Source organism: Poeciliopsis prolifica, unplaced genomic scaffold (genome assembly GCF_027474105.1).
Source record: "Poeciliopsis prolifica strain line A6 unplaced genomic scaffold, Auburn_PproV2 SCAFFOLD041, whole genome shotgun sequence".
Lineage (NCBI taxonomy): Eukaryota > Metazoa > Chordata > Actinopteri > Cyprinodontiformes > Poeciliidae > Poeciliopsis > Poeciliopsis prolifica.
Genome location: NW_026562416.1, coordinates 4,019,765 through 4,163,943, shown reverse-complemented (window position 1 = coordinate 4,163,943; position 144,179 = coordinate 4,019,765). Strand labels below are relative to the sequence as shown.

The 144,179-nt window shown below is 36.9% G+C and overlaps 9 protein-coding genes across 17 annotated transcripts in view; 2 read left to right on the top strand and 7 right to left on the bottom strand.

The window, feature by feature from the left end:
• Positions 1-1,485, top strand: part of LOC129375940 (tyrosine-protein kinase STYK1-like) — an 8,107-nt gene extending 6,622 nt beyond the window's left edge. Inside the window, exons 9-10 of the mRNA XM_055055327.1 lie at positions 508-604; positions 1,162-1,485. Coding sequence (XP_054911302.1) covers positions 508-604; positions 1,162-1,357 — 293 coding nt within the window. The 3' untranslated portion in view covers positions 1,358-1,485. The remainder of the gene's footprint in view (positions 1-507; positions 605-1,161) is intronic.
• A 1,379-nt stretch (positions 1,486-2,864) lies between these two features.
• LOC129375939 (polyhomeotic-like protein 1) lies at positions 2,865-18,694 on the bottom strand. 2 transcript variants are annotated; one of them, XM_055055325.1, is made up of 15 exons: positions 18,498-18,694; positions 16,953-17,110; positions 15,250-15,366; positions 14,859-14,927; positions 14,008-14,136; positions 13,771-13,935; positions 13,590-13,671; positions 12,024-12,982; positions 11,561-11,696; positions 10,852-11,024; positions 10,669-10,759; positions 9,586-9,673; positions 7,269-7,518; positions 5,791-5,998; positions 2,865-5,318 (listed from the first exon to the last, which is right to left on the bottom strand). In XM_055055325.1, exons 2-15 carry the CDS (start codon positions 17,073-17,075, stop codon positions 5,167-5,169), a joined length of 2,742 nt encoding a protein of 913 aa, XP_054911300.1. In that variant the 5' UTR covers positions 17,076-17,110; positions 18,498-18,694; the 3' UTR covers positions 2,865-5,166. The 2 variants fall into 2 exon arrangements, with proteins under 2 accessions (XP_054911300.1, XP_054911301.1); XM_055055326.1 differs by having other exon boundaries at positions 7,269-7,500.
• A 721-nt stretch (positions 18,695-19,415) lies between these two features.
• LOC129375855 (solute carrier family 2, facilitated glucose transporter member 1-like) lies at positions 19,416-37,150 on the bottom strand. Its single transcript, XM_055055209.1, has 11 exons — positions 37,062-37,150; positions 36,664-36,802; positions 30,600-30,701; positions 29,531-29,691; positions 29,161-29,401; positions 28,607-28,769; positions 27,530-27,717; positions 27,019-27,123; positions 26,835-26,933; positions 25,876-26,079; positions 19,416-25,273 (listed from the first exon to the last, which is right to left on the bottom strand). Exons 2-11 carry the CDS (start codon positions 36,673-36,675, stop codon positions 24,923-24,925), a joined length of 1,626 nt encoding a protein of 541 aa, XP_054911184.1. The 5' UTR covers positions 36,676-36,802; positions 37,062-37,150; the 3' UTR covers positions 19,416-24,922.
• A 1,720-nt stretch (positions 37,151-38,870) lies between these two features.
• LOC129375917 (cytochrome c oxidase subunit 6B1-like) lies at positions 38,871-42,495 on the bottom strand. 2 transcript variants are annotated; one of them, XM_055055290.1, is made up of 4 exons: positions 42,422-42,495; positions 40,608-40,722; positions 39,406-39,506; positions 38,871-39,025 (listed from the first exon to the last, which is right to left on the bottom strand). In XM_055055290.1, the coding sequence occupies exons 2-4, from the start codon at positions 40,711-40,713 to the stop codon at positions 38,972-38,974; spliced, it is 261 nt and encodes an 86-aa protein (XP_054911265.1). In that variant the 5' UTR covers positions 40,714-40,722; positions 42,422-42,495; the 3' UTR covers positions 38,871-38,971. The 2 variants fall into 2 exon arrangements, with proteins under 2 accessions (XP_054911265.1, XP_054911264.1); XM_055055289.1 differs by lacking the exon at positions 42,422-42,495 and adding an exon at positions 41,301-41,416.
• A 1,750-nt stretch (positions 42,496-44,245) lies between these two features.
• Positions 44,246-48,999, bottom strand: LOC129375959 (C-type lectin domain family 4 member E-like). The gene is made up of 6 exons (XM_055055352.1): positions 48,812-48,999; positions 48,040-48,129; positions 47,273-47,437; positions 46,099-46,250; positions 45,500-45,624; positions 44,246-44,674 (listed from the first exon to the last, which is right to left on the bottom strand). Exons 1-6 carry the CDS (start codon positions 48,876-48,878, stop codon positions 44,521-44,523), a joined length of 753 nt encoding a protein of 250 aa, XP_054911327.1. The 5' UTR covers positions 48,879-48,999; the 3' UTR covers positions 44,246-44,520.
• A 1,490-nt stretch (positions 49,000-50,489) lies between these two features.
• LOC129375962 (neuronal pentraxin-1-like) lies at positions 50,490-64,815 on the bottom strand. Its single transcript, XM_055055356.1, has 6 exons — positions 64,729-64,815; positions 57,937-59,198; positions 55,199-55,841; positions 54,408-54,658; positions 52,443-52,622; positions 50,490-52,349 (listed from the first exon to the last, which is right to left on the bottom strand). The coding sequence occupies exons 2-6, from the start codon at positions 58,693-58,695 to the stop codon at positions 52,140-52,142; spliced, it is 2,043 nt and encodes a 680-aa protein (XP_054911331.1). The 5' UTR covers positions 58,696-59,198; positions 64,729-64,815; the 3' UTR covers positions 50,490-52,139.
• An 8,687-nt stretch (positions 64,816-73,502) lies between these two features.
• On the top strand, positions 73,503-132,990 carry LOC129375967 (voltage-dependent calcium channel gamma-6 subunit-like). Of its 5 annotated transcripts, none has more exons than XM_055055363.1 (8): positions 73,503-73,610; positions 76,662-77,109; positions 78,697-78,807; positions 78,985-79,093; positions 80,703-80,777; positions 81,259-81,396; positions 81,505-81,735; positions 132,882-132,990. In XM_055055363.1, exons 2-7 carry the CDS (start codon positions 76,900-76,902, stop codon positions 81,723-81,725), a joined length of 864 nt encoding a protein of 287 aa, XP_054911338.1. In that variant the 5' UTR covers positions 73,503-73,610; positions 76,662-76,899; the 3' UTR covers positions 81,726-81,735; positions 132,882-132,990. The 5 variants fall into 5 exon arrangements, with proteins under 5 accessions (XP_054911338.1, XP_054911340.1, XP_054911339.1 ...); XM_055055365.1 differs by lacking the exon at positions 132,882-132,990 and adding an exon at positions 125,036-125,054; XM_055055366.1 differs by having other exon boundaries at positions 73,508-73,598.
• Positions 100,970-113,870, bottom strand: LOC129375964 (voltage-dependent calcium channel gamma-4 subunit-like). Of its 2 annotated transcripts, none has more exons than XM_055055359.1 (6): positions 113,657-113,870; positions 112,990-113,407; positions 110,152-110,406; positions 107,769-107,852; positions 105,991-106,131; positions 100,970-105,769 (listed from the first exon to the last, which is right to left on the bottom strand). In XM_055055359.1, exons 2-6 carry the CDS (start codon positions 113,018-113,020, stop codon positions 104,922-104,924), a joined length of 1,359 nt encoding a protein of 452 aa, XP_054911334.1. In that variant the 5' UTR covers positions 113,021-113,407; positions 113,657-113,870; the 3' UTR covers positions 100,970-104,921. The 2 variants fall into 2 exon arrangements, with proteins under 2 accessions (XP_054911334.1, XP_054911335.1); XM_055055360.1 differs by having other exon boundaries at positions 113,664-113,870.
• cacng7a (calcium channel, voltage-dependent, gamma subunit 7a) lies at positions 121,823-143,735 on the bottom strand. Of its 2 annotated transcripts, XM_055055361.1 has the most exons (6): positions 143,507-143,735; positions 132,884-133,079; positions 130,673-130,759; positions 128,826-128,966; positions 125,024-125,169; positions 121,823-122,380 (listed from the first exon to the last, which is right to left on the bottom strand). In XM_055055361.1, the coding sequence occupies exons 2-6, from the start codon at positions 133,077-133,079 to the stop codon at positions 121,859-121,861; spliced, it is 1,092 nt and encodes a 363-aa protein (XP_054911336.1). In that variant the 5' UTR covers positions 143,507-143,735; the 3' UTR covers positions 121,823-121,858. The 2 variants fall into 2 exon arrangements, with proteins under 2 accessions (XP_054911336.1, XP_054911337.1); XM_055055362.1 differs by lacking the exons at positions 132,884-133,079; positions 143,507-143,735 and adding an exon at positions 131,268-131,433.
• Between the last annotated feature and the right edge of the window lie 444 nt (positions 143,736-144,179).

Here is a 144,179-nt window from a genome sequence, read left to right as displayed (position 1 = left end):
TCAGCAGAGCTTCAGCTTGTAGAGTTAGGAGTCTTCCAAAAATAATGGGAGTATAAATAGGAGTGTAATGAGATTGTTGGACATGATTTCCATTTCTTTAAGACTGCCTTGAAAAAATAAAAATAAAAAAAATCTATCTTGAAGGAAGTATTGTAAACTTATAGTATATATCCTGGTTTGGAATATTTTAGAATGGTAGAATTATTAGTTTTCTCTTCTGGATTGTACAAAATATTCTTACAAAAATATATAAATTGTTAAATTTTAATATGAACGAACATATCTTCTACAAATTATAAGAAAATTGCAACTACATCATGTTTCTTTTTTTTAAAAAAAGGGAGCAGTAAAAATCTCCAAAATTGATCAATGTTATTCATCTTCTTTTCAAGTTAAATTTAGTAATATTTTAACATCAGTCATGTAAATGCTTTAAGTAAACTATTACAAACAAGATAGCCTGGAAGTCATAAAATAATAACGTAATGAAAACTTCTCTGCTTTTAGGTGACCCACCTTTTGCTCACATCATGTCGACTGAACTTCTGCAGTATCTCCAAAGAGGAAAAACTGTGAAACGGCCAACCAACTGCTCCAACACACTGTAAGAACGGCTGCAGAAAATTATTATTATGATCCCATGTCTACAAAAAAAGGGCAGTAGCTGGTCAGAAAATCAGCTACTGATAAACTTATGTTAATAGAGAAAAATTAGTGAACTATTTCAGTTTGAATCTAAAATTTTTAATTGTGTTTCTGGTCATTCCGTTTCTGAAAACATTTGGAGTATATTAGTAAATTTTAGCCTAAGAAAAAGGTACTTTGTCACCTGATTTACAGAAAAAAAGAAATGACAAAATCTTGACCATATCAGTTTGATGTCAAAATAAAATTAAATATCAAGCTGAAAAACAACAGATTATATGTGGAAAATATTTGATCATTCAAATAAACATACAGAAATTACTTTAAGGTAATTCATATTAATTACCAAACATCTTATTTGTAACATATTTACAGTGCCCTGCTCCCATACAACATGTAGATTGTCCCATTTGTGGCATTCAAAACTTTGAGGATGCACACTCATGTGTTTCTGCAACTGCTTAAGTAAAATGCACATATGCATGTTTGTGTTTTTCACTCTAACTGTGTTTGTAGGTACTCCATGATGAAATCATGCTGCAGCTGGAGCCCCCAAGGGCGTCCCTCAGTCACCAGACTCTTTAGGATGCTTCATGAAGGAGAGCAATCGGCAAATGGGAGCACAGCTCTACGGGTGCCTGAGCCACTGAACATGGAAAGATACATGAGGGAGGCGGGATATGGAGAGGCGTTCAACTACGCCGTGCTCTGATTGCCTGGGACTGCTGTGACAAAGGACTGTTGGAGCCATTATTCGCAGCCCAATGAAACAAATTCCTTAAAGTCCCAAGTACTGCTACAGTACAAAAAAAGCCAGGGGAATAAAATATGCCAATTACATTGTTTGTTTATAAAACATGTTTTTATATTTATAAGAAGTTTTGGAATACAAAATATGAAGCACACCCATGAAGTATGTTTTAGGTAATTTATTCTTTTGCAAATATGTATATATTTTGGTAAATAATACCTGGGTTGTCTACATTTAACTTATGATCATTTTAAAGTCAGTCCCTGTCTTCTTTTTAAAGACAAACCAAAAAGCATTGCTCATATTTTATTAATTTGATCCATATTTTCACAATGAAATGATACGATTCAGGGTTTATGTGCAGGGCTCAAACAAATAAATTATGACTTCATGAACACAGAGCAGTATTTAATAGATTTTGTTTCTTGTCTGTAGAATATTGATAAAACCTAGTCTTTGATTCGCCAAGAAGAAATCAGACAAGTTTCGGTAGCGTAACAGCACCTGACACATCTCTTGACTTTCAAGAAAGTGAAGCTGGCAAATAAATGTGCAGTCTCCATGGCAACCAAATGTTGCACTGACCAATTGGTCTTTAAAGCCATTAGTACTGCATCTGGTTGTGAATCAGAGATTCACCACAGCATTAGGATATCTCACAGCAAGGAAATATAGCTAGAACTAGAGACGTTTCTAGAAAAAACAGTCAAAAACAAAGACACAGCCATCTTTCTTGGTTACTGGTGTACTTGCTGCATGGGTATTTGCAGCTGTATCTTAAAAAAGTACCATTTTTGATAAATTAAATTGAAAAAAGTAATGTTTTTTTATGGTAATTGAACAAAGAGTGATACAGGGTTTAGATCGGGTCAGTTTGCTCAACGTTCAGATTGATAAAGTTAAATGTTATCACTCTGATGGTCATAAAATCAGATATCACTATCCTTCGTGGTGTTGCTAGATGTCAAGTCCTGCTGGGAAATTAATTTACCAACAATGAAAGGAAAAAAAATAAACAATTCTTATCTACAACAAGTAATAGATTTGGCAGAATTGTGAATTGTTATGTCAAAAGCAAAAGACGAAATAAAATTGATGCCCATGCCAGGGAAACATACTTCATAAATGCCACAAAATGCAAGACCTCCCTGCAGTCCAATATGGAATTATGAACTCTAAGCCAGTGGATGGAGAGGTGGAGCTATATTATAAAACAACTGGATAAAAATCAAGACTCCGGAAACAAAGTTCTGCAACAGTTTCTAGATTATTTATTTGCATTATAGCATCAACCATTCCTTGTTGAACACACTCCTTTTGCAGTTTTTCTGATTATTGCAAATGAAAGATTTGCAGAATCTTCAGTAATTTAGGGATGAAAGGTGCTGCTTGTTTGGGCAAATGTAGATCAAATGAACAAATCTGCATGGATCCACCTAATAAAAACATTACACAGGAACTAACAGGCTCACAACACATTCAATGAGTCCTTTAATCCAACTTTACATGTGGAAGGACCAGCAAATTTAAATACTTCAGAATCCTGGGAAAACCGAAAAAACACACATCAAGGATTATCCCTTCTTGAAAGAAAGCAGCCACAACCAGTCACAATGAAGCCAAAAATAGCTAGCTACAAAGGTAAATATTGGTGGTAAGTACACAATACATGACAAAGCTATGAGGAAGACGGAGAAGTTTCCTTGATCAAGGTAGCTACTATTTCAGCCACGCTTTGGAAAAAAGCAATGGATGTCATTGCTTGAAAGAAGAAGTTTTTAAAAATTGAGGAAGTTCGTAGAAAAGAAGGAATGATATGAAAAGTCCTTGTCTAAATCTAGTGTAGAGACTAGTAAGAAAGGCCACGATAGAACATGAGAGAACTTGGACATAAAAAAAGGCTCAAACTAAAAAGTCGAGCAAACAAATGTGCAATTAAATATAAAGGCATTTTTTTACACTTACTACAGTATAGCTTAAGGTTTTCTTATTCAGACACTTATTCAGTCTGATGTAATGGTTTGCTAGTTCATGACAAATGTAGGTCCACATTTCCCATTTTCTCAAGACGGTTCACAACAACTCAGCTTAAAGTTACCTTACCAACTGGCATTTAGCGTCGTTTGCTGCTCATTTTTATTTCACATTTCAGACAGCATTTCCTACAAGCTTTTGTTGACACAGTTTGAATAATAATAATTAAAAACAGTACCGATAGGTCTTCTTAAATAAAGCTTAATGAGACAAAGTGAAAAATTCAGGTTTCCTGCATGTTTTTCATTTCAGATGTCAATGCTTTTCCCAACTCAAATCTTAGAGATTTTTCTGGACTTTTGAGATAAAAAAAATAATTAGTTAGGTTTTATTTTTCTGTATTAAAAAAAAAATGTACCAAGATTATGCTAAAGTTGGTTTCTGATCTAGCGGTGTGGCAAAGAGCAATCATTCATATTTTTATTTTTGGCAACTTAAATCAACTCTGACATTTTTAACACTTTGTTTTGGTAAATCTGTACTGGTTTATCCTTCTGCAGATATAGCCCCTTGAAAGAAGTTTGTAAAGTTAACACATCTGTTCTGTGAGAGGTTTCAGTGTTCTGTTTGACGCCCAAACAAGACTCAGTTTTAACACACAAGTCCACAAGGTCCAAATGCAAAAAAAAAAAATGATTGAAATGGCCCTTTTGAATTTGTGTTGTAAGCTAGCAACTCGAAACCGAACAAAAAACTAAGTCTGTCAAAAAACAAACAAACAAAAAAAAACACTTTAAGGTGTAGAAATTCTAAGATTAAAAATATTTTAAATGACATACAAATGAAGATAAGTATTCACAATTTAGAGATAAGGATTGTTATAAATTATAAATTCAAATATTTTTCCATATTGTGTTTTCTGGAAAATGATCAAAGAAAAATCCAACTTTTTCTCAGGCTGCAAAGAAATCCTAAAGATTTGCTGCTGTCATGTTTGTCTACTTTACATTATGTGAAATAAACCACTGGGATGTTCAAGTCTTCTCTCCCAGAACTGTGAGCGTTTTGGGTTTGATTTGGAATCTTGTCCGGCATTTCAGTTTTTCGTACCCTGTTCTCTCTCTGTACCCTGTCAGTTAGAGGGAACCCATCAAAAAAGGCCAGCATTAATACATAATGATGGTCATTCCGACTGAGTAACAGCTCACTATATAAACACTTTTCACCTCGACAACAATTTTTCCTCAAAAGACATCGTTCCAAATAAACACTTTTCTGCACAAAAACCCACAAGCAGCCATTTTAGAGCTCAGAGCTTCCTTCCAAATTAGCAATAGCTGCCTGTGCAACCATTTATAATTTGACAAATAAATCAACGTGATCTAGAAAAACTCAATTTCACAAATACATGAAATATGACACCCCTATCTTTCAAAAAGGAGTTATTTTCCTACACGTTGGGGTAAAAATGTTACAGCCATTTGTTTTTGAAGTGCAAAACAATAAGAAAATAAAATCTTCATTTATGTGTTGCATGGAGTGATTTTGGGCAGCAATCAGAACCTTCACCAAAAATCTTCATCCAACACAGTTTTTAGATAAATTACCAAGCAAATATTCCTTTCAATCTTCGCAAATATGAGAGAAATCCGACAACAAGATTCAATTCTGAAGCACTCGGTTCAAGTGGAGAGTCTGTTTTGAAATCATAATGAACCTCATCAACATTCACCTGGCGGTCCTCCCTTCCCCCTTTCAACAGCTCCACGTCTGATCCTGGACCAGGATCTCGACCGTTAGTCCCTCAGATTGTTGATGTGAGCACAGATCTTAAGGGCTGGGCCTAATTTGATGTTCATGGTGGACATGAGATGCTCCTCCTTCAGCAGGAGCAAAGCCTGTCCGTCAATTTCCTGTGACAAGAACTGGGAAGCGAGGTCCTCGCAACCTGAGAGCAACAGCAACACAAGCAAAGTAGGAAGAAAAGATGGAAACAGTGATTTAATAGAACTCATTTAAATTGTAGAAACACCAACACAGAAACATAAATCGCTTTATTACTGTTGTGAGATTAGTTTCTATTGTATATATTGAGTCACTGTAGTTTGGTTTCATGACCTCTGGGGGAGCCCTAGGAAACTATGCATAAAAACGAGTTTGGATAAGAAGCAGTTTATGTGGTAGCTAAATAAAATAAGTACAGTTTTCCACTGACAGTTACCTCTTGTTTATTCCCTCATATGACAATTACCATCCTGATTTACACAGTTAATGAGCTAACTCTAAATTTAGAAGCAACTGACAATTTCAAATTTAACTATTTAAAAAAAATAACAAAGTTGATTCAATTTAAGTGAAGTGGATGAGTAAAGAGAAAATAGAAAGTAGAAAGGTGGGAGACAGAAGTCGGATATTCCAACCTTGTAGTGAAGAAATGAACTGCGACACTTCCTCCACTGTCCACTGGGCGGGGCTAGCAGGCCGGCAGTTGGGTGCTGAGCTCTCGTTTGGAGCTGTCGGAGGCGGCTGGTGGCAGGAAGCCGAAGAAGCGGGTGACAGAGACATGGCGTCTTCTTCGTCCTCCTGTCCACTGGACTCCTCTTCTGAATGGCTGGACTCCAAGCGACACTGTGGGTAGAAGAGGCGGAAGATGTTTGAAATTCTTTACTACAGAGCTAAAATAAGCCTGATTTTTTTTTTAATTCTATGTGTTTCCCAACAGGTTTTTATTATTTATAGGAGACACTAGAAGTAAATTTAAAAAAAGCTAACTATTTAAGTCTCAGAATTTAACAAATCAGAATCACATACTCAAAATTTTTAATGTGATCTAAAGGATACAAAAAGACAAAACAGATTCAAAAATTGTAGTTAATTTTTTAAAAATTAAGCTGAATATGGAAAACTTCTGACTGAAATATTAAGTACACTGCCATCTTTTATTAACTTGAAAAAACACAGCTAATTGCAAAATTTTAAGTGGTAGTTTTCACAAATTAATCCTCTGTCTTTTCCTTTAATTTCTAAAATCTGAAAATACAAATACATTTTGGTTTAATTTTGATAGCTTTTATACTAAAACATTTTATGTAGTACAAATTTAGAAAAACAGTTCTCTATTGTTGCAGTTGGGGCAAAAGTGGCTCTTTGAATGGAAAAGGTCGCTGACCCATACGGCTCAGGAACACACAGCAACAATTGATTGTCACTGCTGATGCCTTCCCATCCCGGCATTGCCACAACACACTGTTACAGAGGCTGTCACACTCATAATGATTATTCTAAAACATTTGAATAATAGCACCTTGCTCACAGATCTAATCAGAATTTGCATAGATTCACTTCACTTTTTGACTGTTTTATTATTTAAACTTTCTTTGTCCTGTAACTGTATGTAACAAGTCCACAACAGCAGAACACCAATCACAATCTGGAGCAAATATGGTTTTAGATGAATCCCCAGAAACAGCAGTAAAGCTATAAAACCACTCTATCCAGTTGAATTTACCACAAAATGTTGCACAAATAAAGACTAAAGTGGCACAATTTAAGAAAAGTTGTATCTTTAAAACACTTTAAAGAAGGTCTAATGTCAATAAAAGTAAAGGGTTACAAATACAACTGCAATTTGGTGGTTTTGTTGTGGCCACTAGATGGCACCAAACCTCAACCAACTCAAACTCTAAGTTCCTCCAGTGTTGCATGTCAGACGATGCAAAATTGAGTTTGATGGTTCATTTCTCAAACGTTTGATTGTGACAGAAACCAGTTTGAATAAATGTACCCTTAACACCATTTGCTCTTCCATTTTGCATAAGAAGAACTGACAAAAACCTGCTTGTTAATAATACCTAGTTTTGATTATTTAATAAAGTTTTAGTCAGAACTTTTTTCTCACCTTTGCAGGTACTGGTCTTCCTGCGATCTTTGCACTGGCTATTTCTGAGCTAGTCCTACGAGGAACCCTCCGCCTTGCAATCCCTCCTTCCTCATCCGAGTTAGAGATGTGGCCCGGGTCCTGGTCCTGGTCTTGGCCCCGGTCCCGGTCCCGGCCCGAAGCGTGGTCCTGATCCTGACGCTGGCTGTGACTGTGTCGCATCCCAAAGTTCTGCCTGAAGCTGACGTTGTACCTGGGGAACCAATACATACTGTATCGTAGACAAAGAGTGACATATACGGTACTGAAGCCGGGATGAGCAACACACAGTTTTTGTCTCTTTGGACCATGCGTGGTATAGAAGTTATAAACACGCATCGGGCAAGGAGACAAATGCAAAGCAGAAGCAAAATAATTTCAAACTCATATGCTGACAAAATACTGTTCCAAACAATGCAAAATGTACATTGTTTATATTGTGAAACATAATGTAATAAATACAATATAAAAATCACAAAATGATGCCAGTTCAATAGAAAATCCAGAAGACAAACATTTCCAAGCAAGATAGGAATTGCAACATGAATGAAGTTTGGCTGTAGAAATATTTAAACATAAAAAAAAGTAAGAAGCACAGGAAACACACATGCTGTGGACATACAGCTGAAGCCACACAATGATTCACAGGATAACCAAATTGGATTCATGCTGATTATGATTAATCTCTACATTATGTAAGGCATTTTGCTAAAAAACTTACACCCCTTGAACTTTTTAACTCACATTTTTTCATATTTCTCACTAAGCTTTTATGTGATAGACCAACACAAACAACTGCATAATATGCGAGGTGAAAGGGAGGTTAAATGCATGGTTTTCAACAACTTTTCCCAATAAAATTCTGAAAAATGTAGCATGTGTTTGTCTCAGTCTGTGCTTTGTAGAACATTTTTGGAATTTTTGATAATTTCATTTGAGTTAGATAGAATGGAAAGTCTGGCCTCAGATTATTGAAAGACTCTATGGCTGGAGTTTGACTAGGCCAATCTAAAACGTGAATCTGCTTGCTCTAAACCAGCCTGCTGTAGCTCTGGTTGCATGTGCAGGTTTTTTGTCCTGCTAAAAATTAAATCTACATCTTGGCCTCAACTCTATTGCAACCTCCAACAGGTTTTCCTTTTTTTTTCAGAACAAACATGTATGTAGCTCCATCAAACATTATATCACCTGCTATCAAGTTCCCTGTCCCAACAACTTGAATCTGCCACCACCATGTTTCTGGGTAGGTATAGCGTGTTGAGGTGCCAGTTTCAAGAGAGTATTTTGATAGTAAGCCGAAATGTTTAATTTTGGTATCACTGGACCAGAATGTATTTACCGTGTCACCTGCATGGCTCACAGCCAGACAGCAAACCAGATTCCCCTTGTCTTTCATGAACAAGCGCCTCCTCCTTGTCACTTATGTTTCTCTGAGTTCCTTGGTCTTTATGATGTTTGCTCTGTCATAATGTTCACTGATGAACCTCAGAGGACTATATTTAGATTTGAAAATAGATTCTTGAGTTTGCTAAAACTGTGTTTGGTTGTCGCCCACATGCGGCTCAGAACAGGTTTCCAAAAGGCCCAGATTATAGATCTGGATAAACAACAATAGATAGAAAAACAACAGAAAAATCCATACATGTTGATAATCTTTAAAATATCTTATAAAAATGAAAATTTCTACAATAGTAAGTAAAATTCCTGCAATAGAAAAGACCATGAATGCAGTGCATTGCTTTGTGTCTTGAAGAGTAATTAGTTTGATTCAGACAACATGTCTTCATGAAGACTAGGACCCAAAAGTGTTGAAAACAAAATGTAATCCTGATTAAGGTGACAAATATTATTTTGCCATCACATCCAAATGCCCATCCGCAGTGCTTAATTTGCAATGAGTGTGTGGTGCTGTGTTTTGAATGCGTTTTATCTGCTATCAAAGTCTGGCCAATTCCTAAGTTAGAAATTTTGACCCATCTTAGCATGCAATTGAGTTGTCCTGGCCAATAGGATAAAAGCTCCACAGAACATGTGATTGTAACATGAGTGCAAAAGTTCAAGGGAATAAACACTTTTAAAATGAAATATGTGAATAAAACTATTTATTTTGCTGCTATTTAAATTTGCTTAAATTTTACAGATATTGATATATCAATGGAAAAAAAAACAACTGAAAGGATTCAAAGGACTCATGAAATATGAGTGGCTACAGCAGCTTGAAATGGAGTATATAAGATGATGTGTATCATCTTATATCTACTGTAAATATTGTGTAACATGTTTCATGCATGTAAAGTACCTCTTGGCGCAAGACATGGAGCAGAACCTTTTGGTGCCTCTGAACTGGTTGGCAGGAGCAAAGTTTTTGCAGTACTCACACTTCAGCACTGAGGTTTCAAATGAAAAGACAGAAGTTACTTAATATAGCGACCAAACTTTCATAAATATAGGACAATATGAATTAAAGAGACTCATCCGTTCAAGGTTTGTTCCTAATGTACATAATCACAGGGTTGAGAGAAGGCAATTATACTTTGCTGGGACTTTATTTACTTTTTTCATTCTCAGCTCTCTTGCAATTAAACTCAGAAGTAGAAATTCCCAGTTTGGAAGCTGTAATTAACACTGTTGCAAAGTCAAACAAGGTCCAAACTGTTTAAGACGCACAAAGAGTCTGAGAGCAGAACAGGCCGATTATCAGCTTGATTTCTGGTGACTATCTGGTTTTAAACACAAAAGCAACAAGCTAGCAAGGGTTTGTTGGCAGCCAATTAGCAGAGGGACAAAAAAAGTTCAACTAGAAAAAGAAACTACATAGAATGATAAAATAGTCCTGCCACCAAAACAATAAGTCCGAAAAATACGGAAAGCGCCCCAAAGTCATGATAACAACAACAATCAGTCTTGGCAATGATGCTAAGTAGAAAGCACTGAGTTGGATATCTTCAGTATGGGTTCAATCTCCATACTGGCCAATTGAATCATAAAGTCTTTTAGAAAATCAACACTTCAAAATAGCAGAAGACTTTAAATTAAACCATTATGCATATTGATTTTGAAAAACATTAAAATATAATTCCTTATGTCAAGCTCATGTAAGATTTTCTGAAATCGAAGAAAACTCAAAATTATGTATGGCCGGTTAGCTTAGCTGGTCAGAGCATGATGCTAATAACGCTGAGGTCAAGGGCAGTGATGTCTGCTGAGCTCAGTAAAGTTGCTCTGCTTTGCCTTTCTGAAGTTTCAAATTCGGTCTTTCGACAGGCTAAATTCAGATGCCTCTTGGAAATCTCAAGCAAGTTAAGGATCTACTTTCTTCAGAAATACACAAATTGATGGCTGTTATAAGGAAGTAGTGATTTCAAGTCAGCTCAGGTGATACCTGTTGCTGTAGTGACTGTTTCTGATTGGTTAGTGTCTGGACTATCGTCCGTTAGATCTTCTCCTGCCGAGTCCTTTGCTGGACCACAAATCTGTTGGTGAAGAAGAAAAACAAAAACCGGTAATAATGCGGGCCTGTGTACATGGGAAGGAATTAATGACTCAAAAAATGTTTTGTACACACTGGGAACGGTTCTGCTCCCTCCTGGATAACGAAGCCTTCAATTAAATGAGTGAGGACTTGCGGTTTAACTACAGCCTGAGGCGGGGACGCCCGCTCCCCCTGAGTGCAAGCCCCCCGAGACACAGACAGGATCGGGGTGGGAGAGGAGGAGGCAAGAGGAGGAGAAGCAGAACCTGCAGAGGTAGAGAAAGAGTAAAGATTTTCCCATTACATGTTCTGGATGATTTAAAGAAGCATGTCTTTGTGAAGGAGGTGTGGGCCAAAAGTCACCAAATAAATTGAGTATATAAATTAAAATATATTTAAATATTCATATATAGCTGTTTTTATTTTAATTTAATAAATGGCAAGTCAAAATATATTTAGTCAGTCTTCCAAATCAGTGGAAAAATCTTTACTGGTACTAAAAAGCCCTTCTTGTAATTGCTAGCCAGTTTATTGCATGGTTTGTTATTTTATGGATAATTTACTGTTGTGATGAGGTCTACGTTTTTGAGTTTTTGAGATCCTCCAGGAAATGTAAATTGAGGAAACTTGTCAACAGAATGAAAAGACTACATTGAGACGTAAATCTACCAGGAGCATTAATAATTTTGGGCTTAACTGCATCATGCAACCAGGTTGCTACAACAGCCTTGTTGATGATAGGAGAGTTTTATTGTCTTAGCTATGAAAAATGTCATGTTCCCCTTATTTACTGTGAAGTTACCTGCACTGATGGGGTTGCCTGAGGGTGCAGAGGTGTGGTCTCTGACTGGCTGGAGCCGTGGAGGAGACGGACCGTCTTCATCATTTGCTGAAGCAGATTCTGATTTTCTTTTTAGAGAGGCGTTCACCTGCTTTCCCTTAAAACAAAACAAGCAGAATGAAATGGTGAAACTGGGAACAGATTTCAGATTTTTCAAACCGTGAAAAGTTATTCCAACTAGAAACAAAAACAGCAGCACAATCTGAAAAAGACTTCATGAGATGGAATACCCAGGCAATGATGCAAGATGCAAACTACTAAGTAGCAACACACTACAAACAAAAGAGGCAAAGATTAATATCGAAGGAACATAATGTATAATATGTCATTTTGAAGAAATGGGGGAGGAGCTGTAACAGCTGTAAACATTATGTAGGACACAGCATGGTGTTGAGCACCATTATCTGTCAGGTAATCATCTGACCTGTGGAGTCTGGCCGCCTGATGAGTCTCCATTGGTCGTCACTCCAGCTCTTCTCTGCTCTTCAGTCACCTGAGGGAGAGAGTGCGTGGAGCAAGACTGCGATGGGGGAGGAGCTGTAACAGTTGGTGACTGAGAAGAGGCGGAGCTCTGAGATGCCGGTCCGTTCTGACTCTGTGCAGAGCTTTGATTGTTCTGGGGATGAAACTGAGGAGCCTGGGCTGGTGGAGCAGCCTCCTGGAGAGTCTTAAGCCCCACTCCTCTGCCCACAACTCCACCTTCCCTGGAGGCAATGGAGGCCACCATGGTGAGCAGGCTGGACGAGCTGCTGAGCACCGCCGCTCCTTCCTGGCTGCAGCTGCCACGGGCCAGAGCGAGAGCCTGGGTTCCCCCCAGCGTGCTTTGCCTTGCCCCCACGATTTGGACCGGGATGTGAGGAGGCTGGGACGAATGGTTGGAACTGCTAGCAGGTGGGGGGGCAGGTAAGATGGGAGGGGGATTTCTGGAGGGAAGCTGAAGTGGAACGCGGAGACCCTGAAAAGTCTTCGGTTGGATGGGAATGGGTCCATTAGAGTGGCCTGATTTCTCAGTGCCAAGTGTCGTTTTCTGCAAAGGCTGCACAACCAGAGTCTGAGCGTTGACCGCAGGTTTGATGGTCGCCGTGCCCACCGGGTAGCCATGGGCTTGTGACGTGTTGGATGTCAGGACCAGCGCATGTGCCGTTGTGGGAGCTGTGGTCCCTGTGGTCAGTGTTCGAGTTCCATGAAGCAGGAGCTGGGAGAGAGGGATGGAGGAGGTGGAAGATGAGGAAGAGGAGGAGGCACCAGACGAAGAGACGGGGTGTGCTTTAAGGTTCGTAGGCTGGGGATAGGTAGGGATCTTGATGTGAGGTGGCTGTGGGTTGGGTTTCGTTAGGGACTGGGGGGTTGATGGGTGGGACGGCTGGACCAGCGAGTAGGAAGCTGAATAAAGAAAAAAATAATAATAATACGCCTTACAATCAAACAGAACATCTACAGTCTATTAGAGGAGGATGAGGAAAATATAAAACCAAAATAAAAATAAAAGCTGAAGCCACACTAAACCCTGCCACATGACACAGACCATAAATACAGCAGTAATTCCACTAAGGACTGGCTGAAATAAAAGGTCCGGGATACACTAAAAACCCAGAACTTTCGCCTTTTCAGAGAATGTAAATGGCTGTACGTGCAAAAAATATCTCTCATATATTACAGCTGAAAGGGAGGAATGAGACCGATGTTAGAGGCTGATAAAAAGGCCTCTTACTGAACTTTTTCCACAGCTAGAAAATACAAGTTAGTCCAAAAAGTTCATTTAAGAGTTAAAAGAAGGCTATTTTCATTGTTAACGTGGAACTAACTAACTTATTTGTCATTTGACAAATATGACAAAATATGAAAATATAATAGACATCAAAATGAAAACATTTATGAATAAAATGGAATTCTACATTTTTCTTAATTACTGTAAAAGGATCTGCTGTAAAATAATCACATAGGAAAACTAGTAAATGAGGTGAGTCAAAACCATTTTCTTTCTCCCCACCTGAGTCAGTCCTGTCTGGGGCTTCGGTTTTAACACCCACACCTTTGGGACTCGACACACCTCTGATAGCAAGGTTCTGCGCCTAAAGAGACACAAGAAATGTTTCCGTGACATTAGCACTTCTGCGACACAGCCTGACAAAAACGCAACTTGAAATCGTCAGCTCAGTTACTCTGCAAACCTGATCATTATCCGACTGGCCGCTGGAGGAGGACGAGGCTGGAGTTACTTCCTGTTGCTGCTGACTCTGAGATTGCTGGGTGACAGTCGCCACAGCAGCGGTCGCTGTGCTACCGGGCATGAAGATGAGCTGGGGGGACATCGGGGGTCTCAGGGAGCGGTTGACCTGCAGGACAAACAGCAAGTTACGACTGGCTCTGATATGATCAGAGAATTCGGCTTTCTGAGGGAGACTCACTCTCAGGTACATTTGTCCCTGACCGCCTGTCGCTCCGCTGAGCAGCACAGACTGACTGATGGTGGACGTCGCTGAGGCACCTAATGGACGGTTGCTGGTTGTGGAACCTGCTCCAGATGTTACACTGGCCTGAAGATTAACAGTGTGAGACCTTAATATGTAGAACTCTTTCTTTTCCTAAAGAATTTTCTTAAAGAGCATTATCTGTTTAAAGAAAGCTTGATGACTCTTTTAAATTATTTCACGCCTTGCTTGAAATGATTTAAGAAACATGACGGACATAAATAAATATCAGAAATCTGGATATCTGTAAACCATTATTTCTCTCAGTTTTTGGTAGGCCTCATGAATACCTGCATTAAACTTATGGGAGCCTGTGAGAGTCATGTTGACATTCATAGGAGTTTTCTGGATTAATGTTTTATTTACCAGTTTGCATCTATTTATTTGAATGCAGCTGTGTTTGTTTTGCATCTGACTTTTGTCAACTAAGAAGAAAGTGCAGACATTTTTAATCAAGCTTGCGTCCAGTTTGCCTGTTTTGACAACAGATGACTGGAAGTGTTTCCCATCATCTACTTATGATCTCCTGTGAGGTTTTTATGTTTTTCCATAAAACAGTTTTATCAAATAAGTTCACACCTCTTTCTGAAGAGAAAGTTTTAACCTAGTACAGTTTCCAGGGAACTATCAAAGACAAAAAACAGGACTTTGAATCAGCCCATAAAAGTTGAATTCACTATATCTTTAGCTAATTAATGTCCATTAAAATTAGGTTTTGTAATTAAAAAGTTTTTTAAAATTATACCTTTTTTTTTTGCTTTAAGCTAGCAACAAAAAACAAAGCGTACTACTGTAGTGCTGGTGGTCTGAGAAGAGCTGCTGGACGGACTTGACTGACGACTAGCAGCCAGAGTTGCCTGTGAGAGACCAGACAAAAAGAAGAAAAACAGAAGAAGAGGAAATGTTTGAGGCTTCGCTTGAATCCAAACAAACGTGGTTACAGAGGCTGTCGTGTGGTTGATGGCGGACGTGGCTCAGTATTTCTGGTCGTATGTCTACCAATATAACACAACAGATGTCCAGGACACAGCCTGCATTTTAAACTTCTGTCCCTTAATTTTATTACTGTGCCCTGGCATATTTTGTGATCCATTCTTTAGACATGCATTATTTGATCAATTTAAAACAAATCTTAGCAATAAACAGAGTGGATTTTGTAAAGAGCTTCATCATATTTACCTTGACTTGCTGCACAGCAGCCAGATTCTGCAACTGGGCACTGTTGATTTGCTGCTGCAGCATCAATTGCTGAAAGTACTGAGCTGCATTAGGCTGCCTCTGCAATGCCTGCAGGGCCTAGAGGTAATGACAAAAATATTCAAATTGAGAATTATCACAAGCAGTTTCAGGTGGAGAACAGAGAGCAGCAGATGTAATGGAGAAAAGACAAAAAGTAACTGAAATAATTTAGGTGGAGGTCTGTTAAAAGGAAATGAATCTAAAACAAGGCTATATAAGGAAAGGAAGAAAAATTTTAGATGAGAGAAGAAAACTACAAAGTGAGATCAACAAGAACAGGAGGGAGAGATGCTGCTGCAGCTTAGTGATATATGAGCTGAGCTTCATACAGTAATAAGTTGAGAGGATGAATGCGAGCGCGGTGGCTTGGATTAGTATGTGCAGGGTGACAAAGACAGATGGCGGTGGAGGGTGGCAAAGGCCTGCGAAAATAACACCCAGCCTCCTCCAAGTCTCACTCTCTGTCCTTACCTACCCGATTCTCTCCGTATTTATCAGTGTAAGACATGAATTAGAAAGATTACTACCCAAAGGCACAATTTGGGAAAACAAATGCATACAATAACCTTTTTTATTTTTCAAAGAACATTCATGATCCTTCTTTTATAGTTAAATACCCAGAGTTCCTCCACAATTTTAATTTCACATTTTATACTTTTCCAGACTCACTTTTCTGTATATTTATGGCTAATTTTATAAGCATAAATATTAAAGTTCTTTAAAAAGCTTTTAAAAAGAGGCAGCAAAAACACATAATGAAATCAGGCCCGAAAGGAAGATAAAAGGAAGAAAAGAAAGAAGGGAGGAAGAAACAGCAAAGTAAGACTGGAAATATGTCAGGAAGAGAAGAAAGGAGAAAGAAAAAAAATTTAAAGAAGAAAGGAAGGAATGGCCAAAGGAAAAAACAAAAAAAAAAAAGCAAGAAAGGGACATTTTTAAAGAAATAAAAATGGTTAAAAATAAGCAAAACAATAAAAAAATTACCAAAAATAGGATAAAGTCTGGAATTGCATAACAAATGTATACTTGTCTTTTTTTCCCCATAAGTATGTAGATCTGGAAAAAACCCACCGAATCTGATTTTGTACTTACTTAATCTGCATATTAATAGTGAATAAGAAGTATTTTAGCAACCAGAAAAAAACAAAAACAACAACAAAAAGTCAGTCACTTTAAATTATTTTAAGTTTACTACATATTATATCTCACAGATTTCTAGAGTCAAGATAATGTAATTTAAAACTTGTAATCCTTAAAATTTGACCATGCATGTAAAGTTTATGCATGAAACTTTACATGCATAAAAAAAAAGTGGGACACTATAAGAAGACAAATTTCTCCTCTTTTCCACAGCAACAGAAGTGATTGTAACCTGCCAACTGCTTCACTCACAATTCTGACAATGAGAAAGCAAAAATCTTTCACCATTAAATATAAACTATAAACAGACAGAACCTTTAGAACAGTCAGAATTCAGTTCTTCAGTTTAGCTTCATGACTGAACTTGGGTTTGGCATGTCAGTTTCTAAATGTTTGTGGCAACATTACCTCTTTCAAGTCGACTTTGTGGCCTTAAAGTGCTGCAACAAAAACAGCTATTGAGGTAAGCCGATGGTTTAATACTCACACAAACTGAGGCCTACCTGAACCGCCTGCCTTTCATACGCAGACATGGAATTCATTGGTGAGGGGCGGGAGCTTGCCCCAGATGCTGCACTCCCATTGGTCGAGGCTCCCTGCTGGTTCTGCTCTCCATCCGCCTCCATGGCTGTTTATGAGCACAGGAGACTATTGAGACAACCTTAAGTAAAACACAGAAGAAGAAGAAGAAAAAAAAAACTGAATTTCCTTTCTATAAGACTAAGCCAAAAAGAAAAACCCTGTCTCACCTCAGAACAAATATTTAATTTTCAGAGAATATTAGAAAATCAAACAATGGAAAAATAATATAAAGTATTGCAATGATGTTGTCAATTGTGATTGGTTAATATTTTCCTCACTGGTTTTCTGTTCATTTGTCATGACGCTTCAACTCTTTCCGTGACCTTTAACCTCTGGTTACTGTCATTTGTGTCCGGTTGGGGCAACTTCTATGATGAGACTCGATCCAGCAGATTAAACATATCACTGGAATACAAAACAGGAATTCCTGGCAGGAAACTCATATCTTATTTCAATCAGACCTTTATGACATTGCAAGGATGATTTTTATAGGCACAATTTCTGAGAAATCCACTGATCAGCGATCAAAATCAGCCAATTTCTCATTGATTAGCTCTTATCAGTGACCAAAAGGTCAAATTCTGAAAATCTGTTATTTTCCTGCACATTAAATACATCAAAGCTGAAAACTAACACAACTTGCTGATTTATAAAACAAAAGCAAGCCAAATATAATGAATCTTGTGATATCTTAATTTTTTGTTTCATTACCTCCTTTAAGGAGTCTTTGCTGCAGTTTTTTTTTTTTTTTTTTTTGCTATGGTCAGTGCTTAACATTTAAATGGTAAAAATTACAAAGTTTACACTAATGAGTTTGTATGTACCTTATTTACAGGGAAGGAAAGCTGAATTTTAAAAAACTGAGAGTTCAGACCTAAAAGACGAACAAATAATATCAGCTGGCAAAAATCTGTTTGGTGCATCTCTGATTTATTCTCAACATCTCAGAAGCAGATGTAACAAATGACACCAACTTAGTTTCATTGCTGTTGCTGTGTTGAATTGTGCAGTTTCAAAACATAAGCTCCACTGATGCTCCACTGATGCACTACAAAAACAAAGCTTTCAATTGCTGACTATAAATTTTGAATAAAAACATTTTTTTTTTCTTTTAACTATTCATCACCTCGCAGGTGAGCTGGATGTTCTGTAGGACCCATTTAAATCAGGTGTCCCCAACCCATTTTCGTATTGCATGATCGTAATCACTCTTCCACATCTCTAAATATTCCTTCCGCACATCTTTCAGTCCCAGCAGCCAGCTCAGTCTGCAGCCTCCACAGCCCCATAAAGCCTCTTTTAGCTGCAGCAATCAGCTGGGAAGCAAAGACAGAGCTAACGCTTGCTAGCTGCCCTCCATGCTTCAGACCAGTTGATACCAGATCCACTGGAGGCTACTCCAGCTAGTATCCCGCTAGCCGCCGCTGCTGTCTGGCTCGTTAACGGGGCAGCTCGGTCCGGCTTACCGTCGCCGCTCCGGGTTCCTCTCTCCTGCTCCCCGCTGCGGACTCAGCGGCCTCCCGGGCGGTTGCTGTGCGCGGTGCCCGGCGGTGCTGCCTCTTTTTCCTCCTTGCTCTTCTTTTGCAGGACAACAGCAGCAGCAGGAGCAGCAGCACAGATTTCACTGCTCTGCATAAATTTGCAGCTGATTGTGCAGCGTTGTTTAAATGGAAACGCCTCCTTCTCCCCGATGCTCTGCCTTTTCCGGCGCGACAGGATGACGGACATTATCACCTTAGACTCAGGTCGACTTTGGCATCAACTTTGATCTTTATAATAATTGCATGTAAATAAATAAATGAGGGGAAAAAAACAATCCGGCATTTTAATTGTATTACTTACTATAACATTTGATTGTTACTTAGGGTAAAGACAACAAAAATAAATTAAAGGTCAAGTTAGAACATATGCAAAATTGTGTATTTTTCAACGTCATTATAGCATTTCCCCCCCTGTATTTCTTAACCTACTTGTGGATAACAACATAGGTTTTTGATTGTGTTAGAATTTGTATTACTTTATTTTGAATATAGAGAGAAACTGAAGAAGGATATAGAACTTTTTTTTTCTAAGAGTAACACAACTTTTACTTTAGTGATATTATTTAATATCACTACTCTTCTTGAGTAAAATTTTGGAACATTCCACCAACTGTGAGTAAGTGCCCTGAATGAAGAACAAACGATCAAAGACTGTATGAGACACAGATACACACAAACTCACACACAATGTTAAAGTGAGTCTGACTGCTGACTCTGTGAAACTCTCTGTGATTCCACATTTTTTGCAAAGAGCACTTAATGGTTTATATATTTTTTTTCCACATAAGCTAACAAATTAACCCCAAAATCGCATGGATCAAAAATATAAATAATTTCACAATATTCCTCAATACAAGATGGCAACTTTATTTAACAACATTTGTGGTATGTACAGGGCAAATGAAGCAGTCAAGAGTGCATCAATGCTGTTTCAGACAGAAAAGACAAAACGCTTCACATCATGTAATCATCCAGTAGCCACTAAAACACACATGGGATTGTTGCACATCAAATATTTCTCCAATCAGCACTAAAGCCCAAAATGAATGCAACTTGCTGTTCTCAAACTCCTTTTATGTGGGGACAAATATTTTGCATCGTCAAGAGTGATTCAAAACATAAGCAAATGTGAGTTTTCTCAAGAAAACACAATGAAAAGTAATTTAAACAAAGATGAGGTGAGAAATTACAAAATGTTGACAAAAAAACCCAATCACTTACAGCGCCACATCACAGTGAAGAACAAACACAAGATGAAAATAAGATGATGACCATCAGCAGCCATCAATCAGGCCTTTAAAAAATAGACTCAAATCTCCACATAGAAACATTTTTAATCAAAATAAAGACCAGTGTATGAAATCTAGACAATGTGCACTCTAAAACAAAATAGAACAATGCAACAGATGCATTAATGTTCTTTAAAATATACAGATTTACAAAATAATGAAAGCTTATATTTTTCTCTGTACACTGTGAAAGTATTTGAGTTTGTACATCCAATTGCTTGCTATAATTATCAGCAAACTGCAGTTTGGTCCTTTCTTTTATTTCTTTATTAAATCATTTCAAATACTTTATTGCAACAAATACCATGGCAGTGGTTTGCAAATTTCATTAGCAGTAGCAAATATTCACCAGAAATTATACACAAGATAAAGACAATAATGAGTAATGGATAAAATAGATAAAACTTTAAGACAACTGTCCCAGTCTACAGTGAACATACAAGAACTACAGTCATGAATTTGCACAATAAAATTGGATTGTTGGCAACAATATATATGTTTTTTTTTTTTTTTATCAGTTTCTATTACAGATTGTTTTACAAACTTTAGGAAATGGTTGTAAATTACTTTTAATAACTTGGACCTTAAACAGTATGGCTTAGTATTGGACTATGATGAATCTTTCAAATTCAGGGTTGGTATTGACTAACCAAACTGAATAATTTCCCCCACTTTTTCCTTTACTTGAAAGTCTGATACTTAAATTTCAACCTTAGCACATGAGAAGCACCAATCTGGGAGGCACAAGTGGGAAAACGGAGGCTGTTGGTTCCACAGGTACCACTGTAAATAAAACAGCAGCTTCACTGAATGATAGGCAGAAAATGAACGGCAAATATGACACATGAAATGCAAATGATAAGCTAGTGTCTGTGGGGCCCAGCGCCCCTCAGTTCACGAGAAAAAACAACAACAAATATATAAAAGGATTAAAGAGAAAAAAAGAAAAGTCAGACCCAGTAGTGACTACTGTGATAGTACAGGAAGTTAGAAAAGCAAGAGCATTCATTGCTTAAAAAGTTATGAGTTTCATGTGAGTAGTTTGGTGTGTTGTCTCTTGGCAAATAAAACATGTAGTTATTGTATTAGTAGCCAATTCGTTATTGCAGAAGTTTATATTTTAATATTGCCAATTCAATCAATAGCCACTGTAATAAAAACGGCTCCATCCATGAGTCATATGCTGCCAAGTTTGAAACACTAACACAACTTTGCTTTTAAAAATTGGTTAAAATTTTTAAAAATAAAATAATAATAATAACGTGTCCATATTCTCTTATTATAAACATATTCCTCCATTTTCCTACTTAGAATTTTCTGAATTTGTGACATCACAAAGGGCAATAGCAACATGTGGAACAACAAGCATTTTGAATTTAGCAGTGAAATCCTTGTTAGGGTGAAAAAGGAGCAGTGTGTGAATATCCAAAGACAGAAGCAGCACCTCAACAGCAAACACTGAGTATAACATTAATCTCAACTGGACACGAGTGCACAACAATCCTCCCTCAGTGCAAACACAACATCACCATCCACAAGTACAGAAAAATACACCAATATCATGGACTTATATTCTCTATTTTCAGTGAAAAAAAATAATCTACTTAACAAGCCTTCTGACATCCATTCAAAATTAAATATCAGCAAAGTTACAAAGTTATGTTTTAAAATTATACAAGTGGTTTAAATCTTAAATCTCTCCATAGATACTTAATCTCTTTATAGACACTTTGTCAAGGTTCACCTCTTTAAGTGTAAATTCTATCCCAAAAATACATAAATAAATAAATAAATGGTCTGGAAGGGTGAGAATAGAGTTCAAGTAGCAACAGCAATCCACACAATAACAAAGTAAAGAAAATATATTTTGTATTGTCACATACACACGTCACATATCATACGGAATTGGATATACATTTCATAAATCTGTTGAGACTAAACAATGCAGACAAAGTGTCACAGCGCAGACAGGATCAGGACCCCACACATAAAGCTTAAAATACATTTTGACTTACAATAAATCATTCTACTCTTCATGGTAATTTAAATATATTTGAAATATAATGGTTTCCAAAAGCTGCTGTTAATTTCTTATTGAAGATTTGGATTTCATTGGTGAGCAGTAACTGGTCCAAGAAACTGATTTAAGTATTTGTTGGCTATCCAGAAACTTTGCAACATGTTTAAAACCGTGCAAAGTGCATTTGTGCTTTCAAAAATAAAACTAATGGAACAGATGTAATTAGGCCAAAGTTTAAGATCACTATATGTAATTTTTTTTGTGTTGAAATATAAAGTCTTATTTTTTGGTTGTAATAGCAGGGTATGTTTGTTGTCACTACATTTATATTAACGTTTCTTCAATAAAAAGTTAGATTAGGTTTCATACAACAGTGCAGATTTTTTGGTTGAGATAATTAAATTCTGTGAGACACATAAAAAAGAAACATTGTTTGCCTGAAATACACAGGTTATAATGACAAGACATCAGCTGGAATTCTTGTGAAACAATTAAATTATTACTGATCTGAGAAAAAAATAATTTTATAGCCTTACATTCTCAGCTTGAAGACTATTGAAAATGTTCTTTTTTTGGATCCTATTAGAAGGTCATGTTAGAAATATGATATACTTTTTAAATGATAGCAGATGCAGTCTACAAAAATAAAATTGGTTATCATAATTCCCACAACCGACCCCATAACCTTTGGCCTGCAATAGACAACAGTCTGCCAACACCTTTTTAGCTCATCAAACAAATATAAACTCTCCCATTAAGCCTTTCTTGATTGTTATATTCAAATTTATATAATCTAATTAAAACTCCACCTTGAAAAAAATACTATTTAAATTATAAAAAGTGCTGTAATGATTAAAAATCCAGTATGTATAATTTTAAATTGACATTCTTTTATGGTAGTTATACACAAAATAATCCTCACAGATCTGTTTTCTTTGATTTTAAGCTTTAGTGTCTTGCTTTGCAAAACAATAAGGTAATATCAGACATAATTATCTATTAAACCACTAACGTTAGTTGCATGTTTCACTGAAAGCTATACTGCCAGGATTAATAGAGTATTAGCACTTCCTCATTAGTTGCATCTATCTGCTATAAGATATTTTTCAATAGTGATTGCACACTTCATACAGTCTTTCTCTTCGATATATGTTTGTTATTATTAATGTCAATGCAGATCATTAGCACTGTGTTAGTTTGATGGAAAGAACGGCGATGCTGATTCTTCTACTGCTTATAGTATGAATAGTGACTCTAAAGCTACACCTTAAAAAAAACTCTCTAATTTACAGTAAAATAAATTATCAATGTAATGTAACATATAAATATGGACTCTGTCATATTCAGCTGTGGTAAAATTCTGGTTACCACAGCTGAAAATATTTTACCATAAATTAGAGACCTTTTTTTTTTACAGTGTACTAAAGTGTACAGTCACTGATTTAAAATTTCCCCTCAAGTAATTCAAGTAGCCTACTCCTTAATTGAAAGCAAAACTCCAAGAACTCGTTTTTTATCTCTTGAAATGAGAAAAGCACTTAAATTTCCTTATATAATCTAAAGCAATTAATAAAAAATTAGATCTTACACAATCCTATAAATATTTTTTTTCAGCGAATAAATATATTTTGTCTATTACGCTATTGTTACATTACAAGTACCTGTCATGAAATTTCTCTGCTGCAACGATCTGATTCTAGAAGAACAGCCGACAAATGACTAATTGATTACTTATGATTGCACATACAGCACCCATCACCTTTACTGGCACTTCTGTAAAAATGTATGAAATGACTAAAAATAAATAACATTTTTCTTGTTCCATGGTAATCTCACACTGAAATATGATTTAAAAAATGTATCCTCTAATCAAAGCTCCTTAAATAAATGGAGAAAAATATCCCACATTAAATAAATTTCAGGGTTTAATATCTGTAAAATCTCTAGTCCCAAAATAACTGACACACAAATCAATTCCTATGTAACAAAATCAGGCTATCTAAGAACTTTTAACCCTCTCAGGCTCAAATTACTTGCAAAGACTAGCTAAGTAGCATAGCTCTTGCAAATCTGCAACATCTGCCTGGAGAGGGTTAATGACCAATTAATGTTATCTAAATCTAAGCAGATGTTCTTGATCAACATGAGTGCCCATAACTGTGAAAGGTGTAGTATATATTTAATTTTCTAGGCTACATATTTTAATCTTAATGAAGTTGTATTTGTGTGTGTACACACGTATATGACTGTGAAAGTTCTTTGAGGAAACTGTTATGTCCATTTTCTCAATTTCTTGGCTATGTAACTCATGTTACATTTTGGCCACATTCAGTACTTAAGTAGGCTGACAACATGTCAACACACCACTAGGTGAGTCAGTAATTAAACCCCTACTAAATAATGAATGATTGTAGATGTTAAAATTTGAACAATAATACATATTAATACCTTTTTAGCTGCTGCAGACTACATTATGAGGTTAGATGTGCTCCTCAGGTGGTTATTCACTTTTGTAATGCAAACAATCCCAGTGAAAGGTAAAGCACACAATTTAGATCCATCAGACCAGCAGTCTAAGAGGGGAACAAGTACGGTAACTGGCCAAAGAACCTTCTGCAAGACGTTAAACCAGGGGAAAATACACATTACATCATCTGACACTTAAAAAAATACACAAATAATTTTGTTTAAATGTGGATCTTTGTTTATCATGTCACCTAATTCATAGGACATTGAGCCAACCTCTATTTTTTATATTTAAATCTGCTCAACTCACCTTAAGTCACCCTGCTTATAAACTGCATAAAGGAAGAAATTTGCTGCACATTTTTGACCCATGTTTTAGTTTCAAGTAACCAGATCTGAGTATCATCGTGACTTGAGACACATTGACCTTGACTCACCCTTTAAATGGATGCAGCTGATTTCAGGAATGTACCATAAAGTTGGATAGAAAGATTGAAACTGATTCCTCTGTTTCAACATGTTTGTACTCTGTGATTCTTCCGTTAATTTCTTTCTCTCACCAGTCGGAAACCTGTCTACACCTGCTCCCCTTGTGCGCCGGATTTATCTTTAAGGGGTGTGGTTTCGGTTGCGGGAGTGGCGGTTGCAGGAGGGGCTGCAGCAGGTGCTGCAGCAGGTGCTGCCGGCGCCTCCACCAGTGGGACCTTCTCTTTCTCAGGAGAAGAGGCTTGAAGAGTTACGGCAGTGCTGGAAGTGGCACCAGGATCCTCAGCGGAAGAAGTAGCAGGAGGCAGAGTGCCGCCAAATTCACGGGCGATCTCATCAAATGTCTTTCCCTTTGTTTCTGGGACTTTGATAAATGTGAAGATGAAAAAGATAATGAGGAAGGCAGTGAAGATGAGGAACACCCAGGGTCCACACCACTCCTGTGGAGAAACAAGAGGAAAATCAGAATAACGTCACTGAAAAATCCTACAGAGTAATTTTCACTATCTTCTAGTGAAAATGTCTTTGTACACAAGAAATTAGGCAAAACTATCACACAAGTAACTTTTCAGCAAGATATGGTAGCTTGTTTTCAGTAAATAACTTCTAACTATTGATAAAAAGTCGTACTTTCACTGACAAGTTATTTTTATATAACATGGAATAAATGTCTTCTTATAAGTGAAAAAAAAATCTGCCAGTGAAACTAGTACTTTTTAAAATCAATATCAAGGAATTATTTACTGCAGTGCAAACTAGATGCACTGCAGTAAATAATAACAACCTAACTTGTGAGTTTGGTTAGTCTGAAATTCAAGTGAGCTAATAAATTTGCATTAGAAATTAAACAAAAAAATACTAAGATTTTGTGGTTTGCATTGTGATTAACCTCCTTTCCCCCAGAGTAAACAAAACTAAACTCATATAATCTTGCATGAAATAAAGATTTATGTGCTCAAAATCAAGTCAGAAACAAAAAAAATGGAAACACTGGAAGTGTAAAGTAAATGTAACCAATCAGGGCAGCATTCTCTTTTCTTACCACAAGTTTAGGAAAGCTGATTCCAACAAGAAAATTGGCTGTCCAGTTGCAGCATCCTGCTACAGCCATGGCCGCAGGACGGGGCCCCTGGGAGAAAAGCTCAGCCACAATGAACCATGGAATGGGACCCGGGCCCAGTTCAAACATAGCCACAAAAAGCATGACAGCCAGGATCGCCACGTAGCTCATTGCTGCAATGTCCTTCTGCTCAGAAAGTGGGAAGAAAGAGGAAATGATCAGACAGAAACACACATGAGAGATTCACTGATGGAAAAGTCAATTAGAAGCTAATGATAAAGAGAGCATCTGCTGCGGAATACACAGCTCTAATTGTCTCCCATGACTCTTTGTAACTAAGTTATTTCTCATTTCAGGAACTGTGTTCAGTATTATGTCAACCTAAAACCAAACATTATGACAAAAAGACATTAAACTATGGCAGAAGTTCATAGTTAAACTGAAACTGCAACTAAATTATGTGAAAGTAAAACAATAAAGTCCATTCAAACTATCTACAATGTAAAAACAAAAAAATCACAAAGGTATTTTTTTGTTTCTAGTGCAAATATCTTATTACACTTGAAATAAGACAAAACTAATTCACAAGTAACTTTTCATCTAGCCACACTAGCTTGTTTTAAGTCACTAATTCTTGAATATCAATAAAGAGTACTAGTTCCACTGTCATCTTATTTCACATATAAGATGAAAAAAATGTCTTCTACTAAGTAAAATAATTTTCCAGTGGAACTAGTACTATTTATCAACAGTAAGGAATCACTTACTTAAAACAAGCTTCTATATCTTGGTGAAGTTAAGTCTAAGTTTTGTCTTATTTTGCATGTGCTAAGATACTTATACTGTAAAATATGCCAAAAATACTTGGTAAAAAGGTTGTATTTTTGCTGTCTGTCTGTCTATGTGCATAAATATTTGGTAATATCTGTGCATCGCCCCACCAACAGGAGGGAGACTGTCATGACCAGGGCACTGACGGCCATTCCTCCCAATCCCAGGAGATGGAGAGTCCTTCGTCCAGCCTTTTCCACCAGAAAGAGCTGAAGGACAGAGAAGGAGACTGTGATTCTCTGTAGAGTGAACCCAAATGTGGGCAGGAAATAAAGCATTTGCTGAGTCACTTACAGAAACAACAGTGAAGATAGTATTGACAATTCCAGCTCCTATTGTGGCGTAGATGGGTTGCTTCACTCCAGCTGAGCTAAAGATCCCTGTGGAGTAGTAAAACACCTGAGAGATGAAAGAAAAAAGAAAATTGTGGTTAAAATGCAATTTATACATTTTAGAAACAGGCTTTTAATGTTGTTTTTTATTCATAAACCGTAATCTCTGACAGAAAACTAAAATAAATAATAAAATAAAAAATAATTCTCATAAAAACGTTGAACTCACGTTATGGGAACTTTTTCAGATATTCCTTTGTTTTCCTATTCTGATTTATTCTTGATTTTTTCATGTTGTCCTGTGACGTAATGTCATGTCTGTACTTTGTGTATTTATGGTTGAAAAAAACGGCAACTGTATTATTTTTTGGCTATGATGTCAATAGTTGAATATCTTGTACAAGTGTGATATTCAACAGCGCAGCTGTGTGTTTACAAAGTGTGACCATGTCAGAATGTTTCGCCGCACTCACAGCATTGATTCCCGATAGCTGCTGGGAGAGCTGCAGCATGACGGCGATGAGGAGGGGCTGCCTGTAGGTCGCTGAGCGAAACAGCTCAGCGATGGTCACCTTCTTCTCCATCGCCATTTTGGCGCTCTCCTCCTTCATCTCCTGGAGGTCTGTGTTCACATCCTCCGTGCCACGGAGACGAACCAGAGCTGTCAACAGAATTATATAGCAGGATGAGTCACTTCTGATGGAGATGGACTGATTTTGGAAGAGAGAGTTATATAAAACAAGTTTTGACAGAAGTAGAAGAAGTGAACTTCTGAGTAGCAAAGAGTGTTTTAAAATGATGGGGGAAAAACAGCTTCCTGACATGTCTAACCTCCTGTGTTTCTAGCAGCATATGCTAAGTCTCCTTCCAGCCTGTGTTTTGAACAAATTCACAAAGCTCCACTACTTACTCCATTTATGGCTTCCTTTTTGTTTTCTATTCATTCCAATTCTGCTCCAGATTTTTTAAACAGGTTTCTCCAAATACAAGTAGACAAACATCACGTCCAGTTTGTGCATGCAATCTGCAATAACAGTGAGAGATCCAGTTTTTATTTTTTGATTTACTATGTTTGGCTTGGTTCCCTCAGAAGAGCTCTTACAGCTCTCAAATGACTCTTCTTTCATCAGGTCCCAGTTATTCTCTCTTCAGCCACAACCACACCAGTGACAGAAAATCACTGCATCTGAAGCTGTGGTTAAACCTTCATTCAGGAGCTCTATTTAAAGAAAGAAAGGCAATTTGATGATCCACAGTTCTTATTTCAAACAGTAGATGGCACTACAGATAAAATCTACCTGTATTTAACAAAGGCTTGCAGAAAAACTGTAAATGTGAACAGTGGATCCCCAACAATGCAAAGTGATGCTATTTAGTCAAATACACAATTGTAGAAGATTTTCCATTATTTACAGATTTAGAGTAAAATGAAATTGCAATTTCAGATCTGTACGCAAACATCTCACCAGCTTTGGGTTTTAATGGAGCGACCAATCCTCCATTAATACTGCATGTAGAAGCAGTAAAAGCAGTAATCTATTAGCATCTACCCTTGCGTGCTTGTTCCTCTTGCTTAAGGTTGATCAGAAGGAAACGGGGACTCTCAGGACAAAATGGCAGCAAGATGCACTGCAGCACAGCAGGGACCACAGTGAGGGCTAGCAGCAGGGGCCACAGCTTGTCAGAACCCAACAGAACCTCCAGACCAAAGATCTAAAAGAAAAAGACACACCAGCAGAACAAATTTGATTTTATGTGGTTAAGCTGACAGCAATGAATCATGTGATTCATAATCTTTCTTGAAAGATTATTTATTTATGTTACTAAATTGTTGAATAATCTACCAAAAGCCATCATTGATTTGTTTTTAAGTGAATTTAAAATACATTTGATTTTGCATCTGCAAACAATAAAGTCAATAAAGTCCATTCAAACTATTCATCATTCATCATTGCTTTTGATATTTGTTGCTGCCTTGTGTCTTGTATAATTGTGTCTTTACAGTATTTATATATGAGCTTTAATCTAATTATTTTAAAAATAAATAGAGGAAAGTCATTAATTATAATAACTTGAGTATTTAGAAGTGAGTAAAGTTTCGAACCTGAGCAATCAGGATGCCCACTACCACCCCAAGCTGATGCAGAGTGCCAAATGCTCCACGAAGAGGTGTTGGTGACACCTCTCCCACGTACATGGGAGTCAGCCCAGTGAAGAGGCCGCAGAACAGGCCAATGACCAGACGACCCGCAATCACCATCTCATAGGAGGAGCTAATGGTGGAGAACCCCATGAGGAGGCCTCCAAACACAGCCAGAATGTTCACCAGGAACATGGAGCGCCGTCTGAGGAGAGGAAGAGTAAAAAAACACAAACATTAAATGGACAAAAAACATAAACTAGTCGTACGTGAAATAATTTCTGGCTGAGGACTCTCAAATCTTTAAACGCTAACATGAAATTTTATCCCCTACCTGCCAAATCTATTGGCCATGACACCCACACTGAAGGAGCCCACCATGCCGCCCACACTAAAGATGGCAACAGAGACGCTCCAGATGATGGTACAAACCCCCGAACTGATGGGCTCATTGTAACGCTGCATCCAGGTTTGGTTGAAGAACGACCGTAGTTTCTAAATAAAAAGTAGATTTATAGGTTAAGATTAGCATTTCTCTCTCTTCTTCTCGATTTAGTGGTTCCACAACCAAAACTAATTGGTTTTGACATATCAGTTTCAATCAAACATATTTTTAATATTTTTTCATAAATAGAGCTAGTTGTTGGCTAATTTAAGTTTAATAGTACAGATAAAATGTGATTATATTTGGGTTAATTATAAAAGAGAAAAACTGTTTTAGCTCCTGTTGCCAGATTGAATGTTTTTACAGCATAAATATTTCAAAAATACAACATCTTCAGTCCTAAAGTTTCAAGAAAGAAACTTTAGGACTTAACTACATAAACTTTACTGAATTTATTTTGTCTTGCACGTCATATAAATAGAATTTATAATGACTGAGTCATAAAGTGTGATCTCTGTGATAGGATAACAGTTAATAAGTATGAAAGAGCGAACAAGAAAAAACCTGCCACAAATGAAAAAGGGCAAAAGTTCAAAGGATAAAACTCCCAGTAGAAATGCACTTCATACTGATTTATTTCCTGCAAAATAAAACTACAAGACCTGAAAATTAGATTAGAGACGTACATAAATATGCAGAGCAGAACACACAGTAGCTACACTGTTAGTTAGCATCAACTGGCCTGAAAATTTAAATGTTTAGATCCATTTCACTTAAGATGTGGATGATTTGTAGGTCTTTTGTTTATAGCATTTGTGAAGCAGTAGAAAGATAATTACAGTAAATTCAAGGGAAAAGTGTACCTATCTTTTTTTTAAAATAATCATTAAACTGAAAATATTTACATAATAGTATTTTTTGTTGTTGTTTGGCACTGAGAAAATGTATTGCCTAATTTAATCTGAATATGCAAAAAAGCAAAATTTCTGTTAGTATTTTGGTAGTAAACTTCACCAACCTCTTCCGGAGCATTGATTACTCCTGTGTTGTAACCAAACTGCAGAGAGCCGATGACAGCCGTGCCCAACGAGAACAAGAGATAGCCCGTTACTTGCTTTCCCTGAGGGGCAGAGTGATGGAAAGAACGGGAACAAGAAGGATAATTGAGGTTGATGGGGTTGATGCAAAAATAAATAAATATGAAATCTGAGATCTTAATGGGATTGTACAATACAGAGGTAAGTTAGATGCAATAAACTGGGATGCTGATGGCAAACAGATCAGTGATTCAGCAAAATAGCATTGAACTCACCCTCTAAAGCTTGGCATCCTTACATCTATTTGCTAATACATACAGGATCATCCACAAAATACAAGTAAAATGCAAAATAAGTCAAATTATAAAAACAAATGTTTAATTTTTCTTTTACAGCTTTGCAACAAGATAAAGATGATCAAGTTGATTCAGTGTCTGTGTGATCCACAGCATTCATGACTCAGTCTTTTTTCAAACATAATTCAGATGAAATTTGTTTCCACGGCCATCCTGGCCCCTTTAATATCATTGATTTATCTGTGTAATTAAAGACAACCACATCAAACTTCATGACAACAAGATGTTTGAATGCTTACTGGACTTCTGCAGAGTTCTAAAGAAATTATTCCATTCTATTTTGCTTCTTTTTTTCTTTTTTACCTCTCAGAACACTAAATATATGAAGAAAATACAATGCTGCATTAACACAAATAATAATACAAATACTTCCATATCAATAAATAAATAGGCACCACTGTAGTCAAAATAAACACAACTTTGGTGCCAAATGTTCATGATAAGATCATGAACATTTTCAAAAGCTGGAAGGTCAAAAACAAGTAATAAAAAGATGGAATGTATTCCAATTGATTTTCAAGACAATTTTTAAGTTATTACATTTTTTATTAAAACTGAAACGCTTGAACGTTTTGTGATATTTTGTATGTAGCTAATCTTATAGATAATTTATTTTCCACAAAACAGAAAAGAAAGTGTATTATTTCTACATATATAATTTTGAACAATTAATTTATGATTAGACCTCAATAAACAATGGCAAATAATAAAAGAACATTAAAATAAATTTTCAGTTAAATCCAAGGGGAACAGGGTTAAATCAAATTGTTTGGTGGCATTTGGTTAGACTTAAATTTTGTTGTTTTAATTATTTTTAAATGGAATCACATTACATTATGGGTTGAAAAAGTCCATGGGTAAACTCCCTTCTTGAAGTCAAGTACACATTTCTGACAAAAGCAAAAGCCATGTTATTATGCAACTCAGGCCATCAAAGGTTTATTAAATGACTCTTAACATATAGCATTAATAAATAATGCATCTCATGTGATTTAGTGCCTGGGCCAGACTGAATGATGTTTCAGCAAAAAGTCTGTAGCTGAAAGACAGAGAATGCTGACAGGGCAGAACTGGCTGCTGCTATATGAGACGGCAGCGGTGTGGGTCGACGTCTGCTGATCTTTTGCCTCTTCTTTAGCAATATCAGAATAAGGTCAAACAAGATTAGCATTGCAGTTGTTTCAGGTAAAGGGTATTGGCCAAACTGAATCAGTTGGGGAGGAAAGAACAGAGGGGCTGATGAAAACCTTTATATAATCAGTCAGGTTGGACTTTTTAGGTCCAATCTAAACTAAGCAAAAAGCACCAGTAGATTGGTTGGAAATGGGATTTGATGATGTGGTGCTAGCTAGTAGAACCATTAGCAATTTCATAATTTGAAGCAATAAATGTGGGACAGCCATGTGAGATATTGAACTTGGAGGCCCCTGACTTTTCATGACTTCTGGGATGCTGTTTTTATACAAGTTCAATTGGAACACAAAAGCTCTCTTCCCCCGTTGAGGTTGCTTGGAGGCAGAAATGACAATAAATTTCAGACAGAAGCTGCAGCAGAAGAAAAAGACTCCTGAAGACAAGGAAGATTGTCTGGCTGAGAGCTGTGAACCCCAGACTTGAAGGATATTAAAAATACACTTTGCATATTTAATATCAGACTCTCTTAAGGTCAGAGAACCTGACCTTTGACCTTAATAGTGAGGCTGAGATTAATGAAAGTGAACAATACCCTGAGATGAAAGTATAATATTTCAATTCTTTCCTAAAACATACACAGTTGAAATTCTGTGCAGATTTATAGCCTGAAAGAGTTACTTTACTTAATTTAGACTGAAAAACAAAATTACTTTTATTGATGGGTGATGTGATAAAGGGGTCAGATTTCAGTTTTCTTTTTAGGTAAGGATAATTAATAAATCTGCTCTAATAACAAACATCTTTCATGTTTTCTCCTGGAAATCAGGCTTCCCAGCATTTTGCAGGAAAAATATTTTCCAGATTCTTTTTTGATCCCAAGTTAAATAAAATATTTTTTGTCTGTTGTTTATATTGTGCTTTTAACATTGTTCAACTCTTTCCTCTTCTTGTTTGTTTGCTAGAAAGTTCCCTGGGGAATTAGGAGACATATAAAAGTGATCGATACTCCCGCCCTCACCTCAAAAGCTTTGGGTGTGTCCACTGCAGGTAGATGGCTCATTGCCATCTTTCTGCAGAGTCCAAATAAGCAGGCTTCTATTCGGTTATTCTCTTGTTTGATTGAATTATGTATTTCAATCAGTAAGAATCTGCAAATTTGCAGTGAGAAAGTTCTAACATCTGGATGTCTATTATTGTTTCAATTAATGTGACTTTAAAGGTCACTTTAACCATTTTTCACTGACAAAACTTCTATTTTTGTTGAAAATAATTATTTCCTAACAGGACAAATTTTAACTCACTCAATAAACACATAAATGAAAGACTGAATAAAAAAATAAATATGTTCTGCACCATAAATAATAATATTTGTTGCTGCATATCTTTACATAAGCTGCCAATAAATACAACTGCATGGACTTTGTTTTGGCCATAAATAAATTTTTCACATTATTATTAAGGCCCCTTTTGGCAAAGAAACCAATCATTCATCATCTGTCTGAAGCCCTCAACATCACTGTATATTTAATGAACAGATGTAGTGAGGAGAGAGCCGCCAGCACAGTAGGAAACACATAAAACTTAATCCAGTGAAGACTCAACTGACTTAGAATGAGGAGGATCTCTGCCTTTATTTTCTTTATTTCTTCTTGATTGACTGCATTTATCTCTGTTTTTTTTTTTTTTGTCATGTAACAGTGACTCAGTACACTCAAATGTCTCTAACAAAAATCAACAGGAAATTTGTAGGTCAAATCACTGTTACTTTGCTATTTTTTTTATTCCTATAATCTAAAATGTTTCACACAAATTTCAGGGTTTGAATTGGTTATTTTCTATCCGTAAAACTCAGTTGAAATTCAACCAATTTGTACTCACTGGAAATAAGAATATATTCCCACTTGGTTCAAAATTGCCAAAAGGACGAAAATCTTTAATGCTTCTTTCATATTCAGTAACTTTCAGCAGCAGTGCCCTGTTGCAGCAGGGAGATTAGCTGAACAGTCATTGCGTTACTAAGGAAACCATGTTATCACACATCTTGTCTTACAGTCCTAACATACAGATCAATGAGTCATCTAAGTTTGTTCAGATTTAGCTACAACAGACTAAAATGACACTAGTTGCCCTGAAACCCATACATTAAAAACTATTTAAACCAGCAACCTGCCATTTAATAAATTAAATCTGTGTTTGTTTGTCATTAGTTTCCCAACCTTCCCCCTAACACATTCTTGCCCGAAGCTGGAAACTGCTGCTTTATTGACGCAGGATAATTGACGCCTAGCTGCAACTAGGCAATATGCACACAGGTCTCATAAAATAAAACCATGTAAGACTCCTTAAACGACAGAGCAACTTTACGTTTGCATTGGTGCGAGAACACTTACACACACAAAATTAATAAGGTGAGATGCATTAAATCCAGAAATCATGGACCTTACTCACATTAAGGAAGTCAAGAAAGCACAAAAATAAGGCTGATGCTGATTGTCTTACTGCCACACCAATAAAACACAAGTACATCTAAAAATTTACAGCTGTTTGTTTTACTTAATGAAAGTGCTGCAGACGTGCCCCTCCCTTTAACTCTGGTTTATCCAAGAAAGAAAAAAAAGGCACAGAACTACAATGTGTTCTAAGTAAGAACACACAGACTATTTATTAATCAGCCAGATATCCATTTATATCTATAATAATTTCTTTGTTACTTTTGGTAACAAAACAGTGATTTAAATAGTTCTTGATAATCTATGTGTCTTCACACATTAGCAAACTTAAATGCTTGTTACAGTTTATTTACAATGTCCATTATTCATCTGTCCCTGAAGGCAGTCCCATGCCCCTCCCATCACACACCTCCTGGTAACATTGGGTTTGTAATGCCAGATATTGACCAGCATGTCAATGCATTGACACATTTTCTCAAGGACAGGCAAGCTGCATATAATACTGTGAAAATCACAAAAGCAAACCGCTTTATGTGAGATAATGCATCAACAAGAAATCACAATTGGACCACAATTATATGTATATTTGGGTCATGGTTTCTGTGATTAGAAATAATGGAACAAGCATCAGACGGGCTAATAATTAGAACATGGAAAATAGAATTTAATAATCAGAAGCAGTTCAAGGACAAAATGGATCCTGCAAAAATGAAAGATGTTGAAATAAACCCTACAGAAAATCTTTTTAGCAGGTAAACAGTATGAATAAATCCTTTATTACAGCAGCTAAATAAACTAAGCTTTATTTTTTCAAACATTACAATTAGTTGATCAAAAACTGTGAAAAACAGTAAAGCAAAAAAATATATATATTTTTTTTTTACAAAACAAACTTTACTCTGATACCCCTAAAATAAAATTCAATGCAACTATATAATGGTATGCTGGTGACATAGAAAACATGAGGAACATTCAGATGTCAGATAAATCCAAAGCTGAACATTTTGACATACATGTAAAACTGCACATAAGCTGAAACACACCTTTCCCCTCTGTGAAACATGGCTGCATCATGCTGTGGGCCTCAGCAGAGCCAGAAAAGCTCATAAGAGTTATAGAAAAGATTAATTGAAATACAGAAACATATTGCAGTCCTGGATGATAACCTGCTAGAGGTCGGATTCTATGTCTGAGGAATGGTCAAGTCCAGACCTATATCAAACTGATACTGTGAATTAATCTGTTGCAAAATTTGAAAAATTGTGTTTAGTGATAGACTAAATCCTTTGTGATTTAGATGGTAAAGAAGAATGATGCAGAATGAACATGCAACTGTAAAGTAGCAAAAAGGTACATCTACAAAATATTCATTCAGCCACAGTTTGCATGTAGTTTGTTTGTTTCTGTGATTTATTTCAAGTAATTTTGAAGCCTTATTCATAGAGAACACTGTAATTAGTTTTTTTTTTTAGCTTGTATAGCATATTTGAACTACTGAATCCGACTTTCTCTATTTCCCAGGTGTCCTTTTCATAAATCCCAAAGGATAGATCTGATCAAGTCATGCTGACACTGAATTCATATGTGCATGCAGAAACACACGCACAAAGCCAAAAGTGAGGGAACAAAAGATCCTGTAGTTATGTGATTAAAGAAGAAGTGTCAAAGACAAAGTGGGTGTGCTATGTTAGCAGTGAATTATATCTCAAAACTTCACATGTTTTATTCATTGTATGACAACTTATGGAATCAAGAATATTTCACAAAAATCATCACTAAATTCATCAGCAAAATCAGGCTTTTGCATTATTGAATATCCACTCATAAGCTATTATTTCATGGAAACACGCCTGCTATTCCACTCACACAACATCCACAGCATGTGCAGAAATGAGTGACTCATGGAAGCATTATGGCATACATTACCACCCACACAAATCTGCTTAGAGCCTGAACTTTTTTAGAAAGACATGTATAACTAAGATATGACATCAACAAGCTCCTCGAGTTTAACTTAGTTTGATCTTACATTATACTAATCAGAGGCCGGATATCCTTCATTTAATTAAGGATCACACAATAAGTTTAAAAATAAAATCACTTGCCTGGCCTTCCATCTTCCCAAAGAAGCTTTAGATGCTCTCACGGTTGTCAAGGGTGATTTCTAAGATTTGGAATCTGCAGGATGCAGAGAGGAGGAGGAGAGGGAGGAAGAGTCAGGTGGTGCTTCTGCCTTACCGCCAGCTGCAAAACATGGAAAACCTGGTTAGTCGCTGTCCGTGGTACCAAAAACGTCTCCGCCTTCTTCTCCCTTAAAAACCCCCCAAAACGTAATAAATCCTGGTAAAGTCTTCTAAGAAAGGTAGGTTTAAGGTAAGGAAACATATTGTTGATAACATCTACTTCTGCAGTCAAATAGAGGCAAAGCGACAGAGTTGTCCCCAGCTGAGGCTTTCCAAGATCCCAAATATTATCCCAGACTGCTCAGTCAGAGGAGACTCACCTGTCGTGACTGCTGGAAACCCTCTACGGGCTGCAGCAGGTCTCTTTTTGGTAGCACTGCCTCACACAATCCTTCCCTTGCAGGGGGTTGCGAGGAACAAGGCACGTAACCACACGCTATTTCTCCCGTTTCAGCTCGGCCTATGAGAGACGACAACGCCAGCGTGTCGTGAGGTAGTCCCGCCCCGTTTTTGCTGTATAAAAAAAAATCATGACTCCAGCGCAGCATCACCGCATCCTGTGAGGCCTCCGCGTCCAATCATGGCCGAAGCCCTTACTCGGTTAGTTGGTCACAACAGGCGCATGCGCATCCCGTGGGAGGGGGGGATGGGGTGTGTCACAGTGGGTCGTGAGGATGTATTTGTATCCCCCCACTCTCTCTGCGTTTCTCTGTCTCTCTCTACCTCACATACACTCTCTTTCCGGTGTCCTCCATGATGCTTCCAGAAGTTGACCTTGGCGCTGCTGCTGATGCAACTCGCCCGTTTATGGGACATCTTGTCATGTGATGCAGCTTAGAGGATGCTTCAGATATAAAATGATTCCTTAAAGTATTTTGGCTTATAGCTATGACTTTTTTTTTTTATTGATATAGAAATTTAGTCACTAAAGTCAAGCCAAGTATAGGCTTGGAAAACATATTCTTTACAAGTTAATTACACATTTTGTATTTAAAAATATTGTCCCTTTAGAAAAAAGTAAGTCATCATCTTAGCCTTTCTAACAAAATATACTATATAATCAGTTGAAAATATAGGCTACCTTCCAGAACTACTTATTTCCTGCCTCATACTTTTATTATTCTGCAGATTGTTTCAAAGGAAAATTAAATTATATTATTATTAATTAAAATAAAGAAAAGAAAAAAATCAGTATTTTGCACAAAATATTGATTTGCAGCTTCCAGTCTTTTGGAATAAAAGTACCAACTTTTCACACTAGAGGCCAGTTTTGATCCATTAGTAATATTGTATAAGCTCAGTCAGTTGCGTTCAAACATTTATATATTATTAGGTTTTATCACAAATTTTCAGCTGGACAGAATATTTTGCTTTTAAGTTAGTTTTTACAAGACATGGCAATGCTTTTCACTAGAACTGTTTAATTGTAGGTCTGGCTGCATATTTAGGGTTGTTGCTCTGCTGGAAGGTAAATGTCCTTCCTATTTTCCAGTCTGTTGCAGAAACTGTTTTCTTGGGCTGCTTTTAACTCAGTTTTTCTTCAGATAAACTGTGCCCACACTTTCTGTTACTGTTGAAGAACTCCCTCCAATTTCCTTTCTTTAAAGCATGCATCACTTTTTCCATTTCTGATTTATGTGCTCCTTTGTATTGTACCACATAAAATCCCAATAAATTTAAGGTTGTGGTTTTAATGTGAAAAAATATATACACATATATATTAATCAAGAGGTGATTATGTATGTTGTAGTAGCATTACCAGGATTTTATTTCCAGCTCGAGTTAAACGTTTTCTCAGTTTGGAAACTTGGTAAGCTTTAGAGGTCTGGACCTCTAAAGCGTTCAGAGCCTTTTTGTGTCACAAATTGAACTTTTTTGAGTTCACTCCAGTACCTATTAACTAATTTTTTAAAAATAACTTACTTTTCTGGACCCTCACATATATTGACTACAAGTGGTTAGTTTTTCTTAATTGCTCATTTTGCTGCAAATAAAAGGTCAAAACCTGAAATAACATGGAATAAAAAATGGATAAAAAAATCAAATGCCCTAATAGTTTTCCAATCTGAAAATAAAGCAGATCTAACCACCTGCTGGTAACAAATAAATACACAAAGAAAGAAAACACATTTTCACAGTAACAGTATTTTATTTAGTTGCTTTGCATTTAGAAATACTGGAATGCTTCATATTAAGCTCGTAGAGAAAAGAAACAATGAACGATTTGCCTTCAAATTCTCCCAGCAAAAGTCCCTGATTCCCTCTGTTCGTCCCATTTCTGAACCTGTAAAACAAGTGAAGGAAACAAGGTGAGGCAATCAAACTACAAACAGATGAAAATATCACACTGAAAGGACAAAACAATCCCAAAATATTTACTTTTGAAATCATAAATTTGGATTTATTAATTTTATTTAAAGTACATCTAAATTACATACCAGGTTCAAATGGTAAAAGAGAGCAAAGTGCTTGGGATACAAGAGACATCTGCAAAACATGTCTCTTGCAACAAAAAACATTCAGGCAGCTAATTTTATGAAGATGAAATAAAATCTTGTGATTCCTGTTGGATTAGTAACATAACTTTAAGTTGGTAGCTGCAAATCTTTAACACTGACAACTATTTGTATTTTCTTCTGTTAATCCATTTCATGGCACACATACCCAGGCCATAGGGCAGAGACTCTTGTATACCCTGCGGTACCACTCACAAGGAGTCGTCTTCTGATTTTTAGCAGATAGAACTTTCTTACATCTATGGTAATCTGTTGAGGGAAAATGAAAGCAGTAAAAAAAAAATACTCTAGTTAAGAAGCAGAAGGTGAACAGTAAGAGTGGTAAGTAATAATTTGTGTGACTGAGTACCTCTGAAACTTTAATCTTACCCTAGTTTTAATTACAGTGCATATTTATCCTATGCTACAACTACAATGTATGACTCAATAAATTTAGCACAATCTGAAACATTTTTGATCTGGAAAAACTGCTTTAGAATGGATGCACAAGTGATATCCTCCATAACAGAACTGATAAGAAATAATCTCTCTGTAGAACAAATGGCATACAATTTCTTACATTTTTCTGAAATGTTTTGAAGCTTTTTGGGGTTTTGACATATTTTGTGCAAAATTTTAAATATATGTAGGTAGTTATTGAACAGAAATGCCAAAATTTTATTATTGGTATTATTTGTAAAAAAAAAAAAAAAAAAAAAAAAAGAAAAAAAAAGTAGAATTGGTAAAAAAAATTTTGTGACTGAAAGTCCAGAATGTAAATTACAGGTCATATATGTGTTAAAGTGACAGTGAAACAGCACCAGGTCTCATCAGGGAACATTTAGCTGCTTTCAAAGGTTTCAATGAAGAAGCTTTACTATCAGTCTAAGACGGAACCAGCATTTTATTTATGCTCCTACAGCTCCATCTCTCCTCTCCTTTGTAGAGCATATCTGCACCAGAAATATAACAGATTATGTAACCATCTCTTCTGTGAGCTGCATCGTGACTTGAGGCAGGATTTCCCTCCAATATATTAAGAAGTTTTTTTCTTTTTAATATCAAAGAGTTACATTTTTATCTTTTTTTTAAAATCAAATACTTGGTATGCGCTCAGATGACTAAATTATAATATAAATACTGGCTGCTTATACTCTCGCTAGCATTTCTAGTTTTATATACTGTTACCCAACAGTGCAAATTCCAAGTGTAAACAGAAAGAGACATCAACACATTGAAATAAAGCTTCTTCTTTTTTTATACTTTAAACAAATGTAATTCTATCTCAAAATAAATACAGAAATTACCTAAGAAAAACATTCTAGTGATCCTAAATGGATCTAATAAAACAAAACACAATCTCTTGTTTACCTAAGTAGTTCTGGTAGCAGTTCCGGGTCTGGTTGGTGTTAGGGAACCGGGCATCAAAAGGAGCTGTCCTGTAGTTTTTAATCTTCTCTTCAATATTGACAGACATTTTCAGCCTCTGGATATCAACACAAGTTCAACAGCATGATTATAAGAACAATAATGTTCTTATCACATGACAGGCAAAATGCAATCAATGCAAATTAGGAAGAGAATTTCTGGCATATGTGATAAGCACTTAATGTCAACAATAATTACATAATCCTATGTTTATTTTTCAGATTGAAAACAAACCAATTTTGTCTTAAAATGAATGAATGAAATTAACATAGGTGTACTTGTGCTGTCTGCAACACGTGACCTTGTCAGTGAACAACAACCACGTTTTCAGTCAAGATTTTTGTGGATAAATTGATTTAGCTACATCAGGAGCTAATACAAATCTTAATGCAACACTCAAAACATTCTAGTAACTGTAATAAAACAGAAATAAAAATACATTACTAGCTAATACACTCATTTTAATGATGCACTCAGACCGTTTTTTAACTGAAATACAACGGAAAACTACATTACTAGCAACTAAACATATCACATCTTACACTCAAAAATTATGTACATTGTTCCATATTTTATCAACCAAAAAAAAAAAAAACATCACAAGCTCATGTGTTTTTCCAACAGATAGATACTTACAAAAACGAGAGTTTTCTAATGTATAAAGCGTACAAAGTGCACTCTGAGTTCTCGAGCCGTTCACTTTGTCTTAACCGCCTAAAATCTTGTTGACAAGGTTACCGGAAAAATTCAGTTTGCTGCTAAGAGCGCTCACTCGGTCATATATCTGAAAAAATGACAAAGATAGTTTATAATACAGATGTTCCATTCTGTTCATATTTCAAATCCCATATTTTTTTAACCATTCTTATCATGAATTTAGTCATACAATTATCTACCTATGAATTTATTTACCAGATTATTAATACATCTTATTTACACTATAAACTAATTTTCAGTATTTGACCGAATGGGATCACACTATTGGCCAATGTGCACTCTACATTTGAGGACACAGGATAGCACAGAAGACAATGATTTCCAGAAATAACCTTCCACAGGTCGAATGTTAAAAAAAAGTCAACATTGGAGGTTAAATTTCTGAGTAACGGAGTGTATTAAATACTTTTATTGAGAATTCATTTTAAAATGTGTCAATGTTTGAAAAGATGGGTTTACCACAGTTCTCAGTTTTCCAATTTATAGATAAAACTAAAACAAACAAAACAATGATGTAGAAAGAGAAATAATCAAAAAAAATACAGATTAAGATGTGTTTAAAATTGCGTGCATTGTATGCATTTGATAGTGTTATAAATTGTATAAACTGATTTTAAAATGCTTTACGTACAAGAAACTGAGATTTATTTTACCCTCTGCAAAGAAAAATATGCACCATTCTCGGCAAAGAATAATATGCACCATTCTCGGCAGAGAAAATGACACATTTTGTAATTTCTATGTTATTATTTAAATGACATTTAAAAAAAACAGTGGAACAAAATTGCTAAAGACAATAAAGTCCACCGGATTCTAAACCTGTCCATTACTTTTGGTCTACGAGATACATTTTGTAAATTGTGATTAAACCTGGTTACCAGCGGTCACTAATCTCTTCAAACATGTAAATTCAACTATTTCACGTAGCATTTACACGAAAAACACATTCTTATATAGTTCAATTTATTCGCTGGTGGTATTTCTAAATAACAAAGTTAATTTTAAATTGCTTTTCTTTAGAAAAAGTACATTTACAATACCTTCTCATATAATCTCAGCTCTAATCCGCGCTTGTTCTTTCTGCTCAGCAACCGAAATCACTCATAAAGCATGCTGGGAAACGGAGTCTGTAAGAAGTACTTCTCAGTGCAGTACTGCCATCTACTGGACAAACAAATAATGCATATATATATATATATATATATATTATATATATATATATATATATATATATATATATATATATATATTATATATATATATATATATATATATAAAAATTCCCTTCTCACCCACCGCGGGTGGTTCTTATCCTCTGAGCTCGGGTCCTCTACCAGAGGCCTGGGAGCTTGAGGGTTCTGCGCAGTATCTTGGCTGTGCCAAGGACTGCACATTTCTGGACTGAGATGTCTGATGTTGTTCCTGGGATCTGTTGTAGCCACTGCTCCAGTTTGGGGGTTACTGCCCCGAGGGCCCCGATGACCACAGGCACCACTGTGGTCTTCACCTTCCAGGCCCTCTCCAGTTCTTCCCTGAGGCCCTGGTATTTCTCCAGTTTCTAGTGCTCCTTTTTCCTGATGTTGCAATCACTTTATTGCTACATCTACCACAACGGCTTTCCTCTGATGTTTATCCACTACGACAATGTCTGGTTGGTTCGCCATTACCATTTTGTCTGTCTGGATCTGGAAGTCCCACAGGATCTTAGCTCTGGCGTTCTCCACCACCTTTGGGGGTGTTTCCCACTTTGATCTCGGGGTTTCCAGTCCATATTCTGCACAGATGTTTCTGTACACTATATCTGTCACTTGGTTATGTCGTTCCATGTACGCTTTCCCTGCCAGTATCTTGCACCCTGCTGTTATGTGCTGGACTGTCTCAGGGGCCTCCTTGCACAACCTACACCTTGGGTCTTGTCTGGTGTGGTAGATCTGGGCCTCTATTGCTCTGGTGTTTAGGGCCTGTTCCTGGGCGGCCAGGATGAGGGCCTCTGTGCTGTCCTTGAGTCCAGCTTTTTCCAGCCATTGGTAGGATTTACTGATATCAGCCACTTGGGTTATTTGCTGGTGGTACATCCCATGTAGGGGCTTGTCCTCCCATGATGGTGTCTCTGGCACCTCAACCTCCGTTCCCTGTTGTCTGAGACATTCACTGAGCACATTGTCTGTTGAGGCTTTGTCCCTGATGTATTTATGGATCTTAGTTGTTTCGTCCTGGACAGTGGTTCTCACACTCACTAGTCCTCTGCCTCCTTCCTTGCGGCTCGTGTACAGTCTCAGGGTGCTGGATTTGGGATGGAACCCTCCATGCATGGTTAGTAGCTTTCTGGTCTTAATATCTGTGGCTTTTATCTCCTCCTTTGGCCAGCTGATTATTCCAGCAGGGTATCTGATTACTGGCAGGGCATAGCTGTTTATCGCACGGATTTTGTTCTTGCCATTGAGCTGGCTTCTCAGGACTTGCCTTATTCGTTGGAGGTATTTAGTGTAATGTATATATATATATATATATATATATATACAGTATGTACCAATTTATTAACAGTTATTTTAATCAGATTGAAACTAAGAGTTTCACAAACATTTCAAACAACAAATCAAAAATGATCCATTTTATTTGTTTAGATTACAATGTAGTTAATGTCAATTTAAACATAAAAGAGCCTTTGATATTTTATGGGAGTAATATTTGGAAAATTTTATTTGTAATATTTTTTTCAACAAAAAGATACAATTCAGAGATACAAAATGAAGAATGAAAACTCTAAGTCTAAACTATGAAAATCATAAAGAAAAAAACAAAAGCTTTGAGAACAAATGACAAATAAAATCAGCAATTAAAACAAAAAAAGTAGAAAGAATAAGTAGGGTTTAAACAAGTGCTCAAAATGAGAGTAACAAAAAACATCTTTGAAATAAATTCACTGTACTCTAATTTGTCCCGTAAACATGAGCCTCGTATTTGCTTCTCGTTTCTAGGAATTTTTTATGTCTTTATACAGTGACAGAAAATGTAGAACAATACAACTGATCCCTAATATATTCTTTTTTATGTTAAGACACCTTAATATATAAGAGAAAAGATTTAGGAGGTAAATAAAAAAAAAATAATAATAATGAAAGACAGTCTTTGACTCTGGTCATTGTAGGGAAGCTTGTCTGCGCTCACAGATTCTCCTCAGCTGACCAGAGCAGCTGGAGGTGAACCAGCTCTTCCTATAGTTGTCTCCTGGTGTGAGTCGACCACAGAGCTCCTTCCTCTCTCCTGTGATATCTGGCTCATGTTCCCAAAACCTGCAGAGACAAGAAAAAAAAAATCCTTATATTCCATTATCCACCTCTACATCAACATATCTCTCTCATGTTGTTGCTAAGGTAGTTTGCTAGTTTGCTAGTTTCTTCTAGACGTTAGTTATGTTTACTGAAATGCAAGTACAATGAGGCTTTTCCTGGATGAAACAGATGTTTGAATTTCTTTCATATTGCACATGCATATTGTGATTATGAATAATTAACATTTTTAAGTCTATGGGCTGTAACACAATCAGTTAAGAAGAATGTGCGGCAGGTAATCATATTTAAATCCAACAAAAGAAAAACAAATCATAATATTTACTTCAATGATGTACAAAAAAATGTGCACTAAAATCCTTCTGATTCCTGGGTGGTCAAATGAATACTGAAATCTATCCTGGACTGCAGAACATTACATCTTTGATAAAATGAGTTCAACAGAGTCTTCTCTTCCTGCAATGAATTAAGAAGATTCACCCTCCAACCAACATCCTCAGCACATTCTATTGATGCTCCATAGAGAGCATATTGACAGCTGTTAGCTGCACAGCAGCAGACTGGAAGGCTCCTGAGAGAGTGGTGAGGACAGAATAGAAAACTACAGAGACTCCCCCTCCTTCTATGAAGGATTTGTGAGGCTGGAACTGCTTGTTGCATGTGATTAAAAGTGTCAGAGATTGTGCACATCAATGATGTTGTGTAACCTGACAAGTTGTCCTTAAACATGTAATCAAACTGTCACAAGCTTAAAAAGAACTGCTGGCTTCTAACCTCTGATGCCCTTCTTACACTCCTCTGCCTCTTCAGCCCTGTCTTCACACTTACTGTGGTCTGTTCTCCAGCGGAGTGCCGTCACTCCACTGCCAGGTCCCGTCCACAGCACTGCTCCTCAGACCGAGCCAGTATGAGTCTCCATGGCTCTGGCTCTGGGCCATTTTAAATAGAAACTCCTGAGAAAAAAGTTGATAACATCGGGGACAAATTAATTTTCTTCAGCAGTTTTACTTTAACCTGGCTTATGATAATAAATTCTGTATGTAATCTGTGTTACATGAGCTTTAAATTTAATGAAAGACTAAACCTCCAATGACCTTAAGCTTCCTCCACTCCTTTTAGTTTTCGTAAAGCTATTCTTAACCAAACTCACTGCTGCTGCTATGCATGTATATGTGCCTGGCTATTTATGCACATGCTGAACCTGTGGATATATAAACTCTGGAACATCTTATTGCACAGTAACCCCAAAAATGTGCAGAAGATGCATAAAATGCCAACAGAGCTCCAATAACCTACTTATAAAGATATATGAAAAGATGTTTTAGCTATGAGACCCGAGATGGTTTCCACTGAATTTGTGACTGAATGCAACTAAATCAGTTTTTTTTGAGAGAGAGAGAGAGAGAGAGTGAAAGAGTCAGAGACACCTGTTCCTCCTCTGTCTTGATTGCAGCCACAGCGCCTCCCAGTGACATGCAGAGGTACTGACTACTGATCCAGTCAGCTCTATCCTCACTGAAGAAGAAACATTTCTCTCCTTGAAGTGTCCAATCAATCAAGCATGGTCTGCACTTTCTCTCTGTTTGAAAGGTTAAAATCCCACAGAGAAAAAAAAAACCTTTAGAAATTGTTATAAGCTGCTTTAAAACTTTTTGTCAGAAGATTTACATGCATTTCTAATACTGCCATTGTGAAAGCATTTCATTTTGACCCCTGCTCCATCTAGAATGTCCTTTAAATTCCCCTTTTCAAAACATATCATTACACTATTTTATCTTTGACATAATTATTGACTATTTATGCATATATTTGGCATTTTATATCAAGAATTAAAGTTCACATCAAAGTTAGGTAAAGACGCCTTTCAGTTTCTCACTAAAATTTTATTTTAAAATGATTAATTCTTCAAAATATGACAAAACCTTGAATACAATCATTTAAGTTTTTATTATTAATGGACGAATGTGTAATTTAGAGTGTTATATCTGTAGTCTGTTAAAATGTAATCTACATAGTGTACAATAAAGCCTGGAATTATTTAGATTTCTCATAAACAAATGTGAATGATAAGAAAAGTAATCGTTAAAATTTACCACCATATATCTTTTGACTGACAGTGATACTCTTTAAAATATAATTCTTGTTCTGTCTGTTGGCTATACTGCCATGACTATGCAAATTATACATGACTTGATAAAACAGTTTGTGCAAAAACACAATCTGGGTTGGATAATCTGCATCGGAATAGAGAGTACCTCGCTTTACCAAAATATGAAAATCACATTTGAGGTTTGTGATGTCAACATCAGCCACTATTACCATTTGTTTTAACTTCCAACCTGAACATTTTTTATGAATATCAAAAATGAGCTTGAAGAATTTGCAAGGACATCTAAGAAAACACAGTTTGTCCAACTTTGCAATTTGGCAGTTTTTTTAATTTAACCTAAGTCAGGCTGTTAGGCCCTCATCTAGCCAAATGAAGAAGTCAATACTTAATTCTGAACTTCAGTTTAAAATCACCTCTCAATCATTATTAGCAGTTTTCTTTTTTCAACAAAGTGAATTTTCAAGAATTTTGAAGCTTGAACACAAACTCACCACCAGTGGAAGAGTTGTTGATGGGACAGTACTGGTTCAGAGCAGGATACTGGGTGAACAGGAGGTGATGGGACTGGTTCAGTGTTTCCAGCCTGTTTGTCAGATCTTTCAGTTTGTTTTCTTGCAGGGTTGAGCGAGACTGAGAAGTCAACATAATCTGAACCACTGCGGGATCACACACAATTCTTTTCATTTTTTTATACAGCGAGTTTTTGTAATTTGCATTGTTGTTGGTAGATTGTTGTAAAGGAATACATTTATGTGATAAAAAAGATTACATTTCTTTTAATATTTCATCACAATATGTCCTTCAGTTCTCAATTTTATACTCCAGTGCATTAACTGTTTCTTGCACATTCTATCAACATCTGATAAAATAAAAATTTAAGTATCTTGAATGTCATTTGAAACTTTTATTTAAAAACATTTTCAGAACAATGGATCCCCCATTTCTACTTTGCACTACCTCCCTAATATGTAAAATTCCAACAAAATAATTTGCTGGATAACCCATGGAGTCACAATAGTGTTTGACTAATAGAAAGCTGATGTGAATAAAATAGCATAGCTGTCACACTTAGCTGTACATCAAAACAGCTAAGTTTTGATGTACACGAAAACAAAACTGGTTTTCCAGAGTAATGTTTTCATTGATATTGTACTCCAGAGGGTTTTAGAGACTTACATAACATTGATGATCTCATACAGTCTTCTGTTTGTATTTCTATATTACAGTCACTGTTGCAGATGTAAGGTGGCATACTCACAGCAGAGAGTCTGCAACAGAACCACGATGGTGAGCAGGAAGCAGAGCAGAGATAAGTAATGAGACAACTGTCTGTGGTCACTGAATGAAGCTAAAAGACAAAGGCCCAAACAAAAGTATGAGCAAATTCCCCAGCATCAGCTCAATAGTGCAGAAACATACTTTTAGCCTACAATCAAGCTGTATTCATAGTTTTAACTTGAATTTTGAGAAATATTTAAGTGAAATGCAGATGAAGATTCACATAGAACAAGATACAGTCTACAATAAGAACATGTGTCATTGTCTCTCTGTGAAATATCAACATAAACCTTCTCCCTTTAACTTTGAAAAGAAAATCATTTTAAAATGTGTACTAAAACTGTAACTACTAGCATGGCAACACACTATTTTCCTTCCATATAATTTACTAAAAAAACATAGCTTTCATGGTTACTTAACCCTTAACTTCAAAGCAGGAAAAGTTAAGAAATTAAATTATGAGAAAAAATAACTAAATGAACAATGAGTCCACAGTGAGATTTCAAAAACCACTTGAGACAGATAATACATTTTGATGCAAAATAACAGATTTTTCAAGTACAGGAACAATCCAGTCGAAGCGCTTGATCTGTTCTCAATGTGAAAGTCGTTAATGTTCTAGGAAAAAAAAAAAAAAAAAAAATATATATATATATATATATATATATATATATATATATATATATATATATATATATATACAAAGGTTATTATGCAATCACACCATTTAGAAAAAAAAACAACTGAATTACTTTTTTCTTGGTCGGCTTTAGTCGTTTCTCCTTCCAGCAAAGTTAATCCATTGCTTACTCTCATCATGATCTCAGCATATGCAGGTTAGATTTAACTCTTTTGCTCCATTAAAGCATAACTTTTCTATTTAAGTTAGGTTTCCAAAGCTTGTAAACCTCTGAAAAGCTCCTACTATCCAACAAGCACAAAAGAGAGGATCAAGCGTCTGATGCAATGTCATGAATGAATACCAAGTCAATGTCTCTCCAACTGTATGTAAAGTAGGTGTGAGTGTGATAGTCAAATAAGTCTGGCAGGACTGATGCCACCATTTTCCTTCAGAGAATATCAAGGAATGTGCGCCCTCTGGTGGCTGTGATAAGAATTGAAAATGGATATTCTTGAACAACACAAAACATTGTTTTGTGAAAATACTTTCATTTACTAACATTTCTTGTGTCTACACAACATCCCTTAAACTGGTAACAAAATTAATAGAAGGATAGATGCATCCAAGTATTCAATCCCATGTATTTGTTGTTTTAAACCTCAATTCATTAGAGTGAGATGTTGAAATGCTTTGTGGAAAGTGTTTTATTTCTTTTCAAGATTAAACTTGTCATTTTCCTCCAGAATTGATACAAGGTATAGTTTTATGTTCTTGTGGTGGCTGAGAAATAGTTTAAATGACTGTTGTTTTCTGTTTTTTAAATTGGCCTTCAATATGGTGAGTGCACACTGTCTATGTAATAGGAAAATAGGGAAATTATTCATCTTACATGGTCTTAGACTTAGATCTATTGGTGCAACCCATGATATAACCAAAATGTTCTTGTTATTTGTATCAATTTTTGACAATACCACCTGAGTGTCACAGCTGAAATCAAAGCTCATTAGAATAGGCATTAATTTCTTCCTATCTTTTACTGTCCAATTTTGGTGAGGCTCTGCAAATTTAGCTTCAGTGTCCTGCTCTTAGGTTGTAGGGGTGGAATCCAGTCTTCGGCTACTGCAGACCATCTTCTTCAAAATCTGAAAGCTTGATGTCTTTCTATCATCTCAAAACAGTCTGTCCATTCTCTCTTGATATTCTTCAGAGTTGCAACTCACTGGGTATGTGATCAATTTTAAACAATTCTCAATAAATCACAGGAATGGTTGTGTGTAACTAAAAAAGCAGTCAGCAGTGTCTGAACTACTTAAATCAACATAAAATGAACTGTTTGAATTCTTACCCCTTTCAATGTTCAGCTTTAACTTCAGAAAGTTGTGTTTGCTGTGTCTTAATACTTAAAATCATTGAGTTTCTGCTAACACAACTGCTTAAAAACATTTCTGGGCAATTAACCTAGAAATATTAATTTCCAGATATAATACTGATCTATTGTGAACTTGTATACTGTCAATATCTGCTAAGTGTTGTGCCCAATGCATATGATCATTATTGTTGGTTTTAATAGTTTAATCTTCTAAAGCCAGCTAAAACAGACAGTGTGTCTGACTAGCAGCCAACTTCCATTATAAACAATTTTATTTAGCAAGCAAATAATAATTTTACTGAAGCTCACTTCATTCTGAACTAACTCTTCAAACACCAAATAACTTTTTGTAGATTTGTAAAAGAGGCTAACATAACTAAGACTTCTTACCTGCCTGGGTACACTCTTAATCTATATTCTCCACAGGACGGTACAGAAATGTTATTTTAAATTGTTTTATTCAAAATTGGTGTATATTTACAAACATTTTCCAGCATTTATGATTCATAATCTTACTCCTTCAAGTTTTACAAATCTGTATGCATTTTTGGCTCACACTTGAGGGAGGGACTGTTTTGAACTATAACATGTTATATACATACAAAGGCTAACAAAACAAATGCTATCAAAATGCTGGCATATACCGTAAAGGCGAAAAATAAGCAGATATTTTATTAATGATGATGATGCTACCATTGTTCTACATACTGAGTAAAGAGCTTACAAATATTTATCTGCAGTAAATGTATGTAGTCTAAATGACAAAAACAAAGAACACGTTTGAAAGAGGTGTAACACACATTTGGCCCACTATTTATCACAGAAAAAGACAGGACAAACATTTCAAAGTGCTTCATACTTTGGCATACATAAAAGATTTAGCAGATGTTTAAAGCTATTTTTTTTAAATGCTGTAATTAATATCCCTTTTTTACACAAAGACTGGTCAAAGCAAGAAAGCCTGACTTAAAGCCAAACTTAGACAGATTTCAACAATTTGTTATGGAGGATATCCTCCAAAAGCAAAAAGAGATAAGAAAAGATCAGGAAAATACAGTTTATTTATTTATTTATTTTTTTTTTACTTATTTACAATGTAACAAATACAGTTCTAAAGTATTTTGACCAATGGAAAGAGACCATATAATACTATGTACATGTACAAAAAGAAAAAAAAAATAAGAAGATACAAGCTGCTACCATGGGACCAGCAATACTTTCTCACTTCTTTAGCTTTTCTGAGCATGTGCAACTGCATATGTGTTGGCATGTCTGCCTTTGCCTTAAGGTTTGAGCTGGTTGGAAATAGGCAGGATAAGGTCAGCTGTTCACAGGTAAATCCTAACATAAGCCACCAGTAGATCAGGAGACGTTGGCTTCACAGCGTTGACACGTTGTAGGCCGGTTTACCTGTTTTGATGCTGTTAGGTGGCTTAAAGCCATAGCATGTCACACCTGACATCGAACCATCTCACCGTTACGCAACAACTAACAGCGGTCAAATGAAAAGCGTTTTCAATTCTGTGTTGACAACATGCATAATTTGGTACAACACAACCCATCCATTTAATTATTTTTAATTGTATTTTTTTTCCTCAAATAGCCTGCATTATTTTCAATATGAAATACTAATATACGTAATGTATACAAGTTAACATTATCGAGTAATACTATAAAAATGCCAGGTTTGACCTGTAAAAGAAACATATCCTGTGACAACATCTGAGGAGCTGATGAGGCTTTTTTCCTGTCCCTTTACTCTCTTTTTCACCCTTTTTTAATGTTTGTGATGATTGCAGCAAGCTTGTCAATAGAATCCAGCAACGTCTGTCGCTGTTCTGCTGAAAGGAAATCCAATTATGTGTGTTGAATCCATCAGAGCAGCAGCCGCAGTCGTGACCATACAGGCAGTAAATCCAAAGCGCTGCGCTCTTGGGAGCTTTCAAAGCAGTCCTGCTGAGAACATGGAAGTGAGCGCGTAGGTGGAGAAGGCAGAAAAATTATATTTCTCCATTCCCCATCCATTTTTGACACATGCATTTAATCATATAATTCTACTGCTTTGCCTGTGAGAATTCAATGTTTCTATTTAGTGACAAGGCTCAAAAGGAAGCTCAGTCAGCCCTCCATGAAGTTCCACTTGCTCTTCAGACCATGACATGACGTCACCAACAAGGTGGTTTCCACATGTTGCTTGGGTGTGAATCTCATTAGCTGTCAAGACTCTGGACCAGAACTGGAGATCTGACAACTCTCCCAAGAAAGATTGAGTGATGTCAAAGCGACCTCCCATTGTGTCCTTTGGTGTGGAGGAGAAGGCATATATATAAATAAAACTCCAAAGAGGAGGTATAGATTAACAGTTCAATAATATTTAAAACAAACTGCTCACCTGCTCCTGACCCAACATAAAGATCCCTCCTGGTTTTATGGAATTCCAGGCTGACAGGTTCTGTCCGGAACCTTTCTTCACTCCATCTTGGTAAGCCTCCCAAACGCCGTCACGTGTTGACCATGTCACACACACATGATGCCACTTTCCGTCTGTTAAAGTTATTGGTAGTGTCACTGCCTAAACCAGAAAAGAAGGAAGGGGTAAAAAGAAATACACAAAAAACTGTTATTTAAAATATAACTGAAGACTTTGCCACATCTTGATTAAACTGCTCTCTTCACAAATGCCTGCTGCACCCTGTCAACCAGTTTCATTCATGCTTATAAGTGTGGTGGACATCTTGAAATGCAACATAATAAAATAAAGGAATGGAATAGGTAAATTTATGGACACTAGTCCCGACAGCAATGCAGCTGTTGGGCAATACAGCTGGGCATGTATTACTCAAACGCTGTGTTGCCAAACATTGGGAATTGTTTTTGAAAAATTATTTTATTTAGTTGATTTTCCACTAGGCACAAGCTGGCTACAGATATCGAGTTATGCCAATTTTTACAGCTATACTTTCAAAGCAAATTAAAATTTTCAGCCAATTCTTGTGATTTAAAGCCATTTTAATGAGAGAGCACAGGGAGTGCAGGACTGACTAGAGCTTTCTTCAGCTGTATGTCGCAATAAGTCATGCCCCCAAAAGCCCACACCTCTAACTATAATTAATTTTTACAATAGTGTTTAAATTTCTGCATAAATACCATAATATAAAAATGAAACAGATCAGCAAGTGATGGACCTCAACATGTGTTGCTGTGCACTGAAGGTAAACTAAATAAAAAAGGGTATCACACACACAGTATGTGCATAAAAAACATTTCCAAGTGTTTGAAAATATATATCTGAAAGTAAAATTGTCAAAATTAAAGATGCACAACTCATTAGTCATTTAATTTGAATTTTGTTTTATCACTGCCTTTAGAAAGCCATGAGCAGCATTTGTAATGAAGCCAAGAACAGACTCGGTATTTAAACTGGTTAATTAACCTTTCAATGTCAGTTTACTGTTCTCTCAGCAATATCCTATAAAGAATAGACAGGCAAAAATGGTTAATATTCTGAAAAATAAGTCTTTCATGTGAACATTGAAAAAGATCACCCCAAATCGACAAATTATTTTCAACCTTGCTAACTGAATTCATGTCCTTCAGTGGATCATTAATTGTTTTGGTCATGACTATGCATCTGACTCACAAACAACAAACATGATAGTTTTATCTTCCTGGTCTCTCATACAGACAATTAGGTCAGTCAGGGCAAGACTATAACAGGATTAATTGCTTTGCTTATTTGTTTGTTGTGATCACCCAGTACTAGGGCAAAGAAGGGACATAGTCGACCAATACTTTCCATTCAAAAGGAACCAAACGGAAAACCTTTTCAGAGAAAAGATTAGGGGATTAGTAGTATAATGAAAATCTTTGTAGGTCATTCATTTGTATGTAGGTTAGTGTCACGCGAACCTAGATGTCCACAACCAATTTACTAGAGCAACAAAATATACACAACTAGATTTACAAACCTCTCTTCCTAGGTAAATTAAATACAACATAAAACACAACATAAAGAATACCTGAAGTAAATAAGTAGATGCTATTGTTTAAATCAACATTGAAGTATTCTATGAGGAAAGGGAAACATTTGGTTGAATTGACTAAAAGTACAGGAATGTATCTTTAAGAAGTTGACCCTGTTGCCCATTTTCTTCAGCTGGTGAATTATTTTATAATCAGATATATAGTAAATACATATATTTTGGTACATTTGCTATAATTTTTTACAATTATGCATGGATGTCTAAGAAAGCATGGCTTAATATAAGCTTTCAGTTAAATGCTTATGTGGGCTTCGACCATATGCAGTTACTGCCATATCTGATGGTAGATGTTTTTGTACATGTGACCGTGTTACCTTGTCATTAACGAGCAGCTCCATTGGATTGCTGCCCCATTCCATTAGCACCAGCTCATTAGCTTGCCCAGGCACGGCGTAGGAAATGGGTGTTCCGAGGCCAGAACCTTCCCCTGGCTTCAGCCACAGACAGATGGTCAGGGCGAAGATCTCATTGACCACTGATCGCTTCATCTTGGCATACATGTAGTTGGTCCTCATGGGAAACTCAAGGAGGAAAGCACTTGGACTCTTAAGCTTCTTTTGGTTTCCTGGTAAGATGAGATAAAAGACTGAATTAATTCCAATAAAACTAAAGATCAAACATAGCTCTACACTTTTCTCACACACACAAAAAAAAAATGCTGACAACGCCACAAAGCAACGAGGAAACATAGGAGTAAATATACAAGAATTGATGAATGCCAATCCCTGTAAGAGGGCAGTTTAGTGGGAGACATGTTGAATTTAGAGATGAAGGGGGTCGTTTCAACTGTTTTATACTTTTCAACTATTCAACAGACTCCCCTGAATAATACCTATTACCACAAGGTCTCGTAATGTTATTTGTTGTTTTATTAGGAGATCTAATCTTTCTCATTTCAATACAGATGAGTGGCTCAAACGGGGATCAGAACAGTACAAATGGAAACATTGTGTGTTATACAATATTTATCTAATATAGAATTAAAGGTAACCTGCACGATATTTGAGTATTTATGTGAAGATGTAATCTTGACGAATAATCTAAAATACCAACCTACAAATAGCAACTGATTTATGTAAATGTTTAGTTCAGAACATGTGCTCACCATGGTCATTGTGATGTAGTTGGCCAAGAACTGTTTCCAGCTTGCTGTGTCCAGAGCCCCGCAGACTTGTTTCCTTGCTAGTGTAAGGAAGGCGCCTGGGTGGATGCTCCCCTTCGTGATTGTCATGGTCCTCAGTGCCATGGTGATCATCATGGTGATCATCATGATATCCATGCCCATGCAGTGAATCATGGTGGTCATGATGGCTATCATGATGGCTATCATGACCACCATGATGGTGACCATGGTGGTCATTATGATGGTCATTGTGGTGGCTGCTGTGATGGTCTTCATGGTGACCATAGCGATGACCATGATGCCAGCCATGGTGGGGGTCATAATGGCGACTATGATGGTTGCTGTGATGGTTGTATCTATGGCTACCATGGTGGCTGCTGTGATGGTCTTCATGGTGACCACTGCTATGGTGGCTATCGTCAGGATGGCCACCATGGTGAGTAGAATGGTGGTCATCATGGTGGCTGCCGTTGTGGTTATCATTATGTGAGTCATCATGGTGGTCAGCATGGTGGTCATTATGGTGATCTCTGTAGTAACTGTGTAGCTGTTCTTCTAGAGCATTGATCTTTCGCTGGAGGAGTTCTCTCAGGGAGCTTGAGTAGGAACTGGAGGAGTTTCTTGCCTGGAGATAAAAATATAAATAGTGTTATAAGCTACTCAAGCAATTTAAATATCATCTAATACTTGAGGCATTAATAATCTTAATTTAAACAATAAAATCAAGGTTTAAAAAGCATTTTTATTTATATCACAATCATATCTTAATGGAGTAGAATTAAAAATTAAATTTAGCAAGATATCTATTATTTCAAAGCACTTTCATCCCTTGCCCCCCCCCCATTGCTTGTGCTCATCTTCCTCACTAGCAAATCCGGCTTTGTTTCCTGCCAACACACGCTACAGTTAGTAGCCTTATCAAGAGGGATGAAGGTAATTGAAGGTGAGGCTGGCTAGCGCCGTTCGGTGCATGACCAGGGGCCAGTAGTGTAGACATCTTGTTAGAGAAGGGAGTGACACAGGATAAATCCTGGCAGTGATCATGTTTTGACTAGCACCTTTAAGGGAGATTGAATGAGATTTCTCTGAGCATAGTCTGGGACTACCTGCACACTAAATGAGGCTTTTCACATACATATAAACATATAAACAGGCACAATTATGTGGATGGGTTGTGTGAATGACTAAGATGAAGTTAAAGGCAAAACGTTCCCCAAATCATCATGTTCTACTTTCATAGACTGTCCTGGCCAACGCCAGTACATCGGAGCAACTGGGACCTATTTCTGTGACAACTGGCAGGTCTCTAAAAGATATATTTGCTTTGACATATATGTCTTTGTGCCTAGTTTTTTAATTGGGAAGATAATAACATTTAATCACATTTTGATTGTTTTCCAAAGAAAATAGATAATGTATATAATCTATTTAATGACTTTTATATCTCATTCACTTTAAGTATGCTTAAAATGAAAATGTTACCAAATAAGTTGAGGACAGGCTCATTAACACTTAAATATCTATTTTAAAAAACTGCAATAATTGTAAGACTGTTTTTAAAATCTGTGCAGTTGTTATATTGTTTCATCTGCACAATTGTCCCTGATTTATGTTGTTCTGGTTCATCATTACCTGTAGGCTATCCCAGCTTTCACAAAATCACAAGACACCCCAGAACGGCTGCCAGTCCATCACAGGTTGTTGAAATTTTAAATGTCTTTTTCCTTTACTCTAATTGGAATGCAGGTAGACACTACTGATGTTTTTATACCTCAAGTGTTTGGTCCATTTAAATCGGTGGTGTCCAATGTTTGTCCTCAAGAGTGGGTATGCTGCATGTTTTTGTTCTTTTGTCTGATTCAACTCATGCGAATCAAATAGTAGGCCTATACACAACTTTGGGATATGCTCAGGCACAGCTGAGCCATTTCAATCAGTTGTGTTGGATAGAGACACTTGAAAATGGGGGGCCGTAAGTGCTTGAGGACTGGATTTGCAGCACCATTAAAACAAACTCTGGTTCATTCCCCCATTTGGTTTTGTTTGTTAACTTGGATATGAATACAGCAATTCCACAAGGGTGTGTAATGTACCAAGACAGTTGAGAGGGTGTAGTTTCAGTGCGAATACAAATAAAATCCAGAGAGATTTGTTTACAATGTGCTATCCAACCTCAATGCAACTCAGGTACTAGAGGTGTATTACAAACTCGATTCAAATGCTTTCCTGTATCCAGTTATGCATTGCATTGTTGGATGTGATAAGGTAAACAAACATAGGCTGCAAGTCTTTTCTGCTAATACCAAATTCCTTTGCAACTTTCAAGATTTCAAGAAACCAAACCACCAGAAAAAGGTGAAAGTTAAAATAAATTGATTTGGACCAATGAAGGCAAAACCCAGGTGTCAAAATGCCCCCACAGAACTCCAGGATGAGAAACAACATGCAAGTTCCTGTTGTTTGATTTAGATACTACACAATTGGAAAGATTAGTAGCATTGTTGGATTGCCACAAGAAAGCCTCTGGTTTTACTCCCAGTGAAACATAAATTGTTTACAGTATCCTTGTGGATGCATGATAAACTTAAGCACTTTGCATAGCAAGGCTAACATAAATATCCAAAAATTATGGCAACCTATTAGCCACATTTTGGTGACAGTTTAGGAATAAGGTCAATGTGAATATTGAAAATGTCTGAAACTCATTTTGCTTCACTCACCTGCAAGTTCTCCAGCCTCTCTTTCAATGTCTGCAGCGTCTTTCCAGTCTGTTCTGGTGAAAAAGAGTTGTGTTTGCTATATGATGAGCCCTTTTGGTGGTGGAGGTCTGACCTGTGGCTGCCATGGGAGATGTGATGGTCACTGTCATGATGGGCTGAGGGCCCGTGGTGCAGTGATGATGGCCCATGATGGCTGCCATGATGTCCATGGTGCTCATCATGGTGGCTGTTATGATTGTCCTGATGGCTACTATGGTGAGTGTCATGATGACTGTCATGGTAACCATGATGGCTTTCGTGATGACCAATGCTGTGGTGGCCGCCAAACCCTTCACACAACGTGAGTTTGGCAGTCAGTTCTCTGATAGTCTCCCTCTGGTCCAGGATTGTTTCCTTCTGCCTTACAAGGCTCTCACGAAGGTGCAAAATGGTGGCTTTTGCCTCATCTGACATTATGCCCCGATGACTGCCAGTGCCGTGGTCATTCCCATGACTGCTGCTACTTGGTCCATGGGGCACAGAAGGTGGTGAATAACAGCTGGGATCTGCTTCTGGGGGAACGGGAGTGCAGACAAATTTGGGACTAATTCCGTAGTCATATTCTATGGTGCCCACGGCAGCAGCACATGACAAAAAATAATAAAAAATAAGAGAATGTAGGGGGAAAAGAGGCAGGATTAATCCCAGGGCTGGTCCACACCTTTGCTCATACCTCACAGGTGAAGGCATGAGGCTCAGAAAGCTGTTGTCTCTGGCCATGTTTAGTTTGAATGAATGTAGCCCCTTGATAAATGACTGTTTCCCCAAGAATTAGCTTTACTTTGAAGAACACCATGAATGGATGTCATTTGTGTTGGTTGTAGGTGTTTTGTAGCATATCATTTCAACAAATTCACTTGAGACATAATTTCCTCTTGGATGACAAAAAACAACAACAAAAAAACGATAACTAACACAAATGCCAAGATAGCAAGGAAGTAATTCAGAAATGAACAAAGGTCACTGCCAAACTGTTTCTTTTCACCCCTAAGCTAACCTATTTGAATTGGACAAAGTTTCTTGATTCCATGGCAAATCATCAGGCTGTGTGAACTTGGCTGATGTATCGTGAAACGTTGTCCCACCCGAGGACGTGGTGTTGTGCTAGTTAGTGCCAGGCAAGTGATCAGTCTTGGCTTCTATGATTTCCTGTGCTTGGCAGCTCAGTGTAATCCATTTAACTTCAGCTTCTAAACATCCATCAGCTCCTGGAGAAACATTTCCTGTTGCACAGACAGAGAACAAGGTAAGAAAAAAAACAGTCTGGGCAAATGGAAGCATGTTGAAACAAAATCATTAATTGATGCAAACTGCTAAACTTTATCAGATGCTTTGTTGAATTTTGTTCTTCATTTCATAAATGTTAACTTTACCTTATTACCAGAGAACTCACTAAACAATCATAACATCTCACAAAACTTAAATAAACAGTATGAGCCAAATCTATAATCACTGAGAATTTACAATCACAATTTCATTTATTGTCTCTTCTAAATGTCATGTACAAATTTTCAACCATTATTGTACGTTATTCAATTTCTGTTAAAATTTGTGTTAACATGTATTTTGAGCGCCATTCAAATATATTTTTTTGACTAATAGATTTCTTTTAGACCTTGTGACCATCTTCCATTAATAGTGTTTTTGAAATATATATTTTGCTTAACTCAGAAGGGAAAGAAAACTTGAAGCGACAAACACCAAAATTAAAATATTTCAATTTCTTAAACATTTTTGAAAATGGGACTGTTTTATGCCTACTTTAAGAAGACAATAAAGTTAAGGCATTAAAAGCACAATTTGAGTGAGTTCTACTAAATTTACGAAAGTGGAACAAAAGTGAATGTTTTCATTTCTAAAACAACTTAAGAATGTGTGTGAGGCTTGCCAAAGAGCATGATGCAAAGCCAAGAAAAAAGGTTTCAGAACACATAAGCTGTTGTTTAAGCTCCTTATCCTTATAGCCAATCACCAGTTTAAACACCCATGGACATTTGAGTCTGATGTGGTGCCCTTTCTGTGACTTTGAAAAAAGAAAGGCTTTGAAATATAAGCAAACTAACTAATTCCAGTTTTTTTGCAACGGCACTGTGTTAATTTACGTTTGAAGAGGTGTTGGCCTGAAGTTTTGGTAGTAGCATTTGAGCAGTAAAAATAATTTTTCTGCAACATTAAATAGTCATCAAAATACTTAAAAATAAATGAATAAACTTTCAATAAATAGACTCAAGAAAAGCCGGGGCCACTATTGCTTCAGCTAAAGCTTATGTTTTGAACAAAGCTGTTAGTCATGCAATGCTTAGAACTGACCTGCATAAAAATATTGCAACATGGCTTTTTATTGATTATCCTTTGGATAACAGGGTAGATAATTTGTCTCTCCAAGTATACATGCGTCATGTGCATATACATCCCTAAGTAAGATCTTCCTTTTCGACTGGCTCCATGGGAACATCTGAAATGATGTTACAGTGGAACTAATAGCCAACATCCTTTCAAAGAGGCAACAAAATGGTACACCTAGTGCCTGGGCTGTCTGTCCTGAATTTGAGGTACAACTTTGAGATGAGTCTGAGATGGCAATAGCAATACCAGACAATATTGCAGTAGGTTACCATGGATATGCAAGCTGGTGAGGGAAGAGTCACATGGATTTCTAAGGAACTCCTGCTGCTTTTATGTATTTTGCTGCATATAAAATCACGATAAGCAATTTCTAGTTTGACCCAGAAAGGTATGACATCTTTTTTTCTCTTCAGACAATAGATTGGCTATCTTTGAGTGAGTGATATAAAGATTTAGCAACAACATTAGGGACTTAACCTGACAACAAGCCATACTTAAAGACAACATTAGGCGAGCTTTAAAAACATGATACTTCTCAATGACACGTGGCAGCACATGGATGCCCCACAAGCAAAGATGTTTCTTTTTCTTCTCAAGAATAGTATAAAACACAATGCCACTGTAAAAAAAAAAATGCAAATAATCAAATTTCAAAACAAATACCCTTTCAGTGGAAAAGAGCTAAAATTATCAATAATAATATGACAAGCTAGAACAGTGTTTGGTTTAATTGCAGAAAACAAAGTATATTTGTCAAAAAACTAGAAATATTTCTTTCAGAAAACATTCCATAACTTTCATAAAAGTCATGTTTTGAATATCTGGTGATATGAATGTAACCCACATTTCCCCCAATAACAGCTGGAGGAAAACAACATATTCCCTCCCATATCTTTATTTTGTGATAGTTTCTAAAAAAGACACATACAAAAACAGACTAGTGTTCTATTTTATGAACACAAGTAATATCTCTTTTTCATGTCTTTGTGATCACTAAGTGATCACAAAGTGCCTCAGGTTTCTTTTTCCTTTAGTTTCTTTTGAGATTTTCAAATGATGGTCATCTTTGAAAGTGTTATTTCATTGTCACACTTGTATGTTTGAAACATGTTTAGAACTTATCCTTGATAGATTGAAATATGCATTTTATTGTAAAGTTAAAGAAAGTTCTTTACACAGCTTTAGGAAAGATTTCTTAGAAGTTGTTGACATACAGTGTCATTCTGTATGCCAGTTTAGCTTTTCAAGAAACCACTAGACGACCCAGTTGCTTTATAAGTGTAAATATGCACAAGGTCCTGACCTGTCTGCAGCTTAAAGATGCTCTTCCTGTGCAGGCTTTGACCTTGTGCTTTGCACGATTCAATCCTCCGCATTAGGTTCTGTGGCTGTATGGTTAACTTTAACAAGAACATGAGTTATAGCTAATCTTCATTGACAACAGAAAATATAACCACTATAATTTTTTATGTGCTAATTTTCTGGAATTAGCTCTTTCAGAATAAATATTTTTTTATTTTTTTACCTACATAAAAATAACTATTGACATTTTTTTTGCCATCATGTTAATAAAAGAGTAACTTGAAAGCTAATTAATATGGTAATGAAATGTTGTTACATATAATATTCTACCAATGCAAATGTTTTCTCTTTATAAGCAGTATAAACAGTAAAGTGATGGTTTGGTATGTGAATATATACTTGCTTTTAAAGTTGGAATCTATGAAAAAAGTTGAAATTATTTAATTAAAATAAAACCCTTCTTTATTCTTCTGAGCAACATATGATGACTCTTTAGAGGTTGATACCTCAATAACCATCACTTTAAAAACAAGAAAGACTTTTAACATCCAAATTTTTGAAGCCTCAAAATGGTCAGCATGGTAATCTTTTCACAATGTGTGTTTTCATTTGCCCAAAGGTAACCACATTCCAGATATATGCATACGTCCAATAAACTGTTAGGTTTGTAACTTGAGTCCCAACTGCATAATCAGCATTTTTTTTTTTTTTCTGTGACTATTTTCCCAGTTATGAAAGTAGGAGCGGACATTTTGGTAAGCTTTTGCAAAGGCTAAATGTTTTATCAATAGCCAAGACAATCTTTGTACCACACTGAAGGAATCAGAGGTAATGAGATTAATAGAGTTAAAATTTAGGCAGTGTTGACCTTCAAAAATTAGGTCTTCCATGGTGGGAAATGTGAAAACTGGTAAAAACAACACTTTTTTGAGTAATCTTTAACTGGATTGGAATACTTTGTGACAAATGTATCAGATTACCAAAACAGTGGACTCCCAGTATTCATGGGCCTGTGAATGACTAAAATCCTCAAATACTTGAGACTCCCTCTAAAACTTACTTACATCTGTGGTTGGGGAAACCATCAATTAGCAATAACAAAACTGTATTGGATGTGTCGCAAAAGTGCCATCTAATTGTGTGTCAAGTAGGATTGTGTCTAAGTATTTTAGCTTTCCACTCTTCCATTTGTTTTGAGAATTATCAATGTGCTCCATGAAATAATCCACAAATCCTCAGATACTAAACCATGAAAGGACTTGGGCCCAATGGTATGTAAGGTTTCTAGCAACATAGTACAAACATTTCTAGTTTGAGGCTTTTTTCAGAAGTCTGAAAGATCCATTAATAATTAAATTTGTAATAAAGATATGTTGTGTTTCAACATCAGTTTCCAACAAATCAGAAATTTAATTTTTTTGCAAAACTATATTTATAAATAATTTGTTGTCACATCTAACCTCACTGTGAACTGTGCTCTGATTTTTGATTTTGTTAGTTTGTGAACAATCTTGCATTTAAGCCAAATGGCATGAAAAATGGTTAGCTGTGATTAAGTGTTGAGGAGAAATAACTCAATTCAATTGAAGATGTTTTCTCTATTATTTGCCCAGTTGAATTTACAAGCGCTGGCCTCTCACGTGAGTCAACAGGTGCACTTCACACCCGAAAAGGGACTGGATCATCCTTACAATTTGCTTGACTTTTTTAATCTGTCTTCAGACCATGAAGAAGAGCCAAGCCAAAGTCCTAGTGCTGCACGTGGCTTCAACCTCATCAACGATGCACTAACCCAAGAACTCAAAATAAATAAAAATATATAAATAATGTCTCATTGGGTCTTCTTTATGTATTGATATTTCAAATAAATAATGGTGAAAATGTAATTATATTGAAGTCTTTTTACTGTAATGTTACACAAATGTCCTTTTTGGCATTGTGCTTCCCTTGCAAGAATTGTGAATTATATTTTATTTAAAATTAACAAAAAAACCTTTTTTTTGAGTAACCCAACACACTAGGAATATAAAACACTCAAGTTTGACATCACAAATCAAATACTTCAATTAAAATCACAGTCATATTCTCTAAGAATAACAAATACATTAAAATCTTGATAATCTTAGCTTTTCTGTGCATGATTTTTTTATTTTTTTTTTAAATATCTAAAATGGATTTGGATAAGCAGATCCATTTTACATAAGAAAAATGAGCCAGCAAATAAGTGATTGCATGTACTGCATTATTGTGTATAAAAAAATCAAGTACCAATAAAATTTAGAATTGTCAATTTTTTTAAATGTATATTGGGAGATTTAAGGCAGTAAACAAACAAACAAAAAAAAATCACGATTTTGAATAATCCAGTTATTTGAGGTCATGTGCATTTTGCAGCACATGACCTCAAACTACTCAAACTATTAGAAAGCAAAAGGTATTCTTTCAAGAAAATCATAGAATTTAAAATGTTTTTTTTTTACCATCGATTCCCTATAATTTATTAGCATATCAGCAGTTGTTGATCAAAAAATCTGTAAGAAACGATTTTACAAAATTCACAATGACCAAATTACTAAATATTGTTGCAATTGAAAGGAAAACTGATTTGAATTATTCCAACACATTGGTAAGACATTCATCAATGCTCTTTTAGCTCATTTGAAAAGTTACGTTTACTAATCGTCACTGTATATATATATACACATTCATAGCTTACATGTTCTAGTTTGTGAACATGCTTGAAAGAATACATATTGTGTTTGGATTGCAACAGAAAATATTATGTCATTTGTTCCTCCAAACGGGCTGGACTCCCTTTCCTTAAAAAACTGGGATTGTTAGTCCCATACATGAAAATTATGAACTTGAGGATCAAGTCTAGTTATCCTGAACTTTAAATCAGAAGAAAACTGAAAACTATATACTTTTCCTTTAGACTTCAGATAATCTAAACAAATGGAAATGATCTCAGAGTGTGGCAGCATTATTTCCAGATTGTTTCTTTTGGATAACAACCTTTTCGCTATGGTAATATTTAGATTCAATCACGTACTTTTTTGTGCATAAAACAGCAAGTAAGTTCTTCAAGAAAGAAAGTTTTCTTACCTGCATGTAATTTTGAAGTCCCTGAGCTTGTTAGTCCATTCAGCTCAGTGATCAGCTTGAGGAGGATTGGCTTTAGGTGGATAATTTTAACTCGCTCTCCCTTTCTCTCTTTCTCTCTCTCTCTCTCCTTGATTGATGCAGAGTAACCTGAGGATATCGCTCTCAGTTATGAGAAGGGCAGTCACAGAGTTCAAAGGAAGATCTCTGGAAGCATCATATCTCTTTTCCTTTGAGGAATGGCACAATCTGTGTGTCAGTGCAGTTTATTTATTTATTTTGGATTACCATGTTAATATAATAGAATAGAAGAGACTATATAAATTGGGTAATAGGAAAAAGATGTACCAAACCACACTTGGGTTTATTGCCGATCACTCGTACCATTGTTTTCAGTTACTTTTGGACAACTTTGATGTGTTTGATTTCTGTTTTATTTTGTGTCTGCTCCTTTTCATTGCCTTTGCTCTCATTTTGTGTAGTTTCATTGCCTTTGCTCTCATTTTGTGTAGTTTTACTTATTTTATGCAAATTATGTTTGATATGATAGGAGTCATGTCAAACAAACAATCTGTCTTGAATGACTTTTTCAAGACAGATGTTCTGATCTGAAAGAGTAAGTTTGACTATATCAAGTTATCCATAGAATGTGACCAAAAACCCAATGATGCAATGAACTGAATATTTCATTTGAAACAAATGTAAATCAAGCTAAGATTACCTGGGTAAACACAAAAAATATTGATTCAGTCATATTTTCAATCCGTTTGATACAAAATTAACACAACACATAAGAAAAAAGAATTATCACACAGAGTCAAACTGGTTGATGGGAATGTGGAAGTCTGGGCAGATCTGGGTACATTGGCATTTTCCTGGAGCACAAGAGTCTGAACGGGGCGCTGATTAGACAACTTAAAATAAAATAAAACAGAATGAAATAATTACCAGCAATAATATATAGCTCTGACTAACATATTTTTCACATACTCTGTATTGAAAATTCTAATTTAGAAAATATAAACAACAATTTGTTGTTGTTTCAAATGGACCAAAAAGGAAAAAATAACTTTCATAAAGCGTCAGCTCAATTATCTGATCCAAGGGGAGATGATGAAGAAATGTTTTTAAATGAATTAGTTCATTTCAAAATGCCTTGCAGTCTCTGAGAAAGCTTTCTAATATGCTTCTTGAATTACAGTTGAGATAAAACTAAAGAGGTTTTGTTTTTTGGATTTTGCATACAAAGGCTAGGATACATTGCTTCTACAAAGGAAAAGCATAGAATGAATTCAAGTAATTTTTTGTAGGTTATTTGTAATACACTTTACCATCTCTACCTTCAATAAAACATGATCATATTATGATATCCAGGTACAAGGCCCAGTTAAAGATCACTCCAACTTCTCCAATTTCTAAAGTCTAATTGATGAGAAAAAGCTCGATCTACTAGCTTTGTGTTGCATTAAATAAGCTCACTTACTTGCAGCATTGTGCGTCACCGGATGTGCCTGGGCACAAGATTTGCAGTGGAAAGTCCCACTTAAGTGATTTGTTCGTGTCTGGAACACTGATTGCACTAATTAGTGCACACAACAACAAATAACTACTGAAGTAACAATGTGCTATGCATGGAGCAGGGTGGCTAGAAAAAGTTTGGAATATATCATTTGTTAAAATTTTAAAACACCTTGTTAGTTGAGATAATCTTTTTTATATATAGTGATTTTTTTTAAATTTGCAGTGTATTTATTAAAATGAAAAAGGTTTTCCAGTTTTGGCATCTAATGGCATCTGAAATCATAATTCACTTATTGACGTCAGATTTTACAGCTGAAATTATTTTTTGTCATGTTTGTTCATGAATTCAGTGTTTGCCTGTGCATGCCTGAGTTGTTTCTGTGTACTTCTGCTTCCTTTCATAACAAAAAAAAAAAAATCACTTTTAGTGATTGTGTGTCTGTGTTTCCCGGTACTGGATGTACCTTGCCGCTCACCCTCATACTGATCATATATGTGACGACACTGAAAAGAAAAACTCCGCTTTAACAGAAGAAATATTCTAGTGATACTTTCTATGCTAAAGACATTAAAGAGCTAATGAGAGCAGCAGCTCCTTTTGAGGCTTCATGTAGGACAAAAACACTTTGAGCCAGTAGTAAAATCAATGGGGTGAGAAATACATAACAGAGAGAGTGGCAGTAACACAATATTGTACAAGATAATTAAAATAATCAAAGGACTGCAAAGGCTGCCACCTTTGTTCACCTGATGCCTTAGTGTAAATCACACACAGCAGTTTTAGGCACAAACAGAATGTATTAACAGGGGAACACAGGTTAGAGTAAGTTAGATCATGTAGTTCCACCACTGGACTCTCTCATGCCTTGCCGGCTTGCACACTTGAGCATGTAGGTGGAGAGTGGCAGTTGTATTAGGAATACATGTGTGAAAATCAAGTGAATGTAGAAAAAAGTGAGAATAAACTGAAGCAGAATATTCTGAGAGCATTGGGTTATTTTTCTATTTTTTGAACCTGCATGTGGGTGAAGAGTAACATTCGTGTTCATGTATCTTTGAAGGTCTTCTGACTGCAAATGTTTAACCCTGTTGGCTTTGTAAAATGTTTTTTTTTTCTGTTGGTTTTGGAAAATTACCAAGACACCAGTTCATTTCATTACTTGCAAATAATAATAATAACACTGTAATTTGCACACTCCAGTGGTGTGACATAAAAATGAATAATGTAGAAGGATCTGATTTTTTACTGTACTAAAATAATCACCTAAAACCTACAGGCTAAAAATGGTCATATTTGTACCTCTAGAGTTGCAATGGAAATATTCATAAAATATTTCATTCCTTCTTGTCCAATTTTAAATGAGTCTTGGTCACAGGCCAGTCCCAAAAAACTTTTGAGATTCTATACTGGTCTGGGCTGACAGTAAGCATGTTTCATAATCCTGTTAAGTTGAACTTATAACCCTCAGCCAGGGTAAATCCATGTCTTTTCCCTGCTCTGACCTGTGTTGAGAGCCAGCCGACCAGTTAACCATGTTTATTATAACTTTTTGGTTAAGTAATAGCACTAATAACAGCATTGTGCTTAAATCATTAGAGCTGTTTGGTGATGCCAAATAATCACTTTTCTTTAAAAGGGACTTTTAAAAAAATCTATATTGATTAGAAAAATCATGTACAGTGCCTTGCAAAAGCTACTATGTCACTTGATTGTTTTAACCACAAGTTTTGATGGACTAACACAAGGCACACAGCACATAATAGAATGAAAATAAATGGATACAATGGGAAGTGCAACTTGAATTTGAATTTAGCACCCACTGCTCTTATACCTCTAAATGCAACCAAGTGCTTTCAGAGTTAATGTGATCACTAAATGTAGTCCTTCTTGTGTTACTTTAGGATGGTGTCTGTCACATACGGTCTAATAATTACTCTTTACAACATGTTTTTTTTTCTCTTTTCAAATTTAGCTGTAATTGGCACTATTTGGCAAAGACTCTTTAGTTCATGGCAAAATATCAAAAATAATTTCATATAATAATTTAAGAAATATGCCAGTGGATCTATAAAACAATCTGGATTACTTGCAACTTGGCAATGGCCCTTCCTACTTCAGGCTAACCTGAGGTTAAATTTTCAGGTTGACCTTGGAAAGCTTTTTCCATCTTTGTGCTGGCTGTTTCCTGAAGACATCAGTATGACCATATTTTAATGTGGAGATTTTGCTGTGTCCTGCCATTGTGATTTTATGAAAGTTATTGGCTTATTTCATTGAGTACACTCTCATATTTGACTGTTTTTATATGTTTGTCTATACTGTGGAGAACATCCTCCTCTGCATGACCAGCAGAGGTACAAGGCTCAGGTAGAGGAATCTATCAATGGGGCAAAAAATAGTTGTGGACATCAAAAATCTAAACATTGAAGGGAAACACAAAACAAACAATTTTATGAAAAGTTCCCCTACTGAACTTTCACTCTTAGTTACTAAGCAGAGATCTGTGGTTTTAACCAAAAAGACAGCAAACAAACATGCAAAGTGTCTGTTCAGTCCGATCTGTTATAACTAGACACAGTCACTCCCTTCTACGCTTGGCTTATCAGAAGGTTTCTCACTGGGAATCTGGGAAGCAATATTTCTGACTCAGCATTGTAACTATTGAGTGGGATGACCTAACCCTGAACATCATGGAGTACTCCATCCTGGTCTTATGTGGTACCAGCAGTACCTCCTGGCATCTGTAGGGAAAAGATAAAACAAACAGTAGAAGCTACAGACTGACAGATTCCAAACATCGAAAAGGGGGCCGTGTTTAAAGGTCAGCAGAGATTCAAAATTTGGTGTAAGAAACTTCCAGAAACACAAGCTGACTGAAATAAAATCCTCTTTTATTCATTTTAATCAATTTCAGCAGACAAGTCTCCAAGAGGCATTTTGAAGTTGAAAAACAAAATCTACACAGCACATAAAAAGAACCAATGCAACCAAAACATCTCAAATGAACAGCAGCTGAAAGACTTCTGATTAAACACTCATCTTTATTATGTTTGTTAAAAGGTTTGGAAATTACATTGCAATGTTTTACTCTGTTTCTGTAATGGTGTAAATACAGTATGCTGTTTTTGGTCTGCATATTTGATTGACAACATTGAATAAATTCCTGCCAAATATTGCTGCAGGAGAAAGTATGAAGTTGCAAAAAATAGGTTATTCACAGAACTTCCCTGAAACTGCCGACAGCACACTTTACAAGATGAACAAGAAGTCCAGTTGTCAATTGTTGCTCTACAGTAATGAATATCAAATTGGCAGCTCACACATCCAGATGCCCCATTGTGTCGGTGTAATCCCATCACCTCCTGCAGCACACAACGTGAGTGTTCTAACTCCCTGCATTCCTGCGGGATCAGGGCAGCTTAGTTTTACACCCTTCACTCCTCCCTACTTTTATGCCTCCCTTTCACATGGTGCCATCAATTGGTCATGGTCACCATTGCACGAGAGACTGAACAAAAGCGGCCGCACTTTCAATTAAAAGGCTTATTTTAAAATACATATGTGACAAACACTTTTTTTGCAACAGTTGGTGCAATAAAATCAATAAAGAGATGCAGTTTTTTGTCCCAGTTTGAAAAAGACAGAAAACAAGATTGCAAGTGGAAAATGGCAAATTATTTTACTGTATAATCATGAGTGATTGAGTGTAATATTTAAATTATGCATGCTGCTAGGGTTTTGACAATCAAACAACACACCAAAAATAAGCAGGGATTATGTAAACATAACCTGTTGGTGTTCTGCTAAGTCAATGGGAAGCAAGAACATCTTCTTTAGAAGTGTATTGTCTAATTTTTAATCTAATTCTTATAATTACTAAAATAACACTACGTGTTGGGACTTGGCTTTAAATAATTTTTCTATTGTATCAAACCTACATACAATACCTATAAAAACTACTCTTGAAGATAAAATCTATAATCTGATGTAGACAGATTTTTATATGTGCTACATTCCATCCATTTCTTGATTATTTTAGCTTAACTCCTGGACTTTAGAGATTTTCTGTATCCATCCCCTGACTCATACTTTTCAATAACTTTTTCTTTTGTCTCTATACGGTAGTGTTAGGCAGAAAAATTAACTTGTGAATTGATTTCAAGATATATTAAACTACAATCACTTCAGACACACTCACTGCACTCAGCTGATCGTCATTCTGTTCATTCTATACAATCAGCTGAACCTGTATTGAAATAGGTCAGTCAGTTTAAATATCTATATGCAATCACATAAAGTTATCTTTAATCAAATGTCACTGATTTCTAGGAAACATTTTTCACCATGACATCACATTTTGTCATTTTACTTTGTTCAAAAAGCTAAGTTTTACTGATTACACTTGATTTGTGGAAACAATAACAAAGTGTTAAACATTCAAGAAGGTGAGTACTTATTACAGGCACCATAGGACCCAGGTTGAAATGAAGAATGAATGATGAATTTAATGAAGTTGTAAGAACTACATGGTCCAAAATTCAGGCAGCACAGAATGAATGGAAGGCTATGGTTTAAAACTGGTAGCAACTGGTAAACAAGAGACATCTGACAGGAGACTTGATGCAGACATGACAAGACAACTAGACAACTAGACAAGGACCAAACAAGGCACATAGGTGGGTTTAAATACACAGTGAGCCAATCAGGGGAAACAAGAAACAGGTGTAACTAAACAAGGGTTTAGAAATCCAAATAAACACACAGAAACAACAAAATCCTTACAGTGACTTCTGTGCACTATCACACACATACCAATGCATACATTATAGGATAGTAGTTGCAGTAATTAGAAATGTCAAAACAATCTAAGCAGACATTAATGTTAATGTTAATAATAAAAATAATAATAATCAGTTCATTGCAAAAGAATATAAAATTTTGAAGAGATCTATGTTACTGTGTAGGCATTCCACAGTTTTGTATCAGCACAGAATAAATAAAATATCTGAATAAGCTGAGTCATGCAAGAAGATTTTTGCAACAGTAAACATTTCAAACATATCAAAACGTTTCGCAAACTTGTTTTTATCAGCTTTACAGTGTGATTTTCATTTTCTTTCCTTTCTGCAACTCTGACTGTTCTGTCCACTAAAATAACACAACTGTAAAGTTTACAGATGGCACTATTTATTCCTGGGGAACAGGGATGAGTCCTGCTGGAGCAGAGACAACAATCTGGCCCTTAACACACAAAAATGTTAGCAACTGGTTGTGGATTGCAGGAGGAACAAAACAAGCATTCGTTCATTCATCACAGATGTGGATTGTGTGAAGAAGTTCCCAGTCTTTTGGTTTGTGGATGTTCAGGCAAAGGACGATCTGACCTTGGGTGTCAACAACACACGTTTCACAAAAAACACCCTGTAGGAGACTTCACTCTCTGAGACTCCACAGATTTTTATGTTGCATGCAGTAGAATATGCACTTTAATCTCATTGTTATTAAAATAAGCATGACAATGATGTATTCCATTGGCATCCCAGTCCCTATCCATCATAAGTACCAAATGGAAAAGAGAAATTATTTTTACAAAATGTCATGACAGTAATAAACAAGCTAATATATTTTCCAATCAATTGTGGACTGAGCACTAAGAATAACTAAAACCCACTCATTTAATAACTTTCCTGCTGCATTTAATTTGTCTGCTCAGGCTTAGAGGGAAGGGAGGCAACTCTTTCTGCATGACTTGTCTCCCTGTCCTTCATTTTTGAGTTATCCTCTTTTCTCACACTTTCTTTATCCTTATTTTCTACCCCTCACATTAAGTCCTCCATCTTTGTGTGTCTGACCTTCTTGCATGCACTTGCACCACCTAATCACAATGCCAGGCATATCTGACTGCAGTGTTTTCTTTTCTTCCCAGACAACAGGAGGACAAGACACTCAGAGGCACCTTAAATACATGGAAGACTTCATAAATCTTCAGACCAAATAGCACGGCAAATTGTTAATAATTCTGTAAATGATGTTATAGGCAAAATTTGGGGGTTTTAGAAATTAACTTATGCAATGTTTAATGACAATGACAGAATGCTTTTTTGCTGACAATTTTGTTCAAGCAATGTTAGCATACTAGTTAGAAGTAACCAGTCTTGCTCCAGGGAAACATTAACAAAATATGTTTGGAAGTGCTTGGTTTGAAAAATTATTAAATTTAAATAGGATTACTTCTTTTTTTTGAAGAAGGTCAAAGTAAGCTACAAGCGTAAACATTCTTAATTTTTTTCCATTGCAGAGAAATGTGGTGTTGAAATAATGACTTTATATAATCGTGTCTGACATTTCTTACTGGGAAAAACGATTTAGAAAAGATTCGTACCTGGCTATGGACAGAAATCCGGTTTAAAGCGACCCTAAATCTGATTATTCTCCGAGTGTATACTTTACAGTTCAGCATTTACACATCTTGTAGCAAACTTGACAGAGTGCATCTGCCTGTGTCAGCAGGCAGCGGAGTATCATGTTTTCACTGTCTGGTGAAACTGATTTCTTCACCCCGACACCGGACCATGTGAGCCCACCAACATCCCACCGGCTATGATACTTGTCTTTGACGTGTTGACGCTACCATTGCCTCTTCAATCACCAGGATGGTAGTGGGAGCTGCAGACATGAGACCATCAGCCAGTTGAGCTGACACAACCCCCCTGCTACAGGCCTTTTTCCCTCAGCTCGGCTTTATAGTCATTAACAGGTGGGGGGCAAAAATAGCTATGGAGGAGTCACATGCATGCATGTACACACAGTTACAGAGACGGGGTTTGAGTGGGTGCAATCTGATACAATTTCAAGTGTATTTAAAATGGAAATTTTTTTTAAATCACTCTGCATAACTGTTGTAGTGAGAATAAACAAACGGATTGACTTACAAAAGCTTCACAGTGGCGTTGTACCTCACACACACAAGCACATTTTAGGAATTTAGTTTGGGAAACTGAGTCTTTTAGCTAAAAGAGATTAATGTGCATACACTTCCACAAACAAATACCAAACATATATTTTCTTCTTGACAATCTACATACAAATGTTTATCAGAAAATACACTCACGTAAAATGGAAATTGCCACAGAGCGAGCTTTTTTCAGTGTGTATACGCACATAGTGGCATTTAACTTGTATTATTTTTCAACCCCTCCAGCCAGCCAACCTATCCTGCTGCAGACGTAACACCAAGCTACTTTGACCTCCCCCCTTTCCCACCCTCTGTCACTCCCTCTCCTCGCCTCACCTCGCCTCGCCCCACCTCGCCCTCCGTCACTCCGAGCAGAACCACACACACAAAAAGCAGGTCAGCAAACAGGTCAGCTACCTCGTTAATGTCATTGTTGTAATATTTGTGAAGTGACGGCGAATATTGTGACGCACGCTTGCAGCAAGTGTTAAAGTGTGACAAAATAAAAGTAATGGGTCTAACTTTGGCATGGTGGTGTTTTATTTAGCTTCTCAAGTGTGTTTTGTGTGTATGGGAGGGCAGGGCTTGGAGCGAAAAAAGCCGCTGATCATCATTTTCAAAGGCTGCCTGCAAATAGTGTTCATGGAGTTTGTAGTCAATAAGATTTGATTCAAAAAACCCACAGAGTTTTTTTAATGTTTTTGAGACCCTCAGATGGATTTGTTAATGCCTTTTTTTGAAGATGTTTAAACCTGCAGAGAGCTTTTTCTTGGTTTTCCAATTTGTTCTTCTGGCTGCCTTGTGAGGAGCACGATTACCAGCTTTAAGAAGAATGGAGTGAATATTTTATTTTTACATATCATGCTTAGCCTGTACAAATATTCTTTTCAACACTCTCTAATGCTCTAAACCACCTGCATCAGTCTATAATCAGCTGCAATGAAAGGTGTGAATACTTTTTGGTGTTGTTGATGATTACTGCTGTGCATTCGTAAATCCAGGGGATGCGTATTTAACACTGTGATTATGACAAAGGAATGCTGGGTGCATTTTTAGTGCTAGTTAAGAAAGTATGCAATGGTAAATAACTATTGCGAAAATAGAACCACTCATTTTGTTTTACATTTAGGAACAATTACCAGGTTGATTTGAACTCAAATACCCAAGAAAATGTATTAAAGAATGACATAGATTGATTTATTGCAAAGTTTTAAATACTTTTCTATCTTGGTAGCATAATTTGCTCTTATGCTTGTCCTCAGACTCCATTTCTGAAGTATAGTTGAGGTAAAAACAAAAAAAAAGAATTTTTTTTTGTTTTGTTTTGGTTGCAGTTTAGTGGTTTGATGGAACTCCTTTCTAGATATTCTTCCTTACATATTAACTATTGTGCCTGGCAACACTTCACCTTGAAGTAACCAGGAGCAAGACTTCGATTCTTGGCAGTGGTATGAAAATAGTTTTTGCTTTGTTATATTATTATACCGTAGTGTAATGAAGCCTGTCTCATGTTTCACTTTGCTAATATTGGTGTGATGCTAGATAGTGAGAAGCTGTAAACAAAAGTGAAACAATACTGTTGTAAACAAGACAGATACAGTATTGTGTAAAACTTTTCAAGCCTCTTCAACTTTTCATATCTTGTCCTGGTGCAAGGAAATATATTAATGTCTTAGCTGTAATTTTTGTTTTGATTCCCAAATAACCTATTTGGGAATCACAGTGTCACTTAGTCTCAATATAAATAAAGTTGCTCTTTGAGTTTTTTTTTTTTCTGTGAACAAACACCATGAAGACAAATTAATACAGGGATAGTTTCAATCTCATTTGACAGAACTATGTTCAAATCAAAAATGAGAAGTGGCACAACTGTGAATTTAGGTCTGGGTAAGGTAGCATTTATCAAACACAGAGCCAAGAAAAAAACTCCCATAGCTTTTACCATATAATAGTTTTAGTTTAATTGTACGATCCTTCGCTACTGACTTGATCTTTCACATAAACTAAATAAAACACCCTGAAAAATTAGGTTGTGATGTGAAAACAAAATTGACACAAGCAGTGCGATTATTATTTTTGTGATGGTTATTTTTGCAAGGTACATGACACACCTGATAAGAATAGCAGACTGGATTGTTTGTCAAATTCTTCAGGAATCTTACACATTGTGAAAAATGTGCAGTTAAAATAATGTGTTGTTTTTGGTATTGTCACACTTACATGGACCTTTCAGAGCACCTCTGAAAACTTGTTCTGTACAACTCTTCATCTTGTTAACAAGACAGATGCTCCCGTGTCGGTAAAGGATTGTGGTCTCCCTGGGGGATGTGTTTTGTTCTACCAAACAACAAAAAAGATTGCCTGTCAAGTCTGTTGTCACTGCATCCTTTTGGAATGCAGCAGAGCAGCTGCTTCATTTACAGAACCAGCAAAAATTGTTCAAGATTCAGCGTATTCGTGTAGCAGTTAAAGTCTCAGAAAAACAATGTAAAAGCCTTTGACTTGACAATGATTCTGTTTTTAAATGGCCTCAGAATATATATAGGTATTTACAACCAAAATTACAATAAAATGTGTATAATACAAACTACACACCCATAAAATTATTTTTAACTTCAACTTAATGCATTTGAAATATTTTTTAACATTGTATTGCAAATACTTCGCACATTTACAAGCGGTTTTCTTTTTATGTCAGTCTCATTGTGATGTATAGTTTAGAAGCCCAACATTCACTTTAACTTACTTGTTAACATTGAATGTAATCACAGTAATTTAATGTCATTATGTCATGTTTGTCTTGAGGGAGGGGGCAGTGAGGTAAGAATGAGCTAACATTGTTAATATTGATATTTCTAATTCTGTTTTACCATCACTTTTGACTCTATTTTGACTTTTTTCCTCGCTCTTTTTCCAATCCCATTTCCAGTAGCTTTTCTGCCTTCTGCACTCCACCGGTATTCAAGTACCAGAAACACTCCTAAAAACTCCTTTGTAGGCTGCTTTTGCATTTTATTTTTTTTTATCTTGAAATACGTCTGTTAGAGATTTTTTGATATTATCATTTTGTTAAAGTGTCCTCTTCCTTATGTGTGTATGGGCTGACCTGGAGGTTACGACTGTCTTCATGCGAGATAGTAAAACTTTATGGTTCTCAGACCCTAAAGTTTTCTCTGGTGTTTATCTACCCAGTCTTAGGTGACAGTTTGACCCAGAGCTGAACTGGGCTCAGATTGTAAATTAGATATCACACCTGGAACTGAGTTGTTGGTCTGTTTGTGTTAAATGTTTTATGACCTCTGTTGTTTGATGCTTTGACAATAAAGAGGGAGCTCACGTGAAAGCAGATCAGAACTCTCTTTTGACCAGCCCGGAGGAGCTTTTGATCGGGATTTCTCCTTCTGCAGAAGCCTGACCATATTTAATTCATATACGTTGTCTGTGGTTATTTTATTATAGGTTCGAGGAAAATACCTAACAACGTCAACCTCATCTTTTCTGAACCTTTTGTATTCTAAAACTCAATTACAAGTGTGTGATACACTTGTAGAGAGGGATTCTTACCCCCATTTTTTCCATTTCCTGGACAATCACAAATTGAGAGTAAACAATCCATTTCTATTTTTATCCCTCAAAAACTACAAACCACCCAACGGACTGAGATTTATAGCTGGGGCTGCACTCTGTTTTAAGCAAGATGTGGTCAACATTTTTTCTGACTGACGAGGAGGGCCGCACCGTGGTCCCGGGAACAGCAGGAGCAGGTGGAATGGCTGCACCAGGAGGACCAGCACAAGGCACAGGAGGCCTGGCCAGTTTAATGGGTGGACGCAGCACCTTTGGTGGGAACAAGAGACGCAGAACAACGTCAGCTGGACATGCCATGAGTGAAGCCCAGGAGGGAAAGGTGAGAGCCTTTGAATAGTGTCCATGTATTTTTCCAGTAGTTTGAAATTTTCTTAAATTGAAACAATAACAAATTAAAACAGTAATGTTGTTTAAAACTCTAGCTTTATACTGCAATGATAGTGCTTGTAGTACCATATAAGGCCACTGACCGGCATGTACCAAAACCAATATATACAGTATTGGTACATGTCGGTCAGTGGCCTTATATGGTACTGCAAGCACTATCATTGCAGTTGTGTGTAATTGGTTGATTCTTTGCAGTGTCTCAGTAATAAGTTTGAATAATTTTTCCCCAACTTGTTAACCATTGGCTTTGTGGATAAACACTGTAACATCACTGTACACTTTATGAAGATATTTCAAAGATTTTACTTTGACTTTGTCTGGTTATGTCCACAACTTCACCCAAGGTTTTTTCTTGGCCATAGCAAAACCTGAAATATATATATTGAATAAGTTAACAAGTGGATGACCAAAGTAACCAGGCCTAAAAACTAAATTATTTACAGCAGAAAAACAATAATATGGGTGCTATGTTTGCAAAATTATATTTCTTGAACCTGTTAGTAAATTTATTTTAATTTTTGTCAAATGAAGCTGTTGTTTTCTGTTTTGTGTAGACAATTAATCATGGATTCAAGCATGTCAGGCAAAACAAAAAAATAATTTGAAAGCGATTATGCTCTGCACTTAAATTAATTGCAGCTCCTATCAAGATTGCCATGAGGCTTAAAGAAATGAGAATTAAGGCTATCATCAAATTCAGACTGACACAGAAAGTCAGATTTGTTTTGTCCAGCTGACCAACCCTAGTAGGTTTTCAATCAAATTTTTGCATTCAAAAAAGGCAGTGTGGTCATTTTAGTTATTCAATTTGCATACTGTGAATCACAATCAGGAACATCAATGATTTTCAGGGAGCTGAACCCTTCAGGCCCTAGAAAGGGAGCTATGATTTGGGTACAGGAAGCACCAACCTGATGCAGTGTTGTGATATGTGTAGGAGTGATGAACATGAGGCCTTTTCTAATTTTATTTTCAGTGTAAAAGTGATAGAAACAGCATTGTTTTTTTGTCATTTTTTTTCTGGAGTGAAAGAGAATACACAAGCTTTATTCAACAACTGAAGGCTATATACAGTCCTAACTGAGTATATAAATACATACACCAAAATTGTATTTGTCAAGCATTATTAAATACCCAGAATCAATCAATTTGAAGATAGTGCAAGGCTCAAAGTAATGCAAAGCAAGTAGCTAAACATGGTTGGAAATTCGAACAAAAATCATAACACAATACGAATAGTTTTTTGGCATCTTTTCACCATGTAATGACATAAAGGATATTAAAATAGAGGTCAGTAATGATTGAAGTGATGCCTTTAGCATCCAGATTGCATGTGAAGAAAACTAAAGTCAAAATTATACAACAACCAAAATAATGTGGTGGCCATTTTAAGTGCACCACCTCATGAATATGTTGTAACTGACATAACGCTTGAAATATGTCTACAAGAGACGTAAAAAAAAAAGAGAAAGTAATTTATTAATACATAAATTCTGATTTATTGTGTTTTTCTCATAAGATCAAGCTGGCATTTTTTGTGGCCATAGTTGGTGTCGTCCTGACGGTCCTTGGAGTCGGGACAGAGTTCTGGGTGGAACTGGCGCCCCCAAAGAATTTTTATAACAATCAGGTAAAACATGAAGCAGCACTACCATGACATTTGATTTAAAAATATAAAGCATGTAACAAGAAGTCAGGATAAGGAAGAAGAAGAAAAAAAACAAAAAACAACTGAAACCTGATATTTTTCAAAACAGAGACTGAACCCTCCTTTATGTCTTGTGTTGTCTGGTTTTTATTTTTACAGACATGCCTGACGGCTCACTATGGCCTCTGGAAGGGCTGCACCAAGACCCTGTGGGTGTCAGATATCGACCCAGAACGTGAGAGCTGTGGACCTGCGGAGCTGCCTGGAGGTGACTTAAAGATATCTGACTATGTGGGATGGGTTCATGGGGATAGTTTTGATGGCTACATGTTCTGTTTGAGGAAGTGAGGTTCAGGCAGATGACTGACAGGCCAACTGGCTGACTGTGAAGCCCAATGGACAGCTCAGTTTGAGGGAGTGAGTAAGCTTGTCTGAGAGGTTCACCTGACTTTCTGGCCTAGACAAATCACGTCTGGCTCATAGTGTGACAGCAATTTGTCTGAATAGTTTGGCTGACTTACTGCATGAGTCACTGTAACCATGTCAGGTTGAAATTATCCTCTCTTTTTTCATAACAGGTATAACAATACTTGAGCTTCTGACTAGGTTTTCTTTACAGTCAACAATTCAGAACTTATCTCTATTGTCCCATAAAAATGATGTCTGAGGGAAGAACATACATTTGTTGGCAACATCAGACAAAAGCAATATTCCAAGTCAGAAAATAGAACATTTTGTAAATTCATGATTTCATTTACCCTGATAAAATGGACATACTGAGTTCTGTGAAGTTTCTATATTTCTCTTTTTTTCTTCAAGGCTTTTATATAATATTTGTGAAAATCACACGGAATTGTCATTTTTTAAATTTCTCCAATATAAATCAATATTAACTGTACTTTACTGTTTCACAGCTACTTACATTATCTTACTTTTTCATGAGGTAGTTACTCTGACCCAAATCACTTTAAAGTTTTCTGTTTTATATGTTTCTGGGTTTTACTTTTCACCTACAAGATCATTAGGGATGCACTAAACACTAAACAAATACATTTATTGGAAACATCAGACCCATTGAATATCATTCAAAAGGTAATTAATTTCAGTGGAACACATTATATAGAATATTTACACATGGACAGGGTTTTCAAATCAGGGCCACTTTTCCACCTCCAGGTAATAAAATATGATATATAGATCATTATTACAATATTACATTTTAATAAAAAGTATCTTTTTTCTACTTTTTAAAGAATCATATGTACAATTGTCACATTTAGGTAGGAAACAGATTTTTAAATCATTATTGATCCAAAAGCATAATAACTTTGACCATAGGTAAAAGATGTCATTATCATCTTTAGTGCAAGTTGTAGCTTCATCATATTTGATGTCGGGATTTAAATTTTCCTAACAGTGGAGCAGACACTGGAACTCTGATGGCTGATGTGATATGAAAAACACACAGCAGAACCCTTTGAGGACGAGGCTTTCATCAGACTAATTGAGAGTGACGTGTGTGTGTTTGCTCCGTCGTGTTTGCAAATGTGCAAGAGAACAGATAGAGGTGTCAGAATCAATTTGACTGCAAAACACTAATTGCTGTAACACATCATCTGAACAGCAGAATACAAATTGTACAGGAAGCTTTAGGTTGTCACCTTGAGCTTGTCATTGACGCTCATAGCTGATTATGGTTGATGGAGAACAATTAAAATCCAATTGCACAGGGGTGGGATGTGAGAGAAGATGTGAGATGTGGCTCCTTGAATTTCAATAAGATGTTGATCAAGATTGCTTGCTGCCGATGGATGTTACCTGGCAGAGTTTGTGTTCATGTCAGTTACAGTGAGCTGCTCTTTCTTTTTCTGCTGCAGAATCCAACTGCACCTACTTCAAATTTTTCACCACGGGGGAAAATACTGTCATGTTTCAGAAGACAACACACAAAAGTGAGTCACATAATCTCCCATCTCATGTATCCACATCCTTTTTTTCCATAGTTTTTGTCCACATTTACTTCTAAATACCTGCGTCGTTTAGGTTTGGCCCCCCTCCTTTGCTGCTATTGTCTTTTTTCCATCATCTCTGTTCCCCTCTTTGTCACTCTGTTTTCTATGTGCCTTCCTTCACCTCTTCGCCTCACTCCTTCAGGTTGGCCATTGTCTGCACTGAGTGCTTAATATGTATTCCACCCACACTGTTTGAGTGTCTCTGCGCTGCTGTCTAACCTCTCATTTTCTCTGGCAGTTTCATAATGTATTAAGATTACACAGTGCCATAGAGTGAATAAAGAAAGACAGACGTTCATATAAATCACATTGGTGGCTCATCACTCTCGTTCTGTTGGCCTCCATGTAGTAATTTTGATAAATATAGTAGGGATAGATGATTTGTTACGCTTTAATGATGAATTCCTCTTCCTGTGATCAGATTTGAATGTTGCTGCAGCAATGCTGGCCCTTTTCAGCCTTTTCCTGATGGTGATGGGGGCCATCTGCATCACCATGGCACTCAGTAAAGAGATTATCTTCTTTCTGAAGCCAGCATCCATATGTTTTATCCTGTCAGGTCAGTAAGGGTAGCCACGGACAGGTCGGGTTTATATGGCTTATTAAACTAAATGTTATTTTTTAGAAAACAGTTTTTTCCTCATCTCTTGTTCTTTGCCTCCTACAGGTGTTCTGGTGCTCATGTCTCTCTTGGTTTTCCACCAGTCTGTCCTATCTTTCTTGGCCAGTGACCACACGGTTCCTCTCCACCATGAGCTCTCCTGGTCCGTGTCGTGTATCGGCTGTGCAGGCGCTGTTCTCATTGTGGGAGGAATCCTCTTCCTGCTGCTGGCGCTGCCCTGTAGCCCGTGGCAGAGGTGTCTCCCTCACAAGGAAGGCAGCAGTTAGTGGCTTTTAGGTGAGGATTTCTGCACTTTACCTGCTGAAAGGAAGGAGGAGTGGAAAGGTGAGGATGTTTCCCTCACACATCCAATCAAAAAGATCACTTTCTCTGTTTACTACAGAATTGAAACAGTAGAAATTTTTTAGATATTTAATATTTAGGAAAAAAAGCAAGGACTATTTTCATTTTAAAAGATGAATTTATGGGTTTTTGTGTTAAGCTCACAAATATTTAGTGGATGCATCAAACACCTACAAGCTGATACTGATATTCAATTTCCTTTGAGGTCTGACCTGCTAATTCAAACATTCTTACTCATAAAAACTAATTTGTGTAAACTCTGTTTCATGAGTTGACTTACTAGTGAGGTTTGTAGGTCAATCAAATTCATTTTAAATATTGTTTACAAACTATAATGATCATATTTTGTTGCTTGATAGATGTTTAATACCTTTACAATCGCTCCTAAAAGACAAATCCCAAATTCTGTGTACATTATTTTGAGACATCACAGAGGTCCTCTAAATACAGAACAGAGTATTGCTAAGTCTGACGAATACAAACAACGTACAACTACTTGCTTGCATTTTGTTTTTATTATCTATGGTTGCAGGAAGGTTGCCACATACGTTGGGAACAAAAAAACATTGGAAAATAATTTGTGTTGAGAATCAGAATAGACTGGAATGACATGCAACACTGCCGCATCATTGCGACAGCTGTCAACAATGACACAATGGCTCCAGTCAAACAAATTAGCCCAGCCATGCCTGCGCATGAAACATGATCCCTGGGATAATACAACAAAACAAACATTTAAAGGGCAGCTGACAATTAATTTCTGCACAAATCACTAAATTAGACCCTACACACCATTCACTGTGTAGAGTGCTTACTGTATTGCTTCTATACTAACATTTGTATAGCAAGTTGATGTGGTAGCCTCACAATATGGTCTTAATGAGTAGCAAACATGTTGACAAAACAATTAAATAACTAACTTTAAGTAAGAATATAAATAGTTTTGCACCAGGTTGAGTTCTCAAGATGACTGTTCAATTGTAAAGTTATTGGAAAGGAAATATACATCTTGCCAGTTTGAATTTTATCTCTAAAATAACTTCAGAGTTGCAATGATGAGAAATATTGTTGTATTCCTCATTATTAAATTTAGATGCATCACTACATCATTTGGAATAAGATTCTGTCAGTAAAGCAGATAATTTGCTATTTGGATGAATAGCATATTAATTTGCAATACAGAATATGAATATAGTGACCTTTCTGGCTAGATTTGTGTGGGAAACATGTGAATATTGTCTTATAAACCTACAACGTTTGGAGGAAATGCACTGTTGCATTTTTATGCTTACCAATAAAGGACATCTGGAAATTTTACAATTTCTTAGACTTCATGTTTCTGACTATATATTTTAATAAAAAAACCTAATAAGGCAAACCTAAATGCAAAGTAATTCCAGTCACTGGTTTTGAAGTTGTTAAATTCCTCAAAGTTTTACATAAGATGCATTCAACTACAATGTTTTTTCTCCTAAATGTACCAATATTGAAAATGTGTTCGATGAAAATATTTGGCTTTGCCAGCTATGTTGATTTGAGTGCATTCATTTTAAATTTTCTGTTTTTCTTCTTGTTTCTGGTCTTCTCACTTGAGAAATCCTGATAAATAACAACATGAAAATGAACAAAAGCTTGCCTTATGAAACAAACAGTTCATTGACCTCCAAACTGTGAACCTCAGTTAAAAACATTTATTTTTTTTCAGATGATGTGAGAAAAAAAAGTTTTGTTTGCACTTCCTAACTTTTGCTGTGTTTTTGTATATTTGATATTTGGTTGATGATTAGAAGCGCAAAGATCATCAATAACTATAAAACTACCGACAGGTGACTTCAACATTGTTCTCCATAATGGTGATACTCTTCTTACATGTCTTACTTAAAAAAGCTGTTGTACATTTAAGAATTACAGTGCCTGCCTGTCAAAACAAATCAATTAATTTCTACTAAACACAAAGAATTTAGCACAACATCAATATCTTGTACTATGATAAATATTTCATTTAGACAGTGCTTTAAAAAAAAGATTTTAATGTTTTGGCATTTATAACACCCTTATGCTGAATATTATTACATTGCTCACATTTGTATGCCAGGAATACCTGTCTAGTTTGCAGTCTTTAGATTTTTTTTGTCATAGAGTCCTGTTGTCACAGTGCAGTGAATATAATCAAAGTAAAGAACATATTAGTGAAATGTTAGCCCTCCTTCCCATTCAAAGCAGGATCCAAATTTGTTCTTTTATTGCTTTATGTGATTAACCAAAACAGACACAGAGTCCATGAAGATACCTCCAAAGTAATATCACTGTCGGTTCTCAATAATGTTGTACAATGAATACTATTAAATACTACACACCAGGTTGAGGATGTTTTTGTAATTTGCATGAGGCCTTAATAAAAATCATTTAAACCTATATTTTCTTATTTTATCATTTTCAAGATATAACCAAAACAGAAAAGAAGAATCCAAAATGTGTGTGTTTCTGGCTGTTGTACCAAACCCATACATAGCCCTGGTATCAAAACCAAAGAATATACACCTCACTGTGTTCTATTTAGTTGTTAGGATATTTGGTTTCTATTTGACTTACTGTACTGTGTCCTGCTGTTGTTCCACCTTTTGATATTTTCTTTGTTTGCAACTGCTTACCTGTTTGCATTATCCCAGATTGATTTTCATAAACCAGGGTTTAACAATTTGTACTATTATAGTGATGGTTGATAGCTTTCTATTAGTTAAACTATGCATTATATGTTAAACATAAGAACACGTACATCCGTTTGCAAATGAAGAGGTTGATAAATACAATAGAAAACATTGTTAGATGGTGAAAATGTGGAAGTTGTGAGATTTTACCAGGTAGTTTTTATTAAGATTTTTTTGTTTTCTGATGATTTACATTAGCACTCATAATTCTCAATACCTGGCACCTTTTTTGATCTGAATCAAATGAGTAAGAATGAGTTCATTTTATTATTAAACATGACATGAATAATTAATATTGTCCTCTCTCAAGTTCCATTTCTCTCCTATTTTGCACTCGCCACACGTTCTCCTCTTACAGTAACTGCCTCCTCTGTTCCTGCTTTTATGACCAATCCTACTTTACACCTCATAATATAAATGACTGAGGAGACAGCTGCATGCTGTGCTGTTGATGTCTTGTTTTGGGCATCTGTCGCTTGTGCATTTTATGTAACAAAGGACTATTTAATTGACTTCAGCAGAATATTTGTTGTCAAATTATTTTGTAGATTTTCATGATTGATGTAGACTTGTATATATAGGTTATACATGCAATATAAGCTCTTAAAGTGTTTGATTGTAGCTGCAATTGAATTGTTTGGATGCAAATAAGAAATTAAAAGGTATTTGAAGATTATCACAGTTTTGGTGAGAGTTCTGGAGAGTTGTGGGTTAATAATTATTATATTAACTTTATTTATAAAGAGCTTCCAAACATAGTGATGGACAGATAACATAAAACAATAGCCAAGAAAATAGTACAGATTAAAAGCAGATAAAACCAATGAGAACACTGATAAAACCAGTTAAACAAAACTTAAAAAAGAATTAAACAAATTGAATAATAAGTGGGTCTTTAACGTATCTTAAAAACCTGTCAAAAGATGGAAAGTTGAATTGTATTTTTAACAACCTTGTGACCCATTTGTTGTAAACAACCAAATTCTCTCTGCAGTATGCTACAAATGCCAGCAGCAAATAAGAGAGGTGAAATGACACACAACAAAGGTTCCAGGCTAAATTTGAACTCGGATGTTTCTGTGGCACACTGCAATATGATACCTGCATGTTTGGGCGGGCCTGGACACAAGTTTGACCGTGTTATTTATTTCCTTATATGCACTATAGTTTTAATGAAGAAAACATCACAGAATACTGATTTTGTATTTCTGACAAATAGTGGTAATTGGGAAATTTTGAGACATAATTATTAGTTTCTAAATGAGGTAATTGTTATCTGGTTAGAGCTCATAGGATTTATTGATTATTAAAACATTAGAAATATAACTTGAATAGAACAGCATAGAAAAGAATAGAACAGAACAGAATATTATTATTATTATTATTTGGCTCAGATTTCTGTTTTGTTGATCACTTGTTGATCATTTGGCTCTTCTTTTACTGCTCACAGCTCATCTTTGTCACCATGTTGACCTCTTTCCAGGCTCACATCTCTCAGAACTCTCTCCCACGCTGTTTGGCTAAGAACTCCTGCTAAATATAGACCATCGCTAATGGGACTGACGTAACAAGAGAAACACAAACCTGGAGAAAGGCTGAGCCTACAAATATACTCGAATTTACTTGCTGAAACACGTTCATGTTGCCATCGTGCATTTGCTTCCACACCATTTTATCAGCTTATGTGCATCACAAGGAACAAATATGTCATATTTGTTCCTGAACTTGCGCAATGCTGAATGCCATATATCATGCAGCTCAATCATCACCAGATCTTCTTTACTACCCTACAAAGAATCAGATTATGCACCTTCAGGATAAAAGAAGACGTCATAAACTTAATTGAGCCTATATCCGTTGCAGTAAAAATGTACGTGAATTGGAGTCAGCAGTCTATCATAGGCCCTGCTCTTCTCATACTCTCCCACCCCAAGCAGTGCGGTTTTCCCTCTGGCACATGTTCCTCTGGAATAACAAGACGCTGTTAACTTGTTAATAACAAAAAAGACAACCACACTCTGAAGCACAACCTGTTTAATGATGCTTTGCATATCAGCACATAATATCTTACAATCGCACACTGGAAAAACTGAAACAATGCCAATGTTAATAGTAAAATAAACATAATCAGCATTCCTGTTGGGAAGTGTAAAGACCCCAAAGTCTTTACACTTCTATGTCTCACTTTTAAGTCTTACTGTTTTATATGTATGATTGTGTAGATGTTGTCAACATTATGTTGTGCTATTTTAAATGACTACTAGTTCAGTATTTACTGGTTTTAAGATGTACTGTTTAAAAGCCTATCTAGAGGCAAATTAGCTGTTGCTATAAGAACTATGACACAAACATGGGACTGCTTTTCTGTTCAGTTTGTCTGTGTCGATGTGTGTCTGACCCTATCAAATAAACTTAAATAAATAACTAAGTGAGTCTTTGGGGTTAGCTTTCAGTCTGCGCTTAGCTTGGTTTTGGTTGTGAATTTATTATTGTCAAGGTTACACAAAAGAGTTGCAATACTTTGAGTCAGTTGGGGTTGTTCACATTATTTCTGGAGTGAACACTGAAGAAAAAATTGAGTCTACAAGTAAAACTCAGACATCATAAATAAGTAATAACTAAGCAAAGTCTGTATGATCAAGGTATTTAATTTTGTTGTTTTCTTACATGCTTAACAGGAAGTTTCTATGAATGCTTTACATATTCTACTGTCAGCATGTGTTTTATTAAGTTTATATGTTTAAACTCCTTTATTTATTGAATATCACTGGCTTCTATGTTATTTAATTTGTTAAGGACTCAATGAAAATGTGATCATAGGAAACTAAATGAGGACAGAAAAGTTTTCTGCTGATAGTAAGATAATAATCACTTACAACATTTTAACATAATTTTACTTTAAAAGTCCCAAACTACACTGTTAAAAATCACATTGGTGAATGGAGTGAATTCTTTCCAGTCGTAAAGATTGTTTCACACTAGAACCGCATTCAGCCATTATACTTATAACTTTATACACAGTCCAGTAATTAATTTCAGATTAAGAGGCTGGCCAGAGGAATATCAACATGTTACAGGAGCATCTAGGCATCAAGCTCACAACTGGATTGCAAGACGACTATTCTTTACATTGCTTCTACTAAGCCACATTTAGCTCCATGTAATTTTGTGAGTAACGTTACAGTGTAGAATGCAAACCTCACAAGACAAATTCTGTGAATGGTTAAGTTGCCATTGGAATTCCATTGCTGGACCCAACTGTTACAACCCCCCCCAAGACCAATAAGGGTAAAATCTGGCGCTGGTTGTAACACAAAAAAAACAAACTGTTGTCTGTAGCAAAATGTGGATAATTTATTTACAGTGCAGGTAAGTCAACTAAAACAAAGAACAGAACACAGGGAAGTATTTATCTTCAGGGTCTCCAAGGCCAAAATAACAAACAAAACACCCCCCCCCCCCCTGTCTAGCTAAGAAATTAAAAAGAACTTTCTAATGGTAATAGGAAAAAGAAAGTACAAAACCTGAACTCCTGGCTAGCCATCAAAACAGGAGAAAAAATGGTTGAACACAAATGGCAGAGAACCCCTACCAGCTTCCACTGTGAAAAAAAAACAAAACAACAGGTTTTGGTTGACACACTTCAAAGGCTCACAGCCAAAATCACTCAGTCACCAGTAAAGTGTCAGATCAGGTCAAGGCCCAAACAAGAAGGGATCCAACACTGGTTGTATGAAGCTCTTTATGGAGTGGCTGATGAGCTCCAACACATTTCACCTGTGCATCTGAAACACAGAGAGAGAGGACTCTCTCATGAAGAGAGCCCCTAGAGGTCAGTGACCGTAACACCCTCCCCATAAAATCCTACATAAAACATTTCTTCAACTGACAATACCACAGTGAGATAAACAACATTATATCCTGGATAGTACATCAGCTATCACATTGTCCACCCCCTTCTTATGCCTAATGTCTAGGTTGTATTCTTGGGCCAATAAAGCCCAACGCATTAACCGCTGGTTGTGGTTATACATGCGGTTCAGGAAAACCAGTGGATTATGGTCCGTATAGACTATCACAGGACTTGTTGAACCCACATAAACTTCAAAATGCTGCAAAGCCAATAGCATGGCTAATGTTTCCTTCTCAATTGTGGAATAGTTTAATTGATGAGGCTTGAACTTAGCTGAGTAGTAGGAAACTGGGTGACTGATGTCATCTGTCCCGTCTTGGAGCAACACTGCCCCAGCCCCAGTGGCACTTGCATCTACCTCCAGCTTGAAGGTCTTGCTGAAATCTGGAGCTGCCAATACAGGAGCACTGCATAGAAAGGACTTTGCACAGTCAAATGCATGTTGACATGCAGTAGTCCATTTGAATGGCATCTTTGGACTACACAAATTTGTCAGAGGAGCCACCACCACTGAGAAGTTCCTGCAGAAACACCTATAATAGCCAACCAATCCTAAGAAACGGCGTAGCTCTCACGTCTTGTGGTAGGCACAGGGTAGTTTAGGATAGCCTCCACCTTTGCATTCACCGGACGTACCTGGCCATGGCCCACTTCCTTTCCAAGGTACGTCACCACCGCTTTGGCAAACTCACACTTTGCCAGATTTAAGGTGAGGGAGGCTTGAGCTAGACGAGCAAACACAGTTTTCAGAGTGTTAATGTGATCAGTCCAGGTTGATGAATAGATTACAATGTCGTCCAAGTAGACATTACAGTTCTTAATGTCTCCCAATACAACGTTCATCAGTCGCTGAAAGGTAGCTGGTGCATTTCGCATTCCAAATGCCATCACGGTATATTGCAAAAAATGGTCTGGTGTGACGAAAGCTGAAATGTCAGAAGCTCTGGCAGTCAGAGGAACTTGCCAGTACCCTTTCAGCAGATCTAATTTTGTTATATAGATGGCTGCACCAATACTGTCTATGCAGTCTTCCATACGGCAATGGATGTGAATCTGGGACTGTAACTGCATTTACTCTTCGAAAGTCTGTACAGAAACGTTGAGAACCATCTGACTTTGGTGTCAGAAGACATGGAGAGCTCCAGGAGCTATGACTCTGTACAGCCAACCCATTTTCCAGTAAGTACTGAACCTCTTTCTTCATCATTTCCCTCTTGACTGGGGGACAACGGTACGCATGTTGTTTAATGGGTGGGGTATTACCCACATCAATGTCATGCTCCAGTACTGAGGTCCTAGAGGGCACATCGCCAAAAAGCATAGGGTGCAGCTTGATCAGTCCTTCCACATCCTCCTTCTCACCCTGGGGAAGATAGGACAAATATTCATCCAAAGAATCCAAAATGACAGAGTTCGAAAGCCTACCACATTGGCCCTCATCATTCTTCTTCAAACCATCATGGGGAGTATGTCCAGACACCAGAGAGATTGATGCAGGTTGCGGAGAGTCCTCACGACCAGTGTCCTTGTCTTCAACTTCAACATATTTACATGACAGACGCATTTTGCGCCTCCTATCAGGAGTATGGACAATGTAGTCAGTGTCATTGACTTTGCTTTTTACCACATATGGGCCTGCAAATTGGGCTGAAAGTGATGGGCCAGGTGTGGGCACCAACATGAGCACTTTATCACCTGGCTCAAATGACCGCTTTACAGTCTTTTTGTCATATAGATGTTTCATTTTCCCTTGGGCAGCTGATAAAGACTCTTTGCTATCGAACAAGCATGGTATAGACGCTCCCGACACTGTGTGACAAACTCAAGGACATTAGATTGTGGCTGCGTCTCAGCTGACAGGAGTTGCTCCTTCAGAACCTTCAGTGGTCCCCTTACACCATGCCCAAATACAAGTTCAGCAGGGCTAAAACCAAGAGACTCCTGTTTAGCTTCTCGGGCTGCAAACAGCAGAAAAGGAAGGCCTTCATCCCAGCTCTTGTCTGTTTCATGGCAATATTTTCTCATCATGGCCTTGATAGTTTGATGCCACCTTTCTAGAGCACCTTGTGACTGGGGATGGTACGGACTTGAGGGAACATGTTTAATGCCAAAAGACTGTAGTGTCTGCTTGAAGATTTTGGATTGAAAATTGCTACCTTGATCAGTATGATTCTAGGCAGACCAAAAGTTGCAAAAAACTTCAGAAGAGCTTTCGTTATGGTGGGCGCTGTAATCTTCCGCAGTGGAATGGCTTCAGGGAACCGAGTGGCAACACACATGACAGTCAAGAAATTGATTACCAGCTTTTGTTCTGGGCAGAGGACCTACACAGTCCACTAGGACACGCTCAAAAGGCTCACTAACTGCAGGAATGGGTTTAAGAGGGACAGGTGGTACCCTCTGATTAGGTTTACCCACTATTTGGCAAACTTTACATGTCCTACAGAACCTGGCAACATCCTTTTTCAGGCCTGGCCAGAAAAAATGCTGCAGAATACGGTCATGGGTTTTAGTGATTCCCAAATGACCTGATCATGAGTGGTCATGTGCCATCTGCAGTATTTGCTCACGATAACCTTGAGGAATAACAATTTGATATACTACTCCCCAATCCTCTCCAACACCTTTCTGTTGCAAGGCAGGCCTTGAGATCCATTTCCTCATGAGTAATTCATTCTCAACATAAAATTTATGGGCCTTATTATTTACTGAATCACTCACACTTTCAAAGCATTTAATGAGAGTTTCATCACTTTTCTGAGCTTGGCTCAAACTCTCACGCGACATTGATTGCGGGATAAAAACCTCAGACTTTTGGGTGAAGTCCTCCTTGAGGGGTGCTGGTTCTACAAGGTCATCTGCTGGCAGCTCGTCCTCCATCAAAGCAGAGCCTAGAACAGAGTCTTCCAAGTTTCACTTCCTTCAGCTTACGGGCTTGGGACCTGGTAAGAGCACTGACAGCAAACACATCAGGATGGGCTTCCAACAACTCATCTTCACCCATCATGCAACTGGGTTTATCCACCACCTCAGGTACAGGAAGAACCTTGTCTCCAGCAAGATCATTCCCCATTATAATTCAACCCCCTGAACAGGGAATGAGTTTCTCACCGCAACTTTAAAGAATCCAGAGGCCAACCTGGACTTTAGGTGAACATGATGTAAAGGTGCCGGTACATAAGCCATTCCAATTCCTTGTACCACTGTACTTGCATTACAGGAAGTATCAGCATTGAATGGCAGAAAACCAGACAGGATGAATGACTGGGAACCACCCGTGTCCCTCAGTATTCTCACTGGTTTCTCATCCTCAGGACGACCTGTTAATGAGACAAGACCATCAAAAATGAAGGGCTTAAAACAGTCATCAGGTTCACTCAGGTTTGAAAGTTGTGGGGAAGATCTGAGCGTCTTGACTAGGCCAACCCCCTTAGCTGGTTTTGGTGGTTGGGGTGCCTGTTTACGTTTCAGGGCCAAACAGTCAGAAACAATATGCCCCATCTTGTGGCAATAAAAACATTGTCTTTCTGATTTGGAAATTGGAGGGTTCTTAATTGGAGATGGTGGCACATCTTTCCATGTCTTGTCACGAGACGGTTGGTCAGATTTACACACAAAAACATTTTTGTGAGTAAGGGCAAACTCCTCAGCCAGGACAGCTGCCTCTTGTAGGGTGGAGGCTTTTTGCTCATTTAGGTATAAAACTGTGCGGTCTGGAAGGCAGTTTTTGAACTCCTCCAACAATACCAGCTCACGTAGTGAGGTAAAATCAGCAGCTTTAGTTGCCTGGCACCATCTGTCAAATAACATTCCTTTTTCCCTTGCAAATTCAACAAATGTTTGTGTAGAGGATTTTCTTAAGGCTCTGAATCGTTGCCTGTAGGCCTCAGGCACCAACTCATATGCCCTGAGTATGGCAGCTTTAACTTTGTCATACACAAGACTGTCTTCAATTGTGAGTGCTGCACATACTTCCTGTGCCTTACCAGCCAGTTTACACTGCAACAAAAGAGACCAGACATCTGTGGGCCAGTGAAGGGCAACAGCAACACGTTCAAATGCATTAAAATATGCCTCCACCTCCGTCTCCCGGAATGGTGGGACCAGGGAAATATTTTTGCTGAGGTCAAATGTAGACGACGCTAGAGAAGAGGGAGGTTTATCTGGTGACATAATGATGTCTTCATTGTCACCAGAACCTGTAGTGTGAACAGTGGCTGGCTTATGAGACTGTAGCTCCAGCTGACGCAACTTAATGGCAGTTTCAGCTTCAATTCTCCGGCAGTTAAGCTGGAATTCAAATTCATCTTTCCGTTCTCGTTCTTTAGCTTCAAGTTCTAGACGAACTAGACGTACCTTCAGACGTGACTCAACAGTCGGACTTGATTCAATAGAGAAGGGCTCAAACCGTGGGAGAGAGGCTGGTGGTTTTTTTCCATCCGGCTTGATAACAGGTGGTGTCTTCTCTACCTCCTCAGGCTTATCAGCAGATTCAGAACAGGTGGTGTCCTCTTTCTCCATTTCTCCTGAGCACACACCTTTTTCAACCAAGACACTAAAGACAAGAGACTTCAGTTCACGTTTGAGCAAAGACTTAGGGACATGGAGACCAAAATACGAAGCAATTTCATACAAATCATCCTTTCTACAGACATCAAACTGTTGTACAGTTGGAGTATCTAAAAACTCCTTCAAACTAAATTGCGCCATACACAAACAAAATAATCCCGGACGAGCCCCCACTTATGTTACAACCCCCCCCAAGACCAATAAGGGTAAAATCTGGCGCTGGTTGTAACACAAAAAAAACAAACAGTTGTCTGTAGCAAAATGTGGATCATTTATTTACAGTGCAGGTAAGTCAACTAAAACAAAGAACAGAACACAGGGAAGTATTTATCTTCAGGGTCTCCAAGGCCAAAATAACAAACAAAACACCCCCCCCCCCTGTCTAGCTAAGAAATTAAAAAGAACTTTCTAATGGTAAATAGGAAAAGAAAGTACAAAACCTGAACTCCCTGGCTAGCCATCAAAACAGGAGAAAAAATGGTTGAACACAAATGGCAGAGAACCCCTACCAGCTTCCACTGTGAAAAAAAAACAAAACAACAGGTTTTGGTTAACACACTTCAAAGGCTCACAGCCAAAATCACTCAGTCACCAGTAAAGTGTCAGATCAGGTCAAGGCCCAAACAAGAAGGGATCCAACACTGGTTGTATGAAGCTCTTTATGGAGTGGCTGATGAGCTCCAACACATTTCACCTGTGCATCTGAAACACAGAGAGAGAGGACTCTCTCATGAGAGAGCCCCTAGAGGTCAGTGACCGTAACACCCTCCCCCATAAAATCCTACATAAAACATTTCTTCAACTGACAATACCACAGTGAGATAAACAACATTATATCCTGGATAGTACATCAGCTATCACATTGTCCACCCCCTTCTTATGCCTAATGTCTAGGTTGTATTCTTGGGCCAATAAAGCCCAACGCATTAACCGCTGGTTGTGGTTATACATGCGGTTCAGGAAAACCAGTGGATTATGGTCCGTATAGACTATCACAGGACTTGTTGAACCCACATAAACTTCAAAATGCTGCAAAGCCAATAGCATGGCTAATGTTTCCTTCTCAATTGTGGAATAGTTTAATTGATGAGGCTTGAACTTAGCTGAGTAGTAGGAAACTGGGTGACTGATGTCATCTGTCCCGTCTTGGAGCAACACTGCCCCAGCCCCAGTGGCACTTGCATCTACCTCCAGCTTGAAGGTCTTGCTGAAATCTGGAGCTGCCAATACAGGAGCACTGCATAGAAAGGACTTTGCACAGTCAAATGCATGTTGACATGCAGTAGTCCATTTGAATGGCATCTTTGGACTACACAAATTTGTCAGAGGAGCCACCACCACTGAGAAGTTCCTGCAGAAACACCTATAATAGCCAACCAATCCTAAGAAACGGCGTAGCTCACGTCTTGTGGTAGGCACAGGGTAGTTTAGGATAGCCTCCACCTTTGCATTCACCGGACGTACCTGGCCATGGCCCACTTCCTTTCCAAGGTACGTCACCACCGCTTTGGCAAACTCACACTTTGCCAGATTTAAGGTGAGGGAGGCTTGAGCTAGACGAGCAAACACAGTTTTCAGAGTGTTAATGTGATCAGTCCAGGTTGATGAATAGATTACAATGTCGTCCAAGTAGACATTACAGTTCTTAATGTCTCCCAATACAACGTTCATCAGTCGCTGAAAGGTAGCTGGTGCATTTCGCATTCCAAATGCCATCACGGTATATTGCAAAAAATGGTCTGGTGTGACGAAAGCTGAAATGTCAGAAGCTCTGGCAGTCAGAGGAACTTGCCAGTACCCTTTCAGCAGATCTAATTTTGTTATATAGATGGCTGCACCAATACTGTCTATGCAGTCTTCCATACGGGGCAATGGATGTGAATCTGGGACTGTAACTGCATTTACTCTTCGAAAGTCTGTACAGAAACGTTGAGAACCATCTGACTTTGGTGTCAGAAGACATGGAGAGCTCCAGGAGCTATGACTCTGTACAGCCAACCCATTTTCCAGTAAGTACTGAACCTCTTTCTTCATCATTTCCCTCTTGACTGGGGGACAACGGTACGCATGTTGTTTAATGGGTGGGGTATTACCCACATCAATGTCATGCTCCAGTACTGAGGTCCTAGAGGGCACATCGCCAAAAAGCATAGGGTGCAGCTTGATCAGTCCTTCCACATCCTCCTTCTCACCCTGGGGAAGATAGGACAAATATTCATCCAAAGAATCCAAAATGACAGAGTTCGAAAGCCTACCACATTGGCCCTCATCATTCTTCTTCAAACCATCATGGGGAGTATGTCCAGACACCAGAGATTGATGCAGGTTGCGGAGAGTCCTCACGACCAGTGTCCTTGTCTTCTTCTCTGGAGTGAAACAACTTCAACATATTTACATGACAGACGCATTTTGCGCCTCCTATCAGGAGTATGGACAATGTAGTCAGTGTCATTGACTTTGCTTTTTACCACATATGGGCCTGCAAATTGGGCTGAAAGTGATGGGCCAGGTGTGGGCACCAACATGAGCACTTTATCACCTGGCTCAAATGACCGCTTTACAGTCTTTTTGTCATATAGATGTTTCATTTTCCTTGGGCAGCTGATAAAGACTCTCTTGCTATCGAACAAGCATGGTATAGACGCTCCCGACACTGTGTGACAAACTCAAGGACATTAGATTGTGGCTGCGTCTCAGCTGACAGGAGTTGCTCCTTCAGAACCTTCAGTGGTCCCCTTACACCATGCCCAAATACAAGTTCAGCAGGGCTAAAACCAAGAGACTCCTGTTTAGCTTCTCGGGCTGCAAACAGCAGAAAGGAAGGCCTTCATCCCAGCTCTTGTCTGTTTCATGGCAATATTTTCTCATCATGGCCTTGATAGTTTGATGCCACCTTTCTAGAGCACCTTGTGACTGGGGATGGTACGGACTTGAGGGAACATGTTTAATGCCAAAAGACTGTAGTGTCTGCTTGAAGATTTTGGATTGAAAATTGCGACCTTGATCAGTTTGTATGATTCTAGGCAGACCAAAAGTTGCAAAAAACTTCAGAAGAGCTTTCGTTATGGTGGGCACCGTAATCTTCCGCAGTGGAATGGCTTCAGGGAACCGAGTGGCAACACACATGACAGTCAAGAGAAATTGATTACCAGCTTTTGTTCTGGGCAGAGGACCTACACAGTCCACTAGGACACGCTCAAAAGGCTCACTAACTGCAGGAATGGGTTTAAGAGGGACAGGTGGTACCTCTGATTAGGTTTACCCACTATTTGGCAAACTTTACATGTCCTACAGAACCTGGCAACATCCTTTTTCAGGCCTGGCCAGAAAAAATGCTGCAGAATACGGTCATGGGTTTTAGTGATTCCCAAATGACCTGATCATGAGTGGTCATGTGCCATCTGCAGTATTTTGCTCACGATAACCTTGAGGAATAACAATTTGATATACTACTCCCCAATCCTCTCCAACACCTTTCTGTTGCAAGGCAGGCCTTGAGATCCATTTCCTCATGAGTAATTCATTCTCAACATAAAATTTATGGGCCTTATTATTTACTGAATCACTCACACTTTCAAAGCATTTAATGAGAGTTTCATCACTTTTCTGAGCTTGGCTCAAACTCTCACGCGACATTGATTGCGGGAAAAACCTCAGACTTTTGGGTGAAGTCCTCCTTGAGGGGTGCTGGTTCTACAAGGTCATCTGCTGGCAGCTTGTCCTCCATCAAAGCAGAGCCTAGAACAGAGTCTTCCAAGTTCACTTCCTTCAGCTTACGGGCTTGGGACCTGGTAAGAGCACTGACAGCAAACACATCAGGATGGGCTTCCAACAACTCATCTTCACCCATCATGCAACTGGGTTTATCCACCACCTCAGGTACAGGAAGAACCTTGTCTCCAGCAAGATCATTCCATTATAAATTCAACCCCCTGAACAGGGAATGAGTTTCTCACCGCAACTTTAAAGAATCCAGAGGCCAACCTGGACTTTAGGTGAACATGATGTAAAGGTGCCGGTACATAAGCCATTCCAATTCCTTGTACCACTGTACTTGCATTACAGGAAGTATCAGCATTGAATGGCAGAAAACCAGACAGGATGAATGACTGGGAACCACCCGTGTCCCTCAGTATTCTCACTGGTTTCTCATCCTCAGGACGACCTGTTAATGAGACAAGACCATCAAAAATGAAGGGCTTAAAACAGTCATCAGGTTCACTCAGGTTTGAAAGTTGTGGGGAAGATCTGAGCGTCTTGACTAGGCCAACCCCCTTAGCTGGTTTTGGTGGTTGGGGTGCCTGTTTACGTTTCAGGGCCAAACAGTCAGAAACAATATGCCCCATCTTGTGGCAATAAAAACATTGTCTTTCTGATTTGGAAATTGGAGGGTTCTTAATTGGAGATGGTGGCACATCTTTCCATGTCTTGTCACGAGACGGTTGGTCAGATTTACACACAAAAACATTTTTGTGAGTAAGGGCAAACTCCTCAGCCAGGACAGCTGCCTCTTGTAGGGTGGAGGCTTTTTGCTCATTTAGGTATAAAACTGTGCGGTCTGGAAGGCAGTTTTTGAACTCCTCCAACAATACCAGCTCACGTAGTGAGGTAAAATCAGCAGCTTTAGTTGCCTGGCACCATCTGTCAAATAACATTCCTTTTTCCCTTGCAAATTCAACAAATGTTTGTGTAGAGGATTTTCTTAAGGCTCTGAATCGTTGCCTGTAGGCCTCAGGCACCAACTCATATGCCCTGAGTATGGCAGCTTTAACTTTGTCATACACAAGACTGTCTTCAATTGTGAGTGCTGCACATACTTCCTGTGCCTTACCAGCCAGTTTACACTGCAACAAAAGAGACCAGACATCTGTGGGCCAGTGAAGGGCAACAGCAACACGTTCAAATGCATTAAAATATGCCTCCACCTCCGTCTCCCGGAATGGTGGGACCAGGGAAATATTTTTGCTGAGGTCAAATGTAGACGACGCTAGAGAAGAGGAGGTTTATCTGGTGACATAATGATGTCTTCATTGTCACCAGAACCTGTAGTGTGAACAGTGGCTGGCTTATGAGACTGTAGCTCCAGCTGACGCAACTTAATGGCAGTTTCAGCTTCAATTCTCCGGCAGTTAAGCTGGAATTCAAATTCATCTTTCCGTTCTCGTTCTTTAGCTTCAAGTTCTAGACGAACTAGACGTACCTTCAGACGTGACTCAACAGTCGGACTTGATTCAATAGAGAAGGGCTCAAACCGTGGGAGAGAGGCTGGTGGTTTTTTTTCCATCCGGCTTGATAACAGGTGGTGTCTTCTCTACCTCCTCAGGCTTATCAGCAGATTCAGAACAGGTGGTGTCCTCTTTCTCCATTTCTCCTGAGAGCACACCTTTTTCAACCAAGACACTAAAGACAAGAGACTTCAGTTCACGTTTGAGCAAAGACTTAGGGACATGGAGACCAAAATACGAAGCAATTTCATACAAATCATCCTTTCTACAGACATCAAACTGTTGTACAGTTGGAGTATCTAAAAACTCCTTCAAACTAAATTGCGCCATACACAAACAAAATAATCCCGGACGAGCCCCCACTTATGTTACAACCCCCCCAAGACCAATAAGGGTAAAATCTGGCGCTGGTTGTAACACAAAAAAAACAAACAGTTGTCTGTAGCAAAATGTGGATCATTTATTTACAGTGCAGGTAAGTCAACTAAAACAAAGAACAGAACACAGGGAAGTATTTATCTTCAGGGTCTCCAAGGCCAAAATAACAAACAAAACACCCCCCCCCCCCCTGTCTAGCTAAGAAATTAAAAAGAACTTTCTAATGGTAAATAGGAAAAAGAAAGTACAAAACCTGAACTCCCTGGCTAGCCATCAAAACAGGAGAAAAAAGTTGAACACAAATGGCAGAGAACCCCTACCAGCTTCCACTGTGAAAAAAAACAAAACAACAGGTTTTGGTTAACACACTTCAAAGGCTCACAGCCAAAATCACTCAGTCACCAGTAAAGTGTCAGATCAGGTCAAGGCCCAAACAAGAAGGGATCCAACACTGGTTGTATGAAGCTCTTTATGGAGTGGCTGATGAGCTCCAACACATTTCACCTGTGCATCTGAAACACAGAGAGAGAGGACTCTCTCATGAAGAGAGCCCCTAGAGGTCAGTGACCGTAACACCAACTCATTGAAAATATAGAAGGATTTGTGGTCAAATGTAAAATGACATGAAATGTTCAGTGACAAATTAAATCGAGTGGAAAGGTCCTGTCAGCTCCATGTCAATGTCTGCATGGGCCAAAAGCTATTATCAATAACTGCAGGCATGAGCTCCTCACCACCACAGACCTATAAAAAGCCAAGACATGCAGACTGCAGACCTCAAACAGAATGACGTGAGGAAATTAAAATGTGAAGTGTCTTCTCAGGTGGCAGACTCTGGTTAACTCATATAGGCTGACACAAGGCTGTTTCTAAAATTGACTCATGCTGTATGCATGATAACATTGTTGCAAGTTGCCACATGGGAGAGCTTAAGTGTAGACAGACTAAGTCTTTAGCATGTATTGGGCTTTGTTTAATTTGGGCTACAGACTACAGAATTGAAGCTCTTATCCAGCCAAAATATCGTGTAAAATAGATTCTAGGAAACACAAATTTTCTGATCTCATAAACACATTCATAAAAACTAATCTTTTATATTAACCAGAAGCCATTTCCACCCTTAAACTCCAGGCTAGCACACTGAGCTGCAAAACCTTCTGCAGGTGATGTCTTGTGCTAGAAGTCTCATACATACAAAATCAAAATAAATTGTGACAGCATAGGACCCTGTGGTGCTCCTTTGCTGTTTGCCATCTAGTTTGACGCACAATCCTTCAGCTTCAAAATCTGTGGTCTGTCATTCAGGCAATCTTTGATGCAATCAATTGTCAATTGTTGATGCCTCCACTTGTGTCTTCTGGAGTTTCTGACTAAGCAAATCAGACTGAATTGGGAGAAATCCAAGAACATTCTCTTCACAGTGCTGCCTGCTTTGTCTTGATGCTGAGTTTGTTGAAGAAGGTGTATTGTTTATTCAACTCCAAATCCACAGAGTTAAGCAACTGCATGGGATCTTGATTTTTGCTTGTTTACTTACTCTGGGCAAACAGGAGTTTCTGCAGGAACTTCATGATGTAAGATGTGAGGGCAACATGTCCATAGTGATTGATGACTGTTGGTTGAGTTATGACATGTCACCGCTAATGGTTCTAAACTTTCCAGTTCTTGGCAAATTGAATCATCCATTACTGATCTGCATGTGAACCAAATCACATCCAAATTGAACCACTCATTCTGGGTGGTTTTGTCCAATTAGTTTGATAAAGGCACTGAAATGACTCTTTGGTTGAAGAAGTTTGTTGAAATGGTCTGAAGAGGTGCACCTTCTCACACTATATTATAATTTGCAAATGCAAGATAAATAAACATAAAATCAGCAATGCTTTTAGTTCAGTTTTATTATTACACATTACTGTACACAACAAAAGCTCCACAAAGAGTAGATGTAATCAGATCCTCGGTTCCAAATATTGCTGCTTATGGTAGTCAGATGCAAGTTAGAGACATGAAACTGTATTGAATCAGTGCTTAACTGTTGCATGTCAGGATGTTGAGTAATGGGAGTTTAATAAAACAAAACAAACCAAAAAAAGTTGTGCTTGTTCCTACTGCACAAAGAGAAAGATAATAATGGATACAGGTGTGGGATTCACTAATCCCACACCTGTATTCAGTATTCATGTCTGCAGATACATTTTAGGGATTAAAATATATACTTGACTTGAATTAGGCTCTCACAGATAAACAGAGGAGTAACCATCTTAACATTGTTCATAAATTATATCATTTCAGTTTTTGTACTTGCTTTCCTATGTTTATTTTTCAACCTGGACAGCCGAACATTACCAGAACAATAATCCACCAGACATAAGAAATTATACATAGAGAACTTTATTGAATATATCTATATATTTATATTTTGTATATACTTGTATCTTTTTTGTCTTTTCCAAAGAAAATCTGTATATTGTATTGCTTCCCTTTTACATTAGTGACATTAGTTACACTTGAATCCGTCTCAGTTTTCTCTCTGAAGAGTTTCAAGTTGAGCTTGTGTCAGTAGCCAAAGTGCTGGAAAAGGAACTTGGTTTTCACATTGGCCTCAGAATGGCTTTAACATTGGTACATAACCATAAAATAATTTTAAAAAAATGTATAGCAGACAAAGTTATTAGAAACACTTCACAAAACATATGTAAGCTTAGGACACATATCAGTAGGCACGGGGTGGGTACAAGGTATCAAGAAATACCACAGTTTAAAATGCAGTTTCAAAAAATTGTCATTACTGTCTATAATTTGAAATCTGCCAGGGAAAGTGCCAGGATGACAAGCGATTTCTCTTGTGTGCAGCAAAAAGCAATACCTGTTGCTGCCAATCAACTGCTCCTGGGTGTCTTCTTGGTTGAAAGAAGACATCTATATTTTTCCTTTCTGACAACAGAAGAAAAAAGAAACTATAGGAGCACCATACATGGTATTATTGTGGCAGGAACCGTGCTAACTGGTGCTTATCTTCTTTACATAGAAGATATTGGATTATGTTACACAAATTTATTTAAACTTTTCTGTTTGCAAATGCCATTGTACCAAGAAACAGTGATAAATTTACCAGCCCATGCCTACATCACAGTATTTACACACATTTGTGCCTTAGAAATAACAGATGTAGCTTTTTGTACTTAATGTTTACAGTGTGAACACATTTAGCATTACCGACACAGACCACAGGCAGCTCACTTTGCCAGCACTAAGGGACCACTGTCACCTTTTTAGTCCCAAGATAAAAGAGCTGGAACTCTGAAACAGTATAACATTAAGAATAATGATTCATACCACCAGCAAAATAAATATATTAATATAAACTCTATCACCTACAGGTATACACTAGTTAGAACAATAAAAAACACAGATTTTAGGCTACGTTGGTTATGCTTCAAAAGTAAAACATCTATGCATTTCCTACAAGGAAATGATGACAAAAAAGTGGAATAAAGACAGAAAAGATAACAAAAGAAAACAGATAGGAACCAAAGTAAGATAAAATAGACATTTAACAGGAATAAGTGAAGACAAATTATAAATAGAGGACAAAACCACTCTTAATATTTGACAAAAAATAAGCCAATAAAATTAAAAAAAAAAACTTAAACCCACAGCATAGAAGTAAAACAAAGTGTTATAATTTCAGTAAAATAATATATGTGTTAAAAAAAGCATAATAGTCTTGAAAAAAGTGCACTAAAATTTGCCCATTTATTGTCATGAATTTATTAGAACAATAGATGTTTTGAAGAAAAAAATAAGTAAACACTTTTCTAAAACAAGTTACAGATGTGCTCTTGAGCACAGCAGGTAACCCCGAGTTGATCCAGGTTAGCTGTTAACCAGTCAGCCACAGAGATTATAACTGTCCAGTCTGAGCCCATTAGGTCATAGCAGAACATTGGAGATGTGGAGCATTAATGCTCATTTACCTTTCCTCACACAAACAAATGCAAAGACAACAATAAAGATATTTAATAAAAGCAGAATATGTAGACCTTCCTCTTTTTATGCACCGGTTTTGATGTGACTCTACAACTTTTGATTACAACACCAGGAGAAAAGAAATTAAGACGATTATGAAATTAAAATAAAAACAATGACATCTAAATGTATAAATACCCTGCAATAACAAGTATGATCATTAAAAACACCAAGAACATGATAGCAACACTCAGAGTTACAATCTCCTGTAACCTGGAGATGACTGTCACTCCTCATGTCCACTAATGATGACAAAACTCAAAGTTTACCATTTACAGACTTTGTGTGTTTTTGTATATGTGGATTTTTTTTCTACTATTTTATAATACATTTATTATTCTATTTTGTTAAACATGATATAGTTATAGCTATAGAAATTAGGAATTGGAACATAGGCTATTTTTCTCTTACTTCTTAATAGTAAGGGTTGGGCTAATTTGTCCAGTCAAAACTGCATTCAGATTTCTATACATCAGTCTGGAACTTACAACAATCTAAGAGTCTAGTGCTGAATGTCTGGAAAATTAAATCAGAAATAAATCTTTCAGATTTTAATTATTTAGTATACCATCTTAAAAATACACTGTAGAATGTATTTCACCTGAAATTTGACTAACTTCTTGCAATTCTGATGTGCTAGATACTATTGTTACACATATAGTTTGAATAAGTCCATATTTTGTACAGAGTAATTTTCAACCTTTGATTTTAAATAAAATGTCACCCCCTGAGTGTAAATTGATCCCAACCCCAGCCTGTTGCTTGCCTTTTCAGCCCTTAGCAAGAACATTCAACAGATGCTGCCTTTGAGCCTCCAGTATCTAATTATTGTCATAAGCAGTCATAAAATGCCCCCAAACATTTAAACCAATTAAATATCATATAATGTTCACAACATTCTCTCTATGAAAATAAAACTTCTTTTGACATTAAGGCTTCCTGATGACACACCGTGACCATAATTTATGAGCAGAGTCAAAAGTGCAGCTGCTCACTCGTGAACTGCAATTAATTTTCGTTGCACTTATAGCTGCAATTATGATCATTCCCTCGCTGAGAAACTTAGCTGAACATTCCAAAAAAATACTTTGCCACAGTTAATCCCATCCCTAACTTTACCTATACAATATCTTGGATATCCTGACGTTTCACAACAAAAATTAAATACTTGAAAGGCAAAAAAATTGTAATTTTAGTTCAGTCTCAGTTTGAGCATATATGCACTTTTAACAGTCTCTTGTTTAAACAATAAATAGATGAATATTAGGTTAAGTTGGTTGTGAGGAATCCTCGTACCTCTTGACCCTTTTTTTTTTGCATTTTTTCACAAACAATCACAAACTGTAATGTATTTTACTCAGATTTTGAGTTATTGATAAATACATGATTATGCATAATTGTGAAATTGAAATGGTTTAACTTGGGTTTTCAAATACAAATCTTAAACGTATGGCTTGATTTAGTATTGAAAAGAATTTAAAATAATTCCCGTAGCACGATCCTGATACCACAATGTTTATGTGAAATATTGATTTTTAACTATACTGTGAAGCCATTTTTGGACTCACCTAACCACAATCTTTCTTCAAATTTGCCAAAATCATGTCCTATGAAAGCTTTCATTTAAACATTTTTTTCTTGCACCTTTTAAATAAAGGTGCAAGAAATAATTTCAATAACATGTCAAGAAAAATAAATAGTCTTGTAGTGAGTCACACTTCTCCCTTGTGTGACATTGACATAAGGCGATGTGAGTGAGGTGTTACTCTGTGGACCAGAGGACAAGCAGCTACTTAGGATCCAGAACTGGACCCTGAAAAGCTCTTCACGTGGCAATAATTTGTGACATTCTGTTCCTTTGAACATACATGTGACAAAACTATGGCTTATTTCATCTTGGCATGTCTTCTAATTGGTCATCTTTGAGTGTTTTTAGTCTCTTGCAGACATTATAAATGCCAAATGGGACATTACATGAGTAAACTACAGCTTTATACCTGGGAAATTAATAGTATGAACTGTTCTATTCTGTTATTTTATCAGATTTGCACAATTGAGTTAGGAAAACAAAAAAACAAAAGTAAACAGAAAAAAACACACTGAATGTTTTGATGGTTTTAAGGCAGGCAGTTGTCATCAATGTCCACAGAGTATTAGGTGTTTTATGACTGTTTATGATATTGTATCTATGGCAGCTAGATACTCCCAGACTCAAGGACAAAAACCCTTACTGTTGAAATGTTGCCCACCCATTTTAAGCCCTAACTTTTTATACTTTTTGAGGCCATTCAAAACATTTTAAACAGGCGTTGTTTTCCTGTTAAGTGTATCGGAGTTGCTATCCCTGTCCCTTTTGGCTGTCAGCCGGTCCAGGGTTCCAACGTTGCCCCTGTCTCGCTCCATTGTAGCTGTTGAGATTGGGGCTGATGGGGCCGGCGCAACAGCTGAGGTGGAGGTATTCAGTGGGGCAGCATTAGCAGCAGCTGCTGCAGCTGCCAAGTTGGACTTTGAGTGAGATGGGAGTGTACCACTGCTTATCACCGCCCCTGCTCCTGTGCCTCCACTGCTGCCGCTGGAATCTTTCGGGAAGTAATTGTGAAGCTGATAAAGCGTGGCCCGGTCCACTGTGCCGTAGAGAGGTGGGGCGCCTCCTCCCAGGCTCCCCAGCTTGGAGTCCCTAGACAGGGTGTACATGGAGATGTCACCACCACCACCTCCACCACTCCCGCCACTGCTGCTGTGGTGTGGGTTGGGCAGAGTGGCAACAGAGAAAGGAGGAGCAGACGGAGGAAGAGTGAAGGTCTTGGAAGCTCCGACAGGGGACGTCTCCTGTGAACGAGGAGGGTCGGTGGAGCGGGAGCTGGAGCGCGAGCGCCGCCTAAAGCGGTAGCTGGGCAGACGCAGCATGGCATGCGTGGTACTCTTGAAGAGGTCAGTGCGAGAGCGACAGCGCAGCTCCTTGTTCTTCTCAATGTAGATATTGACAGCCAGGACTCCAACCATCTCAGCCAGGATGAAGGACAGACCGCCAAAGTAAAATGACCAGCCATAAGAGTAGTGCCACTTCTTATCCTCATCTTTCTTTGGAGAAATGTCGCTGAGAGCTGCAGAGATGTATACTATCACCCCAATGATGTTGCTAAGCCCTAGAGAGATAGACAGAAAGTAGATGTGCTCCTGACACACAAATGCACCTCAGCTTTATGGAACTTTGAAAGTTGACACATTGGACAACTTTTTCAGTTGGAAAAAGGTATAGTAAGAAAAAGGCATAGTAAGAATGTCAATATGGATTTTGTTTATAAATTCATTGATCTCACTAATGTCTCACAGTAAAAGAATACCTGCAGAAAGGCTCCAGTCTTACCTGCTGCTACAAAGAGAATTCCTCCTCCGAGAATAATGTTCCTTTTGCTCTTGTAGAAGCCGCTGGAAGCAACACACACTCCGCCCAACAGGAGCAATATAGCACTGAGGATTGGAAAGATACTGGAAGCTCTAACCACACCTGCAGATGGCAATGGAAACATTATTGTTTCAGATGGTCTTTGCCAGGATCCAGAATTGTTGCTACTTTTTCTCCCAAATGTTCAACACTACAGTTTTTTAATGATAAAACATAATTCTAGTGCTGTGGAAAAGCTCTCCCTTTGAAACTTGAAACATTAACATAGTTTTTCCTTAACTGTCAAACAAACAACCAAAAACCTCAAATTCCAGCTCTCAGTCTGTTTTACAGCTCTCGAAAGTATTACATTATCTCATCATTTAAAATGTAAAGGGTCAGGAGACAGTAGAGATGATTAAAATGCTAAATTGTTCAATTCCATGTACTGTATAATCCTGATGTACAGCAAAATTTGTCATTTTAAACTTATGTAACCTGAGATGAAATTGTAAATGGACTTAACTTGCATACTGTTGCATAAATATTACATATCTTCCTTAAAATGAACTGGCAGTCACAAAATGTTCATGAATGACACCCAGTTTATACGGGAAATTAAGGTTAAGTGTCTGACAAAGTCTAGGTAAACATAGGGAAAATAAATTTGTAATCAAACTCTTAAAGTTTCATGTTAAAGGCCAGTTCCTGACACACCTAACTTTAATTGATTGCGTAAAAGTGAAACAATTGATGAATATATGAATGGGCCTCTGTAAATGTTATCAGTGAACATTCTATGTATTCAAAGAAGATTTTTGAGAATGACCAAAAACAAATTTTCTGGGATCATTTGATGTGTTTGGGATAAAAGAAATGCTGAATGTAATTCAAAGAAACCAGTCTATAGCACTCAGAGGTCGAAGCTTCAACATTCTATACTTATTTTTTCCGCTAAGCAGATGTTCAGTTCAGCATATACAGAAAAGTTCAAGGAGATCACAATAAAAATGATGCAATCTGCAAGCTTTACTGGCTTCAGATTTGATGTTCACAAGAATAAAAACAACATGATTATATGCTTCTCTTGAATATTATTTAAATTATAAATATTTTACTTTTACCTAACTTTTGCCTTTTGGATTGAAAGAAGGTAAAAAGGCTTTTTTCATGACATTATTAAGCAAATCAAAAATAATTATGCAACAATGAACAGGTGCACATAACATAATAGTTTATTCAGTTTAATAAACTAAAACACACACTACCCTCCCAGCTTCCTTCCCAGAAATATGAATTTTTACATAACATAAATGCAGTACATACCTTGCAAAGTAAAAAGGTTAATGGTGGTATAAAGAGGGTCTACATTTACAAAGGAGAAATGGATGTTGAAATGCAATAAATCCTGGTTAAAAATAGTCTATCAGTGAAGACTGTTCTCTCAGTCGATCTGTGAAAACCACAGCCTTGTGTACACCCCCAGACTCAAAGCACCATGCACCTGTGCAACCGTAAACCCTGCAGACACGCACACCTCCAGCAACACTTTGCTTGAATCTGACATCCGTGCAATGGTGTCCGCCCACCTCCCCCATTCTGCTCCTTTTTGTATCGTTGCGCAATTGAAACATTTATGTGTGTGTGCAAGTGTACGTGCTGTTCGCTGTGCTGTGTGTGGGTATGCCACTGAACTGTTATTTATGTCTCAATGCATTTTTTTGTGTGAATTTGTGATGCATTTTGTAAGCGATACTCACGAAGCAGATACTCTGCAGCATCTTGGTCATAGTCTGCATCGTCGGGAAAATGATTGATCTGGGAACACACACCTCTCTTCAAGCCTGAGCGCAATACAGAGGGGAGGATGAGGAAGGATATGGAAGTACACTTTGTACAAAGCTCTATTTTTGAGGATTAATTTTGTTATAAAATATCTACTCAGAAATGCCTATAATCAATCCAAGATCTCAATAAGCCTTTCAGTTGCATATTTTAGTAAACAGAAGTGAGGTTTGTGCTTTTTGTGGGAGAAAAGCGAGATGAGCACAATTATTGGACAATCAACAGTGTGCAAAATTATTATGCAATTGGAAGAAAAGGGGAAATATTTTCCTCTCACTTGTTGATTTGAAATTTATAAAAAGAAAAATAACAAACAGACAACTCAAAATTTACAAATATAATTTTCCGACATAAAATAAAAATAGTTACTAATAGAACTATAGATATTTTCAACAATAGAAGGATTAAATTTATAGAGTCTGTCAGTTTCCCTCTAATGTTTAAGGAATGGTTTGTCAGGTAAGAAGGCAATGATGTTATTTTTCTTTCATCTATAAAGTCTTTTTCTGAGAAGCCATGCAGTTTATTCAATGGAGCATTGCTCTGTCTAATCAAAGTTGTCTATTTATAAGAGTCTGATTATTTTGAGTGCACCTTCTGTCCAAAATCTTCCAACTACTTCCTCTTCAGTTATAACACTTTCATCCATCTGGGCTGTCAAGAGTCACTCCAATCTCGTTTGAAAAATGTTTCTTTAGAAATTTCCTGATCAGTTTTCAATTATTTCAACACATAGTTTGGTCAATGGTGGTTGAGTTTCAGCCTTTCATGCTATTCCCCTGACTCTGACTACTGAACACACTGTACATCTGGGTACTGGAGGTAGATTGCAGCTATGACAGCACTTTAGGAGAATGTTTTTTGGTATCTTCTATTGTTATCTATCTCAAGATATTGGCAGTTCATTTTGTGTCCTTTTTTTCTTACCACATTTCTTTGGGTGCTGTTGAGTCTTTGAAACAATGTTTAATGGTTCTGTACTCACACACAATATTTTGATTATTTGATTATTTCAAGATTATTGGTCTCTGTAGAAGATTTTACAATTGTTGACTTTTTAGACCCTGTTAAATCTTACTTGGTCCACTTTACCTGACAAATATATCTTGCACAGCAATTAGGAAAATTTTGACATATGATGTTAATCATAAGCCACACCAACCTAATTACACAAATAGACATCACTTAATTGCTTAAAACCATTTGCTTCCAAATGGATGCAATTTTGAATCATCACATTCAAAATTGCACAAGTTGGAGTCGAAACCTAGCATAAAAATCATATGGTCAAAATGTGAATTTACCTAACAGTGAAGTTAAAGAATCAAAACCAGTCCCTGTTTCCAAAGGCTAAGGCTTGAGCAATAAAATCTATCAAGAAACAAAATATATTTTGACAGGATATTTTTAGGACCGGTCACAAATTATAGACACAATTTACTTTAAAAATGTAACTGGTTGGTCAAATCTGGCAAGACAAGAACCGAATTAATTAATTACTTTTATTGGCAGATTATCACTCAATAGGTGTAGAAGCAGAAAAAAACCTAAGTGCATTTACAGTAGTTTGCTTTTTCAGCACCATGGACAGTGCAAAGAAGGCTTACATCATTAAACCAGAGGCTACATAGCAATAGTTCCTAATTTATGCAATGAAGGCATGGCCATTAATGATCTATAGTCTAAGTATTTTCATATGTTATGTCAAGAAACAGTTCCTCTAGAAATATTTAGTGAATTTAAGGATTTTTATTTATTCATTCATTCTAAATAAATAACCTTAAGAAAGAAAAACAAAAACATTTGAGCAGCGCTTAGCCCTCATGATGACAAAAAGCATCTACATCTACATCTGCATCTGCTTCTACAACTTTAAAGCCTGAACTTTGTCTACAAGCAAAATCTAATTTGGTGCTGTGAAAAATGTGGTGATATGAAATAGTCAATGCGTGGTGGGTTGGCATATTTGCTAGCAGTTCTATTTTTGTTGTCTTTTTAAATTGACCACAGCTCTGATTGTTCTCCAGCCATGAAAAGTGGCAGAAACAAAATGACCACAATTTGATGAATCCTTCACCATGACTAAAACATTAGTAGTAGATGACAAAATGTCAGGAAGACTATATATCAGATGGATACTGTTTGTGGTATGTGTCTGTGATTGTACACCTATTTATGTCATGTCTGATTACTCTGATGAGCACACTCATCTCAAAAAGTCCCTCATCCTTCCCACCTAGCAATTAAATACATACTTATCATACCAGACAGATATTTGGTGTTAAACACCAGCTGTACCTTCAAGGCAGCAAATCCTCCAGAGGCCAGAGTGGGTGAGAGCCCCGGGGTCTTTCTTGTCCTTGTTGCTGGAGGAATCCTCCTGGGAGGAGTTGGCTGTGCTGTTGCAGATGAATGCACGGGCATACAGCCAGTAATCTGTGCCAATGGCCACTGTCATGAGAGCAAATGCCGCAAAGGCCCCCATGGTGGTCAACAGCACCTGAATGCCTCGTTCCCACCAAATCATCGCAGGGCGTGGAAGGAAACTGACGTCTAATACAAAAAAAGAAAAAGAATCAGAAAGTTTTAGTTTGATTCAATACTCAGTGCTAAATGTTAATGAAGACCACCTGTTGATAAAACATCAAGTGGAAGAGAATAAGTTGTTAGAAGAGCATTAGGTAACTATTGACCTTTAAGTAGAACCAGAAGAGGCTTGTCTGAATTGGCAATACATTTAACAACCCACTACATGTCTTTTCCGATCTTTTCTCTTATGATGCTTTATAATCAATGTTGTCATTAATTTATTCAGCATTACATTTGTGGTAAATGTTTTAACTGTCCTTGTAGAAAATACATCCATTTTGGTGGAATGAGCAAAGTTAAATTTGCTTTAAGTTATCAAAAGCTTGTATTTTATTTTTCTCCAGGAAGGATGGGAAACCATAAAAAGCTTTATAAAAACAGCCACTAGCTGTCAGTTGTTTGCCTCTTTTTGTAAATTAAACTGTTAACTTATGATGTATAAACAGATCTACTGTCCCTGATGGGCCCACTTGAGGTGACTGTTGGGACCTACTGATGGCGTTGATTCCTTCCCTGCATTCTATGTAAACACACTTGAGTAGTTTTTAATCAAAACACGGCATATATAGCCCAAAGCTGTGAAGAAAGGTTGGCAGAGTGCAGCCAGCTGGAAACAAAATGTCCACATCGCTTGAGCAAGATGTGAAAATTGTAAATGTGGATGCAGGACAGCTACAGATGTTGGTAGTTGTTTGTATTTTATTACATGGAGTGTTGAAAAAAATGTTATAACAGATATGTTAAGTGTGTAGATAAATCATTATGTCTTGGCTTGAACCGTTTCATGAATTACTTGTATTTTCAAGATTCCTGTTTACCAGTTAAATTATTATTGGCTGAGGAGTGAAGCACCAGCCAATCAGTCATTGATCAACATTGGTCCATTATGTAGTAATTGACTCTGCTCAGAGCCTTCCAGGTCAAATACTTAAAATTCAGATTTTTGGTCCTGTTCATCAAAGGCAACAAAGCTGTGTAAAATAATAAGATTCACAATGTTCTTTGATGCATTTTGCTTTGCTAAGTATCAAGTACAAGCATAATTACTGTTACCATGGTTCATATTTATAGCATTTCTTTTATGCTGTACTGAAATAAAATCCAAAACTCTTAAAAATGCATATGGTTTTTATTTTCCTCTAATGTATGGAAGAGGTTTTATATGCTCAATAATTCATTTGAAGATTTTTTTGAACTGAGTTTGGATCTGACTGATGTTATGACTTTTTTCTTTTAACAGTGAAAAATGTGTAGAACAAACAAAGACTCATTTAAAATGTCTTGAAAGTTTTGGTTGGAGGTGTAGCTGGGAGGCCACAGGAAAAAATCCAATGACAAATCAGTCAAAAAATGGTGATAAATAGGGAGACATAGATGCATTCATTCTAGCTATTGTGCAGAAAGTCAAAAGTGAAAGTCAAAAGCTGTGTTTCACCTCCTATACACATTATCTTCCTCTCAATTATCCATCCATCCATCCATCCATCCATCCATCCATCCATCCATCCATCCATCCATCCATCCATCCATCCATCCATCCATCCATCCATCCATCCATCCATCCATCCATCCATCCATCCATCCATCCATCCATCCATCCATCCATCCATCCATCCATCCATCCATCCATCCATCATGCTTCTACACAATAAATAACTTCTGCATTATTGCTTTAAACGCAGAAAACTTGTTTTGTTGTGTTTTCTTTCTCTGATCAACCTGCTGCCTTGTTGGCCCCAAAAAGAAACAGGCTTCCCGTATGTCTATTCACATTTAATCTTGTTATTTAAGACTTCTTAAAAACTGATAATATTACATCTTACCTAACTAAAAAATAACTGTTTTGAAATGGAGGTTTCTTGAATGTTGGATATTTGATCTAATTTGTCTAATTCAAATAAGTAGGAATAAAAATAAACTATCAAAGGATCAAATCAAAACAAACAACAAAAAAATTAAATACATATTCTTAAGGTCTTTGATATTGCATGATGCTGTAATGAAGCACTTTTTTCATGTCGAAAAATTAAATGTCTACAATTAACTGTGTTCAACAAGAGATCACCACAGAGCTATGTATCCTTCCTAGCTGCACTCGATTCTGATTGGGTCAAATTAGAAGTAATTTAGGTGATTTAACCAACCAAAGCTGTGACGGGTAGAGAACATGCATCTAAAGACAACTCAAATGAAAATTCAACTAAAAGAGCAATCACTTATATAACTGTAATTGCTCTGTGTGTTAAACTGTATTACCTAACCAATGTCCATCACTTGAGCCATTTCTGACCCAAACATGGCCAAATCCTCAGCTTTTTACACTAGATCATAGCAATATGTCCCAAAGCTGAACCCAGACCTCTGGACACAGCAGCACCTTAAGGTGGGAGCCGGTGTGAATGTGGATAGGTCGTTTCCTGAATGGCAGTAAGTCATGTGCGTCTATTTATCTGTTTAAATACAGATGCATGATTCATATGTGTACCTACACAAATCCAGATGTGTGTCGGTTGAATGCAAAAGCACATGCGTATGCAAGTGTATTACCTGGGGGCATGCTTCTTCCTTTCGTCTCCATCTCCTGTCCCCCCTGCTGCTGTTGCTGCTGCTGCTGCTGTTCTTCTTCGTCAGTGAAGAGAGCTTCGTAACCCTGGTCCGAACCGCCTCCATCCACCGTTTAGCCTTTGCTTTCTCTCCCCTTTCTCCTTCTCTCTTTTCACTGCTACTTCCCCGAATCTGAGCCCTTCCTACTTCTTTGCGGTCTCTTTTCTTTTTAGTTTTTTCTGTTTTTCTTTCTTTTTTCTTTTTTTGCCACTCCTTTGCTTGTTCTTAGCAGGTGGTGGGTGCTTCACTCGCTGTCCGCTCCTCCTATTGAATTACCATGGCAGTCATCTTCTGCAACTGAGAGAGGCAAGAAGGAGGTGGCGTTGGGAAAGTGGGGTGAGGAGGGAGCAAATGAGAGAGACTGCCAGAAAAGACAAAAGAGAGAGAGAGAGAGATGAACAGAATCAAATCACGGGGAATATAAAGTGAAGAAAGCAAACACAGAAAGAAGAAGACGAAATGAGGTGGGCGGTGAATTCGACTAACAGATGAGAAATGAGTATGAAAACCAGGAGATGCTTCTGTGCAAAAGCATTCCCTGTGAATACAAGCCTTTTGCAATCTAAAATGACTTCTTTGTCTTTTTTAAAAAAAAGCAAATATCCAAAACCTGTAACCTGTAGCCAACAGCAAAATCAAGCCCCCGGGTAAATAAGAGAAGCTGGTTTCCCTCCACAAAGAGAGAGAGAGAGAAAGCAAAAAAAAGAACAAGCGATGCGAGAGAGCGTGCTCTAGTCCATTGCCATGGCAACAGTGAATTCCAAAGTCTATGGTGAAGCTGGTGTGTGTGTGTGTGTGTGTGTGTGTGTGTGTGTGTGCGTGCGTGTGTGTGCGTGTGTGTGCGTGTGTGTGTGTGTGAGGGTGTGTGTGTGTGTGGGGGGGAGGTGTGTGTGTGGGGGGGAGTGTGTGTGTGTGTGTGTATGTGTGTGCGTGCGTGTGTGTGCGTGTGTGTGTGTGTGAGGGTGTGTGTGTGTGGGGGGGGAGGTGTGTGTGTGGGGGGGGGTGTGTGTGTGTGTGTGTATGTGTGTGCGCGTGTGTGTGGGGGTGTGCATGCGTGTGTGTGTGTGTGTGTGTTGTGGGTGTGTGTGTGTGTGTGTGTGTGTGTGTGTGTGTGTGTGTGCGTGTGTGTGTGTGTGCGTGTGTGTGTTTGTTAGCGAGTAGTGCTGAGATGGGGAAATAAAGCGATGGATGTAACAACTGAGAGGATTTTGTTGAGATTAAAGAAAAATTACTTTGTAAATTCTGTTCGCACACAGAGAAGCTAAGATGTTGACACTGGCTGCCCAAACACAGGGATTTCTGTCTTGGACATGTTTGATTCCTCACTGAAGATGAGGAATGAACATTCACAGGAGAGATGACAGACTTGTGAGTCATTTGTGCTGCGGTCACAGCATCTTGGCATGCCTCATCCATCCAACTTTCTTCCTGTTGGTGCGATAGCTTAATCACAAGTACTTAGCCCTGGATTGTACTTTGAACTGCACAATGTGAATTTTTCAAAGCCGAGACATCAAGAAGAGATTTGACAGCTTTCCCAAGGGCATTCCAGAAGAACAGCTGCTTTTCACCCTGAACTTCCATCTTGCATTTCAACATTTTTCCTGGAGAGAAAAAGCCTGTCAGCTCTGGCAGGAGGTCAGGTTTTACTGGTTCTTTTTGTTTTCATTTTCTTCTTACAAGCTGTTGCCAAAACCACAGGGCATCTTAAATCCACATGAGAGGTAGCTGCACCACCACAGCATGGGATGTTAAGTTGTTTGATGTGAACAACAGATGTAGAGTTACTTCACAGCACAAATCCTTTTTCTGAAATTACCAAGAAAGCAACCTTGTATATCATGAATGGCAAGCAGACATTTTGTCTTGCACACACATTCACGCTTCTTTGACCATTTCAGATTTTGTCATATAACATAAAAAACTCAATGGATGTTGTTGGGATTTACGTGGTGGCCTGTACGCTTCAAAAGAGTTTCCTTGCTTGATCTGATTGCTTCTGATTTTTGTTCTTCTGAAACATTGTCCTCACGTCTTTTCCAGCTTCTGCTTATCTGTAAAAATCCCCCAATCATCTCTAACTACTAGTTTTCCCACCCACTTGTAAGAAAAGTACCTCACCGTTATTATTCATCCATTCACTATTTGGGTGGTATTTTTAGGCTTATTAGGTTATTTAAAACAGGGACAGTACGCAAAAAAGAAAACATAAATAAAAATGCTTTGCACCAGATGTTGTTTAAGGTATTTTCTACCTATAGTTCCTGAGGAGGGGAGTTAATAAAACAGTCTAGCATCATTAAGCACACGATGAAAGTCTCCATATACTCTTTAAACCATCACAGTACAACAGCAGCGATATAAATAGTTGGAAACTGAACTTCTGTAATCACGAATGTCAAGCTTAAGTTACAAAATAATTTTAGCAGAAAGATAATCATGTAACTAAATACAATGATATAAATATTTGCCTATTTGACTAGAAAAAAAATGTATGATTTCAGTTAACCAATCAAAGGGTTTTTGGATAAATTACATGGACGGAGTTCAGTCAAGCACTCAACATTTTGATTATTTTTGTTTGAAACAATCTGACCCACCACATGATCCATGTGAGGTTTCCGATCTGAAACAAGTCATAAGCATACACTCAGGTATACTTATTCAGTGTTATGACTGCATTATTGAAGTAACTCAGACTCTCTCTCTGAGTGGATGGAAGAGTTTTCTGCAGCCAACACAGAATCAACACACTTCAGGGGATTGCTGATGCTGGAGGAAAAGTAGGGAAGTAGATTTCAAGAACAAATCAGGCAAACTGTGCATGATTATTACAGCAATGATGTGAGTTCTTGCATGAATACAAAACAGAAGCAGATCACTAACAAAGTTCAGAAGCTTCTTATGAGGTAGACTCGTTGAAATGGTCAGAAGCAGGTATGTGAAAACTATTTGGCTGTCTAAAAGAGAATTAACACAAAGCGGTGATGCTTCGAATTATATATTCTGTGTAATGAAAAGTTTATTCAAAACCTGCTCATATGTTATTTTAAAAGATACTTTTTCTCTGGCAAAATAGCCTCAACAGAATCTATATTTTATTAAACATGAATGTATTTGTTGAGGAAAATTAAATTCCATACTCTGCTTTAATCATGTATTTGCATATACAGTATTTCTGTTTTCATTTTTTGTGTAATTTGCCTTTCATAATTACGTTACCAGTTGCCTTAACAAGCTAAATTAGGAAAGCCCCAGAGAACTTGTTATAGACCCACTTAAGTAAATAAGTAGCGGTCTCGCTGGACCCAGAGCAGTTCGTATACGGTCCTTCATTTGGAACTAAAGATGCAATCATCCATTCTCTTAAGCTGGTTTGTAGTAATCTGAACAAAACATTGATGGGGCCATTTTTATTTCTCCTGTAATTTAACAGTTGAAACTTACACTAAAATCCATTAATTTATAGAAAATGCATTACATGGATTGTGAAACTGGGATTAGTGTTGTGAAAGACTCATTGCAGTTTATTTCAAACACTTTATGGCCGTTTCTCCTGCCAAATGCGCAAATAGGGCACAACTAATTTATTAAGTTCAAAGTGTTTTGCACTTTTCAAATGCGGCTTTTTATTTTCATTCAGATTTTTTTTTATTCGGTTAAAAAACAAAACAAGAACTTACGGGTGGAAAATTAGGTTTTTACTGCAGATATGAAAGACAGAAAAGGTGCAAACTATTGTTCAAAGTGTTCGGGTGCTCAAGGAACCATAATAAGGACTTTTATTTTATTTTTCCATACAGGCAGCATTGCCAGAGAGGGTCAGGTTTAATTGGCCAAGACTAAAACAGTCATGGAAAATTTTTTTTTTTATCTGAGATCAACAAATGTTCCTTGAACACAAAGAAAATTTTAACTTGTAGCAATATAGGAATAAAAGAACAAATGTTATTGTTTATATAGTATTTTTACAAAGTGAACTGGTCGGTTCCTTAAAATCTTAAATTAAAAAAAAACTTTAACTATTTAATTTTTTTGTTATATATGCCAAAACAAAATAAAGTTTAACATTGTTCAATTATTTGCAAAATAATAATAAAAAAAAAATGCTAAAATGTTTTTGGAGCCGTGGTATGATGCAAGATTTTTTGGAGTGCAGCTGATAGTTTGAGTGTCTTAGTTTGACAGTACCTCAGCTACATCATGTTCTTTGGATTATTTTTGAAATCCATGGTTAAGGCAAGCCCAGCAAGGTGATTCTAGGCAAGCCTCAGATGTTCTCTATCATGGATAAACTTAACCTGCTCACCCATAGGTTTGTCTTTCTGATTACTTCACATTACTGTGATGGCATCTTGAATTATTTAAATCCACCGTTCTCATTGCAGCTAAGTTTGTTTTAAATAACTTGCACAAATTAGGACAGACCAGATGCCCAAATCTGTCTCCCCCAAAATGCCTCCAACCTTCCCTCCTTAGATGAGAACAGTCTGTTCCTGCTGCTCAAATTAAAAGTGCAGCTGTGAGCTCAATGGCACAGACAGCATTAAATCAGTCGCAGTCAGCAGTGACCTCAACTTCTAAGAGGAAGTTTCAAACTTTATAATTATTGTCAGGCGAGTTGAAATCTATCAATGATAATATAAAGTTGTTCAACAAAAGCCTGGAGCAGAGAATTTTAGCAGCAGTAGGAACACTTTTTATCAGCTTTATCAGCTGATAAAAAGATAAAATTCTTTTTATCAGAAAAGAATTTAAGACCACAAGCAACTGACATCTTCCATCATCCGCACTGTTTATGCTAGGAAGGTCAACCTATTGTTCTGTCTCAAGCTAACCTTCAGTAAAGTTGAAACCCTGGTTCAAATGGAAATTGTGACGGAAAGGATGAAAAACTGCAATGGATATTAAACGGCTATGTATATATTTCAACATACTTGTTATGTTGAAATACTAAACAGGCATTAAGAAATAGACAACTGGAAATCTGGAGCCAGGCATATATGTTGAAATGCATCACCATGTGCAAAAAAGGTATACATTTTGAGAACAATATTCTTCTCTGCTGTTTATGTCTTCCTTGTACAAAACGGGAACAAGGCAGCACAGTTCGAATGATGTACTCAGGTCTGGCATGGTGAAACACACCACAGAAAAAAATAACGAGTTTCATTATCACTTAATCTGCAAACAAATCATGAAAAAAAATGTAGTAAGCAAATGTGTTTTGTAATGAATGAGTCACTCTTTAACAATGACACACCATAGCGCATATAATTTTTAGGGCGCTGAATGATGGTATCAAAAATGCTATTTTTATTGACATGTTCTTTGATCTGTTACATTTCTTGTCCAGAGTTATGTCAAATGTTTGTCAGTACTGGATTAATCACAAGATGCATTCTCAACTAGCTTGAGAGAGGAAATGGCTGAATAGACCTTGGAGTTCAATAAAACAAAGACAATATCAGCCTGATAGATTATTCCTTTGATTTAGATGTTATTATAATGAATTATTTATAAAACTGTAGAAAGAAAAACGTTTCTTTTCCAACTATTAATCAAAAAGTTTTGTTTTTTTTTTTTTACACAACACAAAGTTACCCTTTTGTGGCATCTTGGTCATTTTTAACTCCGTCTTTCCTAAAAGCCCAACTTTGTGGGCAATAGCATCGGTTCCAAGAGACTCTGGAAACAAAGTTGTTTTTCTCTTGACATTATGTGATAGATTGTTTTATATGTTAATCAATTTATATGTTTTATATGCATCTTTTTCATTTACTAACACATAAATCATCAAAAGGCATAATAAAAAATAACTAATAAAAATATAATAGGAGAATTTGATTAATTCCCCTTTTTTATTTTTTTCAGCAGCTGTTTTTGCCTTAAATAAAAAGCGAGACATAATTTTTTTATATGTTATCGCTGGACAAATATTTCTCAGTTAAGCACAACAATGATGCTTCACAACTATTCTGATTTGAGGGTGTTCATTAAAAATCTGCATAATTAACAAATAGGCCAATAGAAGTCTGGAGCCAGGCAAAAGTTTATTGAGTTCAAAGTTAACAAAACACTGCAAATGGTACACTTTCAGGCATGACAAAAATAAAGTTATGCAATAAAGCAGCTCATTTAAATAAATATTGTTTTCAATTGAGTCTAATATAATTGACTCAAGATGTCCACCAACTCTTACATAATTCAGCCTGGGTTGATTGCATACTTATGATGCAGAGTTAATTTTTACACATCACAGCTTGGGGAAAAAAATAAAAATAAAACTTTTAGCAAAAGAGGTAAACATAAAATAAATATTTTTTAAAAAGCTTCATTTCTCTGCTGCTGTGTTTTCAAAAGAAACACTTTGTTTGGATTTTTCAGAGATTTTCACGCTCAGTTTCATAGACATGTTTATGTGTGCCTGCATGTGTACTATGATTGCATGTGAGTATTCGTAAGCACGAATGCTTAACTCTTAGCAATTCAAAATAAAAAATATTCAAAAATTCTTATCAGCAGCTAAATCATTTCTTATCTAAAAGCTACATAATAAAGAATAATAAAATATTCTTAACACTGCATTGACTACATGTTTCTTTTTTATCATAGTATCACAACTTGTAAGCATATAGTTTTTCCCCATAAATCTAAAAAGGCTTAAAACAATGGCTTATTTTAAGGATGATTGCTACTCAGCTACAAAAACAAGCAATCACTGCAGTTACTGTGAAACAAGATAAATTCAGATTGGAGACAAATTAAAATGTGGGATTTGAATTCTAAAATAGCACATATTTGCACTTATTTAACCAGCAAAACTTTGTTTTCACTGATTTTGAATTGCTTTTCAGCATTGAACATATGACTATAGCAGTTGTCACATTAGTAAAACAATGCCACATGAAGTAAACACAAGTTTCCAGTTTGCTCCCCAACAAGTTTGAGTTACTCAAAGTGCACTTTCAGTAATTAGATTCATTTCTTCTATAAACTTTCTGTTTCAAACTTGGGTGAGTGAGATTTCATTGAAATCTACCAATCTGAGAAGTGCAATGTGACTCAAATGGATTCAAATGCAATTTGTTGTATAGTTTCCTTAAAACAGTTAGCTTAACTGTTTGTGTTGGGTCATGATTGTTAAATGTCCTTTATCTTGATTTTACTAATGGTAAAATCAAGATAATTTTACTAATGGTGTCACCAATGATCACTAATGATTTGAATATCAAATCATTAGTGATCATTGGTGACACCATTAGTAAAATAGTATTTTACATTTCATGCAAATCACCGAAACCTTTGATTCTGCAGAGGATCCTCAACTATCCAGTCAGATCCATAGAAAGTCTCTGAGTTACATATTTAGTTTCATTCCAGAAATTGTAGCACATTCATTCCCAAAGTTTCTTTTCTTTTTTTTTTAAATACAAAAAATATCCATTAATGCTACCACCCAACAAGTTTGATTGGGATTTGTTTTTCTTGTTTTGGCAAAAATTTAGAAGAAGAATTTATACAAGAAACTATCAGGCATAAAACTCTCTATACATATACAGTTAACCCCTACACAATTAGCTGAATTGGTAGGTCATGATACAAAGGCAAAAGGTGAAAGCAAAGCGGATCATGTTTACTTTCTCTTCTTTTATGTTATCGAGATGCTGGGAAAGCAATGTTATCAACATTTAGCAAAACAGAAAAAAAATTATACCTCTTCTCATATTTTCAAATTACAGTTTTATTATTGGTAGGTAAATATGTTTTTCACTACAAACATTTTTATTAAAAAAGTTTGGGATATATTGATCCAATTTCAGATAATCATGGCTCTGATCAAGGGTGTCTAAATTAACCAAGAAGAAAATACATTTCTAATGTCTGTGACTTTATGTCAGCTACATTTCTCACAAAATGTTTGTCAGGCCATTGATGCTGTTCTGATTAAGTTGTTACAGAGTGTATAATGAAAAATAAATCATGATAAAATGGGTTATTTATTTAAACTTATTTGATGAGTTTTGAAGATGAAAACTCAGTTCAGGGCTGATGAATGATTGAGTCCCAAATAACTGAGATCAATATTGGGGATGAAAATGTTAAACAATATTCACCAGAATTTATTATAAAATATACAAGTCAGAAAACGCTTTCCCTATTTGCAAAATTGAATAAAAGATTACATTTTGCAAATAAGGAAATATATCAAGTGTTATCTGGTTAATCAAATAAAATGCTTAAATTATACATTTTATGTTGATAAAATGTATAATTTAAATAATGTTTCCACAATACACAGCATTGTCATGTTTTTTTCTTTCCTAAGTTGTAAGCTTCATGCTGTTGCCTTTGTATCAAGTTCATGATGATGAACATATTCATCAGAAAACCCCATGAGTGTCTTGTTGCTACTAATCATCATATTCCTCACTCCTCCCATCGCATGTTCCCTCCCAGCATGTTAAAGTTTTGTTAAGCGTCTGTCTTCATCTCGGCTCAGCATTACAGTGACTCATCCTTTCGCCCACCTGCTTTTCTTCCATCCTTCCCTCCTTTTTTTCCTCCTCTCCCCTTTTTCTTTTCTGCTCCTCTAACCTCCTTCGTTCAGTTGCTCTGCTGTATCCCTCCTGTATCCCTCCTCCCACGGACTTAAAGGGAGCAGGATTAGCGTTTGTGTGCATCTGGTGAGTGCCTTAGGAGTTATAACATAGGCATGCCACCCCCCCCCCCCCCCCCCCCCCCCCCCCCCAACCTGGTTTATTAACCCCAGCTGTATTCCACCCCCCACCCCACTCCATGCTCACCCAGCCTAGCATGGTGAGGCACTCATTCGTGTGTGTGTGTGGTAGTGAGGAGGAGGCACAGCAGAGGGAGGTGCTACCATTGGCAGGGACTGAGGTGGGGGCCCGCTCGAATGGGGATGTGATTGCGAGTGGGTGAGAGCATGTGGCACCCTAGTCAGGGTAGAGGTGGCACCTGGGTGAAGTGGGTGTGGATATGAGGAGGAGGTGGAGGAGGAAGACGCAGGATGGAGCTGGTAGCTGGCAGCTGATGAAGGCCCAGAAGAAGAAGGCGTGGCCTGGGAGCTACTGCCGCCCTTTAGAATTTGCTGAGGCGGCGGGGTCTGGTTGAGCTGGATGGAGATGTCAGAGGAGACATCAGAGGGACTTCGGCCCCGCTGTGGTGGAGCCCAGGAGTCTGGATGTAGGAACTGGCCACTGTAGTCGCTGCAGTCAGACATACGGGGGCGGTAGAGTGCTGGATGGGGGCGGTAGAGCTCCTCCTCTGCATAACGCTTCATAAAGAGGTAGACAGACATCACTCCTGCCCCCTAAGAAGGAGACAGATAGAGTTACATAAATAGGTTTATTTTATCTTCTCCGAATGTAGACTAAAATGGGCAGGTAGTCATTTTCTTTTAAATTGACTATAAATGCTGTCTATTTCCCCATCCTTGAAATTGACATTTCAGACATTTCATAGGTAGCCTTCTAACTCCAGAGTTTGATGTAAAACCGGTTTGGACATTTAAATCTAAATAGTCGTTTGCTATTTAAACATAGATAAACCTAAATAGAGAAGCTTATTTCAAAACCCCAGATATTTTTAAAATATATTAATCTTCAAATTTAAATGGTCGGGGTTTTTCAATTTGCGCAAGAAAGGATAAGACTCCAGTTAAGGAAAATATATGAATGCAGCATTTAGGTCCTATTTATTTGTGTTCCCGCTGAATTTCGCCCAGTGATTCAGTTGTTGACAGGAACTGCTCTGGCCCAAGAAGGGAAGAGCAGTCAGCTGGCGATTAGAAAATTAGATTCAAGCTTTCCATGTTGACATTTAATTAGTCACAGAACGTCAAGTTGTGTAGCAATATTCTGGACTGAGAAGTGAATTTTATTAGTTTGAATAAGTGTTACTCAAGCCTAAAATGAGCATGAGTGGTTCAAAGACTAGAAAAGTGCTGCATAAGTCCAGTTCATATACTATTTAAATAGTATATGAACAATTAAACAAATATGATCGAAAACCTTATGAATCCCTTCAAAACACCGACTCAAATTTAACTGTTTATAGAAATGTTCAGTAGACAAAATGTATTGTTTAATGTTAAACCTACATCCATTCTGTTGGGACATAATGTCTCGTTTCCTGCATACCATTGTTTGATATTATTTTTTGAGTCTTTGCAACAAAAATAAAACAAATCTTAACAGGCAATTATCTAACTAAACAACAAATAAAGGTAATCTAGGAGCCCAGAAACCAGAACAAATATTTATTACATCTGCAAATTGAGTCTTTCATATAAATTGGCTTTCTGTTTAGCATTCTCCAGCAGTGGTCCAATCACAATCATGTATTAATGGTGTCAGTCTAATAACAGACAGTAATAGCAGGACTATCTTCTCTGAGTCCATAGGGATTTTAGGCTGTTGGAAAATTGTTTCGGAAAACCAAAATTGACAAAGGGAAAAAGCGGACTCTCCCTTTTATTTCATAATAACATCTGTATTGCCACAGGTAGTAGAAAATGAGAAATAATACTCAGCTAATTTTTGAACTAACAGAACACACAGCATCCTTATTTGTGAATTGCAAGAGTTCAAACAGCCATCAGGAGAGGAAAAGATGAATAAATCAGACATCATTTTGAAAAGATTTGACAAAAAGGCCTCAGTGCTGCAGGGTGGAATGAGCAATTACCCCAAAATGTATTCATGTTTTCACTTGGGCTTTCAGTGAGCTTCCTCAGCTCATTCACTATTCATTCACAACATCATGACTACAAAAAACATGTACAAACTTGAATGCTGATTAAAGTGAGAGAGTGTGTTAGAGAAATAGATTGAGTGTGAAAAACTGCTAAGAAATTCTACAGAAATAAGTACAAAAAGGATGAAAAATAACAAAGATCAAGAAAATGTGGATGATTACATAAGATGGGCAAAGAAAAGAAATATTAAAAAAGCTAAATGACAACAGGGATTCATCACAGATTGAAAACTTTAAAAAAAAGTCACTTTTTCTTGAAACAAAACCGGAAAAATTTGAAAATTAGCCAAAAGGGTAGAAATAAATACTTAAAAAATACCTTAGAGAAAATGGGAAGAAGTGCTAATGTAAAAAATATAAAATTTGGTCGAAGAAAAGGACAAAAGGAGCTAGTGTGAAATAATAACAACTTTAAAAATGATGTCACAGTGACAAAGGGGATGCAGCAAAAGCAGTGAAGAAAAGAGGATAAGGTGAGGAAAGGAAAAACAGAACAGGGCTGAGACAAAAGAAGATTAAAAAAATGAAGATAACAGAAGACAAAGAGACAAGATAAAAGTAAAGGGCATCCAAAGACAAGACCAGACTGAAAAGAAAGACCAACAGGCAAGATGAAAAAGAAATGATGGGGAAGAAGGAGGAGGAAAGATCTAAAAATGAAAAGATTGAAGGATGAAAGTGAGTGTAGCAGAGAACCCCCGCCTCCGCCAGCGAGGAATTTTCTGATGCAAAGTGCTGCTGCAACAGAGCTGCTGCCCTCAAGTATTCCAGCTATTAACATTTATGAATATTAATGTGAGCTGAATGACGAGCTCCTACGCAGGCACTTTCAACCATGTGTTTGGCTGAATATGTCGAGTGAGTGTGCAAGCATTTATGTTGTGTCGTTTTCAATGAGTGTGTTAATCTGAACTGTGTTTGTTTAACACCCAGATCCTATGGAATCTGTGTGTGCGTGTCTGGGTTATGCATACATATATTTGAGTCACTTAATTGGCTACAAGGGTCTTATGTGTTCAGTTGAATATTCCAGCAACGTATGTGTGCTGCAGCTGCAGCGTTTGCGGACAAAGTAGTAATACAGCTCCTAAATGCTTCTGCCATGTGTTTATCTACATGCAGGATTAGTAATTAAGTAACTTTACAACTGGATGTTATTGAAATGTGTGTGTGCATACATGAGTGTTTCTTGAATTACCTCTTTGAGCAGGAAGGAGGAGGCAGCAAAGGCAAAGGACCAGCCATAGTGGTAGTGAAAAAACTGCTCTGGCTCTCTGGGTCGATTCATCACTTCGTCATTAATGCTGGAAATGTATAAAACCAAACCCACCACCAGACTGAGACCTGAGGAGGCAAAAACCAACAGACACATACAGCTGAAACCGCATATCATTGTTCACTTTGTAACAAGACACATTTTATATTAACTTGACAAACACCAGAATAAAGACAGAGACAATGTCTTGAGAATATATGTATTTTTGTTTTCTTATCCCCGGGAGTTGACATATACAGTATGGAAGAGAATTAGCTCCACTGATTTAATCTCAGAATTCTGACTTTAATCTTCTGAGATCAAAATTCAGATTTTTGCTATTTTTTCCTGTAGAATTTTGAGAAACAAGTCAAAATTCTGAAATTAGAGTCAAAACTCTTTTTTTTTTCGTATTGAATCATCTTCCATATAATAATTTCTTTATGACTTCAGTCCAACTGGAATAACAGTATTAGTTATGTCATCCTTTAAAATAAGTTTTGTTTATCTCCTGTTTTTCTGAAATGCTGTTCTCATCTGAACATAATTTATTTTTTTTTAACTTGTATTTGTTTGTGCTCTCTGGAAAAAAAAAAAAAAATGCCTGGAAAGCCTAATGATTATGTGTCCTGATGGTGCTGCAAATAGGCTGAGAAAACCTTCACAAGTGGCAGAGCTGGAGCAAAGAGATAAAAAGAGAACAGAGTCTTGCACACAATGAGAGACCTGCATGTCTGTTTGTGGTTTAAAGAAATGTCAGTGCAAAAGGCACGCATATCCACAAATATGACTCTCATATTTTAAACAAACACACATTAAAACAACGACGATGAAGCCTCATTAGGAGTGTGTCAGAACCTCTTCTGTCAAAAGATTCATTGCAGCAGACCTGTAAAGCCTGCCACAGGGGAACCTGGCACAATATGCACAGGAAGGAAGAAATCACCAGAAAAGCCCCTACACCACACTATGTTAGAAAGACAACAAAACCTACAGTGCTTATAGAAAGTAATAAAAATAAAGAACATTTAAGTAAATTTTGTTTTACTCAATTATTAATCCATACTGAGCATAAATCAGATATAAATACATTTTAATAAAGATTCAAATGTATAAAAAGAAGTCTCCAATTACCATATCACAATTAAATATTTTAATGTATTCAATTGCTAATTTTATGGTATTCCTTTCTGTAGTGCTATTTTTTAGGATTTAAACTGTTTCATAGAAAATAAAGTTGTAATGTATCGTCTTAACCATTAGAGGGTAGTGTTGTAACCTAATGTGTTTAGTACTAAGCTCTTGGTTATTGTATCCCACAGGAAATTAAACCTGATAAAATTATGAGCTAATTAAATACCTTCAAAAAGAAAACAAGCAAACAAAAAACAACATCGATCACTTGGATAATCATCAGACAGTCTGCAACAAACCACAGAATTAATAAAGTTTTCTCTTTTTTAACAGTCAGTTTAAAAGATTCATGAAATATTTGTTCTTGGTGTTTCTTCTTTCTTTATCAGTAAAACATTTTAGATATTTTTCTTAATTGCATGGCTTTACACAAATCTTTAATGGCTGCTCACTTGTAGATTATCAATATCACTGTTTTTACAAAGAGAACGTGCAAGAAAAAACACTTATATTTAATATTTACTGTTTATTTACAAAGTTAACATATCTTCAAATTGTTGTAAATACCCCACATTATTCATTGCAGTCCAGTGTATATGAAACCTAAATGTTTTCCTGCAACATTTTAAAAAATGGATTGTGTCTGCAATATAGATTCAATGGGCAAAAATTCTTTACAAATTATGCTGAACAGTTTGGTACGATAGCATTATCCTCTCCATGCTGGCTCTCCAACATTAGTATGACATCATGTGTCCAGTCAGCAGTCCACCATGCTAAGATAGCATCTGTTAGATTAACACTTATGCACATAAAAGATGCAATAATGAGGATTTTCACCCAACAAGCACGAGAGCCAAAAAGTTGCAGAAATCTGTTTATCAGATGAACAGTCAGACCAAAATACGTTAGAGAGAGCTGTCCTGCAGTGATGTAAGGAGGTGATGTCATTCTGCTGGCTGCAATGATTTCTGTCTCCAACAGGAGGCTGATCTAAATGACACACACCGCTCAAAGTCCAGTAATGAGACAAAAAACTGTTAATATGTGCTTCTAGGCATTAATGTTCGTTTAGGCCTTATTTAAGCTCAGAAATTTGTGTTGGATTTTACAAGGCATTCTTCGAATTTATGACATGACTATTTTGTCTAAGAATACAACAAAGCAAGTGCATTACTTAGTTTATTATCTTCCTTTTAGCATAACTAAAAATGCACCAATGACAGGCTGTTACCATATAGGCAAGCTGAAAGTTTTGACACACTTCTCATATATTTTTGTGAATAGTGGTATCTAAAAATCTGCATAATCTAAAGTCAACTAAAGCTAAAAACATTTGATTGAACAATAAAGATTAACATATTACGATTGTATGCAGATGCTTGTCTGACATCCATTTGGAATATATTCATACTAAATGCAGTCTATCTACTGCAGTAAGGAAGGTTGAGCCATCTGGCTACTGTTAGTAGCCTAATGGCTACAACCTATAATTACCTTCATATAGAAAAATAAAAATCAATGTACCAATTTTCTGTTTTAAAAGGAAACAAAAGCATGCACTGAAACATAAAGATAGTGCTCCTGTATAGTTTCCTTGACAGGAAGCTATTATTTGGGATTAAATCACCTCCACGGTACTGCCTGCTGCAAGGATAAGGTACAGCTTGACAGGATGTCAGCTAAGAAAGATGTATAGGAGAAGCAAAAGTGACTTTTATGTCTGCAGAATAACTGTCCCTGCTTGACTACATTTGCCCCTACAAATGTTGTCAAGCACATCTCTACCCTGCTCTGCTGCCATTTAACATCTCATTTTAGCCAACAGCTAAAAGAAGTTAGACACTTTCAATCTGGACTGCAAACATTTTTACATTCTTGAATTAACAAAATAACAAGTCTTTCTGTTCAAATCTGACTTATAGTGAAAGTCCTTTCCCAGGTCTCCCATTATGAAAGCTGTTGTAGCAATTCATTTGAAATAACTCAGCTTTCATTACATTAGATGAAATGCCTTCTATCTGCTGATCCATTGAGGTATACTCTACTCTCCTCTGGAGTTTGCTTCAAAGTGTTTGTGCTGTAACAAGAATAAAACAAGATTCCTTTGCAGTAAAAGAACTGCAAGTGTTGAAGTTGAGCACAGTAAGGTGACGATGCCTTTCTAAAGACTGACTTCAACCTCAGCAGCCCTTTAATCACGAGGCTTTTTATCTTTAATGCAAAGATAAGCTTTAAATCCTCAGTAGCGTGGCTTTTGAAGACCTTTATTGCGAGTTTTACAAGACGGGAATGACTGAAAAGCAGCAGGAGGGATTTAAAATATTTATTATAAAACCTTTAAAAAGTGTCAGAAGATGTCACACAGATCATTTAAAGTTCACTTTAAGTTTTAGCATAAAAACAATGAGTAAAACATGTTTGGATAAAGAATAGTTTTAACATCACACAGACCCTTTAGGAATGGAATGTGGTAACATCATTTCATATAATTACAATAAAAAGTAATTGGAAAATCGAGGCGAAAACTGAAAAAAAATTCTTGGATTTATTCCACAGAATTACAAGCTGCTTGATAATCGCCCTGGAAGTTAAAATGACATCAAATTACCTGACAGTATAAAGAATATCCCAGAAACGAAGGCCAGAATGGTGCGCTGTGGTCGGATGTGACCAATATTGCTAATGACAAAGGCGGTGAAGACGAAGAGCAGGGAGACCATGGGAAACGGTGTGGCTGTCCGGACCATTTCTGAAAAACAGCAAAAGAAGACAAAATAAGAAATGTGAATGATGCAAACATGGATGATTACAAAAGACACATTTTTTTTCTCACTGTTGGACTTTACATTATACTCAAATGCTTTTGTTTTAGGTTAGGAAGGATTACCATAATTATATCTACAGGCTTTGTGAAATTCCATCTCTATGACAGCACATTTTTTGTCTTGGTAATTTAAAATAATGATTTTAAATGCGCAGCTGAGAAAATGACAATAGCATGTGGCTTTTCTCAAATTGTTAAAGGTTGAAAACAAGAAAGTTTTAGTTTTGTTCATGTCTGTTTATCCAGTGTATTGCAACATTTAATTTTAACTCAATATTTTTCTTCAGATAACTTAAGCCTCTGTTTCCATGCTTATTAAATGTGATGTGAACTTGAGGCTTTCATTTCCAAAGCACACATTGAATACAGCCAACGTCTGAATACACACTTTGGCTGAAACTAACACATTCCACCCAGGAAAGAACTTAATCATGGATAATTCTGCAATGACAGAATTATTCTTGTTTTTTGAACAAGAACAATTACACACAAAATTTAATAACTACTTTGTAAAATAATAAAGAATAAGCAGAATGTGTTTTATTTAAGTTACTCTACTTATCTATTCACTGTAAAAGCTGATCTGCCACATCTCATTCAGGGCAAAGTTGAGTAAGGTTATGATTTATTCAGTTTCATCCACAGATGCAATGTGGTGTTATGACTTGTGCATCTAAGAATATCTATCCACCATTAACCAGACCACAGATTTGCCCTAAGGTACCTCCAACAAGGTGTGATTTACATCTCAGTGGAAGAATAAAATGGAGAGAGAAAAACAAGTTTCAGGCTGGTTCTTAGTGTCAGTATTTTAAATTATTGAAATAGCTTTGGGATAAACAAAGTCCACTGGGGGTGCTGTGAAGCTCTCAGAATTCACTTATCTCTCCTTCATAATGTTTTAGGATACACATATTTTGTTAAAAATAGATAAAGTCCTCTGAAGGCTTTTTATTTGCAGAAGTAGAAACCATTTTTTTAAATCTTATAAATAACTTACAAGTTGCATGCACCTTTATGTATAAATAAAAATGATAAAATAAAAATACAAATGAGAATAAGTGACTGTACTGTGAGGAAAAATTAACAACTTATTAAGTTATTCTATGTCAATGTAAGATGTTTTATTATTAACATTAAAAGGAGAAAAATTCTGTGCTTGAGGGTTTAATTAAAAGCAGCATGAAAAAAACCTTCCTACTGTGAGCAATTGTTCATTATTTGCTTCTGGAGTGTGTTTCCCCCAAGATATCAGTCTTAGTAAAACAGAGGCTGACTATTAGTTTAATGACTTCCACATCAAACAGCGGAAGGTACGGTGTGTTCACTGTTCATACATTTTGATTGGGATTTTAAATTTATCGGAAAATGAACAAATAACCCTGATTTTGTAGTATATCTCCTCCTAAACACACAGTACTTCTGGAAAGTTCACTGAAAATAACCAGCAAATAAACATTTTACTGAAGGATTTGACAGACTGAAATCTGTGAAATCCTTAAAACACTCATTAAGCAAACATTTTAATGAGTGTGTTAGATTTTTTTTATTTAAAGAAAGCATACAATTTCCTGTTTTATACAGATTTTTGCACCAAAAGGATCTGATCCAGAATATATATGTTTACTTACTTAGTATGTTGGCTGTGTTTTCTGTTGTGATCTCTATCTCTGGTTCAGTGAAATACTCCGATGCAACACATCTGCCCTTCTCAGGTCCTAAGAGAGGAAGAAATGAAAGGTGGGATATAATATTTGCATATATACATGAAAAACTAGTCCAAAACAAACAAAACAGAAACTACAGCTGAAAAACACAAAGGTCAGACAGGGAGGGCCAGACTGAGCAGCAGAGAAACCAAACAGAATAGTGATTTTGAAAATATACCATCGAACAGATGAATTTAAAAACAACGTAAACAAACTGACACAGAGCTGCAAAGAATAGAATTACAGACACAGACAGATGGAGGTCAGAAGGTTTCTGAGAAAAACAAGACCTGAGCAGAGAGAGGAGAGCTGAACAACAATTAACCTCAAACTGTGGTCACACTGTGAAAACACACACACACACACACACACACACAAAAACGTGTCTGTGCAAAGATATGCCAGATAAGTGATGCGTGCATATTAAGACAAATGTGATACGGCTCCTCCCTCTCTCACCCACGCACCAACACAAGTCTGGCTCTTCAAAATGCCATCAGCATTTTCATCCTCTGACCTTTTGTACCAAGCATCAGAAACATGGCTTCCTCCCCAGAGCGACACCATCATGACCAAAAACACAGCGACAGCTACTGCAGAAAAAGGACAGTCATTTGTGACCGCCTGGCTTTTGTGCGTGTGTCTCGATGAAAACACTTGTGTCTAGTGACAATACATCTCATAAAAAGAGTGAACTTTTCACTGACTCTTTGTTTCATACAGATCTAGTTACACTATATCAAGTTATTAATGTATTTTAAGGTTAAATATCAGGTTTGTAAATGCTGTCTAAATAATATCTCTTTGTAGTGTGTGTTCTTAAAATTAGAAGATCCAAACATGACATTGCCTTCAGACATCTTAACCACATCTAGATGTCAGTAATTAAAATAGTTTGAGAGGTTAGAGTTAAACTGCAGCACTGCCTGCATGGAGTCATAAAACAAAAACTTACAAAATATTGTTCTAGTTCTACTCTGCAGTATAATATCACAACAAATTTTGAATTATGTTGTTTTCTAGTGCCAAACTTTGCAACTTGACAAAAAAGGATAAAACCAGCCATAATATTTATCCCTAACTTCTCCACTCTTCTGTTAATACTACATTTATTGGTAACCTCAGCATTCATGATTTGAATACTGTGGTAAAGCTTCCTATCCATTAAATGGATGACTACCAGCTCATAATTTCTATCCATAGATTCTGACCCAGTTTTGCTCTGGAATGTAGACCAGATTTTCTTACATGAACCAATGTAATTAGCTGTTCACTGTTTCCATGTGCTTGCTGGGCTTCCTTAGCCTCTGGTTCACATTGTGTAATTATTTTCTGTCTGGGCCAAAATCTTGTCATGAAAGAAAATTTCTGATGTAATAGAAGCACCAACTGCTGCTTTAGTTCTCCATCAGCCAAAAACAAAAACCTTGGGGTAAATTTTAAGCAGTGTCACATATTTCACCTGCAGCAAGTCATACTGTCTGGAATCTTCAATCATACAATATAATGGAAATTACTCAAATAGAATCATCAGATTTTTAAGAATCTGATGATTCTTAAAACTTACAAAATACAAAAACTCACACAGACGACCCCAGGCATCTGCCACTCCTCAAAAAAAGCTCTAAAGACCTTGAACCAGTTCTTCCTAATCATGATCCTCATAGCATGCAGCTCTGCATGTTTCAAATCAATCTTGATTTAAAATGATGGCTCATTAACAGGGTTGAGGGGAATTTAATGACCTGCTGTGAAGGTAATTAATGCACTTAAATTAGAGGCATTAGTGCAAAACACCTCAAAAACATACAGGACAGCCTGCTGCAAACATTACTTTTAGACTCTCTGCAGTGAACCATTTAAAAACAAACTAATAAACACATAATAGTAATCTCAGGAAACCTATGAAGAAACTCTAGTTAAAATCTTTATAAAATTGAGAAAGAACTCACTGCTCTGTCTTTTCTCCTTTCCCCAAAAAAGGATTGTTGTTTTGGGTAAAATTGGACTAAATATTTCATGTTTCTTTGTCTCTGTTTTTTGAGAAGGCATCTTTCTTCTTCTAAGAATACAAATCACATCCAGTCTTTTTACCACATATTTGTCTAATGTTTACTGATTCTGGTTGCAGACCTGCAACAAAACAGACTCTCCAGAGCCCGGAGTGGAGCGCCATCTTGACCTCCATGGTTTGGTTCTGCTGCAGAACGATTCCCTCTTCCATCAGGAGCCAGTAGTCCGTTGATACAGCAACACCCACCAGCAGCAACCCACAAGCTCCAAACACCGACGAGAGCAGAGTGAGCGCTCTCGTGCTGAACGAACTCATCTAAGGAGCAAAGAGAAAAGAATTGGTGATAATTTGTGAGAATCCTTGGCTAACGTTGGAGGTGTAATAATAATAATAAAAATATAACATTTGAATAGTGAGAAAGTGTGTGTTTTTTGTGTCAGTTTGAATAATTCATAGATTTCTCCAAGGTGACTTGAAACACGTTGTAAAGTCTGCAACTTAATACTGCACCATATTCAACATTCAACCTTCCTTAAAAGCAGGCAATTCTTTTAATTTTTGGTATATGTTCAGCAAACTTAAATTCATCCTCTGCATCACCAAATGAGGCCTATTTATGAGGTTTCCAGGTAGCATGCAGTGTAGCTTATCACTCACTAGGTGGCAGAAAAGTTGCCTCTGACATGCTTCTCTATAGCTGTTGACACTGAGACATATCCTCTTCTCATACACACACAAACACTCATCCATCCAGTCAAAATGGAGGTCTCATTCATCATACAGTGAACTCTCCTGATGTAACAGATGTGATGCCTTCGATGATCCAAAAACAAAACACTGACCCAGAACACCGATCTACTCTGATGAAAGAAACAGTTCTTCATTTTAGAAATTATTGTTTTAAATTTATTCATGATGCACAATGTGAAAATAAAGCGTACTTTAAACTAGCAGTCAGCTTGTTCTTATTCTTATTAAAACCATGTTAAATACTATGCCACCTGCAGCTCTCATCACCTGCAGGTGCATAAATAATTAAAAACTGAAAATTGAATTCCGTTGATATGGTTTAAAGGAACATGCTACAGGCTTAATGTGCACTTATAAAATGCATGAGAAACAGCCTTTAAATTAGATGCATTCATACTCATGGTCACTAAGCAATTAACCCTTTCCCTGTGGGGAAAAAAAAAAAAGTGTGAGACAAATTCCTTTGCTGCTTCTTTGTCAGTCTCTGCCTTCATTTAAATACTGTGTGTGGCATTAGGTTTATAATATTCCAAACAACCTAATTTTGTGATTTAAAGTTATTGCTGACAGATGTTTTTTTTTTTGTTTGTTTTTTATCTCAAGATGCTGTGCTTTAATTTGGGACTCATTTAGTTTACAGAGGAGTTCAAGGATGACTCAATGAGAGCAGGTTTCTATAACACATGTACAAACTGTTCCTTTCACTACCATTCTTGATAATTTTATGCTGATTTATGTGCTTGTTTTTCTCCAAACATGAATATATGTATTATCGTCAAAAATCTCTATTTTGCTCTCAAATGGCCAAAGTGTGTTTTCCCAAAAGTCTTGAGGTTTACTTGGGTAAAAAATTATACAGCCAAAATCTGTTTTGAAATAATAGGCATTCTTTTTAACTTCATGTCAAAGATCTATTATTTAAAAAAATACAAATTAGTGTTTAATGCAATTAACACCTCTTAAACTTAGTTTGTGGCAGAATAATCTTGTATTGACAATTTAATTATAGTCTTTTAAAATTTCAACAATGCAGCCTAAAAGCATATTACTGCCTATACTGTTATATTATGTTTCTTTATGTTTAAGGAATATAATATCAAGTTTGCAAAATGTAATTGTTGTGTTACTGATCAGACATTGATAGTGTTTAAACATGTAATATCTTTTGTAATAGTATTTTGGTTTCATACATTTGGAATAACATAGTTCTTTCTTTTTTATCATAGCTCTCTTTTTTTCCAATTGAAATCCATTATTGACTATTGAAATAACAGCTTTCACAAATAAATCTTCTCTGAGGAACAGAAATGACCAACAGTATTAAATGATAGCTGTTTGTTTACATAAACATATTTACCTTGAAACTATTATAGATTGAAACAAGGGTTGAAGGACGCTCTTAAACCTTCAAAATATTAAATTTCAGAGCTGAAAGATGATAAGAGGACAGTCTAGCAGAAAACGAACTCAGCAGACAACAACAGGACAGATGAGATGCACAAAGTAACCTCCTGTCAGGCAGAAAAAAGAATGAGGTGTGGCCTGTCACTCAAGTTTGATGCTACATTTACAAAATGCTATTGATAAGCATGTTAACATGCTAAGACATAGTTTTGTGTACGTCAGTCCTGAGGGACAGTGTCATCCAGTTTTGACAAACCCAAGTCAAATAATTAAGTCATTAGCAAGAACTTGACTAATTTGTCTATTTGATTCAGTTCTGTTGGACCAGGAATCTAAAAGCTGCAGGTCACTGCCCCTGAAGGACTGGAGTTATGTGCTGCTGCTGTACTACTACAGATTGGCACAGACAACTTTCTTACAAGTCTGAAGTGAATTATCTAAAATAAATCTGCCATTCTTGATTGCAACTGTGACTCTTCAGGTCAACAACTTTTCAATATATTCTCTCCAATCTAAGTGCAAAATTAAATACAGACACCTTCTGTATTTATGTTGCCTGTACTTGAAAGAAGACTTAACCACAATTCAAAGTGACATTGTCTGAGTAAAACAAAAGGTGACTTGTGCTTTGCTCTTGCACACAAGCATCAGTCATAGTGTTGAAAATGTCAAACTCAATGCAAGCTGCAGCCGGGCGCTCAACACTGCTGTGTCAAAATATTCAGATTCTTCAATCCTACACAAGTAAACAGACCCAGGATTCAGGCAGCTGTCTCACCTTTTGGATGTAATTTTCTCTTGTGTTACAATGTATAATGAACTAAAAGGTACAGCACATATTAATGAGGAGGATAATTCTGAAATGATTAAAAAACAGTTCAAATAAAATTGCTCTAAACTCCTCTGGCTTACAGTTTTGCTGCTTAACATAAATATTGTGTTTTTCTCATAAATAGTTCAAATGTAACTCAATTGCCTACCTAATAAATGTTGCGTTATGGTTGGATTTGTAATTTTTAAATGGTTTCCTCCCTGGAAATATAGCAGTCAATTTTCCATATTCACATAAAAAATATATCATTTTTTCTTCTATTAAATAAATGTTAATATTAAGAGATTTATCATTTACATTTGATTCTCAATGACATTCTTAATTGGTCACTAATGTTGTCATGATGCTCTGACGTTAAACATATAGTTGATTAAATAAAATATTCTTTTGCTAAAGATGTGAAACTACAGGTATGACATAAACATTTAATGTCTCACTACACATTTTTTTTAGCTAATTTGAACAGACAAGTGTGTGGAGTCAGCACTGTGGAGCAACTTTTAGCCCACTACTGCAGTTAAGTGTAGCTCAAAATATCTTCTCTTTCTCTGTTTGTTATGCTTTATGGGTCATATAGTTTTTTTCCGTATTTAGTGAAAATTTACTTAAGTAATGAACAGAAGTGTTATCCTGGAAGTAAAAAAGTAAAGAGACAGAATCTTGATGAAAAGTGCCTTTACAGGCCTGCTGATTGGAGTTTTATTTAATTATCCACACACTCGCCATCAGGGTCCTGTCACTCCAAAGGACACAAAAATCTGATTTAAAGTCATTCCTGGGAGGCTCAACCTATCCTGTCCTTTAATCATTACATACATGATTTCAGGTTTTACACCCCTTATTACACACAAAATTTTCCCATATTTTTAACTTGCACAGTTGTAATGACTGGCTTTATGGGCTAGTAATGTATGTTTCCTAAAGGGCAGTGAACCCTAGCAAAAGACTGTTGTGAACATATTTCTGCCCTTCAAATGTGATTAACAAAGGTTCCCATACCAGCTCCACCCAGCCTGTGTTTGCTGAGATAGCAGACAACATTTGGGTTGGATTGAGCTTCTTTGTGTTGTAAGCCTTGAAAATGTGGTAACAATTCCCAAGATGTGCCAGCCGCTTATTAACTGAGCGAATGGAGACAATAGGATTTTATGTAATGTTGAGAAAATACTTTGAAAAAAGTGATGTAACGCTAGAGAGAAGGAAGGCTGAGATGAAATTAGAAATTGAATGGAAGGACAAGATTGACAATTTTTGGGACAGGATAAATCACAATAAGATGAATAACATAGGAAGTAGGGATAAAATTGTGCATAGTAAGAATCAATTTGGGCTGAAAATGTAAATGTCAGTATGTGAAAGAAGGGAAAATATCAGAAGGTAAAAAAACAAAACAAAACAAAAACCAACTCATTAGCGCTGGAGTGACTACCTTTATTTTATACATGCATTCTTAAGAATTGCCATGAATAGAAATGCACTTTGTTTTGAAAGAAGGTGTATCTGACTGCTTCATTAGCATTCACTTAGCTGCAATAAGCTCTTGACTTTCCTAAAATCACTGTGAAGTTTGTCATGCAGCTGATTTCAGATATATTGCCAAGCATTTCCTTAAAGATTTTTAAAATGACACACTTATGTGTGTGAATTTGTCCTTTGAGCTGCACACCACACAACAACTTGTGTTATTCTTTGTGAAATAAATATGGTAATAAAAACTATTCCTATAGTTCTCAGCACAAATTCTGAAACATAAATGTGTCATTAGAAAAGGCTTTAAGAAAATGCCTTTACAATCACAAGTATAGCCGCAAAGTGAAAGGGATATGATTTTTAAAAAAATATTTACAGATAAAAATGTGAAATGTGTGGAAAGCATATAAATTCAGTCCCCAAACTATAGAAAAAAAATCTACAACAACAGCTGTTGAGGCACATTAGGCCTACAGGGGGAGCCACCTCCTTTGGTGTGGTATGGAATGGTCGACAGCTCTAAGGGGTGTGTCAGACATGCTGTAGGCTGCAGGAGCTAAGCTGGGTGGTGGTGGGTATCTCTTCTTCTTTAACCTCCCTGGGGCTAACTCACCTAGCAGGTTGGTAAAGTGCCCTTCCTCTCTTCATTCCTCTGTGAAGAAGCATGTTGGGGGTTCTCACCTGCTTACTACTGGGCTGTCTTGATTCTAGGGTTTGTGCAGAAACTTGGCGCCATGTGGACTGGGGTTGGCCTGAGAGGTGGCTGCATGGGCTGGGGGACCTGTGGTTCAATGACCATCTACCCATATGTAGAACATAACGCTGCTCTGTGGTGGTGCATTTTGTCTTCCCACCTGAAGTGGCTGTCACTTTTCAAAGTCATGTCTACTTCTTTGCTGCTCATTATGAGTCGCATGCTTTATACTGTTGTATGAAGTTTACCACTTGTGTACCTCAAACCAAACTCAACATAAGGACAAATAATTCCCCCGCACATGAATGTACACGCAACCAAACACATAAAAACAGCTAGACGTCCTACGAACACACTACTGCAATGGCAATATGGCTATCTATTTTTATGTTGAATCCAGCCTAAAAACAGGTCTGTACCGACAACACTGAAAAAAAACCCTGCTTCAGACAACTAAAGTATTAAGCATGGAGTGGATTTTTACCTTCCAGTAGAACATAGACCTGTTCTTGTAGAACATGTTGGGTTGGAATTTAACATGATGAGCCTGAAGCTTTTTTACCATATCATTTGCTATAAAGGGAAATCCTTTCTGAAAGAAAAACCCTGTCACAACATAAAGTTGTCAGAAACCCAAAGTGACTCCCATTTTGGCATCTATGACAAAAAATAAAAAAACTAAAAACATAAGAAAGCAAAAAAGACAGAGATAAAAGACTTGGCATCAACTTTGGGTCAGTGATGCACAGGGTAAAGCAACTGCTGAGCATCACACAACTACACGTCTCCTGATTCCAGGCAGGGATCCACAGATGGCCTTCCTAGGTTTGTTTTGCTAACATTTGGGGTGAGGTGGGCGGGGGTGTTTTTCCGTGGAGGAAGCAATATGTCCCTCTATCAGCACAGAGTAGCTTGTGCCAGTTGGCAGGAGAAGAGGTGATATTTAAAGATTAGAGAATGGGAAACAATATGAAGAGGGAAAAAGGAGTCACGAAGGCAGGAATGATGGCAAGAAAAGGAAATAAAGTCATAGAGAAAAGAGGAATGGAATTGGGTAACTGAACTCAAAACTAGTTGTGTAAAAATGAAGAAATAAAAAGAAAGAAAAGGCTGGAGAACCAGCCAGAGGAATTATGCAGACCATTTAAGGAGAAATGAAATGAACGAGGAAATTAAATTAGGAAGGAATTAAAAAAAGAGGTGGAAACATGATAAAAAATATCAGTGAGAAGGGAAAATGTAAATATGAAAAGGACATTTTCCCTCATGCAGGCAGAAAGAACATATCTCTTAAAAATAGCTCAAAATTGCTCCAAGACATTTCTGCAATAATTTACTTCTGCACTTTTTACACTTTCAGAGACATAGAAGCTGCTTAGTTCTCATAGAAGTACTTAAGACAAGAAAAGCTTTAAGAAACAAACACTCATCCTATAGAACGACTGCCAGGCTGATAACGATAATGAGCTTATGTTGCTGAATAAAGGACATGCACACATAACCACTGAGGAGGTTGGGACTATGAAAGGCATGGGAATGAAATGACACACCCTGCCTAAAAGACTGAGGAAAGACCCTCTAACACACACAGTATGTCACACACATACATGCCACATAGTTCTTCATCTATGTAACAAACGTAAGTAGATTAAAAACATTTTCTCAAAATATTTTTAAGACAATGAAATAAGCAATATTCTCCCTTACTATCTTTATTAAATAGATAAAAATACTGTTTTATACACAAATGTGAAAATATTTGTTTTAAATTTGACTGTTTCAGCTGCTTTTTCCTCAAGATTTTCCAATCCTCCTTCATTTATCTGAATTAAACCTATATGATGCCTGCTTAGAAAACTAAAGGTGCTTTGCATAGCTTTTGATAGACAAACTATATTTGTGAATGATCTTACATTAAAAACAATCTTTAATTAATAAGTGTATTTATCTCAAACATTTTTTTTCTGATAGCATCAATAGTTAAACATCCATATCATAGAATATGTAGATATGCATCATGTTATATAGATAATATCTCCTTCTGTGCTTGATAAAGCATTTCTGAAGTTGATTTTAGTATTTCATAATTATTAGGTACAGTTAACCTAAAAAAAGTAATGATTAGCAAGCTTATACAACTAATGGACCAACCCTCTTTTTCATGCGTGAAATAAAGTAATTTAATCAGGATTAACAAACAAATGTTAGTATAGTCCACTGAGCATTACATAACGTGTTAGTCTTTAGTGAATTCACAAAGCATTATGTAGTCAGACAATGCAAATCAGCATCATGCAAAAGACTGCTTAGGATTTATTGGTCTTTTTGTTCTCATTTGTTCTGATCTTGTAAGAATTTTAGCCACATAACTATAATTAAGCCTCTCTCTTTTGTTGAAAATAAATCGATTTCATATGGAATGATGTTGGAGCTCAAAGACCCTCCTCCAGTTTTAACAAATGTTCTCCTGTCAGTTATAGGTGTAAAACAACCATATTTTATATTTCAGGTATTTATGTTATAATTTTCACTCTGACTTATTTGTATCCAAAGCTGCACATGGGTTAAGTTATTCAACACTGTTACGCAACTTCATTTTATAATATACATATTTCCCCATCAGCTGATATGATTGCAAGCTTAAGAATGTCAAACACAGACAAAAAGAAGGCAGATAAAACTCCAATTAAGACCTTATGTTGAACAACAAAGACACATGGCAAGCCTGACCCTGCAGCATAGTTTTATAATTAGCATAGGAAAATTGGCAGTGAATAACCAAGGTACCTAAATAATGAGAGTAGTGATTAGTGAGTGAGAACAGGTGAGCTGATTAAAAATATGGTACAGGTTCTAAAATGTGGAGGCTACAAACAGTGACATCTGGAAACTGTCAAGAATGAAATAATTTAAATTCTAAACTCACATAAATAGATACAAAAACAATACTAAAACAGAAACATGAAACCAATTGAAAAGCTAAACAATTAAAAGCCTCAGAGTCTGAAGGAGACTCCTTTGCTTACTTTGAACAAAAAATATTTAAATCAAATTTAAAGTATAACATGCATTTTCAGGCATTAAAATGAATCCAATTTAAAACATTGAAATACTTCTTCGCTTAGCGAGAGATGATGCTGTCCTTTGTGACTGATAAAACATTTATTGGGACCCTTAATGTTGAATTTTTATCTGAACTTAGTATAGAACATCTTGTCATACAACAACAGAGGTGTTGTGTTCTTGTCTCTCTGTTGGATCTGAAACGCTTCGCAGCTCATTGAGTTCCCGTAGTGAAACTGACCCTGCCAATGTGAATGACTCACTTCATCAGTCAGCTGTTTAAACAACTTAAGTTAGTGGCTGATTCATTCCCCCTCACCTCAGAGGGCAGTTGATAGTGATGTTACCTCATGCCTAACACAAGCATTTAACAGACCTGAAAACATCTTTTTAATGAAACAGACAGATGTTTATTAAATCTGCCTCTCGGTGTCCAGGGCATATGGCAGCATCAAATCATTAAATCAGGAGCTTCTGATTCATACTTAGGAGAAATACAATAATGTGTTCATACATTCTTAGTATGAGGAACTAATATTTGGCATAGATGTTTTTAATATTTTGGTTGTAGTAAAAACTCGATTGAACGTCTGGTTTCACTATGTCATTTTGTGAGACTTAATGATAAGTGATGTGAAATAACTTTGTAGCTTAAGACTACTTACTACTAAATTCAGAGTAAATTAATTATCCCCTATATTTTTGATATTTCCTACTCTTCATTTTTTCCCAGCATAAAGCAAACCTCTGACTTTGACCCCACTGAATACTGCTCCTATGCAGCCCATGTATGTTAATGGGTTAGTATTTTTATATTTTTTTCTTGTGCATTAGTGTGATAAATGTTGTGTGTCCAATCCCTATATTCAACTGAAGTAAGAAACTTTTGTAAATTTAGAAACCAAAGAGGCAAAAGTTGTATGTATGATTTGTATGATATGTATGATTTGATAACATCTGATGGTGAAGCTAGCAAAAAATCTGATTTTGCACCAATCAAACAAGTTGCGTTAAATGAAGAATACAAGGAGAATCACGTGTTAATAGATGGTAAAAGAGTTAGCTTGCTTGTGGATGATGGTGTTAACTGGGAGCAAGACACCTAAATACATTCTCCTTTGGTTTTCTTTAACAGGAGGTCAGTTCTGCCCTTTAGAAAACCTTTTTTACTTGCAAATAAACTGCAAAGACCTTGGTTGTTGGGAAAATGAAGATCTCAGTAGGGAATGGAGATATCAACTATCAGGACTTTTTGTGATATTATTCACAGTGATGATAAAACATGTTAAAAATCTACAAACATGCACACTTTTTGAAAATACTGCATAATGTCTTAATCTTACAAACATCAGTACAGCAATAAAAACCAGACTCATCTAATATCACAATGGCAACTTTCCCTACATGCATTAGACTGTGCTTCTCTTTCCATGACTCCCAGTAGACTTTTGTTTTTCGTTCCAGTTTGTAGTCATAGTTCCTTCATGGAAACATTTTTTTCTATAATAAGAGATGCCTGGAAATTACTTCTAACCTATTACTGAACTCCTGCAGTGTGGACACACACAAACAATGAAGCATCCTGCAATAGCTGTGAGTTATGAAACACTGCTTGCAGCTCAAAACATTTGACTACCAGATTGTATCCAAGGTAATTTGAAAAAATTTTAAGTGCATGCAATACCCTGTCAAGAAAAAAATTGAGACATAAACCCTCTTTACCAAATCTTTGTAGGGATTCGGCTGTTGTATTTACACATTTGTTTCAAATCTCAGATCCAATTATTTGTCCTCTTAATCACTGATTAACCACTACAAAAAAAAAAAAGGAAAAAAAAGAAGCAAACATTTTCAACTCTCCAATTTCTCCAATATAAAACAAAGAAATCCTAGATTACTGCAATTTGATTCAACTGTTTTCAGAAAGGATTCCCCAAGAAGAACCCAAGAGTTATTCATCCTGTTGACTGAGCTACTGGTTTTTCCTAAAATTCAGCTTTTTACCTCTCAGATCTGTGACACAATCACATCATCCTCAAACACTTTACCTCATCCCTCCTCCTTCCCATCACCTCCCTCTGTCGTCTCTCCCCAACGCACCACTGAGAGCGAAGCAGCTTTACTCTGCTGTTCTCCGGTCTCTGTTGAGACTGTACAACATAACGCTAAAGCGAGTTGCTTCCAGATGTACTGCATTAATCTCAGCGCAGCACATCCTTCCACTGACGGGCGAGGGACCGCCGGCCGTCAGTAAGGCAGCGCGCATCTGTCCTCAACCCAGAAACACTCTTCTCTCATGCAAACGCGCTGCATTATGAGAGGAAGGTTTTCATAAGAAATGTATGCAAACACAGACTTCCATGCATGAGCATCATTTCTCCCTGAAGGTGAAGAAGTCTTAACAAGCCAGAGCTGCCGATAGGAATAGCTTTGGAAACCAAAAAGTGTGTGTGTGATTTTTAAAACAAATATATTTCTGCAATTAAGAGCTGACCGGAAGTAGAGAATAGTAAAATTATGAATACTCACCCTGCAAAGCAAAGAACTGAACAGTGCAGCTGAGACAATGTGCCTGCTGAGAAGCCAAACACCAGATTTGCAGTTTCTTCCCCTCCTATCTCTCCCTTACCCTACAGTATCTGCTGCTCTCGCCACACACCCACTCTGCCTCTGACTCGTGTTTCCCCAAATCTCCCCTCTTTCTCCTCTCTTTTGCTCCTCCTCTCTCACTCCTCTTCCTTCTCCTTTACTTCGCTGCTCTTTCAGCACTGCGGAGAATCGCTTGGATTGGCTTCACTAGTTTGGCTACAGGGAGGTGGGACTGGTGTGTTTCTTTGCGTGTGTGTATGTGTGAAGTGAAGGGGTGGGGTGGTGGCGGTGGCGGTGGGGTTACAGTGATGTAGGCTAGAGGGAGAAGGAGATTCACGCGTACATGCACTGAAAAAGCAGCGTGGCACAAGAGCGTGGTGCCTGGAATTGAGGACACATCATGCACTCTGACAGCATGACGGATTCAGACATACAGCGGCTATTAACATTAACTCATTAATGAATACACCAAAATTTATCCCTCATGTGATTCGGAAAATATCAAATAACAGAAAAAATGTTTGGAAGGGGACTTAATTCAACTTGAATTAAAGAGACAACACATGGGGAAAGATGGCATAAGTCTTGTCCCATTGTATATTCTGCTGAGGGG

Bases quoted from the DNA above. Each gene is read 5' to 3' on its own strand.
- LOC129375939 (XM_055055325.1), bottom strand. From the start codon at position 17,075: ATGGAGGCGGATGGAGAGCAGAACCAGCAGGGAGCCTCGACCAATGGG. The intron at 13,672-13,770 runs GTTTGCAGAGTA...GTGTCTCTTTAG, and splicing joins GCCAGTCGGATAATGATCAG to GCGCAGAACCTTGCTATCAG. The intron at 5,999-7,268 runs GTGAGAAAAAAG...TTCTACCCACAG, and splicing joins GAAGACCAGTACCTGCAAAG to TGTCGCTTGGAGTCCAGCCA.
- LOC129375855 (XM_055055209.1), bottom strand. The intron at 29,692-30,599 runs GTTGGTGAAGTT...CTTTTTATTTAG, and splicing joins TAATCAATGCTCCGGAAGAG to AAACTACGGTCGTTCTTCAA. The intron at 28,770-29,160 runs GTTCGAAACTTT...TTTTTCTTTTAG, and splicing joins TGGGCATCCTGATTGCTCAG to ATCTTTGGTCTGGAGGTTCT.
- LOC129375917 (XM_055055290.1), bottom strand. From the start codon at position 40,713: ATGTCTGTCAATATTGAAGAGAAGATTAAAAACTACAGGACAGCTCCT. The intron at 39,507-40,607 runs GTAAACAAGAGA...TTCCCTCAACAG, and splicing joins CTGCTACCAGAACTACTTAG to ATTACCATAGATGTAAGAAA. The intron at 39,026-39,405 runs GTATGTGTGCCA...CTTGTTTTACAG, and splicing joins GTCTCTGCCCTATGGCCTGG to GTTCAGAAATGGGACGAACA.
- LOC129375959 (XM_055055352.1), bottom strand. From the start codon at position 48,878: ATGATGAGAGTAAGCAATGGATTAACTTTGCTGGAAGGAGAAACGACT. The intron at 47,438-48,039 runs GTGAGTATGCCA...GTGATCCCGCAG, and splicing joins TCTGTTGCAGACTCTCTGCT to TGGTTCAGATTATGTTGACT. The intron at 44,675-45,499 runs GTAAGTGTGAAG...TTGTCTCTGCAG, and splicing joins CCGCTGGAGAACAGACCACA to GTTTTGGGAACATGAGCCAG.
- LOC129375962 (XM_055055356.1), bottom strand. From the start codon at position 58,695: ATGGCCAGAGACAACAGCTTTCTGAGCCTCATGCCTTCACCTGTGAGG. The intron at 55,842-57,936 runs GTGAGTGAAGCA...TTTTATCTCCAG, and splicing joins AGAGGCTGGAGAACTTGCAG to GCAAGAAACTCCTCCAGTTC. The intron at 52,623-54,407 runs GTAACACGGTCA...TTTCTGGTTTAG, and splicing joins AGCTGCTCGTTAATGACAAG to GCAGTGACACTACCAATAAC.
- LOC129375967 (XM_055055363.1), top strand. From the start codon at position 76,900: ATGTGGTCAACATTTTTTCTGACTGACGAGGAGGGCCGCACCGTGGTC. The intron at 79,094-80,702 runs GTGACTTAAAGA...TTTCTGCTGCAG, and splicing joins ACCTGCGGAGCTGCCTGGAG to AATCCAACTGCACCTACTTC. The intron at 81,397-81,504 runs GTCAGTAAGGGT...TGCCTCCTACAG, and splicing joins CATATGTTTTATCCTGTCAG to GTGTTCTGGTGCTCATGTCT.
- LOC129375964 (XM_055055359.1), bottom strand. From the start codon at position 113,020: ATGGAGACGAAAGGAAGAAGCATGCCCCCAG. The intron at 106,132-107,768 runs GTGAGTATCGCT...TGCCATCTGCAG, and splicing joins TGCTGCAGAGTATCTGCTTC to GTGTGGTTAGAGCTTCCAGT. The intron at 105,770-105,990 runs GTAAGACTGGAG...CTATCTCTCTAG, and splicing joins AATTCTCTTTGTAGCAGCAG to GGCTTAGCAACATCATTGGG.
- cacng7a (XM_055055361.1), bottom strand. From the start codon at position 133,079: ATGAGTTCGTTCAGCACGAGAGCGCTCACTCTGCTCTCGTCGGTGTTT. The intron at 130,760-132,883 runs GTCTGCAACCAG...TTCCTCTCTTAG, and splicing joins GAGAGTCTGTTTTGTTGCAG to GACCTGAGAAGGGCAGATGT. The intron at 125,170-128,825 runs GTAATTTGATGT...TTGCCTCCTCAG, and splicing joins GATATTCTTTATACTGTCAG to GTCTCAGTCTGGTGGTGGGT.